This window comes from Clytia hemisphaerica, unplaced genomic scaffold (assembly GCF_902728285.1).
Source record: "Clytia hemisphaerica strain Z4C2 unplaced genomic scaffold, Clytia hemisphaerica genome assembly, whole genome shotgun sequence".
NCBI classification, from domain to species: domain Eukaryota; kingdom Metazoa; phylum Cnidaria; class Hydrozoa; order Leptothecata; family Clytiidae; genus Clytia; species Clytia hemisphaerica.
Genome location: NW_027104525.1, coordinates 422,736 through 558,184, shown reverse-complemented (window position 1 = coordinate 558,184; position 135,449 = coordinate 422,736). Strand labels below are relative to the sequence as shown.

The 135,449-nt window shown below is 35.6% G+C and overlaps 7 protein-coding genes and 1 long non-coding RNA gene across 9 annotated transcripts; 4 read left to right on the top strand and 4 right to left on the bottom strand.

Annotated features, from left to right (window-relative positions):
* Window positions 1-13,248: 13,248 nt before the first annotated feature.
* Window positions 13,249-32,921, bottom strand: LOC136822025 (bridge-like lipid transfer protein family member 3B). The gene is made up of 11 exons (XM_067078244.1): window positions 32,718-32,921; window positions 27,681-27,843; window positions 27,247-27,285; window positions 26,961-27,046; window positions 21,750-22,023; window positions 20,729-21,104; window positions 19,801-20,042; window positions 18,665-18,878; window positions 17,203-17,309; window positions 16,240-16,320; window positions 13,249-15,866 (listed from the first exon to the last, which is right to left on the bottom strand). Exons 1-11 carry the CDS (start codon window positions 32,759-32,761, stop codon window positions 13,392-13,394), a joined length of 4,101 nt encoding a protein of 1,366 aa, XP_066934345.1. The 5' UTR covers window positions 32,762-32,921; the 3' UTR covers window positions 13,249-13,391.
* A 2,897-nt stretch (window positions 32,922-35,818) lies between these two features.
* Window positions 35,819-95,688, bottom strand: LOC136822005 (uncharacterized). The gene is made up of 6 exons (XM_067078224.1): window positions 95,542-95,688; window positions 46,831-46,960; window positions 45,028-45,154; window positions 42,195-42,224; window positions 41,807-41,864; window positions 35,819-36,878 (listed from the first exon to the last, which is right to left on the bottom strand). Exons 2-6 carry the CDS (start codon window positions 46,901-46,903, stop codon window positions 36,813-36,815), a joined length of 354 nt encoding a protein of 117 aa, XP_066934325.1. The 5' UTR covers window positions 46,904-46,960; window positions 95,542-95,688; the 3' UTR covers window positions 35,819-36,812.
* Window positions 63,955-67,978, bottom strand: LOC136822008 (uncharacterized). The gene is made up of 4 exons (XM_067078227.1): window positions 66,042-67,978; window positions 65,579-65,781; window positions 64,957-65,459; window positions 63,955-64,794 (listed from the first exon to the last, which is right to left on the bottom strand). Exons 1-4 carry the CDS (start codon window positions 66,974-66,976, stop codon window positions 64,021-64,023), a joined length of 2,415 nt encoding a protein of 804 aa, XP_066934328.1. The 5' UTR covers window positions 66,977-67,978; the 3' UTR covers window positions 63,955-64,020.
* Window positions 75,180-76,439, top strand: LOC136822020 (uncharacterized). The gene has a single exon (XM_067078241.1). The coding sequence runs from the start codon at window positions 75,371-75,373 to the stop codon at window positions 76,364-76,366; it is 996 nt and encodes a 331-aa protein (XP_066934342.1). The 5' UTR covers window positions 75,180-75,370; the 3' UTR covers window positions 76,367-76,439.
* LOC136822019 (uncharacterized) lies at window positions 76,376-77,604 on the bottom strand. The gene has a single exon (XM_067078240.1). The coding sequence runs from the start codon at window positions 77,598-77,600 to the stop codon at window positions 76,434-76,436; it is 1,167 nt and encodes a 388-aa protein (XP_066934341.1). The 5' UTR covers window positions 77,601-77,604; the 3' UTR covers window positions 76,376-76,433.
* On the top strand, window positions 86,760-87,163 carry LOC136822021 (uncharacterized). The gene is made up of 3 exons (XR_010848840.1): window positions 86,760-86,820; window positions 86,910-86,988; window positions 87,092-87,163. It is a non-coding gene; the product is annotated as an uncharacterized lncRNA (long non-coding RNA).
* Window positions 95,689-96,806: 1,118 nt separating the features above from the next.
* Window positions 96,807-102,233, top strand: LOC136822009 (ethylmalonyl-CoA decarboxylase-like). Its single transcript, XM_067078228.1, has 6 exons — window positions 96,807-97,394; window positions 98,008-98,050; window positions 98,748-98,920; window positions 99,169-99,317; window positions 100,902-100,980; window positions 101,799-102,233. The coding sequence occupies exons 1-5, from the start codon at window positions 97,131-97,133 to the stop codon at window positions 100,975-100,977; spliced, it is 705 nt and encodes a 234-aa protein (XP_066934329.1). The 5' UTR covers window positions 96,807-97,130; the 3' UTR covers window positions 100,978-100,980; window positions 101,799-102,233.
* A 5,074-nt stretch (window positions 102,234-107,307) lies between these two features.
* On the top strand, window positions 107,308-133,994 carry LOC136822002 (uncharacterized). 2 transcript variants are annotated; one of them, XM_067078220.1, is made up of 5 exons: window positions 107,308-107,546; window positions 122,977-123,571; window positions 124,481-124,630; window positions 130,038-130,148; window positions 133,276-133,994. In XM_067078220.1, the coding sequence occupies exons 1-5, from the start codon at window positions 107,448-107,450 to the stop codon at window positions 133,497-133,499; spliced, it is 1,179 nt and encodes a 392-aa protein (XP_066934321.1). In that variant the 5' UTR covers window positions 107,308-107,447; the 3' UTR covers window positions 133,500-133,994. The 2 variants fall into 2 exon arrangements, with proteins under 2 accessions (XP_066934321.1, XP_066934322.1); XM_067078221.1 differs by having other exon boundaries at window positions 107,310-107,546; window positions 130,038-130,066; window positions 133,276-133,407.
* Window positions 133,995-135,449: the final 1,455 nt, after the last annotated feature.

Genomic DNA, 135,449 nt, shown 5'->3' with positions numbered 1-135,449 from the left:
TAAAGTAGACATTTATAATAAAAATAAATATGCTCATCTTTTTCGCCATACTTTATTTACTTTGTAAGAACTAATTACCGAAAGATATATTGCCTTCAATCAAGAGTTATTGATTTGATTCTTATAAAGTAGATGCTTTATAATAAAAATAAATATGCTTATCTTTTTCGCCATCCTTTGTTTACTTTCTAATAACAAATTACCGAAAGGCATATTGCCTTTAATCAAGAGATATTGATTTGATTCTTATAAAGAAAATGCTAATAATAAAAATAAATATGCTCATCTTTTTTACCATCCTTTGTTTACTTTTTAATAACTAATTACCGAAAGATATATTGCCTTCAATCAAGAGTTATTGATTTGATTCTTATAAAGTAGATGCTTATAATAAAAATGAATATGCTCATCTTTTTCGTCATTCTTTGTTTACTTTTTAATAACTAATTACCGAAAGATATATTGCCTTCAATCAAGAGTTATTGATTTGATTCTTATAAAGTAGATGCTTATAATAAAAATAAATATGCTCATCTTTTTCGCCATTCTTTGTTTACTTTGCAAGGACTAATTACCGATAGCATATTGCCTTCAATCAAGAGTTATTGATTTGATTCTTATAAAGTAGATGCTTATAATAAAAATAAAAATGCTCATCTTTTTCGCCATCCTTTGTTTACTTTGTAAGAACTAATTACCGAAAGGCATATCGCCTTCCATCAAGAGATTGATTTGATTCTTATAAAGTAGACTTTCTTTAGGCGCTAAAACGGGCGTCAGTCAGGGCGTACGGAAGGCGTTTTGACATCTGAAAATGGAGAAGAAAGCGCCCGTTTTAACAAATATTTCCCTTTTGGAAAACGGGAAATATTTAATAAGTAATAACATCAAGAAAAAATAAGAGAAAACGCACAAGGGAAAATTATCCGTAAAGTATCTTCCCTAAACCCTAGGCCTGTTATTATTCGGTATTTTTGACAAGGCCTTTTTCAAATCAAACTGGTTTCAAAAAATTCTATCGCGAATACCTTCGTAAAGAATGACTCAATTGTTTCTGTACTATTATGAAAATAATTCAGGGGGTAAGAGGTTGGACTTTATTACTCATTAAACTTATTGACTGATTTACAAAATTGATTACTTTTATCAATCAGGGGGTAAGATAGTTAACATATTGTTTAAAAAACTAGAAAAAAAGAATGGAGGTTAAGTAATGCACAGGCTTAATTAAGGCTATTGTTGAATAGTAATTTGCCATAAGAAAAAGAGGATAAAAAATCAATAAAAAGCTATACATGAACTCAATCCATTAAATCATGGTATCTTGACAATATGTTGACAATAGCTTTAGTTAGTCGTTAAGACTTTTGTTGTTAAAGCTAATCTGAAATCTACTTTACATTGAGCCTTGATGAAACAATCAACAATCAACAAACAACCAACTATTTCAAGAAAATCTTTGTACTCTTCAGCAAACAATATCTTGCAATAGAGAGAGAGGGGGAGAGGATGCAGATTCATGTGTTTCATGGAACCCGGCGAGCCATTTTGGGCAAGCTCGCAATGTATGGGCAAGCAAAAACGTCGGCCTTTTCAATACACGTCAGATCTGAATCTAACGGTATTCCAACAAACACTAGACGTATCATAGAGTAGCAAAGTTGTAACAAGATATGTTTTTAAGAGATATTGCCCATTCTACTTTCTAGCTAAGTGGAGCTAGGCCAAATTATTTGTTAGGTTTCAACATAGTATAAGAAAGCTGCGGCTTTCTTATACTATGGTTTCAATGGTTTCATATGTACTCCAGTTTTTTCACTTGTTTTTAAAGATATTGCCCATTCTAGCTAAGCAAGAAGGGTTAGGTCGAACATTTTTTCTGGTTTCAATGGTTTCAATGGTTTCATAGGTACACCAGTTTTTTCACTTGTTTTTACAAGACATTGGCCATTCTAGCTAAGCAAGTAGTGCTACGCCTAACTATTTTTCTGGTTTCAATGGTTTCATAGGTACTCCAGTGTTTTCCCTTGTTTTTACAAGACATTGGCCATTCTAGCTAAGCAAGTGGAGCTAGGCCGAACTGTTTTTCTGGTTTCAATGGTTTCATAGGTACTCCAGTGTTTTCCTTTGTTTTAAAGAGATATTACCTTTTTAAAAGGCAATATTTTCACTCCCCCTTATTTTAAGGGAGGCAGAAACCATGGATAGTTCATGGTCATAAAAAGTTGTTTCAGAGCATACTGTTACATTTTACTCATCAATTCTAGAAATTGTCGGAAAAAGTAAAGATGCACTGTAAGGGTAGAAATTTCAGAAAATTCATGAAAAATCTAGATTTTTTGCCCAAAAATGCTATTTTGACCATTTTTTTGCACGAAAAGGATTGAAAATTTGGGGGAAAATGCACTCTAAGGGTATGATTTTCACCGATTTTTGCTGCACTGTAAGGGTTCAATTTTAAAAGCAAATTTTTGGCCCGCACATACCCGTCGGCCATTTTGCCCAGCTGCCCCCCCCCCCGGGGTTGTATCTCATCAACTTCGATTAAGATTTTAATTTGAAAGAAATTAATTTAACTTAAGCTAAATCTTAATTTCTAGAATTGATGAGTAAAATGTAACAGTATGCTCTGAAACAACTTTTTATGACCATGAACTATCCATGGTTTCTGCCTCCCTTAAAATAAGGGAACATACCGTCAGTCTGCAAACCCAGTGCCCCCCCCCCGGGGATACAACCGAATCCAGGCACTTTTAAAAATAAATCCTCTCTTCTAAGTCGAAATCTATTGGAATTAAGTTATGATGATAGGGAATTTTCTTACTACTTCTTGAAAACGAAAGCGAAAGTGCCTGGATGGATTACAATGTTTACGTTTATGATTGGTTTTCAATTTTGTTGGGATTGTTTTGCTTCAGTCAATCACCGCGATCAAAAGCTCATTTGATATTCATCCCATATCTGGATACTCTGTACCAGAGTGAATCTCTCGTTTATCGCTTCGCAATACACTCTGTGCGCCATTGTCTGTTTGATAAAAAAGTTCCCGAACGGAGACCTCTTCGAAGTAATGATTTACAAATAGCAATACTTTTCTCATCGCCTCCCCTTTCTCCTTTCTCACCAACACTCCATCGCAGCGGTCGGTTTGAAAAATTTCAAATGAGAAAAGACAATGACAACAGATAATTTTAAAATTAGCCGTAGATGCTGTGTACAGACAAATATCTGGATGATGGTGCGCTAAACTGGGGAGATTTTCTTAAGGAGCCATGGCTTGTAGAGTAAATATCTGTCATAGGCTGAGTATCAGAACCTGCTCGGAGATTATATACTTCCATAACATGCTGAAACAAAATGCTACTATTATCAGTGGGGGGCGTACGATATTTCGGAATTGCAGAAATCGAGCAAAATTCCTTCGGTATTTCGGAATTCTAAAATTGTTTCGGTATCGGATTTTTTTTGCTTAGAAATTTATAGGTATTATAAAGTTTTTATCCCCTTTTTTCGGAATTCATACATGAAAAATGAAATTTGATGAATAATTATTAAAACGAGGAAATTTTTTTTTACGGAATTTCGGAAATTGGAAACCCCGTACGCCCCCCCCTTATCAGTACAGTATACAGCTGTTCAAGCTATCCGAGTGCATTTTTCTGTTGAAAGGCATTTTTAGTATACTTATACCGTTATATCATTTCGTTTTACCTTCAATGCTTGCCTACAGTATGTGACCCCCAAAACGTCGATCAAATTTAAAATTTCTCTCAAAGCTAGAGGAAAAGAGGTTTTACAAAAATTTTTGCAGCATGAAAAACTTTAACATCTCTACTTTATTTCCCGGAGTTTCTTTTTCAAAATTTTCAATTTCAACGATATTTTTCAATCGCTTAAAGATAGGTAGCTTTTTTCTAATGGCCCCCAAAACGGGGGTTTGCAATTTTAGCGATTTCTCGAGATATCTTTAAACTAGTCATAGCTTTCACTAAATGCCCCCACATAAAGATCATGTCATGCACTTATAAAGCTTTAATGCTTTAAATATTAAACATTAAAAAATAATCACGAATAATTGATTGATTTAATTATTGATTTGATTGATTGATTGATTGATTGATTGATTGATTGATTGAGGCGTTTGCTTGAAAAAAAAATTATATTCCATTATAAAAAAATACATACTTGAAGAATTCGTGCAGCTTGATAAAATTTTTAAGGAAAAGCTGGAAAAGCCTCTCAAAAATATATTTAAAAAGTTATGGTATCATTATCTTACTGATTTTCACATCTCCTGTTTGTTTGTTTTTTCTCCTAGTTTCTTTCTTATAACGATATATGTCATGATTATTATTCACAAATAGACCTTTTCTAATAATGTTGTAGACATCTTAGATTGTAGGCAAAATATATGGACATACACGTTTTTTTTTTTATAAGAACGTCAAAAATTTTCGAAGCCTTCGGATGTTCTTAGTTTTTTGGATTTGATGCCTAAAAATGTTCTTAAAATGTTCTTATTTTTAGTATTTTTTGAGTATTTTGATGTAATTTCTTAAGAAATTGCATGTTTTTAAGTCTCCAAAGCCTTAGTATGTTCTTAGAATGTTCTTAGATTTTTGAGCCTCGAAGCCTTATGTTCTTATATAGTTTGTTCTTATAAAAAAAAAAACGTGTACGCAGTGAATAAATCCACAAGGTAACCAATCAGAAATAGCTTGTTTTTTTTTCATTGGCTGCTATATTTCAACATTTCTCTATTGCTACTTTGCCTAGAATAAACAATAGTCAAGAGGATACTGCGTATAAAATTTATCAAAAGGTTCTGCGCCATCTTAAGTTGGGTGAAATAGAAACTCACTTATCCTAGTTAAGGCCCGGGCTCCACTAGCGTACGCTGTGATTGCACTTCTCAAGCAAAATCTTCTATGTTGTTGGTCAAAAGAAAAGTAAAGGAATGCCATTGTGGTTCATTCAGACGTAAAGTTCTTTTCAAGTGCATAGTCCTTTTTCATGATGCAATCTTTTCTCCAAGCTGATCGCAGCGCAGACAATGAAGAGACGTGCCTTCAGGAAGCTAGACTTTTTGAGTTTATAGCTAGCGATATACTTTCCCTTTATGGTGTTTCTGTATGACTGTCTGTGTACCTAGTCTAACCACCGTTAAATGCCTTCGGGAAGGTCTCTCCTAACTTAGAAAGCCAGAATTTGGAGCTATTTCACCAAACCAATGGAGCGTAAGTTATTTAGGCTATAACAACTGCATGAAAAAGTTTAACGTGCGCATGTAAAGTTTAACGAGTAAACAAACTTTTTTCAGGTTTTTGAAAAAGATTTACCACACTGAAAAGACGTAAAAACACTCTAAGTGAGGTAAATTATTTTGAAGACCAAAAGAAAAAGTCAACCACGTTTGGATTCAACTTTACATATGCGTACATTCATCTTTTTTGTACTTTGCCGGTTGTTTTGCTAAGTTAAGAAGGACTTTCTCGAGTTACGACCATATGATGGTATTTAAAGCTCAAGAAGCCCTATAAACAATAAAGGTAGAGTCCCCTGCCCAGTTGGCGACCGGTCTAGTTGGCGACCGAACGTCTTTGAACCCAGAAAAGTCATACAAAAACAAACCTCTGGAGAATTTCTTTTGGTAGTTATCTGCCTTGGCCTATTTCCCGTACTGTGTAAAAAAGGTTTTAGAAAAAAACGAGTAGAATCCGAAAGATCCAACTTTGCACGGAAGCACACGAAAAAGCCGGATTTTTCAAAAAAAATAAAAAATGGCTAGCTGTGGACAAAAAAGCTTCGTAAGAACAACTCCCACGCCAGAAAATACTTGTCCAAAACAATGAGTGATGTTAGAAAGCATTTCTGTAAAAATCAGCTCGATACAGTTTCCTTCGTGTGAAATATTGATAAAAAAGTTGATGCAATCAGCTTCGAAATTTGACGTCCAGTCTGCGACCGACCAAACTCAAAAAATGAAAAAGAAGACTCTACATTGCGATCAAAAAATGCCAGACACGAAGAGAAAAAAACAGGCATAAAAAATTCCAGCGTTTTTATCAAATGAAGACTCTCCATAGACCGCCACTTTCAAAACAAAACAAAAACAAACTTTAGAAAAAATGGCGACTTGAAGAAAAATTCTGAAAAACATGCCGAAGGGAAATGTAAGTGAGCTATTTTAAAACAAAAGAACGAGTGTAAATAAATTTAATACGGGAAAGCTTATGAGTTTTTTTATCATCCTGATCAATTAATATGACCTTACTTGCAAGTAGAGCACTGATTTTCTTTTTAACGATAGGTCGCAGACTGGTACGTCGGTCGGGAACTGGGCACTAGTACCGCTCGCTTCGAAAGTTTTTTATTCTAAGAAGATCGCCTCAAATAAAAAATCAAAACAAACACGAAGAACATGTAAAAAGTTGTCTAACCGTTGGTTGAAAAGGATTTTCAAAAAAGTTAAAGTAAGTGAAAAATTTGAATCCAAAAATTTCGGTCGACAACTGGGCAGGGTACTCTAGTTATCAATAAAATGACAGACACAAATAAATTAGAGTTTGAACAAAAATATCAAATGTACATTTGAAAACTTAAGCAAATTTCTTTAAAGATTCTGGAAAAAGAATTGAAATCATTACATTGCTGAAGTGAACTTCTGACTAAAATACAGTAGTTGGTATTCAGTTTCAAAGACAAGAAACAAAATTTGACATACAAAACACTTTTTCTAGTCAATGAATCAGCTCATCATCATCATAACCAGTCTGCCATTTTGTTTTTTTTGATTTGCACAAGTAATATTGTAATTCGTGTTATATCATACACTGTTTTGATTTGCATTTATAACACTCGCTTCAGCTTTCCAAAGCTAAATCAAAACTAAAATTGTAATATGTAATAATGATAATACCATATAACGTAATATGAAATACTACCGTCCCGGAAAAAAACCGAACATTTACGGAAGAGACTAACTACGGATATGCTTACGCGACAACAAAACAATTCGCAAAATTTTGAGATTCCAGTCCAATATCTATGCGTGAAACTATGAGAGCCTCCTCGTCGCTACGCTCCTGCGGGGGCAAATATGAATACAAAATTTTGACCATAGTTTGGAAATGTGATTTATAGGGTTTTTGGCATAAAGTTACTTCAAAAAATTTTTACATTATACCCCTGGTTGTCAAAACGCAGGTTAGAGAGCATTGGAAAAAATTAGTCAAAAAATAGTTCAGGCTATAAGAAAGATAAGAATTAAAGAGGTAGCGGAAAAATTTGCAAAAAATAATTCTAAATAAAATAATTACTGTACCTTAGCAAAGCAAGAAAATATGAGACAAAACCACAAAAATTAAAAAATTCATTTTTCCAAAATCACATTTATAAACAGATGCCTTCTCATCGAGTCAATCGTGACAGATAAATGACTCCTCATCAAAATTAGCAATCATTGATTTCAACCTATTCTTTCATATTTGCTCATTAAATAGCTTTTAAACCCTTCTTTTCAAAAGGAACGTCCTAAGCAGCGTTGACAATAGCTCTTAAGCGTCTTAAATCTATTAAATTTTATCAAAAAATACCTTATTCTGTTTTTTCTTTTTTGTCAAGCTGTGTGATTAATTCCAACTTTTGGTTTATAAAAAATGTTTTTTTTCTTAATATGATAACAAAGTTGATGATGAAAATGCTCATACAAATTATTCTTGGAAATTCATTCATAAAAAAAACTTCAATTTTTTGAACAAAAAAGTCACGATGTGGCAAGATCTATACCTTGTTGTTTTGTCGAAGATTTTCACTCTCTTAAATTTAAATCGATTACTGCAAGTACACGCACTGGTACGCGATGCTTCAACTATCTGAAGCAGCCGGCGGAGTGATTGTTTAGAAATATGTGTTCTTATCTTAGGAGACCAAATGTTACAACCTTTCAAATTTTTTATGCAAATGATGTGTTCTGATTTCTAGGAAACCTTTATCGCACTATTTGTCTCCCTTATCACTACAGCACCTGACCCCGAGAAAGTAGGTTTCTCATTTATTAGCATTATAGCCTTAAAGATAGTTAAAATTCATAAAAAATTGTTTCAGAACATACTGTTACATTTTATCAAGTTTTAGCATAAATTAATTTCTTTCAAATTAAAATATAAATCGACGTTGATGGAATACAACCGAATCCAGGCATTTTTTAAAATAAATTCTCTCTAAGTCGAAATCTATTGGAATTACGTTATGATGATAGGGAATTTTCTTACTCCTTCTGAACTAAGAAAATGGGTAAAGTAGTCTATATCAAGCTTCATTGTCCTAAGTTAGATATTTTGACGAAAATGTTGGACCTATATTTTGGGGGTTAGTTGACCTACATTCTGGAGGTCCCCATAACCCGAAATAAAAAGTCTGTCAAACTACATAAAAGTCTCATAACAGATCATCCCTTATGCTACCACGCTTTGCTTTAAAGAAATATGGCGAATGTAACGATCTGACCTGGTTGTTTAGCAAAAACAATTAAACCGTGTTACTTTTTTCTTGAAAACGAAAGTGAAAGTGCCTGGATGGATTACAATGTTTACGTTTATGATTGGTTTTCAATTCTGTTGGGATTGTTTTGCTTCAGTCAATCACCGTGATCAAAAGCTCATTTAATATTCATCTCATATCTGGATACTCTGTACCAGAGTGAATCTCTCGTTTATCGCTTCGCAATACACTCTGTGCGCGCATTGTCTGTTTGATAAAAAAGTTCCCGAACGGAGACCTCTGCGAAAGTAATGATTTACAAATAGCAATACTTCTCTCATCGCCTCCCTCTTTCTCATCGTCACTCCATCGCAGCGGTCGGTTTGAAAAATCTCAAATGAGAAAAGACAATGACAACAGATAATTTTAAAATTAGCCGTAGATACTGTATACAGACGAATATCTGGATGATGATACGCCAAAATGGCTTGTAGAGTAAATATGTGTCATAGGCGGAATTTAGAACCTGCTTGGAGAATATATACTTCCATAACATGCTGAAACAAAATGCTACTATTATCAGTGGGGGGCGTACGATATTTCGGAATCGCGGAAATCGACCCTTTTTTTGTTCGGAATTTTGGAAATCGAGCAAATTTCGATAGGTTCGCAGGTTTGGGGCCTCCAAAACGTAGGTGTAGTTAAAATCAAATTATTAAGCCCAGTGGTAATAAGGGGAAAAACTATGAACATATTTGTGTTTTCCCTTAAATTTACGACCCGATGAATGTAAAATTTATGATTTTTATAAAATATCTCAAGATTTTCGATAATGCAAAGTCCAAACTGAAAATTTAGAAATTTTTAAAATGACATTTTTGATTTAACAACGTCTAAATCAAGTTTCTGAAAACCTCTTTTGAAAATAGTTCCATTCATGTATGGAATGCTGTGAAAATTTTAGAAAAACAGCTTAACTGAAACTGAAAATATTAAGCTTTACAGGTATTTTTCTCCTATATTTTGCAAAAAAATGACAGAATTTGCCGTTTTTGCTGATTCAGCGAAAAATTTCATAAATAATGATAATTTTTTGTTATAAACTATTAACTCAAGCTGGTTGGAGGAATTTCAAAATATTTAGCTGCTTCTCATATTTAGAACTTTCGGTTTTATCAATGCTGGTTCTAGGACCCCAAAATACTATGGTTGACCTTTAAGATGCTATATGTTTTACCCATCCTCTAAAGTCACAGATGTATCTGCATTTTCTGAAAGGCATTAGGTGTAGACAGTTTCCTATATCCCATTCTCATAACTTATTTTCACTATCCAAGGAGCTAGAGTGAGTTATATATGCAATTTTTTATCAAATTTTGGTGTTGTAATACGCAAATATGTTATTTTGAATCCGTCTCAAACCATGTATGACCATCATTCTTTCAAAATAATCAAAAATCGTCTATTTCTGATGAATGTACAGGTCAGAATCCTCATTTTAATGCCGACCTACGTTTTGGGGGCCATATACTGTATATGTCAACAATTAATCAATTTTCTAATCTTTTTTTTTGAAGATGGGTCTTTAGTCACCTCCGCTAGTTCCAGAGAGGTTCTCAAAAATAGAAAAGTCGGAAAAGTCCCTCTTTTCTGAGAAATATTTGAAAATGATAAGAACAATTATTAATTCTTTTCCGAGGGTCTCGGCCCATCGTGACGAAAAGTTGAAAAATAAATCATGTGTAGAGTTCATTATTCTCAAGTCCGTTAACCTCGGTGGAACACCCCACCGATCGACAAAATAATGCCCCCCCCCCCCTCGAACAATGAACTTACCATAAGGTGTTTTGAGTGCAATTGATATCTTTCGGGTCTATACATCTGATTGGAGTGGTTTTATGTTCATTAGTGTTCACATGTTGTTGAATGTATGATTTGGTAACGTAAATTGAGGTTGCCGTGTTGCCGCTGTAAGTCCTTGGTGACTGTTTGAATTCGCTCCTTTTTATGTGCCAGTATATGCTTAGCTGAATACAAGTATTTTTAATGCTTTTTTTTCTGTAAAGAAATATAAAGAAGGTCTTTAAAATGGGCCTTAAAAGAACAATATTAATTCTAAATGTTAGATTGCCAATTTATCGGAAAGCATAAAACTAAAATCTTTTCTAATCAAAAACCATAATCTTCTCTTGGAAACTAAAAACTTCAAAAGAAGGTCCGAATTGGCGATAAAAATGGTCGAAATAAATATATTTCAAAGATCTGATTTTGATCAAAAAGATATATGAAAATCGAAATATTAATAAGCGAGGTCGAAAGTTTCAGAAAAGTATACAATAAATTTCTTCATATTTTCACATTTTCCAGCTTCGGTTTTCATTTTCAATTTTTCAAATTTCTAAATTATGCTCCAAAGCTTGCATCAATCTGCTTGAAATTATCTTTCCAACGAGAGTTACCTTTAATTATATTTTTTTTCCAAGTGCAATGCTCAAAAAAGTTACCGTTTGATTGATTCAATTGTATTCAATTGGCCCGCTCCTAGTTCTTTAGCGTGGGCGGCCGCCAATACGCCCAACAGAATAGGCGTCAGATAAGCCGTACGGTAGCTTGATTGGTTCCGGTTCGCCGTAAAAAAACAACCAAACAGTCGAACCAATATCGCAATCGAACTAATTGAACATACCTTATTGACCCTTTTTACGCCGGCCCTTATTGGCGTTATTTTTTCGTCGCTGGCATAATAAGGGCCAGCTTAGCTAAGGGGTTTGGATTAAATTAGGGCCGCGGGCTGCTAAAAATGAAAAACATGGTGTGGTGCTATGGTATAATAAGGGCCGATGTCAAATTAGGGCCGGCGTAAATTGAAGATCAATTGAACGTAATTGACAATCAATCGAACATAATCGACTATCAATCGAACCAATTGAAAGTCAATCGAACTCAATCGAATATTACCCAGGAATCGATTGAGATTCGATTGCGTTCGACAATCGAACCGCAATTATTCGATGTTCGATTACGTTCGATTGGTTCGATTGTGATTTTAGTTCTAACTTGTTCCATTGACACCGTCTGGACATGGAGAAAATGTCTACTTCGCATCTTAGTCGTTATTATACGCAAAATACAAAGAGGAATGAATACGTAGGGGTGGTACAGTCACTCTCGCTCGGGATTGTGGATGGTGAAATTTGTCGCACTTTTTAATGTTGCGAAGAAGGCACTTTCTCCCCCTCCGATATGCTATGTCCAAACTATCTATCAGAGGACTCGAAAACGACCAGATAGCTATATACTTTACTTTCGTATTGATAAAAAATTTTCTCTTGAATAATAATCATCTAAATAATAAAATTGTTACTTAGGAAATTTCAATTTCGAAAAAAAAAAATCCATAATAAAAATTAATTTACTGAATATCTCCTTTCAAAATTTCTAAAAATTCAGTCAGTTTTGAAACAGCAAAACTTCTATTCGAAAAATTAAAAATTTCCCAAAATGCAATTTTCATGACAGGACAGTTTTTCAAGGGTCCATGCTAAAACTTATACATCTATCCTGCTTGGCGAAAAATTAGGAACTAATATTTATAAAATAAAAAAAAAATACGAAAAATTTGAAAATGAAAATTTGTAAAAATCTGAAATGAGAAAATCAATCAAAAGAATTTTTAATTTCGGGGTTCGCTAATATGGTTCGATCCCTTGAGTTTCAAGCCCGAACAGCTAGAGGCGAAACTTTAACTTTTCTCAGGCAAGAGAAATTGAAGCAACTTATTTCCCATCCAAAATACGCATAGAACGCGCCATAATCATGACAACGGATTGTATCTAGCGGCCCCTTTGTTTTGGAAGACTACATTTTTTGAAATTTAGCGATAGATTTTAGTTTCAATCCGACGTTTGTGTAAAAACTACGCGCGGGCGTTCTGGATGGGAAATTGGTTTCATTTCCCATCCAGGAATCTCGCATCTAGCCCTTCGGGCTTGAAACTCAATGGTTCGATCGAAAATCAATAGCGAATTCAGCTCACCACTGCAGATTCTTCATGGTACTGGTATCTCAAAACTGAAAAATTAACTTTGCAAGGATATATTTAGGTTTTAAAAACAATTCAAGCTATTATATTTTGAAAGCTTTTAAAGATATTTAACTTGATACATAAAAGCACCAAAAAGTTTTCATATGAATGCTTAAAATGCTTCTATAAATCAAAAATTATTTAAAAATTTCTCAAATATATTTTATAAAAAGGCTTTTCATTTTGAAAAGCAATATTTCTATACCCTTAATTCTAATTTTTTGCTATGTTATTAATAATTCTTTAAAGCAAATAATTGGATAAATCTGAAAACCTAATATGAATGGTGAAAAGAACTAAAATCACTCAAATAACCTTGACAATCCTTAAAATCGAAATTAAAAAAAAAGGAATATCATCGAATATCGGCACTGAACCCTAACCCTATAGCGCTCCTCCACATCTCGCACATCATAATTATTTCAACTAGAAATTTGCACGAGTTCCAATCCCGCAGTTCATTTCAAAATGATTGGAAAACCGTGAAAGTTATTACCTTTCTTTTGATATTGTAATTAATTAACGTGCAAGAGCAATTAACGTAAGGAGGATGTGATCACAAGTTGTACAAACGAATAAATTTGTGCAGATTCGTTGCTATTTTAAGATTGTGCGCTGTGCTATTGAAATACATTCAACTCTTATAATTCAGAGTTGAATGAGAAGTATAGTTTGTTCGGATTAGAGAAAAATTGAAAGCATAATAATATTTCGAGGGTTTCCCTTTGATTGAGCCCGAAGATTAATTCGAATTATAGAAACCTGGAACAAAAGAAGTTCGAATTACCGAGAATCCATTGTACTTTAAAACCTATACGAATAGATTTCATGAATGCGTGGGTCGTTTGGATAAAGTTAAAGATCGTACACGTTTCTGTAAATCGTCATTCTCATTATTTGATAACATCAACTCCAGTTGCAGTTTATCGATTACTTTTAACAATGATTCACGCTCACTGTGTAGTCCATTTACTTTGGCATTGACTATTTTCAAATCTTCAACTAATCTACCATTTTCATTAATCAAAGCATCCACTTGTTGTGTGATGGTGTCTGCAATCGATGTACCCACACTGGAAGCATACGAGCCACCTATGGCACCAATAGTGGTGTCTAGTTCGTTATTTGGCAGGTCTATAGGTCGAGGATTCCGTTCTTGGGCGTTTGAATTCAGAATAACGACTCCGTTCGAATCTCTTTCGACGTGTAGTTGACTGATAACGATATGAGACGGTGGCAACTTAATAGTTGATTTGTATCGTCTTTGTTTGTCATCATATAGAGAGATATCAGAGCTTGAGATACTGACTTTAAAAGGCATCGTTGATTGTACAAATTCATCTTCACCAAATTCTGTCAGATTGTCAACAGTCGACATCAAGAGAGCAGCTGCTAAAGATGAAATCCGGATATCAGCAAATCCAAGATCTCTACCATCTTTAGCAAAATGTTCTGCTTCCGGTCCTGAAATTAGACGTAATTTCAACATGGCGTCACCAGCTAGTGTGCTCATATTGATGTTTTGTTTGTCCTGTTCTTTCTCTTCGATTATAGAACCACGTGGGTCCAAAACATGTCCATATTTCATATTTCCGAGTTCGTTGAGGTTGACGTAATTTGATGTAACTTTGACGATTGAGTTTTCGCCAACAGATTGAATTCCAACTTTAACGTTGTCAGCATGGATTCGGAGGACGGAGATGAGTTGGTTTTCACCAGAAGGTTTCAAGTTAGCATCTACCAACGGGTCTCCCGCTTGAACTTGAGCGTCTCGAACTTCCTTGTAAGTTTGTTCAGCGTATAAACTATCATTGAAACTCGAGTTCGATAAATGTCTTTGTAGATTCGACTCAGGTGTTAGTTCTGTTGCTGTACCAGAGAGTTTTCGGTTCTCTGATAAATTTGGTGTTCCTGGGTTTGGTGTACCGGTCAATGATTGTGATCGGGGACTGGTTCCCATGATCGAGCGACCACGACTGCGCATCGGAAGAACGTAAGCATCACCAGATACAGGAATCTCTGTGGTCATGGTCGATTTCTCAATCTTCTCTTTTTCATACTGGACCCTTTCTTTAAGACTCAGTCGCTGAATAGGGTCGATGCCAATGCAAGGTGCTAAAATTAAGTCTATCAATACGTGAGGAACTGAGATGTTTAATATAACAGAATCTTGGTTTGAGGTTGATTCTTCTAGCGTTTGGTTATCTGTTTGTTTTTTATTGTCAAGTTCAATCCGACTCATCATAGACCCAACATTTTCTCCGAGTCTCAATAATGAAAGTAACTGGAAATGATCCAGTTGTATTTGAATAGTTTTCTCAACGTTCATTAACAAAGCTAGTGTTGGGAGATTCGTGTCAAGTGGTTCCGGCTCTATGTTGTCGCAAACATCAATTGGAGGCTTCGATATGGGCCCAGGATCTTCACTAGCGATGGCGTCATAGGAGGGCGGTAGATTCTCGATACTGGTGGTGCTGGCGTTTTTACTTCCACCACCCCCGTAGGGCGGAGGCGGGCCACCCCAAGCATAGTTCTCACCCGAGATAGCAGTATTTGAAACGGAATGGCGAGGCCCTTGATTTCGGACTGGAATATCGATCAGGTCTGAATCAGAATGGGCGGGACGAAGTTGATGGGCATTACCACCACCCGATGCAACTTGGAGTAATGACGAGGTTAAGGGTTGATTTTCACTTGAGATAGAACTACGTTGACTATGGCGACTTCCTAAACTTGGTGATTGTTGAAATTCATCTGATTCGCTGGCTGACTCTGCTGTCTCTATACTGGATCCGGTGGATATAGGACTTATTGGACGATCATCAGATGTTGTGTAAGAGACAGACTGGCAAACCCAGAGACGCACTGGAAAGGCGTCAATGAAAGTGATTGGTCGTCCTTTAGCTTTATCAACGCCAACAAACTCCATCCAAAGCTGATCGCACCAGATTCCCCAGATATGATGTGGTAAATTGTTGTCGCGTTTCAAGCGTCCGTACAAGTCCTTATCGCGTCGAGTGAGATTCTGTAACTGGTAACAGTTGATACTATAATCGTTAAGCCATGTTGAATTTGAGTACGGCGAAAAGTCGGATTTTTCGTTTGGGTAGCAAGACATGTCGGCGTATTGTCGTGATGAAATAAACGATTGGAGATCATTGAGAACGTCAGCTTGTGCGCATTTGGCACCGACACGACAATTAGTGACGACGGTTTGTGAGATGAGGAGTTGGAGACCGGTTGGCCGTTCTTCCACGTGCTCTTGTTGAGGTCGCTTCTTACTGTCGAACGGTAGCAAAATCTAAAAAAAGAAAACCAATATGGAAATTTCCGGGTGAGGTTTTGCGTTGCTTAGCTTTCTAGCTCATGTTTTATACCATAGTTATGCTTATAAGATCGTTTGCCGTCGCTAGATTATTTCAAAAGATTTCATTTTACCACTTTAGTTTCAGCGGGGTCAGCGCAAATCTTTCAAAACATGAGTGAGAAAGCTAAGTTACGTAAAAAAATTCTAGGGGTGCGGTTTTTTCTGAACCACCCTTACTCTTACTAGCAAATCAAAAGGAAAATCGAAAGCAATTTGCCGGATTAGTACCGATACAATAGTCGTATTATATTAGCTACAGTTTGGACATCAACCGCTAGCAAGTTTGGACAATGACATATAAAAATACCTTGGGCATTAAGCATTCCAAACGGACGTTAACATGCTCAGCGAAACCTGCTTCTTTTACAACAAATTCTTTCGTCCAGTCCTGCAAAAAAGGTTAAATATTTCAAATACAGTAGAGTTTCTTTAACAAGACTCTTTTTTCAAGACTCTACAACGTGAATGTATCCTCAAGTCGAAAAGGTTTTATGGCCCCTTCAGTCAACAATGCCTTATAACCCTTACTCCAAAACTCGAAATTTTCTCAACTCGAACAAAGTTGTGTTCTCCATGCGTATAATTAAAGTACATTTCAAATTAGCTGACAGTAAATTTTCAATTGCGTATTGCTTTTGATAGATTTCGAATTAGATAGCGATTTTATACTTTTTGGATAGGCGATCCGGAGTGGAATATTATGCGTATAAATTTTTTCTAAAATTTTCAAACACGAAGATGAAAAACGAAAAAGAAAAAAATCAGCTTTTTATCTAGCAATGCTATAGCCACCATTTTTGGACTTGAGAAACTTCAATCTTTGCCCATGTCAGCTGTGAAATTTTTTTCTCGAAAAAAACAATTCAGTCGAAAGATATTGGACACGAAAGGAGGCTAGGCAGGCAATAAAAGTACACTGGGTACGAGGTTGAATCATGATGAAACCATTGAGTTTCAAGCCCAAAGGGCTAGAGGCGAAACTCTAACCCTTCTCAGGCAAGAGAAATTGAATCCACTTATTTCCCATCCAAAACGCGTATAGAACGCGCCGTAATCATGACGACGGATTGTATCTAGCGGTTCCTTTGTTTTGGAAGACCACATTTTTTGAAATCCAGCGATAAATTTTAGTTCAATCCGGCGTTTGTGTAAAAACTACGCGCGGGCGTTCTGGATGGGATGAAATAAGTGGTTTCATTCCCCATCCAGGGAATCTCGCCTCTAGCCCTTCGGGCTTGAAACTCAATGGATAAAACAGAAAACTTCATACCAGTCCGGCGGCGACACTTTGCGTGAATCGATTGAGCCATACGCACGTTAACGGGTCGAAAGTTAATTGAAATGGATTCACTTGGACGAACACGTTTGGTGATGGCACTAGAATATTTAGAGAAAGAAAATCAACTAACCATGATATTTATATGTAACATGTCCTGAATAAGTGTAAAATAGCCTCTACCTTTTATTAAGCGGGGTTCGAGGTAGACTAGAGTCTACTTTTAGCTGAACTTTGCTTTTTGATAATTTTTTATGACGCTGAGTCCATTGAAGTAGACTAGGAGCATTTGGCAAAGTCGCCATTTTGAAAAAAAATATTAAAAATCCAAATAACAATAAAACTACTTGGAGTTGAAAGATATAATCAAAAATGAGAAACAAACACGATTAACAGATTTGCAATCCCTTATTCTCAAATAAAAATATTGCTTTATACTGTTTTTACCTTCCAAAAACAACTAAAATCTGGCGGACTGTTTTACAGTCCGCCTAAGCAAAAGCATATTACCATATACTACCGGGCCACTTAATCGCGCCAGCCAGTCTATAAAAAAAGCTTTAAGTGGACCCCGGGCTAGGTTCGAGGTTGACACTTTTTATGTGGAAAGAACAATGACTATGCATAAAGAAGTTGTGCAGATGTGACACTTATAGAACATAATATAATAATAGCAACTCCCTGAGAAAAATCTTATAAAATGTACGTGTTTTTGTTGATTCGTTGCGTGCACTGGAAGTCTCTTTAACTCAACCTCCGTGTTCCCTTAACCCTATTCGAACTAGGGGGGGGTCTTTCTGTTCGGAGGTCAAACTATTGCTAATAGCTCCTGAAATAATAGAGCTTTTGCCATGAAACTTTTATTTAGCTTCAAAATAAAAAAAAAATTTGACACCTAAATATTTTCACACCTTGCATGATGACATTTCTGACAGTAAGGTGTCACAAAAATTGACACTTTTCCAATACAAATTTATTTTCATTGTCAAATATATCGTTTAAACCGTAATTTATTGAATATTTAGGATAAAATAAGCATTTTAAACTCAGGCAACTTTTTTCTAAAGCCTTTGTTAGAATACAACAGCTATTTATAAGAACAAAGGAAATTTTCGGTTTTTGATCACTTTGGGCATGATGAGTGACGTCATCAAAAATTTTTTTTGTGAAAAGTTACCTTACGTCACAAGGATCTTGTGTGCCAAATTTCATCCAAAAAGACCCACTAGATCAAAAGTTAAGGGGTGGTACAAGCCCCCCCCCCTAGTTCTGAACCGCCCCTAAAAGCCTCTAGGTTGAATAGGGTTAACTCGAACAAGTCTTGTGGTGCCTTCAGATAACATCACTATAAGCCTTACTCCGTAACTTGGACAGATTTGTGTTGCGTGTTCGAGCTATGGAGACTCCACTCCAAATTATTTGAGATAAATTCGTTACAACATTAGTTTTCGCTTACCAGGTAAATCCGTTGATCCTGTATAATAATACGTGGTATGGTCGAGTTGGATGGCTGGCATTTCTTTGGGTAGGAAAAGCGACTCTTTCGCTGATTTCAAGAAAGGTTGAGGGTTGTGTGTACTTGGGGTAGTGACTTGCATGATGCTATAGTCTTCGCAACGAACGAGAAAGTAACTTTCGTACATGCGTGGAGGTCTTTTTGAACGGGCCTCCTGTGAATAAAGGAAAATAAAATAGTCTTTTTTTACACAAGATAAGAATAAACGCCAGGGCGTTTATCAAAATAGTTTTTAGATTTTAGAAGGGGCGTTCAAAAGAAGGGGCATTTATTGAATTTCTAGCCAAGATCATCATCATCATCGTCTTTCGACCACGGTCGAGATGATGGATTCCACCCTCTGGCGCCAAGAATCGCGGTCACACATGGCAGTCTGCAGGTCACTATAATGAAGTCCAGTGTCCCTGGTAACTGCGTGAGTAAAAGTTAACTTTCTCGATCTTTGAACCAGCCGCTTGGGTTTCCAGAGTAAGAGAGAGGAGATGACTTCTGTGGACGCACGAAGGCAATGACCAGCAAACTGAACACGCCTAGCCTTTAAGATGTTTGAGATAGGCTTAAGCGAACCATAGATGGTGTTTTTGGTGGGGTGATCGCCCCAGGAAAGATGTTTAACTCTTCTAGCCAAGATAACTTTGATAAAATGAATGGAAACCTCTTTTGGCCTTTTCATTATCATTCGAGTACGAAATGAAAATTAAGGGATGTAGAAACGGGTCAAAATTCGAATACTAAAAGAATACGATTATTGTCATATATTTTCAAACAAACGCCCCTCTTTAGAGGGGAGGTGATGTTTATTCCAGGGGGCGTTTTTTCAAAAATTTTCCTGCAAGGAGGGATGTTTATTCGAGGAATACAGTATATATTTTGCCCAGTCTTGCTGTTGCAACTCACCGAAACAAATAAGACGTTGATTCGTGTAATAAACATAGTGATAAGCAAACAAACTATATAGAGTTACGTAATTTCCACCATTATAGAAGCTAACGTTCGAATTGCGTAAGGGATCACCTGTACAGATTCGAATGTTACGTAACTTTACAAAACATGAAAACCTATATAGTCAAACTTACAACTGTAGCAGTTCTAGGTTTTTTCCATCTCTTTCCTTCTGTTTCTTGGAAGTTATTCAACAACTGGTGTGCCCATCGACTCCTTTGGAAAGCCATCTCGTCGTCCTGTTTAGTGGAAATCCTTTTTGTACCAACCACGTGATATGGGTAGTGATCCAGACCGATATTGAGTAGCGAGATCTGTAGAGCTGCACCGGGTTCGTCATAGATAGAGGTGAATTCTGTCTTCTTGTTTAAATTACCTGACAAAGAAATTTGAAAACTGTTGGATCTTTCCTCGTTAGGAGAAAACGGTTCGATAAAGAGAGTTTTTGATAGTATACAACGATACAAATAGTACAATGAGCTGAATTTGTTTCCGGAAATAGGAAGCGTGCATTTTGGACGTCATTTTTGTTGCATCCTGAATATTTTGAAAATCTAATGCCTTACATGATGTCGATAGAAAAGATGATTCAGCAGTGAAAATCTACTCATCTACTTAAAATTAACATTTTTCTCAGAACCAATAAAAAAAGAATATAATTTGTTCTTCTACAATCAGTGCCGTAACATATTGGCACTTTTGGCTAATTTACCATTTTTCGAAAATTGAAGTTCGAGCGAGAATGTCAATTTCAGGCCTTTAACTTGATTTCAACGACTATTTCGATCTGGGAGGGATTTATTGGTTTCTAGGCTATATTTCGAGCCCTACTGGACCATTTTTGAACTTTTGGTTCCTCAGATCCTAAGTTGATCCTAAGGTCCTAAGTCTTAAGTCTAGCGTTAAAACTCAGAGTTAAAACTCTACCCTTCGAACCTACTTTAGAGCAATTGCAAATCGATTGTGGTTTCAAAAAACCCCGGTGGATTTCCTTTTTGTGCCAAGTATTTCGTCACCGATTGTAGACTCGAATGCAATGTGTTCGCTGGATAAAGATCTTACCATTTAGCGAAGAATCGTCACACAAGTGAAGATCTATCCTGTGTGTTCTTAAATGCAAAGATGTCTCCGGTATATCATAGGCGTTGAACAGCTGATCTTGGCTTTTTACACCGGACGATTTAGTGGGCATATCCTCTTGTTTGGCTGCTGTCTGGTGCGTGATGGGTAGATGCTTGTTACGTAATTTGATGATGTAGTGAACGAAACTCGATAATTTGATGATCTGCGATTGTGTTAGAACCCATAAGATGTCATCCAGTATGACGGCCAACTTGGATGCAACCATGGAGCAATCTGACATTCTCTTTTTGATGACGAGTCGGATCATACTGTTGTTAGTGATCAATCGGAGTGGTGTTGAAGGGATTTCCTTAGACTGGAAATGCAAAAATAATGGTTTCAATAGACACACATGAAACACAAGGAAGACTCTCCAACCCTCAAAGACTAACAGTGCGAATTCAATTTGAAAAACCACAATATGAATTTAAAAGGTAAGTTCGGACGAGTGACATAAACCCAAGAAGAGGAGCCAAAAATATTGATGTTACAAACATAATAAAACTTAACTGACGTATCTGAAACAGTAAAGGATCGAATATTCAATTGAGAATTTTAGAACTTTTAAACTAGTTTTATAAAGCAAATCCCGCCATGATTAATATATGTATTATTCAAATTTTAAGACAGAAAATGTAACTTATCAATGGGCTGTTCCATTTGAAATCCATACAGGGTGTGGGCGGACCCTGTCACGGATAATTCTTGCAAATATGTGGATAATCCCAGGAAAATGAGAAAATTTCCTAAAAGAGCTTCGAAATTTCTTTTTCAAACATCAAAGTGTGTATGGACGAACCAAAATCAGTCTTTTACCCCCTGGAAGTTTTAAAATAACAGTTTACTCCCTGGAAAAAAAAACTTTCCTTAGAGCAATTGGAAATACCCTGTATGGGTATCCCATGGGTATAAAATGGAATGGCCCAATAACCTGATTGAGACAAAAGGGAAACTTCCATACCTCACTCATGTAAGCAGCATCTGCGTGCACCCTCATTGTTCCCCATTTGATTTCCTTAAAATTAATCACTTCATCTTTGTCGTCGTCTTTTATTCTCGTTTGTCGTAAATTTGTCGCTTGTCGCCATTCAGGAGTCGTACTCTGTACTATTACACGAGATATATTGACGGTAGCTTTGAAACCAATCGAGGTAAACGAGACGGTGAGTGTGTTAATCGAGACATACATACCGTCGACTACTTTCTCAGCGAATCCATACTTGGTCGGTTTAGTCCTGAATGTAAAGAAAGTTAGCTATAGTTAGCTTCTAGGGAGTTATTTTTCTTCGAGAGAGCCAAATGGTGCCAATGTTCACAATAAACAATGTTTAGAGGCGAGATTCTTGGATGGGTAATGAAACCACTTATTTCATCCCATCCAGAATGCCCGCGCGTAGTTTTTACACAAACGCCGGATTATCAACTAACTAAAAAACTGGGAACTAACTGCTTTATCTATATTCCATATATTTCATTTTCTATATTTTCTCAGTAGAGCCATATTTACTGTTGATTGATAATCTTTTTATATGCCTACAGATTTATAAAGTCCGAAGGGCTAGATGTCGTACTTTTCCTGAAAGGTGCGCCGTAGTTAAGTAGGAAATCCTACCTAGGTCACGTGGCATTACAATAGAATTTCAGCTAATTGACCAATCATAAGCTTCGCGGGCTTTCGAAAACAATAGCAACATTATTTTTTGCGATATTCATATTTTTTTGCTTAGAAAAGCTTAAAGCACGACATCTAAATAGCCCTTCGGGCTTCTTATAAATCTATGGATATGCCCCACCCCCTGGTCCTTAGAAAGATCTTTTTTCGAATTAATTTTTCATTCTGGAAAAATGTCAGTACGAGCGTCCATATTGCACAAGGTTTCTTTGAAGAGATATTTTTAGATATTTTAGATTTTTAAATTATTTTATCAACTTTTATACATACAAAATAAATTGATGTGAGTTTCATATGAAACGACGTAATTTAAATATCAGCATGAAGTCGATCGAAATAATTTTCTCGTCTTCTTTTTAAAAAGCTTATCCAACATTTATCAAACATCATACCTTTGTTATGATCATTCCAAAAAGATCATTCTCTACAAAGTTTAGACGTACAAATTCTTTTCTCAGAATTTAGCCTTAAAATTAAGGACTTTAATTATTTTTTTGGGGGGTGGAGGAGTTGATAGTGATCTCTTATCAGTTTTAAATTTAAACATTCAAACGAGGGGAAATTATAATGGCTACAGTATTGTGTTATTTTTAGAAAGTGTTTTTAATCTAGAATGATCACGTGGAATAGACCTTTTTATAAATTACGTCACGAACATCATTTGCCTCGTTTTGAAATTTTTGCCATATTGATTAATTCCCAGCAGATTTTATTACAACTACTTTCTATTCATAAAAAAATGTCTCAAATGATATGATCACCATGCAAATTGTTTGAATACGAGGCAAGTGGTGTTTGTGACGTAATTTATGAAAAGGTCTATTGTAACATTATAATCTGTATTCACAGGCTATAAAAGCATAGCTACAGTAATCCATCATTAGTATATTCAGGAAATCCAGTACCTCTAGGATATAAGATGGGTTTGTTTGTGATGGTGATGATGTTGGTGATAGAGGTTTCATCATCGATCACATTCTACAATATTGGTGTATTTTCAATCTGCGCCAATCAAACAACAAATAAAACATTGTGGCACCAAGAGGCCGAACAATATAGGCGCGTACTGGCCGATGTTGTTCAATCTTCAAAAATTACACTCTCGTCAACTTTGGCAGAGAAAGCTAATAAAATTGAATACAGAACTGTAGATGTGTGTGAAGATCTAAACCATCTAACTTACGTTGCAATAGAAATTCTACTTGGCGTACAATATAGTACCCCATTCCCTGGCCAAGCTTTCAACCAATCACTTGTTGCTTTCGTTTTCACACATCTACCTGAAAGGATGAGCCTTCATTTCATCAATGTCCTATCCTTCACCAATATCAATGTCCATTACTTTGAGGTGACAGAGCTTTCAGATGGTAGAACAGAATCTTCTAGAATGATAAGTTACATACAAGATCTCTTGGCTGTTGTGAACAAATTTGATTGGCGAGACCTGTTTTTGGTGTCTTTATCTCAAGAAGATGATGCTTTTCCCTATCAGGTTTATTATAATTTAAGTATATCTGAATTTCGGAAAGCAAAGAAATGCCTGCAACTTCATAAACTAACTTCTTTGGCAGTTGAGGAAAACGATTTTGGAAAACCCTGGCTAAAAGAACACGAGAAACCTGCCATCATACTTTTTGGTAGAAGAATGGAAACATTGAAGATGCTTTCGCGACTGAAGGATATACATGGTGAAATTGGGATGCCCATTTTGACTCATGATTCCCCATTTGGATATACCTTTGCCGAAAAAGAAAACCTTCCGGAAACCTTTTTCAGTCTGTTAGATAGCCACAGGTTTAAAATAGCATCATCGAGCCGAAAAGATTACAAAATATCAAGTGAATCGAAAGATATAGTGAAAAAGTGGAGAGAATATTTGAAAAATGAATTCAACATCATCTATAGTAACTCTATTTTGGTCAACCAATATATCACATACGCTCCTTTGTTCAAAGACGACCTTAAAACACAGCTAACAGACATCAATACAGTCCTTGAGACTGTCCAGCCTGATTCAAAAGGCTACCATAAGCCCATGTTCAGCATAACAAATATAAAAAATATGACCTGCTTATACAGCTCTTGTGCTATAGATATGTTTAATAGACATTTGGTTAGAAATCTATCTGATTTATTACTCTCAAACACAAATAACATATCAAGTCCAACAAAGTGCCCACAAGAAATCTGCGTACCAGGAAAACATAAAGTATACCGTGAAATAGCAGGCGGTTATGGATGGAGATGTGATTTATGCCCTGTCAATTATCACAAATCAACTATTGGCGATAATGGATGCATACCATGTCATGGCAGATTCAGCATCGATAATGGTGATCGTACAGCATGTATCGATCCATACATAGATGTTTACCAAACACCAATAGAAAGAACACTTTTCAAAATCTCTTTAAGTGCATCTTGCTTTGGAGGCTTTTCAACTATGGCAACACTGGTTTTATTTATAAAGAAGCGAGAAACTCCTGTGGTGGCAACAGCAGATTCTAAAATGTCAATATTACATCTGTTTGCAATCCTGGTCATTTTCATATTCTCTCCAGTCATCGAAATACTGCACCCATCCATGGAAGTCTGTGTGGGGAAAACCATTATAACAAGCACTGTTTTTGTTTTCATAGTTACGATAGGTTTTGTCAAATCACAAAAACTGTTGAAAGCTTTTCTTAGTGCAGTCCAAGTGACAGAAAATGAGGTACGAAAAACAGTTTCCTGGCAAATATTGGTCATTTTGGTTTGCCTTATCATATGCACTGCCATAAATTACATAACTCTAAAACTTGAGAACACAATATCAGTATTAATTGTTGAATCCAGATTTCAAAGAGTCAGATACTGCAGTACAGCGTTTCACTTTAATATTATGATTGGGTTTGTAATGCTGATACAATCTGCCTGTTTCATTCAAGCATTCAGAGGTAGACATTTACCAAATGTCATGAACGATGCAATGTCTTTTGTATACACTTCGTTCACCACGCTTCTAATGTTTATTGTAATGTTTGTTATTGTGTCATTTCAAAAGCCAGTTGAGAAAGAGCTATATCAACAATTAACCCTCATCGTAAACAACTTGGTTATCTTTATCATGCTGTATGGACAAAAAGCTTTCCGGATTCTTGCCTACCCGCATCAAAATACTAGACAATATTTTCGAGAACAAAGATTAAATGACATAAGACTACAATGAGAACATCTTAATCAAAACAAGTAATACTTTTAAGGACCTACCTGGTTGTGCATTACATATTTATAATTGATATCTACGTGACGTGACCATTAAACAATCATTCAGAACACAAATATTGACGATCTATTAAAATTAATCGTTTGTTTATTATAAAAAAAACATTTAGAAACCAAAATTTCATGCTCTTGAAATATTCTTTCATATTCGAGACTTTGTGAGCAAAAAACATCCATCTCGTCAAAAAATTGAGTAATTTGGCTAAGAACATTAATGTATGCTTATTAATAGTGATTCTTATATATAAAGACTAAACCGTCGTAAACGCCGCCGAACGGACGGGCGGACGAACAGAGGTTAATTTAAAGGACCTCGACCAGAGTAGGTTCAAAAATGTTTATGATATGATGTATCAGGGTTCGAATTAACGTATCGCGTTTCGCGATTCGCGATGCGTTTTTGGAAATGTACGAAGCAAAAATTCAGAAATTCAACAAAATCACGATACAACATATCAAGAATTTTACAGTATTTTGAGCCTCCAAGCAAACACGATGGTTATTTGGCTTGTAAATTGGTCTTTAGAGTGGAGAATGCATCGTATATTGATAAAAACGCATCGTGAAACCTAAAAAATTTCTGCGGCAGGCAGAATTTGCTCACTTCGTTCGCACAAAGTGCAATGCACTTTTAAATCGTTAATTCGATCCCTGTGTATGAACCATTTTCATGTCAATCTCAAAGATTATTATTACGACCATTCCAGCATAGTCATTACAAAATACCCCGGTCTGGAAGGCTTTTGTTTCTTTCTATTGTTAACACTTAAAGCTCACGTACGTAAATGAATTTGTTTTGCATAGTTTTTGATCATACGACTAGAAAATAAACAAGAGTCAAAAATGGTAACGTGATCAAAAAGCGTGCAAATCGGAACTTGTATTTTATTTACAACAAAAGAAAAATTTGACAATAAAGCTAAAACAATACATTACCGAATCAGAGTTTTTTTATAATGACTATGATTACAAAGAAATGGGTAAGTTATCTCATGCTCTTTTTTGACTAGACTGGATACCAATAGAAAGGACCAAAGGGCACCAGGACTCATTATGTACCAGAAAGTTTAAATGAGTATAGCCTCAAACCATTCATAGTTGAAATTTTATCAAAATGATCAACTAGGTGGCTTTAATAGCAAACATTGTCATTGACAACAACTGGTGATGGAAGAGAAATCAGTTTGCTAAAAAAAAAAATACAATGGAAGAAATGACTTATGACAAAGAACTTACATGGAAGCCTTGTTGATGACTGGAGAACTTGATTTTGCACGAAGTTCTTCGGAGGCTATAATTTGCACATCCACTGTATCTAAAATCTGTAAAAGGAAAAAATAATTATACACCCGATAGGATTTTTTAAAACAAGAAATTGTTATACAAAGAATGTTAAAAATGCAGAAGAGACTTATTAGCAATAAGTTGATTTGACTTTAGACCCACACTGAGAAAAGAAGAAACTATTTCAGTTATAATGCAATGGCTTATCGGATACTTCTCATTTCCAAGATTTACATACCAATTTCAAAGGGTCTGACTTCAAACTTGTCCATGGTACCTATAAAGAAAATGTGTACAGATACAGAAAAAAAAGAATTACTTTTTATTAGCTTACTTTAAAAAATTTATTTGAAAAATTTGACACTGCGTACTTTTTACACATTGCTCTTGGGGGGGGGGGTCAAATTAAAGTAATACCTTGTTGAAAAGATAACTTTAAGCAGATTCATGTAGGCTTTGAAAATTTTGTTCCACATTTTGTTCATCTAATTTTCAAATTGACGGAAGATATTGTCTTACTAAAAATCATTTCTTCAAGCCAGCTCCTAGGGGGTGTGTGTTGCTTTTGATTATAAATTTTTTTGATACAGACTTTATATTACTATAGGGCAAAACAGGGGATTTAGTAAACTCATACTTACTAAGGAAGATATCATGAATATAAGAACAAACCTTTGCTGATATACGATTGCAAGTCACTTTACTCAGCTGCAGCCATGGTGGAAATTCCAAGAGATCAGATATAACACCTTCTTCTAATTCAAGATTCGTTAGCTCTCCTTCCCCTTTTAAGAACTTCAAACTCAATGAATTTGGATCCAAATTTTTGGCAAACCTGAAATAAGGTTAAATACATTAGGTAGATAAATATTTTGTTGAATTTTCACAAATTTTTTCACAAAAATTTAAAATCCAAATTTTGGCCAAAACCCAAGGAAGATGAAAGAAATCGGGTGAAAGAGAGACTGATTTGTAAAATTTTCTCAACATCAAAATCTTTTTGGGCATTGGGAATACTTTTGTCAAAGTTATGTGTATTGCATTTATTGTAAAGAGAAAGAGAAATAAGTCAAGTCTGGCCTAGTTTCCGATCCTGATATGGGAGTTTTATTCATAGCTGCTAGGCAGCAGCTGTGTCATAAAAGACAAATTAATTAGATGATGCTATAATTTAAAAAAAGTGATTATATAAGTGATAAGTAGTAATAGACAAAATCCTCCAAAATCCAGTAACTTTTTTAAGCAAAACTCAACCAAGCTGCCTGTTGCTAGCTGGTACAAATTCACCAAAAAAACAAAAACAACAAAGCTATGCAGCACTGACCCAAGCGAGTGTGTCAAACGTCACATGGAATCCATTAACAAATATACTAAATACTTTCTTTTAGAGCGCAAATAGAGCTTAACTGATGTATGTTACTTAACAAAACTTTACTTACCATCCTTAGAGGAGCCCAAGGGGTTACTAGGGTCAAGCAGATGACAGGCAGTGTAGCTCTTAACCTTATATAAAATCTACCAAATGCAGCGTGCAAAGCCCTACATAAAGCAGTTAGTCACACTAGCGCCACGCCGAAATGTATATCAAAGATTAATGCTGTGAAAACGCTATATCGTTTACTTGACTCTCAAACAAAAAAATGCGCGGCAAAACTTCTAAAGGGATTCATGAAAAAATAACCTAGCGCTTTTTAATGAAATTAACATTTTCAAAAACTATGAGAAATTGCCTAAAACTTGAGCCATAGATGAAAAAATTTGAGCCAAGCCAACCTTGAAAACTAATTTGAAGATCAAATTCCCAAGAATAAGATATACAGGGGATACGGAACCCACCTAGATTGTTGCACCGGCGGATAGGCTATTATGTTTCGGTTTGCCTTGTTTAGTCAAGCAAAGCTGAATTGATACATGATATTGGAGACAACTTTGCCTCCAATTTTTTAGTCTTTTACCTTTGTTTCAAGCAGAAAATCTTGAACAAAAGTGAAACCAAGCGAGATTAAAAAATCAAACCAAAACAAGTGGGAAGTGGTCTCTAGCAGGTTGCTAAGAAAACTATGCCGATGCCCCAGACACCTGGAATTTCCTCGTTGTTGGGAATTCAAGATTACTTTTTGAGACTTACCCCGGACTGAACTCATGGAATGCATGATTGATGAACTTAAACAATCAGGCAATCACATGGGCGTCAATTTCTACATACCTATTCCATAGCCAATCTGTCGCAAAGATATTTTTATCGCACAGAAGCGCTTCAAAACACCAGCGTTTTTCAAGTTTTGTCTGGTTTACCCATGTTTCAATCTCGCGTATGCTTAGGGGTCAAGACTAGAACCCCCTAAGACATTTACCTGACCAAAAAAAATCATCATCATCAATTTCGTTAATTGTCAGAATCGTTTACTTACTGGAAATACACAACTTTTTGGAGCTTCGTTTTTTTTTTGGTTGTGCTTCATTTAAAAAATAACGAAGATGAAAAGTTACCATCAATCACACAAGTAAAAGAAGGTATTCCGACTAGTCTACGAAAAGTGCGGCAAATAGATATCGCAAATTAATATATGCATAAAACTGACGAAATCCTTTCTTTCTTATGCTTAGGTGACGTCATCATTGATCTTGACTTGACAATGGAGAACCAAATTTGGCAATGCATAATTATTACGAGTTGGTGTGACACAAAAATTACGCGATCAACGAAGCGCTAGAAAAACGCTCACTGAAAATTGAAACTAGAAATCCATTGAATATTTCACTGATGATAAAGTATCGAACTTTTTGTTTTTTGTAATTGTTATAAATTAATAGGTTTTAAAAATAATTTTTGAAAGTCAAAGCACAATTAAAGTGAAATTAAGATGATTGGGCAGACGGGCGTGTTTTGCACGTTCCGAGATCGGAAATTAGACAAGAGTAAAAGACGGGGGTGCTTTATTATGTGACTCCCCAAGCGATTTGGAGTACACAAAAGTCCGATCGGTCTAATCACTGTTCCCCTTTGGCCTCTATTGGACCGGTCTTTTTACCGCTAAGGCCGTTCAAAATAGAAAGAGGCCGATGCATGGCTGATCATGAAAAGCGGCCATAATGAAGAGGCTTCAAGGCCGCTAAAGGGGCCCTAGAGCAATCCAATGCCTGGTTCGCTTCGTCCTGATGGCTGCTATTGATTTTTTACTTACTTTCACCTAGCTTCGTTTATCAATACCGGTATCAAAATTAGCAATAGAAAACTAGCGATAAAACTTTATCGATACAACTTTTTAAGGGTCCAAGTTTTTACAAACAAAAATAAATGTCCAAAGACATAGTAGGTTGCATGAGTACTTCAACAGACTTTTAAAGAAACAGAACACCCCTGTCTCTTAGCCACAACTTTTGTTGAGCTAATCTGTTTGTAACAAAAGCATTGTTGTTTTCTTCATAAATTTCACTAGAGTTTCTTATGCATACTTTTATCAACTCGTTTTTCTTCGTAAGTTTTAACAAGAATAGTCAACAAATGTCAACTCGTTTTCTATTCACGAGCATCTCTCATGCTTAGTTTTCTGAATTCCCTTTCTTTCTTTGTTTAAGTGCGTCTGTTATGCTTAGTTTTATCAACTCGCCTTCTTTGTAATTTTCACGAGCGTCTCTTACTTATGCTTAGTTTTATCAACTCGCTTTCTTTGTAACTTTTACAAACCTCTTGCGACCAATTTTTTCGATACAACCTTATCAGTTTTAGCGATAGAATTTATTGATAGAATCTTTAACAATAAAACTTTATCAAGAAAGACTTTCCAATGATATATTTCATAGAACTTCCTTATCGATACAAAATAGCCTCGATAAAGAATCTGACATTTTGTCTCATTTTAAGTTTTCAAGTTTTAATTGAATGTCTTGGGATCTTGACAAAGGATCTCGTAACAAAGGAGAAAATACCGTAATTTGTACTCGTCCTTCGGACTCGTGCAAATTACTATTTTCTCCTTTGTTACTCGTGATTAATCGTTAATTGCACTCCAAACCATACGATTAGTAGTACAAATAATATTCAATATACCATTTGTATCTCTCAGAAAATAAATACTTACAGAATAACATTGTTCATTATTTGGAATACCCCCGTATTGACCATTCTATCATGGGCGCAAAATAGGGACGGAAACTAAGTAGCACCCTAAGTGCAAGATTGCCGCCTCATCTTTATTCGCCCATGTGAGAACGCGAGCTAATCATTTTTTTCTCGCGCGCTCAAGGGGAAAAGGAATTGATCGATATTCTTTGAAGGAAAAAGGTCAGAAACAAACCCAAAGACCAAAAGATGTATTTTGTTGTTGAGAATCGATCCTGTGAGGATGAAAAAATTTCTGCTACTGTATGTGTTTTTTTCGGAACGCTGAAAAAATCTCTTTTCGATCTTCCGTAAGGTAAAGAGGTTGCGAGATTTGGGTTAGCGAGGCAAAAATCACTAAAAAGCTGGTAGAATCGTAATCCTCAAAAATCGAAGTTCCAGCTTCACTGCAAATACCCCCGAGAGCCGAAAATAAGGTACGCTTTTAAGGTTCACACATGCGCGCATTTAATTTGGCAAATCAAAGATGGCGGCAAGAGATTTTGTTGATTGCCGACTTGTGATTCTTCGGGATTTACCGTAGAATTGTCTAATATCAACATGCGTCTTCTAAAGTCGACACCGGATCTGTAAAATAATCAAAACAAACCTTGAATGAAATTCTTAGTATCATTCTTATCAAACAAAGTTCATCCATCAAACTAGAAGTTCAATTAACATTGCAATCCTTTCAATTAAAAAAACATAATTATAAGCAGTTTTACACAGCACACGAAACGCATGCAAACTTCCTCGTAACTTTCTCGTGTCCATCATTAAAATTTTACAACTTTATTACGCTTCAAGTCACGTGATAAAAATAATTCACACGCTTAGCCTGGTTTCCCCTTCCTTATTTATCAAAAACACATGTTTTAGGCGCTAAGAGGCCGCACGCCGTGATGGCCAGTATGGCGGTCACATTAAATTCAAAAGGAAACCGGGTTCTTTTTATTATTTTCGGTTCACGGTAAAAAGGTCTACTAAAAAATTCCTCGCGTGCAAATTGTTGTTTTGATTTGGATATCTTATTTTCGTTGAATGAAAGCATGCTAATTAGTTTTTAGTGACATCATTAAAGTTTTCTTTTCGAAAAAAACCCACTTCACGTTTCTTACATTTCAACAATCTGTGACGTGATAGGGAGAGTACAATTTAGTGATTGATTGATAAGTTTGGTATGTATTTGTTTATGTTTGATATTTTATTTCAAAGACCAGCCTAGAGCTATGTCGAAATAACAAGACGCATGTCGATATTAAACAACTCTACGGTACTAGATTTAAAAAACCCGACAAAAAAATTTACTACCGACCGACCGACTGGATTTGAAGATGTTTCATGACGCGAACGGAACATATTTTAGCTTGCCGCCTAATTGATAATAAGAATTTGAAATGTTTTCTCTGGTTAAAATTATTGGATTCAAACAAAGTGGTTTTGTGATTAATTAGCGAAAGATCTATGGTATTATTGACCAAGAAGAGAGCGAAGATGTGTGAGGAACTTTTGAGACAAGTGGGATTTTAAACTATCCATTATTTTTCAGAAAGAAAAGACTAGCTACTGATCTGGCTGGGTAAAAAAATAAACGAATAAATTCTTACTTTGCCAGTTGTTTTGCGATTTGATTCTTTGCCCATTGTGCCATAACTAAACAAAAATCCGAGTTAGGTTTTCATTGGGGCTTTTTCCGAAGAAAATGAATAAGAACTTCCAAATTTTCCTCTGTATCTCATCGACAGTACACCAGTTACAGTCGAGTCGAGTCCGCCGCCAGACTTCCCCTTCTGTAGATGTTTTGAAACTCCACACACATTGAAATTTTTCAAAAAGAAAACAAACCACTTCAGCTATGTACACAACTGTACGGTTCGACATGCTACTTGATGGCTCAATGTATTGATCCTGATAAATCCTGTACATATGCAGTGGAAAGCGCATGTGAACACACAGGAAAGAGGCCCGGAATCTTCGAGTTAGAAAACTTCGAGTTAGCAATTTTCGCGTAAGATTTCGATTAGTACTTCTGCCTCATCAAAGTAAATTATGCGTCCTCACTAATCGATTTTTCATTTAAAAAGGATTTTCGAGTTAGGATGAACTCGATTTTTTTCAAAAAAACCTTAGTTAGCTAATGAATCCTTTTTCACAACCTTTTTTTCAGGCGCATTTTTTTGTATGGAGAAAATCCAAAAAAAAACGAATAGGTCGGCAATTGTAACAAGGCAGATTTTTTAAAGAAAACAGTAGGTGTGGTGATGTATCTTCTATTTCTATGTGCACCAACAAAATTTTCCTTCAGAAACATAAAACTATATTTTGAATGCTTTCGATGCTTGAATTTCCCCCGGGGGGGGGGGTACTTAGGCAAATGGAGGGTACGGTATGTGCCGCCCTTAAGGGTACCTTTTTTGGACTTCCAAAGTCCCGCTAAGGGTCGGAAAAATCAGAAAATCAAATTTCAGTCCCAGTAAGGGTCGGAAAAATAGGAAAATTTCAACTTTTTACCCCCTGAAAGATCTAAATTGTGTCAAAATTGGTCAAATTAGTCCCGCTAAGGGTCGTAAAATTCTCAAAATTTTCCTTTGTTTTCTCCTTTTTAGTCCCGGTAAGGGTCCAAAGTTCGAAAGTCGGGCGGCATCCCCCCGTCAGCTCGCAACCCTAGAACCCCCCCCCCCGGGAATTTCCACTTGCATGAGTGTATGATTTTTTACCACACTGGGTGTTCTTTGTTTATACTTTGGCTCCAGAAAATTGTTTTGTCAGTTCTACAGACGACAGATATTGCAGATTATTTCAAGGTATGTTAGTTATGTATATACAATACATTTGAGAGTTATATTGAATGTTTCTAACATTAGTTCTTTATGATTCTACAAATTCACTCCCTGTTGTTGTTCCTTTGTAATTGTAAGGGGGCCTTGTAAGATGTTAAAACAAACCAATAACTTTTCGTCAGTTTTGGCATTTCACTTTATACTCGATACTGTGTGGCCTTTGTGGCCCCCCTTTGTGTTTATCTTTTTCAGGTACTTTACGACTTTAGCTTCAATTCCTTTTGAATAAAACCATTCGAATTTTTTTGATTTTCCTACTATAATACAAAAATAGAATTTCAAGTTAACTTTTTCTAAAAAAATCCAAGATAGCTAACTCGAAAATTCCTAACTCGAAAATCGCTAACTCGAAGTTTTCTAACTCGGAGATTCCGGGCCTCCACAGGAAATCTAGTTTGACCGGAGGGGTTGGCTTCTGTCCATCCTCTAGCGAATCTAGCGAGTTTCTATAGTAACCCGGAGGGGGGGGCTACCTAGGCAAAAATGGGCGCTGGGTTAGAATCGCAGACCTCTACAAAACCCCAGGTTTCACTCCTCTTTACCATGAGCATGACATTTTCTCACATTGTCGAAAACTGGACGGCGTATTTAATGCGAGCGAAGCGAGAGAAATCTCCGGGGGAGGGTTAGAGTCAAACTTTGAAGATGTCTTTTTATTCATTTGATCGTTTTTTAAGCCAGCTTCAACATCCAAAGGTTTTACAAAAAAATTGAAAATTCTTGAAAAACTTCTTCTTTCGGGAGGCGGGATCAATCAAAAGAACAGCAGGGTAGAAATTTATGTGACTCTTTTCTTCTTCTTCTTCTTCTTCCTTTTAACAATTTTTTCTAGTAGTGTTTCTATATTATAATAAACAAAACATGATGGGTCCAAGTGTGAAGTATTTTTGCGTTTTTTAAAAAATAACTTAAAAAAGATTGAAAAATATATTTAAATAACAGACCTTATTTGAACAAATTCTGTCAAAAATAAAGTAAAAATACTAAGTCTAAATAGTTATGACCTCGAGTGATTGTCTTCTAAGTTAAATCCCAGCATATCAAACAAAATAGTCTAATGTGGCAGGCTATTTAACGAGCAGACAAAATGACTTTTACAACGTGAAGTCAATCTTATTGACCCCCCCCCGTTTATACCCCATGCATTCTCAACTTTGCATAATACCCAGTCTTCCTAGACTTCCTATAATTAAACGAACGTTGATTGGTTATGTGGGTTTTGAGTAGAAAAGTCGCTAACTGCTATTTACATTACGTTTCGATTAACAATCAACGTGGGCGATAGTCAGAATCGCAGACCTCGATAAAATTCCAGGTAGTATAATAAGGAGCACGAATCCTTTAGTGAGCCCCCCCCCCAGCGGACCCTCAATTCACGCAATCAATTTTTTTCGAAATTCACGAATTCACGCAAATTTTCCTAGAGTTTCACGCAATAACCCGATTTTCCATGAAATCGGAAAATTTTCGGGAAAATTCGGGGAAACATTGGAAAATCGGTGGAAAAAAGGGAAAATTCGCGTATTCACGTACAAAATAGCCTAGATTCACGCATTCACGCAATCAAAAATGAATTTTCACGTTCACGCAAGTTTTTTCAATTCTACGTGAATTCACGCATTTTTTTCTCCAATTTTCACGCATTCACGCAACCGAAAATGACCATTCACGCATTCACGCAAACCGCTGGGGGCCGTTAGTGGATGCTAGCAACCTACGTGAGTGAAAATTGCTGACATCCTCTAGCAAAACAAACGCATTCTCGTTATAGGTCAAGTTGATTGATTAATCATATATACTATACTAAACTGTGGTTTTGCAGAGGTCTTCTGACCACGATTTGAATGAATCCTTTCTGTCGAACGTGATTACTTGAATTCTCAATGGTACAAATTTTCTTGTTTAAACGGACCACTCATAAGCCTGCAACTGAGAACGCCTGTTGTAAGCGTAAAGGGATAATCAGGTGGTTTGGGATATTTGGCATGAGCAAAGCTTCAAAATATTTTTGCCTAAATATTTCCCAAAGTGTTTGACTTTTAGTAAAAAACATAGAACTTCAACTTAAGAACCCGTGTAAGTACCCATTTTCAGAAATTTTAAATTGTGATATCTCGATTTTAGAATATAGTTAGAGAAAAATACTTGGCGATTTCACTCAAAACCACGGAGGAAACCGTGGCAAACCAGGCAAAAAATCTCAAACCATCTGATTATCCCTTTAAAAAGTTTATGTATAGAAGAAAAAATTGGAAATAATTGTACTCGATAAAATCTACATCTAAAAATACTTACAAAATAAAAACAAATTGATTTTTTGGTCAAAATTCAAAAAAAACTAAAAATAAAAAGATTTTGATTTTTCAAAAAAAAAATATTAGTAATTTCACCCGTTCAAAAAAATAATGACCAAACTAATTTACATAATGTACAAGAAATTGAGAAATAAGAAAGATCTTTCGGTATTGAGACTATCAAAGTAACTCGAGTTTTTAATTTTTGCACTATGAAATAGAAAAAAAATTAACTAGGGAGAACAATTTAAAGTCATTAATTTGTTGCAATAAAAGGATTAACCTGGCTCGAATGGCTTGAACAAATCTCGATTTAGGCCACGAATATGCCTATATAGCTGAAATTGCTGAAATGGTAGACATCGTTTCGTAGCTGTATTTAATATCAAAAACTGCATGAATCCGGTCGTAACATTTAATTTAATACCGAAATGACAATCTTCTAAGTTCCTCTTTGGAACCAGAGAATGGAATCTATAGAGTTAATCCAGCGCTCGTTTTATTGGTATACCAAAGAAGAGATTTTACCAGGGTGATCTTCTAATACGGATGGTTAAAATACCGTTCGTCACCTGTATGTTGTATTAATATGTTTCTCATCTACGTATTCGTTGCTTCCCCTGAAATCTTTGCCCTAAAATTGAAAGTATATATGGTGAACATCAGAGATCTGACCTCAAGGAGAGCAAGTGTTGAAAATACTAAATAAAATAAAAATGAAACATAAAAAAGGAGTCACACAAACACAAACCCCAAAAACCACTCAAAAACCCAACAAAGATGTAATGCAATCTGGAGTCCCCGACTTGCGACAGGCGCAGCGGCTTTAAACATGTTTTGAGGAGTCTAGATGTATAAAATCTTCAATTGGGTTGGTGTAATTTAAAATGCACGATCTAACGATTTATGATTCACGATGCGCGATCCATGCATAAAGTATGCTAATTAGGCGAGACTAATTTAATTTGTTGTTCTACGGGCCCGATCGACCCTATTTTTGCTAAAATCAAAAAATAATAACATTGAATTTCCACTACAATATATTTTAAGCAATAGTTATTTGTAAGAATCAAATTTGAATAATGTTAATTCAAGCAATTGAAAAATTTAGAAAATCAAGCATTCCATACACTAAAATTTTATCATGATTTCACCGAAGAAAGAAAAAGTGAATTTTTTGAACCAGATATTTTTTGGATCGGTACTTTAACAACCCTGATAAATGAAAAATTTATTTTACCGACCGACCGACCCATATTTTGCTAACGATCTGCCCGTAGAACAACAAATTAAATTGGTCTCGCCTTATTCTTCATAATTATCATAAAACTTAAACTATATAACATAATTCTAAAACAATGACATAATACCGGGTGCAGCAGAAAAAACTTTGGACGTTTGGCGAGCCACTGAGGCCGAACAAAGTCTTGTTTAGACTCAAAACCACTTTTATTAGAAAGAGGACATGCTAACTTAAATTTTGCGGTATAACTTTTTAAGTTTGGTCAAGTAGTTGTCAAGTTATAAGCTTTTGAAGTCAAAATTCACTTTTCGAAAAGTGTAAAAAACACGTAAAAAAAGGTGTATTAAATTTATGCAAATAATAAAAAAATAGCTCAGTATTTGACTTATTTTAAACGACTTTTACGACATAATTAATTGTTAAAATACTTTTAAAAGCAGTTTTCGTTTACAACATAGTCAGTTTTTAGTAAATAGTCAGTTTTTAGAAATATTTGAAAAAAATTCTTATCGAAAACGCTTAAAAATGCTTAATTTAATACCCTTTTATTACGTGTTTTTCACACTTTTCGAAAAGTGAATTTTAACTTCAAAAGCTTATAACTTGACAACTACTTGACCAAACTTAAAAAGTTATACCGCAAAATTTAAGTTAGCATGTCCTCTTTCTAATAAAAGTGGTTTTGAGTCTAAACAAGACTTTGTTCGGCCTCAGTGGCTCGCCAAACGTCCAAAGTTTTTTCTGCTGCACCCGGTATTTTCTCGCTTTTGTTTACCACTGTAAATTAATGCAACAAAAAAGAAATAAGCAATGGAAATACTACGTAAGCTTAAGGAAATTCCCCACTTTTCAAGGTCTTAAGGGCTCTGACCATAGTCCAAAAATTGATTTTGGTATTTGAACATAAAAGTTATATTTCAGGTTCCTTAACACTTTTAACAAAGAATTGCCTTTATAAATTGCTTTTTAATCGAATCCCTTAGCCCTTTAACTGCCCGCCGACATGAGCATTTTCGATTTCTTTGCCCATGTCGGGATTTGCCGACATGAGCATTTTCGATTTCTTTGCCCATGTCGGGATTTGCCGACATCGGCGCTTTCCATTCCTTTGCCCAAAAATTTAACACTTCTACAAAGATTTTGTATTAGATGGTTTGAAATGAAAAAAGATAATAGTTAAAAGCTTTTCTATGTTGAAAAATAACTATTCAACAATGTTCAACTCAAAATTATAGTCCTTGGCTGATACTTCATATATTATTCAGAAAATGAAGTCAAAATCGCTACCTTTTGACCATGTCGGCAAATGCCGACATCGGGCAAATAGGTCGAACCTTCTTTTTTTCCCGTGGCAAATAGGTCGAACTTTTTTTTTTCCCGCGGCAAATAGGTCGAACCTTAAAAAAAACGACGGGCAGTTAAAGGGTTAAGAGTGATTAAGAATTTAATTGCAAAAATGACGTTATGAACTTTAAAAAGATGTTAATAATATGTTGCATCACCCTCTTTTACAAAAAGTGCTTAGTTTTAATGGGTAATTAACTTTTTTGTTTCAAAATTTCTTTACACTGTCCGCAAAGAATTGAACTATTTTAAATTTTGCGGAAAATCTTTCTAAAAAGATGTGTCAAAAGTTATGACTGTTTTTTTAAGCAAAATCCAGATGAAAAATTGATGAAAAACCACTATTTTGAAGATTTCGAGACAAAGAAGCATTTACAAAAAATTTCCGCAAAAATTTTTATTGTTCGGTAAAAGATACACCATCTACTGCGAAAATTTTTTCAAAATGTTTCTTCTTCGCCGAAACTAAGCTCTTCAAAGTTGAAATACTCTTCCTCGCAAAAGTCTTCATTTTCTTCTTCATCAAATTTTTTCAATGCAATTTTTGAACTTTCAGATTCAGGAATAATTTGTCTAACAGAAAATGTATAACATGCCATATTTTTGTTGGTTACATCAGTCAGAAAACACGCTTTAAACACGGCAATTATGAAAAATTCACTATGGTCAGAGCCCTTAAGTAAAATTTTACGTCCATGTGAAAAAAGCTTAATATTATTGGCGAACAATATGTTTTGCGCACTGTAATGTACGAATCAAAAAACAGGTGCTTTATTATGAGAAAGAATTTTCTTTCGGTAACCAACTCCAGGCCGGTCTCCACTTGCGCGCGCTGCGATCGCACTTTTTGGGTTCAATCCTTTTTGCTTGGAAAAAAGATTACGTCATAAAAATGTAGCGCGCGCTTGTAAAAAAGTTGAACACATTTCAACTTTTTTCAACCGTTACGTCAGATCGCGCCAATGGAGTTGCTTCATTTTTCTTTTGACCAATAGCGTGGAAGCTTTGCTCGAAAAAGTGTGATCGAAGCTAACCTCCAAGCAGTTCTTCGTGCTCCACGCAATCCACGCATGCGCTCTAAAGGGAATGGTTCTGCAAGAAGACCTGCGAAGGTTCTCGGGTTTTCTTTGATGGCCGACACTCTGAAATTTCAGAGTATTTTTCACGATTCAATCGCGGCATTCGCATAAAATCTATCGATTTGCTCGGGCCGTCTTTGATGAGTGGGCTAAAGAAAACCGATTCTACTGCGACCGTGGCTTTCTTGCTCCGAACCAAATCCAAGATGGACCCTGAAATTCACGTTTTGGCTCTTGGCCAATGTTTTGATTTTTTTATGGATTTTGAGACTTATGAAGGAAAATTCAATGTTTCAAATGTTGTTTATTCATTTTAGTGTAGCTCTGACATACACCCACAGAAGTGGCTGCTCATACTTATTGACCTAAAAGCTTTGAAAGACCGTTTTGAAAGTTGTATTAATTGTACACTGATTTTGCTTGGATGTTTTCTCATTTTTGTTCAAGATGAAGGCTCAAACACCAACCAAATTATTACAGGTATGTTCTCTTATGTAATGATTACTTTTCTCTTGCTATCTGCTTGATTATTAGGAGGAATGAAGCATTTTATCAGAATAATTATAACTTAACGTGTGCGAAATGTCTGTCAGGCATTCAACCGACAAAAAATTGATTCAAACACCAAGAGGTTGACTAGTTTAGGCTCTATATGTATTGTTGGATATTTGAATACTCTATTTGGATAGAATATTGGTGAAATTTTATGTTTGTTGAGCTTTTTTAAGCGGTTTCGATGATCAGTTTTTTGGGTTGCATACTTTTTGCAATCAGACTTCAAAAACCTTTCATGAGAACTGTTCAATAGATTTGGATGATAACCAAATACCAACTCTAAGTTCTGTAAAATATTTTTTTGCTTGAAAAGGTTTTAAAACTCCAAATTAAATGATACTGTTTATGATTTTGTAGCCATGATATGTTCAGGTGCTCAAAGGGCATTCCAGCAGCAAAAAAGTTAGTATTTTTGACAGGTGAAGATTCAGATTGTTCCATGTACAATTGTGTTATCATGTCATTATCTGTTATCATCTGAAAAAATTCTTGGAAAATATTCAATATTTCAAAAGATACAGAGGTTTTTGCTACTTAGTTCTTACAAAAAATTGTTTCCTATAAAATGATAAATAAATCTTGAAAACTGCGGGCCAATCGGATACCGGTATCTGGTCACGTGTCATAGTTTTTCCCAGACCCCGCCGAACGCGGTTTTGTAAAATTCCGCTGAATAAACTTTTCAGATCATCATATGCCTTAGCAATGGTGATCGGTTATGAGATTAGATCGAAGCGCGCGCAAGTGATGGCCGGCCTTTAGTTTCAATCCTTTTTGCTTGGAAAAAAGATTACGTCATAAAAATGTAGCGCACTCTCGAAGAAAAATTTGAGAACATTTTCATTGTCATTTTCAACCGTTACGTCAGATCGCGCCAACGGAGTTGCTTCATTTTTCTTTCGATTTATTTTATAGCGTGCCAGGAAAGCCTCCGGAGTTATATGATTGTTATAGGAGTGTTTTATATATGGTATAAGAACAAAAAATTTTTCTTTTGACCAATAGCTTGGAAGCTTTGCTCGAAAAAGTGCAATCGAAGTGCGCGCAAGTGAAGACCGGCCTTTAGGATGGATATGAGCTCGTATCTCGACCATAAATCATTAAGCTCTGGTTTAGACGATCCGCTTTTCGACCTAACTTAATCTTATTGTGAATTAAAATGGACACAAAGTTTGCTGTCTAAAGTCAATGCTTTTGACGTCAACGCAATGACATTTTCAATCTTTTTCAAGTAGTATTTTAACTGCCAACTTTTTACCTTCTTTTTGCCCACTCTACAATTAGAATAAACAGGGCAAAAAGTCAACCGAGCTAAAAACAACAGAACAATAAGAATAATACCTCCATAATCTTCTTGTCCAACATTTCAAAGAAATCTAATTGTGATTGGCTGTACGGGCTAGAAGTGTGAAAAGAAATCAGAAAGACTTAGTGACGAATGAATAAAGGCCATTTCGCTGAAAATTGACGGGTTTTATTTTAGCAATAAAAGTTTATTTCTAAATTAAACGAGAATTTAATTTTGAAAGTCACCTATTCAAGCCTGATGAAAGCATGATTTCGATAGAAATTGAATTGTAGGTGAACCCATACAGTTGAGTTACAAACTTTCACATGGGATGGGTCGGCCAAAGGTGTATTCACTTGCCAAGTGAATCGTAGTGACACGGTGGGTATCAGACACGGGCCTCCCTACGTGATATTAAAATAGATATAAAAAGTCCCTTACGCATTCTTCGAATTTCCTCTAGCAGATTTCCTATAAAATAAAAAAATAACAAGCGATACTTTTATGGACCTACCTGGTTATCAAACTAATCAGTGAACATTGAAACAATGAAACACATAAGACATAACTGGTCAAAATACAAAAAAATAAAGAAAATGAAAGCATATCTATTGAGAGAAACTATCAACACTATTGAAAAAGATTTTTGAAAAAGAAATAAAAAAGCTATTAAGCGCTTTTCTTTATAAAAACCACTATCAGAAAAATGCACAGCTTAATAAATAAGGTTTCCAGAAAACTCAAACTGTCGCACTCTACCGTGACATTTTCTTCTGTTAGAAAAAATAATAATAAAAAAACAATTTGGCTAATAACATTGATAAATGCTCATAAATAGTGATTCTTATAGATAAAGATTCGTTTTTCAGCCAAAAAAAATGATAAGTGTTTACAGAAAACTCAAATCATTACCCTCCACCGTGACATTTTCATCGTAAAAAAAACTAATAAAAATAATAATAATAATATGGCTAAGAACATTGACGTATTCTTATTAAAAGTGGTTCTTATAGATAAAAATGCGATTTTTGAGCCAAAAAATCTGCTTGAGCCATCCTGTAACTATGATTGTACCCTACTTTCATGCTAAAAATCAGAAAAAATTAATGATCCAATTTTTCACAAAGTCCAAAAAACCCGTTTTTAAGCCGTTTTTTGGCCCAAATTTGCCCAAAAAATTTTTTTCTCGCAAATCGGGCTCCGTCACATTCGACGGTTTATGGTCATGCATCTTTGTGCCAAAAATCAGAAAAAACTAATGAGCCAATCTCGAGAAAAGCTGGTAACACACTAACTAACTAACGAACATGGGTTAATTTATAGGACCTCCACCCCACCGGGGTAGGTCCAAAAAAAGATTGTTGCTGTCGATGTAAACTCAGGACAAAGCTAAGTTTTTATCACAGATATCATTTTTTACACACTAGATAGGGTAACTACTGATCATTGACTTCCCGTGGAAGTGTGCCCAATGTTGAAGTCGACTAGACCACCGTGTTGTTTTCTGTTTTATCTCGGATTTTTGAATATTCGAACATTCGAATCGCGCTGTTTACGAACAGAATTGAAGAGAGATGGCTTTAAAACTGGACACGCTTCCTTTTATACGGGAAGCCCGATTTAGTCAAGTAGTTAGAGATCAGTGGTTCCGATATAAAGGCTGGTTTCTACTTTCGCGCAACATGAGCGAAAACTTTTTGACGTTTTTGTAAGGTCATTGGTCGGTTGAAAAATGAAGCAATTCCATTGGTCGAAATTGAAGTAATGGATACAAAAAGTAGAACTTCCTTCAACTTTTTTTTTGTTCGCGCGAAACTTTTTTAAGACGTAATCTTTTCTTCAGGTAAGAAAAAAACTATCGCCCATTTCACGCGAAAGTGGATACCAGCTTTAAGACGAAGCCATTATATATTGGTAAGAAATTACTTAAGTACTAGAGCCGAACAACAGAATAGCTCCATTTTTTCTCAGAGCGATATAGAACCATAACTGATATTCTTGATGCTAAGAATTCAACTGTAAGAAGACAAGCATAATGCATATTGGACCTACCTAATGACAAATATAGAATGGAAATAGAAAAGGACGTAAAATAAGAAACGCATAGGGACTGAAAAATGGTCATGACATGACAAATGGTCATCAAAATTCGACAAAATTACGATAAATAGTTTATTAGCTATAAAGTGTCAATAGTTTTCAGGCAAGTGTAGGCAAAATTCAAAAAAAGATTTATAAAAGAAATGTATGATATTTTGAGTTGCAATGATCCATTGTTTCAATTAATTTGTTACAAACTATAACTACATAATAATTTTTGTTTCATACGGCAAAAACAAGTTCCTCCGGCTTCAAAAATCAGTTTTATTGACAATTGAATCACGCTTGATGGTGGGCACTGTTATCAACAATGTTTTTGTTTGAGAAAACCAAGATAGAATACGAAAAAATTCAATGAAAATCTGCAAAACCAATTTTCTTCGAAAAATTGGACTCGGTCATATTTTAGGTGTTGCTAATTTACATCTTTAAGCAATGATGAAATCTCAAGAAAATGCCAAAAAAACGGTCATTCCGGCACATTTCCGGCATTTTTGGCCGGAAATTTTTTTTCTTCAAATATCAGTCTCCGTCACATTTTAGGTATTGCCATTTTGCATTAGTGTGCAAAATTTTATGAAAAAATATAAAACACAGCTCGAGAAATTCAAGAGAAACCGTTTTTCCGCCGATTCTCGGCTGTTGCGGCGATTTTTAGAAAGTTCCAGCTCCTAAAATCAGTTTTATTGACAATTGAATCATGCTTGATGGTGGGCATTGTTATCAATAATGTTTTTGTGTGGAAAAACATAGAAATATAAAGAAGAAATCCAATGAAAATCTGTAAAAACGGTTTTATATTTTTTTTCTCGAAAATCGGGCTCCGTCACATTTTGCGCATTACCATTTTACATCATTGTGCAAAAAATCAAGTTACTTTAAAGGACCTCCGAGGTGGGTCCAAAAAAACTAGCGAATCATATATGCTATCATGAATCAATAAATATCTCAATTCGCTCAAATCTATGAAAGCGGGTGTTAGTAGCTATATATCGTTCCTCGGGTAAGAGATTAAGAGAAACCGAATTGACGTTAAAACAATTACAAATAACCATAAGATGGCTTATTGCGGCGAGAACTAATTGCGGCGAATTGACTAAAGTTTTAATATCCGAAAATGCTGACAAAAAAAGAAAATGAGTTTCTTTAATGAATGAATTTAACTGAATGATACCTTCCAAGTTCTTTTAAGTCTTTCTGCATAAACATTTTCCCATTTGGTGTTTTGCCACCATTGAAAGGTTTCATATTACGTTGAGAATTCATATTACCATTGTCATCTGCATACTCTGAACCAAGATCTAATGAAAACAAATCGCAACAAAAATTGAAGAACATTATAACCCAAGAAACACATTAAAGGGATAATCAGATGGTTTGAGATATTTAAATTAAAGAAACCTTCTGTTGTCCTTAGTAAAACCTCAAAGTATTTTCCAAAATCGAGATATCAAAATTTGAAATTTTTGACAATGGGTTCTTACACGGTTCTTACGTTGAAATTCTATTGTTTTCATCCTAAAGCTTTTTTCACATGCACGTAAAATTTTACTTAAAAGACCTTGAAGGGTGGGGAATTTCCCTAAGCTTACGTAGTGTTTTAAGGCCTTATGTAGAGTTTGCTTACGTTCAAAAAGTTTTGAACGGAAGGAAAAGTCACGTAAGACCCTTTTAATTAACAAATACTCTACATAATGTCGAGGAAATTCCCAAAAGACACCCTTACGAACGATTTTCCGTAAGTTCTTAAGTAAAACTTTACGTACATGTGAAAAAAGCTTAAAGGCCAAAAACTTCAAACTTAAATATCCGTGAGATTTTGCTCAGGACAATAGAAGGATCCCATATGCGAAATATCACAAACCATTTGATTATCCCTTTAATATTAGTGCTACAGGCAACTCCCTCTTATTTCAATCTCTATTATTCGAATCTTTCTGTAATTCGAACTAAAACATTGGGTCCCACTCATCTGGAATATCATATAAAGCACTCTACGTAATCCAAATCTTTCTAAGTTTGTCCCTTGAAGATCGAATTAAAGATGATCAACTGTAGCTTGCACTTCTACCTGAGCCCAACGGGCAATTACCTTTCAACGAAACAAGGTTTTAGACAGGTCAGCAAAACAGTTGGGACTTTTTTTCCTGTGAGGAAATATCTAACTATGCTAAGAGGCTGATATTGGGGCATTCTATCTGAAAAAGACCGTGGGTACGTACGTAATCTGGCAAAATTTAGATATTTATCCGGTTCTGCCCAAGCCTATACTAGACGTCACCAGCTTTTTTCTACGTAATTAACGTAACGCACTTTTTTGACGTCACTTTAAACGTTCGAAGCAAGTTTGCAGTAGCAAAGAAACGAATATGCGTCAAAACACTTGAAAGGCTTCTATTTTTCCAAAATCGTCAAAGTGGAACTAACTAAGAAACGAGATGAGAAATCCCGGTTTTTAGTGAGGTGCTCGCTAGTTCTACCCCGAAAATTTGTACAGTCGCAGACTCCCGATTATTCGAACCTGCGCTTATTCGAATAATTCGGTTATTCGAAGTGAGTTGGTGTCCCCCTTTGATCTCTCACCCAACTAAGACAAAAATACTCTCGGTTATTTGAACTTCAATTATTCGACCTTTCGGATATTCGAAGTAAATTCTTATCCCAGTTGGATCTTTGAATAACCAGGGGTCTACTGTAATTCGATCTTCAAGGGGCCAGAGATCTCTCGATAAAAAGAAAAATTTCAAAAAATTAGCTAGAGTTGGTAAAACTACAAGATTACAAAACTTTATATCTAAAACAGTAACGTAGACAGGAGGGGCGCAAAAATCTGTTAACATTATGAATAGATAATTACTGTGTCATAAAAATCTTCTCTCCCACACAAATTTTGCGCCCCTACTGTCTACGTTACTGTTAAAATTTGGAATAAAAATGGATAATATTGGATAATGAAAAGAAGTAGACTCAGAATTACCTTTGATGATGGATTTTTCACCTACGTCATCAGAAACTGAATTATTCAAGGGTTTGGTGGACCTGCATCCCATTACAACAACAAGTAATACAGTGATGGAATGACGAAGCAAACATTACTCATTCTCAATCTGAAAAAAGAAAAAAAAAAAAGGATTTTCATCATACACGTTTTTGTAAATATAAGAACAAACTATATAAGAACATAAGGCTTCGATAGCCGAAATATTAAGAACAAGTTAAGAATATTTTAAGGCTTTGCAGACTCTAAAATGGCCATATTTCTTTTAAAAAATGGACAAAAATGCTCACAAAACGGTGAACATAATGAGATGTTAAGAACATCCTATGGCTTCAAAAAAGTTTGGATGTTCTTATAAAAAACGTGTACGGCTCCGTAGAGCACTGAAAGAAATAAAGTTAGGCTGTTGGCATCCACTAACGGATTCGTGCTTCTTATAGAGGATGCTTTTAATAAGCGATATTTCCTTTGTCCAGATATTTGCCGCCTTTAGCCGATATACGACTAAAGACATTTTTAGCAGGCGAGTGTCTACAAATATAACATTACGTAATGTTTAAATTTTCTGTGAGGCACCAAATTATAGATTGGAAACTATATTTGGATTTCGAAAAAAAAGCAGGCGGAAGGAAATTTACTTGATTTTATTCCTCCTTTTTTGTTTAATGCGGAGATTTTGTGAAAGATGAGAAATTAGATTTATCAAATTTAAGTGCCCCGACGTATCTTCTGTGTGCACCAACAAAATTTTGCTTCATAAAACTACATTTTGATGCTTGAATCTGGACTTGTATGATAGTATAATTTTTTACCACACTGGATTCGTTGATCACTCTGGCTCAAGATTGTTTAGTCAGTTCTACAGATATGTTGCAGATTATTTCAAGCTATTTTAGTTATGTATACGTATATACGTTTGGGAGTTTTATTGAATATTTCTAACATTACTACTTCTTTATGATTCTACAAATTCAAAATGGAGCGTTGTTGTTCCTTTGTTAGATATTAACAAAGAACTTTTCTTCAGCTTTGGCATTTCACTGTTCGATACTGTGTGGCCTTTTCGTTTATCTTTTCAGGTACTTAGCTTCAATCTCTTTGAAGAGATTGGAGTGTTTTTGGTTGTTTTCTTTCACTTGTTCATATTTGTATTTTTGATCTTTGACCAAAGAGCTGAAGGAAAAGTTTCGATAAAATTTACAGACCAGATATTTTATTAAAGCAAATATCAAAAATAAATCTACAGATTGTACAAAATGCGCACATCAGATTGTTTTTTATATTTCTTTCTGTTTTGTTTTTCTGGTCTGGGATTCGAATTTCGAATGTAAACATTCTATGCGCACATCAATGTCAATCATCAAATTATTAACTCGCTAAGATTCTGTAAAATACATCGAAATAAAAAAACCAAACCAGAAAGTGGTTAGTAGATCATTAAGCAGACCTATACTACATGGGGATTTGCAGAGGTCTGCGTTTCAGACTTTTCTACAGTGTGTCCCGAAAAAAGCGGATAAATTTTCATATAAAGTAAAATCTCATATATTAATATGTAAAATTTTATGACTTCTTTTCTTGATATTTCTCAAAAACCTATACAATCATCTTGGGAATTGAATATCTATTAATTGAACAGGGAATTTTGATCTTATATAAAATCATTTATAACCCTAGTTAAAATAATGATTTTTGAGGATTTTATTTACAGTATGTGGCCCCCAAAACGTCGATCAAAACTAAAATTTCTCTCAAATCTAAAGGAAAAGTGGTTTTAAACAAGTGATACTTTTATGGACCTACCTGGTTATGCATTTAACACATATATAATTGATATCTACGTGAGCATGACCGTTAGACAAAATTGAGTAATTTGGCTAAGAACATTGAGTGATTCTTATAGATAAAGATGCGTTTTTTGAAAAATTCTTTTTTACAGATATCTGCTTGAGCTATCTTTTACCTAATTTCATGCAAAAAAGCAGAAAAAACAATGATCCAATATTTCACAAAGTCCAAAAAACCCTTTTTTTAGCCGTTTTTTGGCCCAAATTTGCCCAAAAATATTTTTTTCGAAAATCGGGCACCGTCACATTCCAGGGTTTATAGTTATGCATCTTTGTGCAAAAAATCATAAAGAATGAAAGAGCTAAATCGCGAGAAAAGCTAATACCTAAGTAATTGATAATGTTCCAGTAATCTCCTTTAATAATTCTAATATCGCGACCAGTGAGTACCAGAAACATCTTGGTCTAATCTTAGATTCAAAACTTTCTTTTGATCGCCATCTAGACGAGAAGATAAAAAAGGCCAATAAAGGAATTGGTCTTATTAACCGACTTCGCAAGCATGTGCCTAGGAGATCTCTACTAACCATTTATAAATCTTTCATTAGGCCTCATCTTGATTATGGTGATATCGTATATGACCGCCCGGGAAATGCTACCTTTGTGCAGAAGCTTGAATCTATTCAATATAATGCCTGTTTAGCTATAACAGGCTGTTTTCGTGGAACGTCTCAAGAAAAACTATATTCAGAACTTGGTCTTGAAAGTCTTGCTGACAGGCGCTTTGCTAGAAGAATGACATTCTTCTATGGAATTATTAACAATTTAGCCCCTTCGTATTTACGTAACTACCTGCCAGTAAGACTTACAGCACCAGGTGGCCTTAGAACAAGAAATCCTATTTATCCTCTTAATATACGAACTGAGCGTTTCCGTAACACTTTTTTTCCGTACTGCATATCTCAGTGGAATGTTCTGGGAGGTAATATACGAGATCTACCTTCAATTAAAACTTTCAAAAAAGCAATCTATGAATTTTTGAGACCCAAGCAATCTCATGTTTTTGATGTTCCTGACATTCAAGGAGTGATCTTTCTTAATCGACTTCGGGTCGGTTTCAGCCATCTCAACGAGCATAAATTTAGACATGGCTTCCGCGACACTTTAGACCCTTTCTGTGGTTGCCGAACTAACTCTGTTGAAAACACTCAGCACTTTCTTCTGCACTGCTCTATATATTCCCATGCAAGACAATCTTTGTTCGACAAACTTCAGACCCTAGGGATTATTTTTCATCCGCCGCTTAACCCTCCTTTTTTCTGTCGGCTTTTATTATATGGGGATGAAAATTTGACTTCAAATCTAAATAAATCTATTCTTTGTTCTGTTGTTGAATTTCTTAACGAAACTGGAAGGTTCAGCGGTGCTTTATTTTAGGCTTTTACCTAACAATTGTAGCTTCCTTCTCCAAGATTTTTTCTTTATTTACTTATTTATTTATTTTTACATAGTCTAGTACCTCTGGCGATATAACGTTAGTTCCTAGCGGGGGGAGGGACTATATTTTATGTTTAAGTAATGTTTTGTAATATGTTCGTAGTGTACACGTGTTTTTGTTTCAATAAAGAAAAAAAAAAAAAAAAAATTGATAATGTGCTTATAAAAGAATATCGAATTTGACCTGTTTTTCTATAAGAACACACCAAGCAACCAAAATTTCATGTCTAAACACATATATTCTTTAAAAGTAAGCCCTCGTGAGCAAAAAAACATCTATTTCATACTAGAATTGAGTAATTTGACTAAGAGCATGCTTATCAATAGTAATCTGTAGTAATTCTTATAGATAAAGATGCGTTTTTGAGCCAACAAATTTTTTTGCAAAAATCTGCTTGAGCCATCTTTTACCTATGATGGTACTCTACTTTCATGCAAAAAATCAGAAAAAATTAATGATCCAATTTTTCACAAAGTCGAAAGACCCCATTTTTTAGCCGTTTTTTGGCCCAGATTCGGGGGGAATTTTTTTTTTCGAAAATCGAGCTCCGTCACACTTTGCCCACCACCATTTTGCACTTTTGTATCAAAAATCAAAAGATTCCTATGATTCAATCCTGAGAAAAGTTGGTAACAGACGAACGAACGGACGAACGAACACAGGTTAATTTATAGGACCTCCACCCCACCGGGGTAGGTCCAAAAAGTTTTTGCTGCATGCAAAACTTTAACGTCTCTACTTTATTTCCCGAAAGTTCTTTTTCAAAATTTTCAACTTCAACAATATTTTTAAATCGCTTAAAGATAGGTAGCTTTTTTCTAATGGCCCCCAAAACGTAGGTTTGCAATATGCTGTGAAATTTTTAGAAAAACAGCTCAACTGAAACTGAAAATATTAAGCTTTAAAGTTATTTTTCTCCTATATTTTGCAAAAAAATAAGACTTAAAAAAAGATCTTATTATGAAATATTATTTTTTTGCTATAAACTATTTGGTAGGAACAGAATTCTAAGACTTTTTGTATTACTTATATCTAGAATTTTCGTTTTTTTAACGCTGATTCTAGGGCCCCCAAAATACTGGTTGACCTTTAAAGATAAATCTTTTACTCGGGTCAACCCATGCCATGTGAGGGGAATTGGGTACCATTAATCTGATACAAGAGTGTGGGTAGATTAGACAGACATTGTGACGTGCCGTGGCACTCATAAGGTTTGGCGTCGCGTGAGCATCGCTTTTCCAGTGTCGTTCGAGTGTCATGGTATACGCCATGGCTTGTCAGCTCGCGTCTGTCAAGTCGCAGTGTCTGTCAGCATCGTGATCCCTACTCCTTCGTGGGTAGGACCCATCCCGAATAAAACCATTAAAAACATATTTATTTTTAAATAATAACCATCATTCTTTCAAAATAAACAAAAATCGTTTAATTCTGATAAATCTACAGGTCAGAATCCTCTCCGTTTTAGGAACCATATACTGTATATAAAAATTTATCCGCATTTTTGGGACTCACTATGATGGGTTTGTAGCACCTAAACCTCCTAATATTTTTTTGCACTCGGCTGAACACTTTAGAGCTTCCCCCGCGCTGTTTGCAAAACCTTTGGAGGGTAGATAACAGATATTTATTAAAATCGTGATCAGTTTTTCAAAAATCAGCAACACTTGCTAATATAAAGTCGAGGAAAAACGGCCCTTTTGTTTGGATACTTTTAGGCCAATTATACATATAAATTTCGATCTCGAAATGTTTTAACATTTCCCAATCAAAGTTAGCGTTGCTTAGCTTCGTCTTTTACGATAAAAGTAGACTTTTTAAAATCTAGACGACAAAAAACATACAAAATACTTCTAATTTTTGATACAAATTCTATCCTCCTCCCAGTGAGGAAATTTAAGATTTAGAAGGTGATTTATAAGGTTCACAGACTTTTTGAAGCAAAGAGAAAATGAGAAAGAAAGAAAAATTTACTTTTTTCTTTTCTTGGGACCTCACACATCCCCAATGAGACACAGTCGATTCTTTTCTTATATTTCAGATTTCTTCCTCCAATTTTTTTCACATTCCCTTGCAATCAACCTAGTTTGTGCGTCACACAGAGGCTCTCAGACAGTATATAATGTATAATTTTTTTTTTGAAATTCTCTAGTTGGGGAAAAATAATTCTCGAAAGAAAAAGACAAAGAATGATTTGACTGTAGGATAAAGCCTAGAAAAAATGGGAAAATCTTTTCCTTCTATTTGACCCAACATATACACGTCCATGAACAAAAATAGCAGAATATCTGAAAAAAAAAGACATAAAAGATAACGATAAAAAATATACTGCACCTTTACTATATCTTTTCTTCGATTAAAAATTTGCTCTAAACATCAACCTCACACATAGACAAACGTAGAAAAGTGCAAATGTAAAAGGTAAACGTTGATTTTGTTTGAAGGGATAAAAATCATCAACACAGAAGGCTCTCTCTCTCTTTCTATTAGAATTAGAAAAATGAACAAAACACTCAATATAGGAAAAGTTCACTTAGAAGCAAAAATAATTTATCGACTTTCTAAAAAATTGCAGTTCTCAGGTTTTAACTCCTACAATGTTCAAAAACAGATGTAGCATTTCAAGTATGATTCCGCAATATTTAACGCATTTTTTAAAGAAAAGACCACTCTTTGAGATTCCTATAATGCTAATGGATATTCTAATGAGAGAGATGTATATTCTGGTGTTTGTCCCAGGCAAACAAAACAAGATGGTATCAGAAAAAATAAGGAAGGACTTTCCATACAAAAACTTTCGAATCTATATGTTTTTTTAGTAAGTAATGGATCCCGGGGGGGGGGCGCACTCGATTTCGAAACAACGGTATGTGCCGCACGCAAACTGCCTTTAAAAATCGCAACCTTACAGTGCAATTCAAGATGGTTGAAAAGATACACTTTCAGTGCATTTTGTCTTTAGTGCATTATGTTTCTCAACTTTTTCTCAAATAAAACGGGTAAATATTTAATTTTAAAGTTATAAATAAGCCTTGCTGTGGAAGAAAATTACGGAAATAACAGTATAAGATATCTGCAGTCAAGCAAGTGTTATCATTTATTGTTAACCGGTTACTTTTTCGAAGCGGGCTACATGACTTTTTGCGCAATGCAATTGGTTCTTTTCGCATGACGACGGGCCTACATTGTCCAGAGTTGCCCGTCGTTAGGAAAATTCATTGTGACGTCACTTTTTCAAAGGAAAATGAACAATGCGTTGACATCATTTCTCTCATTTTTATTTCTGACATCAGAAATTATAGCAATTTTTTATCTCTTTTCGCTTGTTTTTCTGCTTTATTTCGCTATTTTTCCTAGATAAAGCGCTCAAAATCAATCGAAGCTGAAGGAAACGGTTAATAAATACAATAATGACCGGTTTTTTTCGGGCTGTACTGAAAATATTGCCCTCGGTCAACGCAACAACCTCGCAAGCTCGGTCGTTACTTGACCTCGGGCAATATTTCTCAGTACAGCCCTCACTAACCGGTCATTATTGTATTAATATTGGCTGAAAACTGGTTAACAATATAGTAAAATTCGACCCTTACAGTGCAATACCACAGAAGCACACCCTTACAGTGCATTTTGAGATGCTAAAAAAACCTACCCTTCAGCGCGGCACAGGGACGTATGATCATATGAGTGCCCCCCCCCTCCCCGGGTAATGGATACATATTTTAGGTATAGTACATATTTTTGTTTTAGAAGGAAGTAAAAATTATTAAGCTTTGAAGGACCAAGGAGGAGAATCTCTTGAATACTTCCTGTATGAACGATGCACTGCAATATGTATGTAACTTAGGGTTTATTAGTAACTAAGGCTACTAATTATTAGTTATCAGGGTATGATGGTATGATGACTGTATACCAGGAAATCCTCCTTGCTGACTTAAACCCCCCATAGTGAATTTTGTGGACGATGATTGATACTCATAATGCAGTGCACAAAATCTTTTCTGGTAAACATTCGAAAAAACTATTTTGCGCAATTAGAAAAACACTTCCTTTCATAAAGTTTGAGTCCTCTGAGATTAAAAGGATTCAGGCACAAAAAATAAAACTTTGTCAGGCCATAGCTATCATGAAAAGCACTGTGATTCTATCCCAAGATATTGACATACAAAGTTCCAAATTCAAGACATCTGCAAAATTTGAATTTGGAAAACTTCTGTTCATACCAGCTAGTCATCAAACTAAAATAATTGAGAGCAGGCTAGAAGGATACCTGTAGTTGAACTAAATAATTTTAGTATGATTGACCACTAGGCACATCACATCTAAATCCATTTAATTTTTGATCCAGTCCTCTAATCTTTAGCTAATATGGATTGAGGATACCAGAAAGTTTGAAATCAAACTTTGAAATTATTATTTTAATATGGCTTCCACAAAGTGCAGATGTCTTGAATTTGGAACTTTGAATGTCAATATCTTAGGATTTAGAATCTCTGTTGACAACTTGAATTTTTCAAATGCTTTTCATTATAGCTATTCATGGATTAAGTTTTATTTTTTATGCAGGAATCAATCGCGCCCGGGGGGGGGGGGTACTAGGGCAAGATGGGTTACGGGGATGCTCCGCTGGTCAGGGTACCTTTTTTAACCTCCACGAGTCCCAGGTAGGGTCGCAAAAACACCAAAATAGAAAAATCAGTCCCTCGTAGGGTGCCTATTTTTGAAAAATTTGGGGAAAAAGTAGACAATTTGAGAAAATTTTAGAACTTCAGTCCTATTCAGGGTCACTTTTTTCGCAAATTTCGAGTCCCACGTAGGGTCCATTTTTCGAACCTCAGCGGAGCACCTCCGTCGGTCGACAAGGGTAGTACCCCACCCCCCGGGCAATCGCGTTAAAGATTATTCTGTAAAAAATAAGTTGTACTTACTATTGTTAAAACATGGTTATCATGCGAACCATCAACAAAAATTGTTTTTTAAGTTCAAATGACTTAATCAATCATTCGAAACTAGTAAATAAAGTGTATCCAGAAAAACAAATTATTGTGGTGTCTCTTCCCTTCTAAATTGTAACTTGTAACTTCTTTATATCATTTAATATTTTTTTGTGTAAATTTTCTTTACGTATTCATTTTCTAGAAAAGAGAACTACACAAGATTAAAAGACATGAAAAGAATAATCATATATACAGAGAAACACTATTGATAAGAAAAACATTATAAGTGAAGAACAGATCCATGAAAAAGAAACTGAAGAAGACTTGAAAAGAAAGAAAAATAGATAAAAGTAAAGGAGCTTAAAAAGATAAAGGTAGAACCGTAGTAGAAGTAGCATTTTAAAATATTACAGTTAAGGGGAGTCGATGAACTTTTACTTTAGAAAATGCTGGCTTTGAAATATTTAGAAACATCCGCTGATTAAAAATAAAAGAAAGAGAGATATACATAGGACTAAAAATTTCTGGAAAGTTATATAATAATTCATTATAAGAATAATGATAAGAATCGAATGTACGCGAAGGAAGACTTTTAGTGAGGTCTCGTCTGCTAGCACATAAAAACGTAAGAATACTTCATCATAAGGCTTTCCAGGCAAAACCTAAAAATCCCGTAATAACGGAACCAGATGACCAAATTTGGTGTTTTATACATAAATCCATGTCAAAAATCGAAGTTCCTTCTGATGCTTGGGTCTAAACGATATTGGAAGGCTTAAAACATCCAAAAAAAATTAGTTGGTTGTACACTGTGTTCCTGAAGGGAAAACGCTGCCTTGATTTGCCTTGTAAACAGGGGGGGGTCAAGCAGTTAGTACAAGACATCATGCCGGTTAGTACCGTGGTGGTATACCTACAAAATTTTCAAAAATCAGTTAGTACTTGATGGTACTAAGTGACTGCTAGGGTGGTGTCAAGTAAAAAATCTAGGAAAACAGTTAGTACAAATGAATACTAAGTGCTACTTTTTTACCTTTTCTAGAAAAATATTAAAAATAAATACTAAAAGCAATCAGGGAAATCCCCCTCCATAAGAGAAATCAAAGAACCTAAGACATTTAAGTCTTCCCCTTTGGAGTTTGTTTGGTATTACCCTTTAGTTAAACACTATATCAGGGGAATTCCCTAACTATAGATTGATAAATAAAAGAAAAAAGTCAGTTGATTTTCCCCTAATGTTCGTAGGGTAATTCCCTGTACTTAAGAAAAGTTTTGTGTTTAAATGATGTCACACTTATTGGTTTGATATTTGTGTTATTAGTAGAATAGACGTGGTGTTGGAATAAAGCTTGATGTTGTAGTAATAATTTTTAATGAAATGATTATTTTGTCTAATATGCATCTTTTTCTTAGAAATGTTCGAATGTTTTGCTTTTGCCAAACCTCTGTGCTGAGAGTCTAACTGTTTCAAAACAATTTTGGGAACATGGTTTGACAAAAAGTAAATATCACACTCTCGTTTGATAGGTTTTAAGGGGTGGTCCTTAGTGAATTTCCTTTGAAATCACTTAGTATATTTCATACTAACTGTCAAAGGGTGGTGGTGTGGCCTCTTTCCTCCAAAGAATCACTTAGTAGGCATGATGTCTTGTACTAACTGCTTGACCCCCCCCTGTTGTAAACCTCAAAATCCAAGTTTTAATATTCCGTAGAATTTAGAGCTTTTACCTCAATTTGATCATCAGAATCAGAAAGAGCAATGAATTTTGATATTAATTCATGTATAAAACATCAAATTTGGTCAATTTGTTCCAAAATTACGAGGTTTTTAAGTTTTGCCTGGAAAAGCTTGTGATGAGGTCATCACAAAACTTTCAACCTTCATAACTTTTGATAGGAAGATTTTCAAGGCATGTTTTTCAATTTTCATCACCTTTTCATGGTCTTTCCGCTGAAACCATCAGATTTTGAATATTTTCAAAAAAATAAATTTTTGCCCAGCCACCTAATGACGTCATCTGAGGGGTGGCCAGGTGGCAAAATTTGGCGTTACTGTTTAAAATTCAGTTTTTGACCCTCTAAGGATCATATGTGCCAAATTTCATGCTTTTATCACAATGTGAAGTATTTATTTGTGCTAACAGACCTCACTATTTATGTGTTGGCTTTTTAACTAGAATTATTCAGATGAGGTTTACAGTTTAAGTTTCTTTATGAAAATGATTTTCAGCTGCTTTTGAAAACCCCAAACCTTCAGAATAACAGTCAAGAAAAGTACTTGTAAATGTTAAATGCTTATAAAATTAATTTTGTAGTAAAAATGTGAACTTTATAAGTTCAGAAGCCATAACATCAAGTGCTGAAAACCTAAATATAAAAAATATATAATGGGAAATCCATTTTTAAGAGAAAATCTTTCAATTTATCCTGCGGAGAAAGTAAAAATAAACCAGCTGCGCTGGAAAGTCAGCCCAAAAGGCTTAGAAGGCTTAGAAGTACAAATAAGAGATCTAGCTTTGTTAAAATCTGAAAAGCTTGAAAGAGCGTATCTATTTGCTTGAAACGTTCAGACGAAAAAGTAGTGGTGCATAGTGGGATCCGTCCAAAGCAGAAGTCGGTGAAACAAATTAATACCATTGCTGTGTTGAATTCGAATTTTGCTCCTCAAAATGACAGTTGATGAATTAGCCAATGAAAGCTTGTTTCAGTTTCTCTTTTCAAACTGCCTCAGAAAAAAGCGCGATTTTTTGTGGTCCAGTCGTTTACTCATTTTTATTCAGTGAGTGAGTCCTGCGCTTGTTCAACTGTTAAAAATGTGAGTCCAAAATTGGACTCACAGCTCGAACCTGTCTAGTTTATATCAGAGATATTAGATTATAAAAAACACTCGACGGGTGTCTTATAATGACAATAAAATAAAAGACCCAAATAGAAGAATTTCTACAAGTAGTATACAACTTAACATTATTCAAAGAAAAGTAATTTCTTTAATACTCACTTTCTCTATAATTAGTTCTCTTTCTTTATTTACAATGCAAAAGTATCTTTTATTAACTATTGAATATGACGCAAAAAAGAATCTTTTTTCTTTTTGTCTTATTATTAATTATACGCGTCTTTTTATGTTATGTGTTTTTCTCGTCCTATTTTATCTTGCTAAGAAAAAATTATTTTCGCGCGCTAAGTAATTCCGAAATCCTGTTTCCCGAAAATAATCCGAAATCGGAATTAAAACTTAAAGTCTTAACGACGACGACCAGCGGGAAAAAAATCGTCGAACCGATTTGAAGAGTCACCTGGGCTGACTAATTAATGATAATAACTATGCAAAACATTTCTTTTTACCTCCAATATAATATACACCTTTTTTTTTTATAAGACCATCCTAAGTTTTTGGGTTGTTCTTAACTTTTTGAGTTTTAAGTTTAAAACTGTTCTTAAAAACTGTTGAAAATGTCCTTAATTTCATTACTTTGTGAGTATTATTGCGCAAACCCTGAGAAATTGGGTGTTTTAGAGTCCATAAAGCCAGTAACGTGGTGGCAGCCGACTTTTTTTCGGTGGGGGGGGGGAGGCGAAATAAAAGGGCGCAAAAAAGACGCATCTGATTACTAATTTCAGCGCCCCTTTGCTCTCTTACACCTTAGATATGTCAGTTTGCGGACATAAAGAGAGAAAATACCCCAAAATTTTCGTGCTCACTCCCTGGCGTAATTTTTCAGATATTTACTTTTCAAGGGGCGCTAAAATCAAAATTTTCTAAAATTGCATCCCCAGTTTGCCAAATTTTTTGTCACCACGCTACTGCATGAAGCCTAAATGTTCTAACTACTTGTTCTTAATATTTTGGCCATCGAAGCCTTAGATTCTTATAGTTTGTTTGTTCTTGTATACTTGCACTCACTTTTTTAAGGACAAATTATTCAAAGTAGACCAGAACCTTTAAACACATTAATAATACAGACGTAATTAATGGAACCAATCAAACTATATTTTTAATCGAACTTAATCGAATTTTGTTGTCCGATTGATGTTCGACTAAGTTCGGTCGTCGAACTTTAATTTAATACTCACAAATTCTTCAAAATGTAAAGTTCCATTAAAGAACATTTCCTGTTGTCGAACTTGATCGAATACTCACAATTTTAGCAAGCGATTTGTGAAAAGTTCGATCAAGTTCGACAAAGTTTGATCCTCATCAGTAATCGAACTGTTCTATTTTATTTGATTCTGTTTAATCATGTCTGGCATCTGTCTGTTAAGTTCAGTGTAGAGGTTTTCGAATAGTTGTTGGGTTATTATTTGTACAAACAAAGCATACTGATTGGCGCAAAATGGAGATTATAATATACATAAGTTAAAACTGATATGATATATACCCCTGCACAATATTCAAACTTCTGTATCCTGCAAAAAATCAATATAACTATCACAAGCAAAAATTTAACTAAACTAAAAAAGAACTAACTGACTTAGTCAGCTTTTTCAAAAACAGACAAAAACACACCCATTACAGCTGCAACTTCGAATTATCAATATCCAAGGCCTTTTTATTTGTTGTTTCTGAATATCTTCTTTTTACACCTCACTTTTTATAAAAAAAGAATTTATCATTAATATTATATTATCAAGTTTTTCATGTAAGAATGGTCTTTCTTAATTCAAAATTAAATTTCGGTAAGAACTGATTCTATGGAGGCTAAAAACTTTTTAAAGGTCTAGAATACCCCAGTGGAGTATACCAGCCCAGTGTTTAGGACATTTGCTGCTCGCAGAGGAATCTTTAAAAAAATCTAAAAAATTCTGGGCCAAATAAAAAACATTGAGATGAGGATGATATTCATATTACATCCAGGATATTCCTATAAAAGATATTCTTGTTGAAAATAAAATTACTGTATTCTTTAAAAACAACAGAATAACATTTTCACACGATACAAAATCAACCAAATCCTTTTTAAAATTATTTTTCATAGATATTAATCTATTTTATCTTTCTTTATTTTTATAAAGTCTCGAGTCTAGTGGTGAAAAGACAAGAATACAGTCAAATAAAATCTGAAACAGAAAGAAATACCTTTATCAACTAGCTCATTAAGTGTTAAAAACCCCAGAAAAAAGGCTTCCAGTATGATAATAATCTTAAAAGAAAAGGTTCAAGAAATTTACATAGTATACTTTTAAACTAAAATAGGCATGCTTGCATTTAGAAAGCATTCTTAAAATTTCAAGGACCATAATAATAAAGCAACAAGGTACAATATTCTATTACAAGTTGAATTGGACTAAAACTTTCAATATTGGATATATCTAGTTTTTTTTAAACAGCGGATTTCAAAAAATCATGCTCTTAACCCAATCATTTCCACATCAAATGGCTTTCATTGAACAAGTATTGACAAAAATTTGTCACAACCAAAGCAAATTTCTAAACCTATAAACAGTTTCACAGAAAAAGAAACTAATGATGATAATGAAAGCATCATTTCAAAGTACTGGAAACAAAACCAGTTAATAAAATATTTACCAAAATATTAAAACACATAGAAGAAAGAAAAATTTTAACAGTAGATATGTCAATGTTATTCAAATCCAAAACAGTACTTTTCCATAATAGTTTTTACAGGACATTTATTACATATCAAAAGTTGTTTTTTTACAATAAAATACCATTAAAAATGACATTCCAAAAAAGACACATAAAAATGACACACAGAGTTCATAGTGATGCATCACCATGTGAATGTTGTTCGATGTCAATTACTAATACACTGTTATCTCATCTAATTAAAAATGATAATAGATAGAAACTAATGATAGGATTAATTACAAAATCTCTGCTGACAACCTTTTTTATTAAAGTTGATTGGCTAGGTTATAAAACATTGAAACAGTTAGATACATTCCCACCCACTTCTCTATTTTGCCAAACTTGAATATAGACAAGGGCTATAGTTTCAACTTGGCCATTCCCACCAATAATTCATCATTCTTAGCCCTTCAAACCCGAGTGACATGTCAACACGTTCTAAATTTGCCAATATACTGAGTACCAGACTTGAAAGGCTATAACTCCTGACCACTTGATTTAAAAGGGTATAAACCGAATGCTTTTAGAAACAAGCAATACTTTTATGGACCTACCTGGTTATCAAACTAATCAAATGAACATTGAAACAATGAAACACATAAGACATAACTGGTCAAAATGCAAAAAAATAAAGAAAATTAAAGCATATCTATTGAGAGAAACTATCAACACTATTGAAAAAGATTTTTGAAAAAGAAATAAAAAAGCTATTAAGCGCTTTTCTTTATAAAAACCACTATCAGAAAAATGCACAGCTTAATAAATAAGGTTTCCAGAAAACTCAAACTGTCGCACTCTACCGTGACATTTTCTTCTGTTAGAAAAAATAATAATACAAAAACAATTTGGCTAATAACATTGATCTATGCTCATAAATAGTGATTCTTATAGATAAAGATTACGTTTTTCAGCCAAAAAAATAATAAGTGTTTACAGAAAACTCAAATCATTACCCTCCACCGTGACATTTTCATCGTAAAAAAAACTAATAAAAATAATAATAATAATATGGCTAAGAACATTGATGTATTCTTATTAAAAGTGGTTCTTATAGATAAAAATGCGATTTTTGAGCCAAAACAATTTTTTTGCAAAAATCTGCTTGAGCCATCCTTTAACTATGATTGTACCCTACTTTCATGCTAAAAATCAGAAAAAATTAATGATCCAATTTTTCACAAAGTCCAAAAAACCTGTTTTTAAGCCGTTTTTTGGCCCAAATTTGCCCAAAAAATATTTTTTTTGAAAATCGGGCTCCGTCACATTCGAGGGTTTATGGTCATGCACCTTTGTGCCAAAAATCAGAAAAAACTAATGAGCCAATCTCGAGAAAAGCTGGTAACTAACACACTAACTAACGAACATGGGTTAATTTATAGGACCTCCACCCAACCGGGGTAGGTCCAAAAAGTATGACGATACCTTTCTAATGGTACAAAAACCATTGTCTAACTTTCAGGTTACAAGCTTTTGTGCTAGTTGGAAATATTGAATTTAAAAAATAAGTCTCACATTTTTCAGAAAAACGGTGCACGGTGGAAAGGTTGTCCATAACCAGCCTAGGTTTTCATATATAAATCGCTTGCTTATGAATATATAACATAATTTAATTGATTCCGAAATAGAAATCAAAACTCTCCAACCAGTCATAGATAGACAAGGTTTTTGGATAAAAATTTGGTGTTATGAAGAAAAATAATAGAAGAAATAGTCAGCCCCAAGCAGGTCCCCCAAAATATTTGGCTGTGTTTTAGCTCCCAGTTTTCGTTTGCAATTTTTTGGGTGTAATCCCCCCCCCAAATGTCAGGCTATGGCGATTACATGTTAATAATAATGGCTTTTTCAAGATTTCTACCAACCAATCAAAAATTCGACCACAGAAAACTACAGAAAACTGTGTTTGGTATGCCCTAATGACTTAACCTGTTGCTGAAGCCATTACTTATCATACAAATCAAAAATTAGATTTACATAGCAAACAAGTTTTCATCACCAGGCTCCCAGGTTACACTGGGTTGACAGTAAGCAGTGCTGCAAATAACGGCCGGTGACCGGTAATTACCGGTCATTTCGTAGTTTCTACCGGCCATTCTGAAGCTCAATCTTTCATTTTGTCCGGTTAAAATTTAAAGACATAAATACTTAATAACGTTTCCAATTAAAAGAGGAATACATTTTGAATTAATACAGGTGTTTAGCCAATCTAAAGGTCATTTCAGACTTTTCTAATGGGGCTCTGCCAGACCCCCTGCTCAAATTATTTTCGTTGCGCTCAAAAAATTACCGGCCAACTGAAATTTCCTTATTTGCAGCACTGCAGTAAGACAGAAAATTATAAAGATCCGTCAAATCTAATTCATTGTTCTACTGGCAGGGTATTTTTTAATCACCTTTTTTTAACCATTTTCAAATTTCAAATTTGAAATCGAGTTTTCAAACTCAATTTTGTGAAGAAAAAATATCAAAGTTTAATAATGCAAAGCAGTAGAGATATGAAACTACAAAAACCTTAAGAAGAATCAACTTGATGTTTATGTACACAAGAAAGTCTAACAAGTAATTCTTGGAGGTAAAAATTGAGTTTTAGATAGGTTGATTGAATTTTAAAATTCTTTGTTTCTCCTTTTATTCACTTGAATGTGTGATCAATTTTTTCTTGTTTATCACTTTTCCCTGTTTTTCCCTGTTGTTCGCATAACTTTTATTACAAGATTGTTTGTCTGATGAAGGAAGAAATCACAGAGACCCTGAGCAAAAAGATTTCCTCCATGGAGAATCATCTTCAACACCTTCAGCACCAGCAGACACTACCCACTCAAACATCCCAATTTCCGATGTAAACTGTACCATTGACCAGGCACTATCTAATCTCTAAACAAACAATTCAATAGACGATATCGGCTTTCGATAAATGCAATGCATTCTGGTTTCTAGGGACTCTCAAAGGAATTATAATAGATCAATTATAATAGATTATAGTCAGTTGGGGTAAAAACGGACCATTTTTAACAAACCTTTGGATTAAAAGCTCCCCGATCTTGTTTTCGCTTCCATGTTTTGGCTTTATTTGTTGCTGGCAAGATTACTTACCTAAAACAGCACTTCTTCCCGCTATATCGTTAGCGCTTCCATCAAAATAAGAGAAAAACTGTGGTCCGTTTTTAACCAGTGAATTGGGGTAAATCGGACCCCGTCGTGAGGTAAACCGGACCGCCCTCGGAAAAAAACGGACCGAATAACCCCGCCAGGTTTTAGCTGAGATGGGGTAAGAAGGACCTGGAACAAATGGACATCATATTTTGACCTCTGGGTTTGTTCGTTTGTTTTGTATCATATCAAATGTTACAAGTTAAGTTTAAAAAGCTAGTTAACAATTTCCTTTGCAAGTTCGTTATAAATTTCTAACCTATTGACACGTTCTGCAAGTTTGAAATAACGGGTTAAATCTTCATAATTTTTCACTACCCATTTTTTTTTGCCAATAAAAGTAACATCGAGACCGGTGGCGATTATGTCGTAGGCATCCACAGTCCCAATGTCAGGAGATTGCTTTGGGTGCTCCTCTAGTGTCGAGGCGAAACACGTGGTCGGAGGCTTTAAGCAGCTCACCTCAAGTGATGCAACGATCCCACCCTTATCAGAATCAAATCGCTTTGTCGCCTTCCCGATGTAAACCTTCCCATGCTTTCGAGTTGCGCCGTAAAATACAGCAGCAAACCACTTTCCAATCACATCTTTCTTGCTGGCTTCAGGTGAGGAAATCCTTAGCCACTGGCTTTTTAGGAAGTTCTTAACGCGGCTTTCAGTCAACGGGAAGGGGGATGTGGTGTCATCATCTTGGTCACTGCTGTCGTAGTAGTCAGAAAGGACAATTTCTTCTTCAGTCTCATATTCTACTGCCTCTAGATCTTTGTTGGATGGCTTCTTCGATTTACCATTCATTTTCGCCTTCTTTTCTTTTGCTGCTGATGCCTTTTCCGCCTTTTCCGCCTTTTTCTTTTCCGCGGCCTCCATTTCGTCAATTACGCGTTGGAAGGTTTCATCCGAAGTCACGATTTCCGCTTGTGTATTTATTCCTCTCCTCTTTACTTGTGGTTTTTCATACGGTTTTCTTTTAAACTTTTGCAAAATCGCTCCCTGTAATAGATAAAAGAATGGAAGATTTAAGAGAACTGCCAAGCTATCTATCATGATTAAAGAGTAGGATAAGGTACTTTGCTAAGAATCGATTCATTACCCTTGATTACATTCATTAAAAAATGTCTTCTGTTTTTAGATGGAGGTGAAAGTTATCAATACCTGAAATCCTTGCCGCGCAACTTCTGCGACCAATCTGGCCCCTCTTCCGCGTATGGAGGTTGATGATGAAGATCCTTCTGTTGATGTTGTTGTAATTGGCGTAGGGGACGATGGTTGGACGCTGTCCGATGGTTGGACGCTGCCCGATGGCGTAGAGGACGATGGTTGAATGCTGCCAGATGGCGTAACGGAAGATGGTCGGACGCTGCCCGATGGCGTAATGGACGATGGTTGGACGCTGCCCGATGGTTGAACACTGCCCGATGGCGTAGTGGACGATGGTTGAACGCTGTCAGATGGCGTAACGGACGATGGTTGGACGCTGCCCGATGGCGTAACGGACGATGCTTGGACGCTGCCCGAAAACATAGCGGGCGATGGTTGGACGCTGCCCGATGGTGTATTTTGTCCAGATGACGGCGTTGTGAGGCAACTGGAAATTGGGACCAACTCGTCTGGGTTTTCATCAGGCATGAAAAACGATACAATTCGACCAGAACGACCTGAAAATAAATGCAATTGATTTACATTATCTAGCGATAACTTTATAAGGTTTTTAGTATAAAATTAATAACCACAGCGAAAGGAATTTGTAATCCATGTCTCTATTAAAAAAACTTACCTTCGTAGGTTGTGGCTGAAGAAAGATCGGGAACTGGTCTATCACTTTGGGGCTTACTCTGGGAAAGTTCAAACAGACGGTCAAGCTCTTCACTCGATAGTGGTTTTTTCCCTTCTGCAACCCAAGTGTCATAGCGATTTTTCAGGAGTGTGTTGAAGCGGTTGGTTGGATACTGCGAGCGATCGACTGGAGAAATACCGCACCTAAGAAACAAGGGGATCTTATATTGATTCTTCGTATTATTCATGCATAGAAAAGAAGCCACTTAAAATTAACTAGGACTTGTCATCAGTTTTACTTGTTAAAATCCAAACCCGAACCTTTTCGGTTGTTTCCGTATAAAAGATTGCGTCATAAATATCAATTACATCAAGAATAGTGAGAAGCTGTTGAAACCAAAAGCAAAAATAAATTCGAAAGTATATAAAATTTCCTACAAACGGTTTATAAACCAAAATGTTACCGTCGAAAACCATTTTTGATCGATGCAATACTGAGTGAAGCTGCCCAGACTTCATCACTTGACAAGATTGTCGCAAACTCTGGCTTAGATAGTTGGTCGTTTGTCATTCGCAAACGTGAGAATAGGATTCGTCCCCAGTGCTCCTTCAACGACTTGAAGACCGATACGTCTAACGGTTGCAATAAATCTGTTGTGTGAGGTGGAAGTTTTAGGATAGTGATCTTATTCTCGCGCGAAAATTTGATCGTGTTGTAATTAACGTGAGATAAATGGCCATCGTAGATCATTAGACGTGGTTCGACCAATCCATCTTCGTCAGTGGTTCTAGTTACCTTCTCCCACTGGATGAACCATTTATGGAACGTGTCTCCAGTCATCCAACCTCTGTTGTTCGCGTAGATCCAGGGGAAGTACTCGCGATCTTGTCTAGAAGGCCGCCAAGTAGTTTGCACCTGCTGACCCTTGAAAAGGATGAGTGGTGGGAGTGCTTTTCCAGAGGCGGATACTGCAGCCAAGACGGTTGTGTTCTGCCTGTCAGAGCCGGTTACAATCTGGCATGTTTTTTGCCCCTTCAAGGAAACTACTTTGCATTTTCCTGGCTCACTAGGTAGGCCACTTTCATCGCAATTCCAAATAAGATCTGGACGTTCGGTGAGACCCATCTGCGTGATAGTTTGAGAAAGCACATCATAAAAGTTGTTTATGATGAAAGGATTCTCAGTTGCGTTTCTTCTTGCCCTAGACATCTTTGTTGCATTTTTTAGGCTCAGCTCTTGTCTCTCCATAAAGCCAGAAAGCCAATCTGGTCCCGGGTAACCTTTAACACCTTTGAACTTGAATGATTTAAGAGCTCGCGCATGTGCAGTACTTGTTACATAATTATACACGATGTCTTTGATGTCAGTAAGCGTTGGGGCGAATCCAATCTCAGCCATGTCAATTATGCAGTTTCGTAGTTCTCTCTCTTCTTCATCCAAGAATACTGTCTTCGTACCCCTTTTCCCAATCAGCTTGCCTTTTGTCTTGGCCTCATTATGTCTAAGTAGAACCGTTTTCGGTACATTGAACTTCTTTGCAAGCTTCCCCCAAGCCGTCCCTGAAATAAATAGACAAAAAAGCTAAATAAGTTTCAATGTAATACACCCCTGTCTCGCTGAAAGAAATGTTAGCATGTTTCCAGTCAGAAGCGAAAATATTGCGATGTTGTTCATACTTGTACATACCTTTTTCTTGGCGTTCAGCTAATGCCAAAACGATTGCATATTTTGTATAAGCAACTTTAGATTTGGATATATACGTACGACCCATGATTATTTATCTTATAACACGTGTTGCTTTCTTAACTCTCACAACGTAAAGACAGTTCATTTGGATTCTTTCAAATTACAATTTTAAGCTCTGCCCTTAAAAACCACTCATGCGTGAGCTTCTCTACCACGAGGCAGAACACTCGTGGTGAATTTTAGCATGGTCCGTTTCACCCGATGCAGTCAAAACTCACTGGGGTAAAAACGGACCAATGGTCCGTATTACCCCAAGCCCGCTATTTTTTTAGGGGGTAAATCGGACCATCGATTTTCTGATAAACGACTCAATGAGGGTACAAAAACTTTCCGACAATGGGAAAGGCCGTTTTTTATGGTCTTGATAACCCAAACAAAAGTATTGAGTCGATTACTGAAATAATTTAATTAACAAGTCAATTTTCAATTTTTACAATGAACTTCTCCGTAGCGGTCACTAGGTTATTATCTTGTGTTATTGCTTGGCGCGTAGTGGTCGTATGATGCTGAAATTTGGAAGAGAGGAAGGTAAAACATTATTAAAGGTATTGAAACAAGTTTTGATACATTTCATTCTATATTTTTGGCATAATTGCCAGTGGTCCTCTTTACCCCAGATTTGTTGACGGTCCGTTTTTACCCCAACTGACTATATAATTCCTTTGAGAGTCCCTAGAAACCAGAATGCATTGCATTTATCGAAAGCCGATATCGTCTATTTCAATGATTTTAATATCTTTGCTTTTTTTAATGTACAGGGACTCTGGTCACAAACTGTACCAAGAAGCAAAGTTCCTGTTATAAAAAGTCATGTCATAAAAATTTGCTGTTTTTTGGCCTGTCGAAAACATGGCTCGATAATCACAAATATGCAGAGTAAGAAGTTAAAGGTTTCACCTTGTTCAAATGTAATTCGTCACGAAAGAAAAAATCAAGACGAAGATTCACTGGAGGAGTCTGCTTTTACATAAGGAAACTCTCATAAACGACTCTCCCTTATTCGATAAGCTCCCTTATTCGATGAAAATCCATTTCCCCTTGAAGATCGAATTAGAAAGCGTCAACTGTATGTATAAAATTTAACAGGTCCCTACTCCTAAAGTTTTCTAAATCAATCAATCGTTTTTTTTACACACCCGGTACAACTTCTTTTTGTTTACTCAAGCACTGAAAACTTAGCAATCCTAGTGATGTACAGACAACCTAATGACAAGACCAATGGGAGTGCCTCAACAACAAAAGATTTTCAAACACCACTGAAAGGTTTAAAACTTATACTCTTTCAGTCCTAGAACTTGTCCCAAACATAATTTTTGGTGGAGATTTAAACCTTCTAAAGACAACATGACCAGATGAACTACCCAAACCTGGATGCTCATTAGAAGAAAGTTCAATGTTTAAATGACCTGAATCAACTTTGTAACGAGATGTTTTAATTTCTGATCCAAAGAGGGGTCAACGACCTCTCCATTCCTTTCCGATCTCAAGAGATTGCATTTTTTCTGCTTTAATGATGTCATCAACTTAAAGTTCCCACAAATTCAGCCAAGTTTCATAAGTCATACATATTCAAACCTCATAAACCCTATCTTATCCCTCATAAAATTCTCAATCTAGTGAGGGATCATCGACCTCTCAAATACATACTTTTCAAACTCGAGATATTACATTTCGAAGTTTTTCCAAAACCCATGTCATTGGGTCTGCCTTTACATTGATGTTGTCAATGCTCATTTTGCAAATTTTGGATCTTTTGCCATCAATGGGTAGCTTTATGCCCCAGGGGTGTCAATAAAAACAAAAAATGGCAATTACTTTCATGGCAAAAAGGGTTTTTTGAATTTGGGAAAGATTGACACAACAACAGCTAATTCTCAATATTTTCCCCTGACCACTTCTGGTTTCGTTTTCAACCAATTGAGCCAAACCATACAATTATCACATGACTCTCAAACCTCCAATCCAAGAAATCCACAATGGCCTCTCCACGGCTGATAGGAAATTAGGCTCTTAGTACATGCATGATTGGCATTTCTTTATAAGTGTATTCTTGTAGAAGAAAGATCAATTTTGGATCCTTAAAAATCAAAGATAATTATCCCTGATTATCCATTTTTCTTTTATAGAAACCATAACATCAGACATAAAGTTAAGCTGGAAAATCACCAGCAAAGGTGCAAGTATAATCCTTTCATTCGTCCAAAGCAAACTATTCTCTTGGGAATTGTACTGGAAAATGATGTCATGGCTCAAATCAAAACATTGAACCGAACCCCTTAATTTGTAAGGGGAAACACTTTTTGACTGACATGTTGCCTCATAGATCAAAACAGTCTGGGAAATCTTCTTAATTATAGTTAACTTCTGAGATTTAAAACACACAATTACAAAACTATCAAAATTGTGGAACTTTTAAAGGAATAATTCAACTGGTTATCACTATTTGACTGGTGGCAAGGGCGTAAATTGTAACCGCCCAATTGCGGAATAACGTACTAACAAATTAGGCACATAATAAAGATTATTCCTCAGACTTTCAATCCAAATGATTTTTTAAAACCAATCGAAGCAAATCAAAGAAATACATCTTTTACCCACTTTGATTGTTCATTGATTTTTCTGATTGGTATGTTCCCAACTTATTCAAAAAAACATTAAAAAATCAAAAAATTGCTACAATTTCCTTTTTTTCTACTTATTGCAAATTAGAAAATAATGAGGCTATTAGAGGGAAAGTCTTAAGGCGGTTTTTCAGACCAATTTTCATTCTGGGAATACATTAAAAAAGAATGAAGTTGGTTGCTCAAAGCTATGAGTGACTTTAAGTCTTTTGAAGTTGCCATGGTTTCATTTATTTGCATAAGCCTAAAAAGTTAACATTGCAAATAAGATCAAATCTGTTCTAAAGTTTTTAAAAAATGTGATATCTCGGAACTAATACACTTTTCCTGCAATTCCCACTTCTCAGAAATGACCCGGGAAAATGCACGCTTCACCATTGTGTAAAAAATTGCTTCGGAGGTAAACAAACATGTTTTTGACTATAAGGGTTAGGGCAAGTGGGTTTTCAGCTTCCTAATTCTTGATACTGATATCTTTTAGGGAAAATATTTTCAGGGTTATATAATATCATAAATAGAAAGAACATATCAAAATTTGAAATTGAATAAGAAATTGAGTTAAAGAACAGTAGTAAGAGCTTGCAGTATTTACAATAACCTAAACAAAAAGATGCTAAAATATTGCTGAAACGACATTCAATGTGTGAAAAAGAGAAAATATACAAAGAAGAAGTTATACTTATACAGAAGTTGCATACTTTGCAAATCTTAACTTAGTACCTAAGAAAGTAAGGAACTCAATAACGAACTTTGAGACTGACACTCTCTGAAAAATAAGGAACTCCATGCACCAGGCTCGGGGCCAAATTAAAAGGTTCCTTATAAAAAAATGTGTATGTAACTTTCCAAGAATCTTAATTTTTTTCAAGAACAGATAGATTTATCCAGGAATTGGACAATAAAAGAACAGAAAAAAATTCAAACAGCCTGGGTAGAATAATTGATTCCCCACTAATCCGGCCCCTGGAAATTTTGAAACAGACCTGATCAATCAAGCTTGTCAAACCAATCAAACAGTCGAACTAGTCAAACTCCATCAAACGATTAAAGTTCAATTTAAAAAATTAATCGAACCTAATCGAACACTCACAGGAGGTTGATTAGGTTGATGATATTAAATCATCATACCTTCCTTCACTTTTGCAAAAACTTTATTTTGGTACACAATCGCCATTTCAACAGTTCCCAGACTTAAAGGTTTATTGTTATCGGGTATTTCTCTAGGAAAACATAAGATACAAACCTCCAAGATGTGATCGGCTTTTTTGGCGGTTGGGCGGCCAGGCGGTCGTCGGGCGTGTTTTATATGAGGCCCGGAATTCCCGAGTTATTTTTTCCGAGTTAAAAAAAACCGAGTTAAAAAAAACCGAGTTATCCCGAGTTATGACGTCATTTTTGGAATTTGGTGACGTCATTTTTCATTTCATAACTCGGTTTATTTTGCTTCCTTTAACTTTCCGAGTTATTTTCCATTTTTTAACTCGGGAATTTTTGCTTCCTGTAACATTCCGAGTTATTTTCCATTTTTTAACTCGGGAATTTTTGCTTCCTTTAACTTTCCGAGTTATTTTTCATTTTTTAACTCGGGAATTTTTTCTTCCTTTAGCTTTCCGAGTTATTTTTGAATTTTTAACTCGGGAATTTTTGCTTCCTTTAGCTTTCCGAGTTATTTTCAATTTTTTTTGGCTTGTAAAAACAGCCAAAATTTCCAATAAGGGTCACAAAATCCCGAAAAAATTAGTTTTTTCCTCGATTTTTGCGGCACATACCCGTCAGCTCGCAACCCTAGTATCCCCGGGGCTTCTATAAAGCCAAACGGGTCTTACACGATCCCTCCATTGTTTTTCAATAACACAGGGTTGTGCCAAGCTAAGGGCGACTTTTCTGCGGCTTTTCTGCTTCTAAAAATGTTCTCACATGCACGTAAAATTTTACTTAAGACCTTTGAGACCTCTTTAGAAAATTTGGTGTTCATTCATTCGCTTACGTTACGTTTATTCTTTGTACGTGTGACAACGAGTGACAAAAAAATCGACTAGCAGTTTCCTCGTTGCTTAAGTAAAATTTTCCAGTATCTTTCACTTCACATTGCGCAGAATGGGGTTTGATGTTCGAATTATTTTTATTAAAAGACGGGGGTAAACATTCGAATAACAATATACATATTCAGGTCAACATTTAAAGACTTTCAGGCTCGGATACAGAGGGAGGCTATAACCAATGGAGGAGAGTGCACTTTATTATCGTATTACCTTATATGGAAACTAATTACTCTCCATGAATAAGATAGCCTTCTACCTCCTGTATCCGACCCTGACTTTCCACTTTGAAAAAGTAGCGTATTTGACCCCCGGAATGTTTTTTACCCGCAAGTCTAATTAGAGCCTTATGACACAAAAAGATTCGAATTCATAATTCGAATGTTTTGCAAAGGTCACACGCGCGTTTAAACTCGGGAATTTTTGCTTCCTTTAGCTTTCCGAGTTATTTTTCATCTCTCTTTAAATTTCTTTTCAATCGACATGGCAAACTTTATGGCGCAATGACGACAAACTTTATGTCAAGATTATGAAATGAACACAACACGTTTTCTCTTCTTATTTTTGCATCGCACGTTTTTCAGTTTCGAACAAGTGTCCAGTATCTTTCACTTCACATTGCGCAGAATGGGGTTTGACGTTCGAATTGTTTTTATAAAAAGACGGGTGCAAACATTCGAATAACAATATACCCTCAGGTCAACATTTAAAGACTTTCCACTTTGAAAAAGTAGCGTATTTGACCCCCGGAACGTTTTTTAACCGCAAGTCTAATTAGAGCCTTATGACGCAAAAAAATTCGATTCATAATTCGAATGTTTCGCAAAGGTCACACGCGCGCGGGAAACTTTCGAATGTTTTTCTGTAAGTTGATTTGGTGAGTGTGTGCACTCTGGACAGTTTTATTTATTTATTTTTTAACATCTCTCATAAAAATCTACGAATAGTCTGTGAAATAATTGATTCAATAATCGTTGTTGGTGATTCATTCAAAATTTTTACAGCGAAGGGGAATGGACTCAGTGAATTTTTCTGAGAATCTTGTCATGTCACTTACAGTATTCTTTAATGAAATAGGGAGGAAATATAAATTTTGAAATAGCTTTATCTCATCACTTACCTGCAGTATTTTTTGAGATTTTATTTATGCTGTAATATTTTTGAAGGGCTTAGATACACTTTGTTTATCTAGCAGGTTTTAACTTCAGTTCTTGCTTTTCAATTATTCACTTGTTTGTTGATTATTCATTTTATTAAGCAAGTTAAGGTTTTTCTAGTTGGTAATGGATGGTTATGTCTTTGATTTAGGTTGGTATGGGATCAATAGATTAAAACTGGTGTTTTTTTTATGAAGAAAAATAACTCGGAAAGCTAAAGGAAGCAAAAATTCTCGAGTTAAAAAATGAAAAATAACTCGGAAAGTTAAAGGAAGCAAAAATTCCCGAGTTAAAAAATGGAAAAATAACTCGGAAAGTTAAAGGAAGCAAAAATTCCCGAGTTAAAAAATGGAAAATAACTCGGAAAGTTAAAGGAAGCAAAAATTCCCGAGTTAAAAAATGGAAAGTAACTCGGAAAGTTAAAGGAAGCAAAATAAACCGAGTTATGGAATTAAGAATGACGTCACTAGATTCCAAAAATGACGTCATAACTCGGGATAACTCGGGTTTTTTTTAACTCGGTTTTTTTAACTCGGAAAAAATAACTCGGGAATTCCGGGCCTCGTTTTATATGGGCGGTAAACGCCATTTTATTCACCCTTCCGCCATCGCGCGCCAAAATTTTTTTCTGCCGCGTGGTTTTCCCTCCGATGAAAAAGAAGAAGGACTGTTGTGTAGAACTGGAAGAAGGATAACCAGATACGAAGGCAAAGTGTTGCAGAATCGAGAAGTAGGGCGTCCCAGGATACTTTGCTAAGACAAGGCCCTGTCTATACTTTAACTTGAAATAAGTAATGCTAATTAGCTTGGGATTTATGATGAAGAGCGCGGTCACACCAAATGATTTACCCCCGCTTATATAGCTGTTGTCATAACAACAAATATTTTTGTCTATTTTTTGATGTGACCACTCGAAAAAATGGAAGAAAAAATCCTGAATTCGAGGAATCACCTGTTTTAATAAGCGAAAAATAAGACTTGCTCGATAGCAAGTCTTATCGTAGTTTAACCTTTAGCCGCCGAGAGACGTACCACGTACGTCATATATACAGGCCGAGAGACGTACCACGTACGTTTTGATACTGGGGTCCTTTCAAAGTTTAATAAAATAAAGACCAGTTTGAATTTTTCTATTCTGTAAAATTTAGCAGACAGGATTAAAAATTTTACGGGTCCTGCTTTTATACATCTCGAGATATCGGAACTCAATGTCGGTGTATTTTTCAAATGTCAACAAAACATCGTTTTAGTGGTGGACAGAGGGTGTTTGATGGATTTTTGGACTGAAAAGTCATGTTTATGTCTGGTTTTTTCTTGGTTTCAGCATATAAATATCATTATATGAGATAGAGAACCTTTATTGGCAGTTTCTATGTGGTTTGAAGGGGTTTTAGGGGGTATTTCCTGACATACATGCCTATCTCTAGCTCCAACAACTCAGGGCTGTTTTGCCTCAGTTTTTCCACTATTCTGGTGTTTTATTGCTTGAATTTACATGATAGAGAGTCTGTTATGATTATTGTAGTAATTTTACAGGCTTAGGGTAAGTGCAGGGCCAATTTTAGAGCAACGGGACCACTTATTTTACCTGTTGTGGCCAGAGTGTCGATTTTGGTGGAAAAGTGTGCTTCACCGAAACTTAGATTCTGAGATGAAATGAGCTTCTTCAGCCTGAAATTTCACACAATGGTGGCTTATAACATAAACTAAAACAAAATAATTTTTCTGGGACCAATCTTTACCTTGTACCCACTTTTTTCATTCAATTTGTCAAAAAAAAGAAAAAAAGTGAAAAAATCGTAAACATGGAATTTTTACTGTTTTGATTTGAGGCTGTGTAGTCGGTTTAAAAGGGTGATGAGGCGTCTTTTTGGTATTATCTGAAAAAATAGATCCTTAGCTTTTCAAAATGGGTTTACTTTTTACTTAAGCTTTAGCGGTTCAGATTTTATGATATTTTCCGCGAAACCTCCATTTTCATGAAAAAAACAGCGGCAGCAGCGCGCGCTGTTTTTAAAAACAGCGGTGTCTAAAGGTTAAGAAGAATTCCTTTATGTTTAAATAAATAGGTCTATTGAAAATGGCGATTTGTGTTTACTTTTCAAATTTTGAAAATTTTGAAAAGATGTGCACATATTTTTTTGCACACGCCATTACATTCACACACAAGAGAAAAAACAGAGTTGTGCTGAGGCGTTGAGGTGATCTTTCTTCTCAAAGAAAAGCAGGATGGAGAATTCCGAGCATTGGAAGTGGCTTCAAGCTCAAGCATATCAACAATATCAACGACAAGTAACGTATTCAAACATTAGTTCCGGACAGTTAGCTGGTCCCCCAATTGCTGTTGGCCCTGTTGTTCCTGCCAGTTTCAGACAAGCAGCTGAGCCTGATACATCGAAGTCAAATGAAGAAAAAACCAGCATTCAAACAACGAAAAAGTCAGGTTCCCGTGCAAGATGGGGGCCACAACACGTTGCTGTTTTACTGGAGTCTTGGAAAGAGAACCAAGATGTAATCAAATCCCACAACGCGTTAACCGGCTGGAAAAATGTCAAGGCATCGGTAGATGCAGCTGGTCCTTCGAAAACCGTTGAACAAGTAAAAGGGAAAATCAAAACCTTAATCGATGCTTACAAGAAAGCAGTCGACATAAACCGCAATCAAACTGGAGCAGAAAGAGCGACGTGTCCATTCTATGACGAAATCGATGAAGTTATGTCTTTGAGCCATACATGTAAACTCCCAGAAACGAAGGAGTTTGGTGCTGGTACCTTGAGTGAACAAACACCTCATAATTCGTCAGCAGAAACATCGGTAGAAAATTCATTGGTTTTAGATGATTGTTTCAGTCCTCGTTCTTTTTTTGACCCTGAGGTAGAAATGCAAGAAGACCCACATCTTATGGATATTAATAATGCTAATGAAACTGAGTTACATGAAAATGAGAAAACCGTTGAGCTTAACAACTCATTTGTCGATGAACTTCACGATGAGAGATCTAGTAAGCGAAAACGAAAGGCAGACGATGCAAACAAAAATGAAAAGGTCGGAAAGGGAAAGAAAACCAATCTTGAAACTGTTGTAAATTTGTTTAAAGAATCAGAGGAAAGCCAACAAAAATTTTTTAGGGAGATGATCGAAAATCAGAGAAAATCCGATGCTGAGGAAAAAGCACGCGACCAAGCATTTTTTCTTGAACTTGCAAAAATTATGAAAGACAATTAGTTTCATGTATTACTTTTTTTCTTGTGTTTATTGATATTTTCTTTTGTTTAAGATGATATATAACGATTTACATGTTAAAAATATGCTCTCTTATGACTTCTCGGATTCTGTCACCCAAAGGGTTAACTTCGTTATTCTGACGCAATCGGTTTCGATGAGCAACTCTCTCTTGTTGAATCAATCTATCTAAAAAATTATCTTCGTCTAAATATTGTTCTTGACTAATTTGACAAATGTTATGCAGAATAAAACAAGACAGGATAACATCACTGACATTTTCGATTTCGTTATCTAGTCGTTTCAAGAGACATCTCCATCTAGCCTTCAGCAATCCAAAACCTCTCTCAACAATGCTTCTTGAACCAGATAAGCGTCGGTTAAAATACCTCTGTGATTGGGTTAAATTACCTGCATGTCGGTATGGTTTGATTAGCCAATCAGATAAGGGGTAAGCACTGTCACCAATAATCAGTGGTCTTATGACTACCTGTTCAACAATATCTTGGGGTGCTGTCAAATATTCACCATTTTCACAGCGACGAAAAATCAAAGTGTTTCTCAAAACTCTTGCATCATGTAGACTCCCTGGATACCCTGTAGCAACGGAAAGGAATTCTAAATTGCTTCCTATTACAGCTTGGGTATTGACTGCGTATCTCTGCTTTCTGTTGAAGTAGTCGCCTTTGCTTTCTGTAGCCGGTGTCAAAATTTGAATGTGTGTTCCGTCGATAGCACCTAAAGCTTGTGGAATAGGACATTGCTCTATCTCCTTGAATTTCATGATTGCTTCGGCGGTTTCTCTTCTATTTGAGGGGAAATGAATGAAGTCTGGTCCAAAACGGATAAGGGCACGACAAAAGTCGTTCGTTATTTTAACAGCAGTCGATTTGCCAACAGCTAATGTTTTACTGACTGTCCGGAAAGAGTTCCCATTAGCCAATCTCCACAGCGCAACTGCTACACGTTTTTGTATAGGGATAGCTTTACGAAAGTTTGTATCCCTTTTCTCCAGCGCAGGTCGAAGCAAATATACCAGTTTTGAAAAAGTTGATCCAGACATACGGAAGTCAGCTTTCCAACGTGCCAAATAATCATCATTAAATCTGTTGTTCCAAAGTTCGTCGAACCATCTCTCCTCTCTTTCATATGCCCAGACACTGCGCGGTTCTCTTCCCATCAAAAACATCAAAGCAATGCATTTAAGTTTATTCATAGATTGAGACATGGAGTACATTTGGAACTGGAGATATCTCATACGTTTCTGTTGTTTTCTGTTCCGACTTTTCCATTTTTTGGAGTGGTCTGAGATTCATGTTGAGTTCCTGTTGAGTGATTACTATTTTTATAGTTCACGCTTTTTATTTCCAATGAATTTTTATCAACACAAATTTTTAGACTTATTAGAAATGCTGATTGAAGTTTTCCGACGCGCCGCTTAAAATAAGCAAAAATGGTGATTCCTTTTTAGCATTAGCTAAACTTATATTTTGGTGTGACCGCGCTCGAAATGTAACACGGGTCCAAATCTATCGCTATTCCCCAAGCTTCTGACCGCTGAAGTACAAATAGATTATTATGTGTATGGCTGAAAATGATCCTGTTTTGTATTCATTATTGTCAGATTTTTTACAAACATATCACTATGAGAATTCAATAAAGGATACTAAAACACAATTCCTGTGTAAATTTGAACAAGATTGGAGAAATCTTCACAGTGTTATGGCTGAAAATTATCGTTTTTGGACTTTGGCGTAAATTTCATGGCGACCGTTCCTTTTGATTTTTCAAACCCGACACAGATTTTTTACAAACATATCACTATGAGAATTCAATAAAGGATACTAAAACACAATTCCTGTGTAAATTTGAACAAGATTGGAGAAATCTTCACAGTTCAGTGTTATGGTTGAAAATTATCGTTTTTGGACTTTGTCGTAATTTCATCGCAACTGGCGACCGTTCCTTTTGATTTTTCAAACCTGACACAGATTTTTTACAAACATATCACTATGAGAATTCAATAAAGGATACTAAAACACAATTCCTGTGTAAATTAGAACAAGAGTGGAGAAATTTTCAGAGTGTTATGGCTGAAAATGATTGTTTTTGACTTTGTCGTAATTTTATCGCGGCTGGCGACCGTTACTTTTGATTTTTCAAACCCGACACAGATTTTTTACAAGCATATCACTATGAGAATTCAGTAAAGGATACTAAAACACAATTCCTGTGTAAATTTGAACAAGATTGGAGAAATGTTCACAGTGTTATGGCTGAAAATGATCGTTTTTGACTTTGTCGTAATTTTATCGCGGCTGGCGACCGTTACTTTTGATTTTTCAAACCCAACACAGATTTTTTACAAACATATCACTATGGGAATTCAGTAAAGGATACTAAAACACAATTCCTGTGTAAATTTGAACAAGATCGGAGAAATTTTCACAGTGTTATAACTGAAAATGATATTTTTTGGACTTTGTCGTAATTTCATTGGCCGGGGCGACCGTTCCTTTTGAAGATTTTTCAAACCGGAAACAGGTTTTTTCCAAGTCACTATTTATTACATACACACTATTGTACCATTTTATTTGGTTTATCCTACTCTCCTCCAAGAATTATCCCAACAGAAAAAATAATGCTTAGCTAAAAGCCGTGGCCTCTAATTAGGCTATTTTTCTCCCCAAAATTTTATCCGGACAATCAAATTAACGGCGCATCATGGCTTCACTATTGGCAAGTTTAGAAAAAAATAAATTTATAAGAACTTGAAGGTATTAACTCCTAAATGTTTATCTCCTTTAGCTCCAATTGAGTGGGGGGGGGGTTGGTTCTTTAGGCAAGAAAGTGCATGTGTACCAATCACTTAGAAGAGCTAAACTTTCAGCTGTTTTTTTTTATATTCGTTAAGATTATTTCTCATGCTCGCCCTGTAATAGAATTATTACTTTGCTTTCTGATCTGTTCTGATTAGTAGTTTGTGGGCAACGTTCTAACTCAACAAACTCATCTTTCACATCTTTTAATCTCTTTAAGCCGGAGCTTCCAGCGCAGCTGGTTTATTTGTGTTAATTTCAAATTGTAAAAATTTCATGACTGTTAAATACTTGACTAATTATATTTGTGTAATTAATAAAGTAGTTTGATTTAGCGGTTCAAATTTCTGCCATGCTGGAAAAACGGACAAATGATGTCCACTAATTGCACAAGTTTGAGAGAAGACTGTTAAATTTTTGCGAATTCGTCCTATTAGATTTTTGTCTCTTCGGGGGAGAGGCACGAAGAAGAGAACTGTTTATCTCTCTGCAAAAAAAAAAATAAAAAAATAACAAGATATACACAAATTCAATTAATCGTTTAATCTATATTTGCATTAGCATGCCTACATTTACTCATATATTACTGATAGTGTATAATATCATAAAAGATGCTAACAAAGTTTTCCAATCAGCTGAATGATGAAAGAGATTGATTGAACCACTGCGTCGAAACTCGGAACTCTTGTGAACATTATCCCATAACCACAAAACGATGATTGTAGATTTGCACATGAAAAAATAAAAATAAATTAATTAAAGATAAACATCAATCAGTCCCAAAATGAAGTATAAGCTGAATCTTTAACCTTTCTCAGGCAAGAAAAATTGAATTCTTATATTTTTTACGCCGTATTTTGACGAGACGTATAGGATTTAGTGATTTCTTTGTTTTTTAAATGGTATATTTTTTGAAAGCTAGTGGGAAATTTTAGTTTCTATCTGTTATTTGTAGAAAAAACAGGCGGGTCGCTCAAGGCCGCACATTTTTGGTGGGATGGGAAGGCTTCAAATCCCACTGCACTAAGGAGATCCAATTCTAGCCCTTCGGGCTTACTTCATTGATCAGTCCCGACTCAGGGCTGTTTTTAAGAGTGAAATGCATGCAGGGATTGGATTTGTTTCAAAATAATCACACAGGTGTGTTTGAAAGTCTTTTGTTTAAGCACTTTATTAGCGCATGTACCTCATATTTATCGATATACAGTATTTATAATTATCGATACATATTTTCAAGGCGAAATTTTCGACTTTTCAGTCGTCTTGTTTTTTGTTGTTGTTTGCAAATCAATGAGAAGTACGAGAAGTGTGGCTTGAAAGTTGGCTCCATGATGGCGTGATTCTTTTCTGACGAAAGAATATTTGGGATTTTTTTGTCCGCTCAGGTATAAACAACATTTTTTCTTTAACTTAACCTAATATTTAGCTTTCATGCCTTTATGGGATGGGGAGATCGTATGATCACAAGGACAGTAAGGAATTCCTGATCATAACAAGGGGCCTATAACACGTCAAGTTAACATGACATCTATCCATCTATTTATATAAGTATTATTGGCATAAGGCGTCATATAAAATTTAAAATAAATATTATTGCCATTATAAAAACTTGAGCCTGATTCTTTAAATTAGACCTGTCAGTATTCAAGATACCAAAGGCACGATTAGCCCAGCGGTTAGCGCGTTGGCTTAGTAAACTTATGGTAAATTAATGGCTTATGGTTCGAATCTTGATCAAATCATTAATTTTTCGAAAAACAGTCTTTGAAAGTCTTTTTCGAATATCATATTGTATCAGAAAATTTAATGAATCTAATGAAGTAATTTTAACTCCCTAAAGTAAGTAATTTTAACTCCTAAAGTCTCGGAGAGCCTCAAAAATGATTGACAGGTCCCTCTGGGGATTTGGTTTTTATTATTATTATTATTATTATTATTTACGAATATTTAAACAGGATAATTCTACAGTCGTAACATATATACATATTTACACTGTTATCTCAGAAGTCCTGCATAAAACAGAAACTACATAAAAAGTGATTGACATTCTCGAGGAGATCATTTTCATTTAGGGATTAATTAATATCATTACTTTTTAGATATCTATGTCAAGACGAATGAAAAAATGGCAGAAAATATATATCACATTAATTACATCCCGTTAGGTAAACACAAACAACTCATTTCAAGATATTTAAGTGGAAGATCACAACGCACGACGAAAGGTCTACATTTCGGCGTCGTACTACTACTGCCGTTTTAAAGGAACAAAATACTTTTCTCCTTTTTTTTCTTTTTCGATATAAAAAAATCGGTCAAAATCGAACAGTATTAAGCCAATGACATCTTTCATCAATAAAAAGGAACTGATTCCCGAACTGATTTTAGATAAAACGTTCTAATAAAGTTCAATTTTCTACAGGACGGGCACTTCCTAAACGTATGTGTAATTTTAAGAAAAATAGTATCTAATAATTAACGGATTCCGTTCCAGAGGAAACGACAGATGAAGAGGCAGAAATGAAACTTGCAAGTGAAGAGTATGACCGAGCGCTTAGAACAATAGAACAAAACTTAAACAAAGAAAAACAACAAAAAGTTAACACAGGTATGCTTGAACAAAGTCTGGCTTGACGTTATCTTTTCTTTAGTAGCTTTAGTATGTGGATATGTAGTTATAAATATCATTACATTTAGCATATTCAAAGAAAACATCAACTTAACCCTGTATAGTTTCATATCGTCGTCTATTATCGATTCTAGGACGAAAGAACCAGCACACCGAGTCGCTTCCACTAGAACCATTTGACAAAAACGATAAATTTACCATTGACATCTCCAACGAAAGTTTGTCTAATGGTCCGTCTGAGTACGAATCTTCCACCTCAGAATCTGAATTCGAGTACAATACCGAGTCGCTTCCACAAAAACGATTTGACAAAAACGATAAAATTACAATTGACATCTCCAACGAAAGTTTGTCTAATGATCAGTCCGAGTACGAATCTTCCACCTCAGAATCTGAATTCGAGTACAATTTCAAGCATTACAGTGAAGGCAGTGATGAGAGTGAAAGCGGTTTTGAAGAGATGGTCCTTGAAGCTGAAAGAATAACAGAAGCGTAAATTAAAAGTCTTTTGTTTATGTTTTTACAAGGATAACGCTACTGCCCGGGGGTAAGGGTTGCGAGCTGATGGGTGTGTACCGCCCAACTTTCGACCCTCGGACCCTTAGCGGGACTAAAAGAGAAAAATTACTAAAATTTGGTGAATTTTACGACTCTCATTGGGACTAATTTGGTCTTTCAAGTAGCAAAAAGTTGAAATTTGATCAAACTTTGATCTTTTTGGGAGCAAAAAGTTGAAATCTCCTTTTTTCCTACCCTTAAGGGCGGCATATTCCGTAAGTACCCTTCTCTTGCCTAAGTAACGCCTCCAGCGTTGCTGGTTTCAAACGGTAACAAAGCTGAGTCTAATCAAAATTAGTGCATTTTATAAACATTATGTATAAAAATCTTAAAAATTTAGATCACAAGACGAAGGCGTTATTAACGAAAACAAACCTACATCATCAAAGAAAGAACAAGGTATATTCTTTCTGCTGCATTTGATAGAATTTAAGTTACAAGGGGGTTACAAGCCATTCACTACATTGATATCTATCTTCTTTCTTAATCAGCGTACATCGTGATTGATTCACCGAGTATTGAAGCAGCCTATGGCGAAATAAGAAGACATGAAATTGAAAATGTCGTCGAATACGTGAAGCAAGCCAGTAAAAACTTTGGTAAAGGTAAAAATTCCAATTATTTTCGTATTATGTATATTATGTACTGTGATTTACTACTCATTGATTCATTTCATTGATTCATTTGAGTGCGGGATAGAAACACATTCATAAATTCTTTTCTATAGAAGAAGGAGACTTTAAGGAAGACCACAAAGTTTACTGGGAGACTGAACAAATACCATACACTGGAGTTCCTTTTATGATTGTTGGATCGCAAAGGTTATATTGCGCTCATGGACAGGATTTCAATAAATCTCACAAAGAAAAACGATTAGCAAAACAAGCTGAGGTATTTTATATTTTACTTTTATATCAAGCTGCTGCTCTGTGTATTTATATTAGTTTTTGTCTACAATGCACTACTGTAATATTAATTTTCCTTCAAAAATACACAACAAAATACAAATCTATAATTAATTTTCCCTACCAGGAGGAACAAGGAGAGTCAAAGAAAACACGTAACCTCATCCAAGATACGAAGAAAGTAAACTGTCCAGCGAAAATTCGAATCCGTGAAATCATCCGTTTTCCAGAATATGAGGTAAAAATGTGTTTAAAATTAAAAAAAAACCTTTTCAAGATATCAACATAGCGGAATCAAAAGCCACAGATATCACATATATCATATTCCTTTTCACACAAGATAGGCTATTTGCTTACAGATTACCCACAAATATTATTCCAGTAAAAAAGCACACTGTCCACCCTTTGTCTAGACGGAATGTTCGATCCAGTCAAGAAGTTTAAGATCAGTCCCCAAGCTAATAGCTTCAAACAGTATCTCTTCGTATGGTTTAGATCGAAGGGCCAACTCATCATCATAAAAGAACGGCATCAAAAACTCTTAAAGAAAATTTGAAAGATGCGAAACAGGAACGCCGATTTATAGTGCAAATATCAAAACCAGATGAGCATGTTGGGCATTACACTGGATCTGTAAGTGTAAAATGTTGAAAGAAATTGTTTTAGATGATCTTCTTTTAAACATACAAAAAATTGTTTTACGTGATTTTCCTTGAAAGTACAAGAAATTGTTTCAAGTAATTTTCCTTGGAAAATACAAGAAAGTGCAAATTTTCTTGAGACAATACAAGTTATTACTTCTAAATTTTTCTTTTTAAATCAAAATATTGAAAGACAAACTACTTTGAAATACATACACACTTGAAATGAAGCACTGAGAGATTCTTTTTACCTCAGCGTGCTGGCTTGTCACAAAGAATCGACTCGAAAATAATAAAGAAAATAATGGAACTCGCAGAGAAGGGAGTCGGAAAACCAAGAGAAATGCGAATACACATTCATACGTACTTGGAGAATGAACTTTTCAGGGAAGAGGAGCTTCCACCCAAATACAATAGACGTTTCTATCCAACAAACGAGGACTTTCGGGCTCACATCAACAGGGTTGTGGTCAAGAACCGTTTCTCAAAAATCGACCAAGCTAACATTCAAGAATTGGTTTCAAAGTGGAAACGTAAAAACCCACAAGATCAATACTTTTTCCGGCCGTTTGACCATGGCAACGAGTACCAAGTTTACGATGAGGAAGGCAACACACTTGATGAATTGGAATTGAGCACCAAGCAAACGTTGCTATTCGTACACCAAAGCGAGGAAATGAAGAGGCTAATGAAGCGTTACGGTGACAACGTCTGCTTGTTGGACGCCACATACAAAACTACTAAATACACCATCCCGTTGTTTTTAGTGGCTACGAAGACAAATGTTGACTACCAGGTCGTTGGGGTATTCTGCCTCCAGGACGAAAAGACAAGTTCTATCTTAGAGGCGTTGGGAAAGCTGAAAGAGTGGAACCCAGAGTGGAGCCCAAAGGTCATGCTAGTTGATTATTGTGAAACGGAGATTAATGCCCTCGAGGCATTATTCCCAGGTAAAGTTAAACAAGTTAGAATTAGAATTCATTTTATGTATAATAATATATTTCTATGTTCCCTATTTATGGTACTTGAACTCAACAAGTTAGTGAGGGTCGTAATGAATAATGTATATCCACCATCGATAAGTGAGTGAATTAAGAAATTGATTACCTTTTGAATGATGTTGACAAAAACAGCAACACGTTTTTTACTTTAGAAACCATTGTTCTACTGTGTGATTTTCACCGCGAACAATCGTGGGATCGTTGGCTGAAAAAGGGAAAGAATGGAATGAACGAAAAGTATGTAGAAGGAACCACCAAACGTGAAGTTGTCTTAGAGTTGTTAAGACCAATCGCCAAATCCATGACGGAAGAAGAAATGAAAAAACGCATGGACGTATTGAAATGTAGCCAAGTTTGGAAAGAATCGGCGAAATTACAGGCATGGCTCAATGACACTTGGTTCTCTTGCTGCAAGGTAATTTTCTTTGAAAAAAATTAAAAGTTTTAGGATAATATGAAAAAGATGATTCACAATTCGTCAATTACAATGGATTTTATAAAAATTAAAAGAAAAAAATCTTACTTTTAGAGATGGGTGTATTACTATCGAAAAGACTTGCTTCCTATCGAAGTTAACACAACCAATGGAGTGGAAAGGAAGAACCGCGATTTGAAGTACGAGTACCTCCGGCGGTATAATGACAAAACTTTGAGTGGTATGCTGAAAGTTTTGACACAAGAGTTTCTCCCTGAAAAATACAACGAGTAAGATAATTTATAAAAATAACTATGTAACAAATTTGCTAACATTTTTCATAAAATACTGAAATGAAATCATGTACTTAGATTTTAGAAATAAGAGTTTCACTACAATCTTAAAAACGTATAATTGATCATAAACTTTTATTTTTGGCATTTAGTTACTACAAGAAGAACCTGAAAAATTCGTCGATGCACAAAAGGTACAACAGAAACGTACCAACGTTTCTGCGCAACAGACCAACAAAAGTAATCGACCACTGTCAAAAGAAAATAGCACTGTGTAAACAGTTCAACAAGTCAAACATCACACGGACAAGTGGACAAAGCTACACAGTTGTAAGCAAGCGCACATTTGATACCTACCATACAGATTTGGGATCTCCAAAGTGCGAGTGTCACTCTTGGCTCAAGACAAAGCTACCCTGCAAGCATATGTTTGCAATAATCAACCAAACAGACGAATCGTGGACATCATTTCCTGCGAGGTATCGAGACTCCGTCTACATGACTCTTGATGAATATGTTGTTGGAAACATTGATGACGAATCTGGTAACGAAAAAGATGAGTCCCATTATGATTTTGATGGTATCGATGCTGATGACGAAAGTGAAATTAAGCAACAAACATTTCTGGATATTCCTAAGAAGAGAAAAATCACACTCACAAAGTTTTCAGAATGCAGAGAATTGATGCACGAAATCATTTCATTGACTTACATTGTTCCCTCTTCAGAGGAAAACGTAAGTCTTTACTTAGTGCCAAGAAATACCTTTTGAGTATTCTCTCAAAAAAGCTACTTTACTAGTTTGAAAGATAATTCATACTTTTGATGCATGATGATGTTTTCTAACAAATTCTTAAAATATTGAATAAAGCTATCATTCTAATAACATCAAAACCAATCTAAATTTTCAGATTGCAGATAGACTTTCAGAGCAACTCGTTTCCATAAGGAATCAACTACATGAAGTTGTGCCAAAGGAGAGAGGTTTTGCTAAACAAGTTCCAAAGAAGAAGAAGAAGAAGAAAGTAGAATCCAAAAGAACTAACTTTGCTCAATTACCAAAAGCTAAACCACGCAAACAGGTTGCAACAGGACGTGTTGGTATTGGTGCAGAAAGGCAAAGAAAAGCTGCAGCTAGCAAAACCATCGAACAAGAAGCACGTAAAGATGTAAGTTGAATCATCTTCAAAGTGATCTGTAAGCTTTACATGCACCATATTACCCATAATAGTCCTGACTGTTAAATTTACACATTAAAACAATAGAAATTGTTTTGATATATTTAGGTATCAGTGAAAGAAGAAATGGTTGACTGGACGATCCCCTGTATTTACATCACACCTGATGAGAAGGAGGATTGTAATGGTGAGAGTTTTTCCATATTAGTTTTAAATAATTTTAAATCTAATTTATCTAGCTCACTGGTTATTTTTTTAATCAAACAAGTACTTACTTTGAACTTTTATAGATGCAATTCCGTTAACTAACAAAGAAGAAGATAATGGGGCAATACCTGCTCGTCCAAATGGTGAAACAAATATAAAGGTGTGTGACTCTCCTATATATTTATTGATCTCATTATTTTGCAAAAAGTTTGAACTTTTGAATTGGAACTTTTTATGATAATTTATAGGAGGAGGAAGGCAAAAAGGAACAAGTGGACATACACAAAAATAAAATCAATAAAGGTTAGTTACCACGATCATGATGGTACTCTTTGATTCATGTGTCTTTAATTATTAAAATTCAATATTTATGCTTCTTTTTTGCTGGTACAAGCAGAATTTCAGTTCTAATTTGTTAATATCGATCATCATGTGAATAAAACTTTAATGTAACTTTTTCCCATCAAGATTTTGAATACTTACTTACTTTAGATTGTTTCATCAAGTGCAGTGCAAGTGAAGGTGATTTATTATCTTACTTATCTAACATTGCAAAGAAGATGACTTTTCTCATAGCCTGATTAAAACATGGAATTGTTTTTATATATTATTTATCTATTAATATTTACAATTAAATTTACTTTTTAAGCTGTTGACAAGATGGCTGGAATGTCTCAAAACCACTTGATGGCTGTGATAAACAAAACATGTTACTTATTTCGAAATGATTTTGTGAACATTTTGCAAGGGAAAGTAAATGACAATATCATTGAAGCATACTTGAAAGCTATTGCATCTGATGCCAATAAGAGAAAGGTATGTTCCAGTTTAAGAAAATATATGTTTTAATAAATAACTTATCAGTGAAAATAACAATAGTTCAAATACTGCTAAATTTTTACCTTTAATTTTATTCTTATTTAAAAAAAGTGATCACTCAGGTTGTACTTCCATTTCAGGCTAACAGTGTTTGCATACTGGAATGTCGATTGTCAACAAATCTTATAAAATCTCAAGTTCAAGATAAACTTGTGATTCCAGAAGCACTCAAGGTAACTTATAATCCATATATTTTTTACACATTTTTTACCATTTTTCTGTTTTTATAAACTTTATCAACTCATTACTATTTTTATTGAATTTTATTACTTACTTTTTGATACTTTTTGATACTTTTTGAAGGCTTCTTTGTTCGTCTCAACAATCATCCAATTTGAGAAATCCGATGATGGACCATGACTTTGATGCTATTTGAATCAGCTCTCCTAAGAGGAAAGTAATTCGGCAGCAGTGGCTCGTCCGGTAGTGAATTGAGAAAATGGTCCAATTGATGTTTAAAACTAGTTTTGGAGCAGTTTTTGAGGTTACGGATGGATTGTGGGAGGGCATTAAATAGTCTGGGACCTTCTTCTGACAGGGAGTCTCTCCATATGTTTTTTTGCCTTATGTTCACCTCTTTTAGATAACATTTTCTACCCAGTCTCTGGTTATCGTAACTGAAGATGCCACCTTTGTTTTCAGCATAGTTAAAATTTGGTACAAGCTGTTCTAGGATGCTCCAGGTGTAGATAATCCTGTATCTTTCTCTGCGCCGCTCCAGGCTGTATAGTTTAAGTTCTTTGAGCTTCTCCCAATAGTTGAGATGTTGAAGTGTAGGGATTCTATTCAGGTAAGCTTTTTGAAGTGATTCCAGTTGTTGGATCAGATATCTTTTTGAAGGTGACCACAGCTGGGAGCAATAGTCAATGTGTGGTAGTACCAGTGACTTCCAAAGAGTTAGCATTACTTGACAATCTCTTGTTTTGAACGTTCGATGGATCCAAGCAATGATACTTTTGACTTTCTCGATCTGGTTTGTAATGTGTTTGCTGTATGTCATGTTAACATCCAGAGTGACTCCTAAATCCTTCACGTCCATCTTGGTTTCGATAGGAGAGCCAGTGTCTGAGAGGTAACTTGAGTGTTCTTTCAGTTCTTCATTTTTTCCGTATTTAAGATGTTCAAACTTCAAGCCATTGAGCTGCATGTTGTTTAATGATGTCCATTGATACACCACATCAAGGTCGTTTTGTAGAAATTGAGCATCAGTGTTATTAGAGATCTCCTTCATTAAACGTGTATCGTCGGCAAATGAAGATAGAAATGAATGTAGGATGTTAGTGTCAATATCTTGGATCATTATCAGGAAGAGAAGTGGACCAAGAACTGATCCTTGGGGGACGCCAGAAATGACTTCTGCTTTTTTGGAGAGGATGTAGTCAACAGATACTTGTTGGGTCCTACCGGTAAGGAAGGATCTGATCCATTGCAGTAATTTGCCAGTTATACCATTTCTCTCGATTTTATGGAGTAGGATTGTATGATCTACACGGTCAAATGCCTTGCTGAAATCAAGGTAAATAACGTCAACGTTACGTCCTTTTTCAATGTGATGAATGAGTCGTTCTGTGTGCGATAGAAGTTGGCTAAGACATGATCTTCCAGACCTGAATCCATGTTGATTATCGTTAAAGAGGTCGTTTTCTTCTAGATGATTTTGTAGCCGTTTTCTGACAATCTTCTCAAAGATCTTGGTTACATGCGAAGTTAATTTAAATCTTTGTAGAAAAATATTTTGGCAAGTGAGATGACTTTTGGTGTGTACAATACAGGAGCAGATCACTGGTGTTTGTTGGTGAGCAAAAAACTTCAAGGATAATCTAACCTTTTACATATCATTATCATTTTTTTATTTGATTTGCAAAATGATTATATAAAAAGTTTGGCTGATTTGATTCTACCAGAAGAAACATTAGACTTTGACATTTAATAAAAACTTTTTCATTCGATAATTTTCAGGTTATAGTGCCATCCAATAAAACACTGACTTTGTTTAATCCTATGGGTGAATCCCGAAGTGATGTATCAATATTGCAAGTTCGTTGGCGGTGAGTATTTAATAATTGCTTATGTATAACCAAGAGCCAAGAGCATTGTGTCTTGCAATCTTTGAAGGAGCTTGGGGAGATTGACATTGTCACTGAACAATGCTTCTATCAGAATTTCAATTCTATTTTTGTATTTAACTATCTTTTTTCAAATTATACAAAACTATTGATTGCTCAAATTTTGCAAATTGTTTTTTTTACCTTTTAGAAAAATTGTTGAGATGAATAATCTTGTGAGTGACTGGAGTGTTACAAAAGTAGAGGAACATGCAACACAAGAAGATGCAGTTTCATGTGGTGTATTTTGCTTGAAAGTAATTTACATATTTCTATTTAATAAGACATAATATCAAACCTTTTTCAATTTATTTCCTCTCCTTCTCCTTTTATCTTTAAACCCCTATACAATAAATGTATTTTTTAATTTGTAGTTTGCAGAGGTACTTGTAAAAGGATTGGCAATTCCAAAAACCTTATCGAAAATTGATTTGCAAATCTACCGAAAAGAGGTTGCAATGATGTTGATTACAATTGGAGGTAATTATTTTGCGTAAAAGAGGTTATTTTCTTGTCGCCTACTGTGGAAGCCCCAATAACTATACATGGGGACATAGTGAGAATCCTTGCTCTTAATATTACTAGCAGATTAGACAGAAATATGTCATCTACCATCTAAAATATTTTATATTTTAAGGGAAAGGACCGTGGAATACACAACTTTGTAGGATTTGTGGATACGATGATGAACCTGAAGAAATTGCACTCATGCAGCAAAACAAAGATCACATTAATTGGGTAATTTTCTATCATCTAGATCTAAAATCATGGATGTCTTCTTTGTGTTTATAAGATAGATGCTTTTGCAAGTTAAGTCTGTGTTGCGTTATGACGTTTTACGTATGTTTTAAATTTCTTTCTTTTTTAAGGTGAAGTGTAAATTTTGCCATCCAATAAAGTGGTTTCATTTTGGGTGTCTTTTGAATTCTGTTCAATCATTGAAAAATCAAAAGGAAATGGCTACTACTAATTGTTTTCAATTGAGACATTGATGGGGAAGAGAAAACGCTTGGTTGCTGTCTGGGCATTTTGCTCTTCTAACTACCTGTTTGGATTTTTCTGGATTTTTCCATGCATAAAAGGTCCTGCATAAAAACTAAAACGTCCACGCTGGACAGTTCTGTTGTACAGTTGTAAACTTCAAAAAACGAAAACGTTGTATATATATAAATATCCTTATTTATAAGAGGAAAAAGTTATCTTTGTACATAACTACTACGATTTATTTTGATGATTAAAGAGCGGCTAGTTCGAAACGCAGGTCACAGGTCACAGGTCAACAGGTCACAGGTTACAGGTCAACAAAGTGCAGACCGGAAAAAAGATAATAAGATCATAACATATACATAACATAACATCAATACATAACGCGTTAAATTACAAAAAAGTAATACATGTTATTTAGATATTATAAAATGACAATTGAATAAAATAACAACCTAGTGACACTTACTTACAAAAATAATGACAAAATCATAAAATATGATGCCTAACAAGACAAAAAAAAGAAAAATATTTATAATACAGAATGTGATGTTGATAGTGTGAATGGATATAAAACGGCACCAATCAGAAGCTTGTGAGGTCCCTAAGAGAGTGGTTTTAGAAGGATGAAACTAATTAATCATTCAATTGTTATTTTAATGACTTAATGACAATTTTTGACAAAAATGTTGACATAATCACAAAATATCATGTCTTACAAGAGAAAAACACCAAAAATATTTAGCATACCGAATGTGATGATAACAATATGGCTGGATGTAAAATTACACCAATCAGTAGCTCGTGAGTTCTCTGAGAAGGTAGTTTTAGAGCGATGAGTTTTAATTATATGTAACCATCATATAACATTACAAACATTACAATATGTAATATACCTGTTATACGTATAATATGGTTTTAAATTTTCTGGTCTGCGTTATACACGGCGCAAACTGCGAAAGATCGATGAAAGTACATGGTTAAATTTTGATGTTTGAAATGGTTTTATATGGATGAAATTGCTTGAGAATTATGTTTTTGATAATTCTTTGTGTTTTCCAAACATTTTCCTCTGCAATGACATTGATTAGAGTCAACCTGTCATCACTGACCTGTGACCTGTGACCTGCGACCTGTGACCTGTGACCTGCGTTTCGAACTAGCCGATTAAAGAGACACAAAAAACTAACTTAAAACATGTATAAAATGTTTAAAGGCGTAGACCTTTTCATTTTGGAAAGAAGGAAAGGTATACTGGAAGTATACTCACCATATGCATATGGACTCATGATTCCCTTCTATAGAGAATGTCAATGTCGGGAAGGGAAACTCTAGAGAGATCTCTCCGCTTTGTTTACACTTTCCGGTTTTTGATATCGGGTTCAAATATCGGATTTTTTCTAAGATCGGAACTATCGGATTTCATAAAAAGCCGATCACATCTTGGAGGTTTGTATCTTATGTTTTCCATTTCTCTATCCAGAATAAAGTCCGTAGCTAGGGATGGGAATTCGAACGCGACAAAAGCCACGCAGGTGAAAACAAGATAACTTTTGAACTTAAGAATCAATCATATACATGAAGAAAACAAATCCTAATCTAGAATTTTTTCAAATATGCACTGTTTTTCTTTGTGTCCTTACCGGCACACATACTTTTGAAAAAATGAGGGTTACTATTTTTACGATTCCTGAACAGCTGTTTGGTATTTTTCTGTTCGGTTTTTACATCATAAAGTAGACTAGTTCCTCTTTCTTTATATCCCTGGTTCTTTTTTACATCTCCCGTGACCATCCAGGTACAACAAATTAAAAATTTAAATCCAGATTTTCTCAGGAAATCATTGAAAATTTTTGACTCAGCCAGTAATCAAAAGAAAGCTGGAAGCTTCTTCTTACTTGCTAAGAAAGTATTTTTTTTCATATCATATAATTACTCCTTTGGAAATCTAGTTTTTTTTAGCTGGTTGACAACTTTTCTTACCCGCATAGGCAAAAACCAGCTCCTTAGCTATATGGGTCACATGACATTGAACACTCACAATTTAAAAAAATCTTTAATCGTTCGATGGAGTTTGAATAGTTTGGTTGTTTGCTTCGTTCGAAAATTTCGATTGATCCAGTCTAGTTTAAATGACGAATTATCCCCTGGAAATTTGGGGTACAGTACCCCCTGGAAGTTTGTGAAAAAAGGACTGTAAACAACGATTGATGTCTCTGAAAAGGTGCCGACTCCTTCGTACAAGTGAAAGTAGATTTTGTTATTCAATCCGTACGGGTGAAAATCGTTTATATCGGTTAGGCGAACCCTAAAAATATTTTTGTTTCCGGTCCACCGGGTGACGAAAAAACACTCACCCGGCCGGCCGCAAAAAAATTTTTTTTGCTAAATTTCGATCCCAAAACTTGATTTTTTAAAGCACTCGTAGAAGTTAAAATGATGGTCTTCTTTACCTTAAATCTGTAGTAACTTGACACCGCTACAGGCTTCGGCATAAGAAAAATTCACGTGTGATCATCGCACGCCTAGATTTTGATTTATAGTGGTCTAGGCGTGTATTTATTCAAATACTTAATTTTCATCGTTTATATTTTCAACTGTGTTACAATATCTCTAAGAGCTGGACACTCTCTTTCATTTTGAATATTTATCTTTAATTGCTAAAGGCTCCAAACTGTGATTACGAAGTGAACTTTTTTGAGAAAAAAGTAGAGTGAGAGAAACATTTCCCCAATTTTTTAAATCCTCACTTTATGAATGTTTCTTTTTATTTTAATCACAAGTCAGCATGATTCCTTTTATAAAAACAAAGCTGTTTACTTACTGAAAAGTCCCCACTTTGTGAATGTTTCTATTTATTTTACTCACAAATCAGCATGATTCTTTTATAAAAACCAAGTTGTATATAAAAAAAAACATTCTTAAAGGTTGAGTTGCAAGCAAGAATTAACAAAAACAATGCAGGGTTTAGTTTGAGATGAATAAAATTTAATTTCTAGAACAATGATCGGCGTGCATTTTACAGTAGAATATTAAAATATCACGTGCGATAAATCACACGCCTCAAAAACTGATTCACGAAAGTTTTCTAAACAAACAAACTAACCCTAACCCTAACGATGATGTACGAAAAAAAAATGCGGCCGGGTGCCGACGAAATAAATTTTCACCCGGCCGGTGGACCGGAAACAAAAAATTTTTTCAGGTTCGCCTTAGGGTCAGGATCAGTTAGGGTCAGGGTTGGATTTTGAGAGTCAAAATAGGGTTGGAAGAAGCATTGGTAGGTATAGGCCTCTAGGCCCTGGTAAGGATACCCCTAGGGTTGGGACAGATGTGCCAACTCTCACGCATTAGAGGTGATACTCACGCATTCCAACAATGTCTCACGCAATTTTTAAAAGTTTGATTTCTCACGCATTTTTGATATTTGAAAAATTTTCCCAGATTTTCTGATTTTCAAAAAAAAATTTCCTGAGTTTCCGATTTTCAGAAAAGCATTCCAGATTTCCAAATTTTTGGAAAAAGTTTTCCGATTTCCAATATCAGAAAATCGGAAAAATTGGACTAAGATTTCAGATTTTGCTTCAAAATTTTTATCTCATGCAAACCAAAATGAAGGGGGGGCGTACCAGTTTGTCGGTGTGTCGGTATTGACCTTTTTTGCGTTGGTATTTCAATGATGGTAACAAAAAATGTGTCGATAATCTTTCGGTGTTTGAGATGCAGTAATTTTTCTCAAAACGTTGAGGAAACGGTGCTAAAATCAAGGGTTATTTCTCAGAAGTCCCTCCCATGTGATATGTCATATTAGAATTTTGAAAAAATATCTACTTGGAAATACTGTTCATCTTTTGTTGACAGCTTATTTAAAGAAATGTCGGTGTCGGTATTTCGTAAAAACATGGCATGGACCAGGGGTTTAGGTACCCCCTAAGAAAATAGGTACCCCCTGAATTTTAGGTACCCCCAAACAACAGACGTTAGTAGGTACCCCCTGTGACATGAGTATATGTCAAGAAATGAAAAAAATTGTATATTTTTACAATTAAAAAGAATAATGATAGTTAGATAAAAGCAAGATAAAATATAGTTCCCAAGCCCCCAGACCTTACTGCATAAAAGTTAGATACCCCCAGAGATCATAGGTACCCCCTGAAAATGAAAAAAAATCCAGCCCCAGCCTTTTTCAGCAAGATTTTGGTTGTAGCCCCCCCCCCCTGCGGGCTGTGGGGCGGGGGGGTTCATGCCATGAAAAAATGTGTCGGTATTGCGATGATTTTGTGAAAAAAACTGTCGTTATTTCGGTGTCCAGGACCCTCGTACGCTCCCCCACAATGAACATCTCTCAAGTTGCTTGGCAGGTCTTGGTTGGGGTTGGGTAAATAAAACCCTGGTTTGTCAATATATACACTGTGAGTGGTCCTACTAAAATGAAAAAAAATCTTCAGCTATTAAGATCAGACGGAAAGGCGAAAAGGTCTATTATTATAGGGTGGTTGGGCGGCCTTTTATTTGATGGCGGCTGGCGGGCCTGAAAATTAAGGAATAAAATCATAGGTACTTACAGAATAAAATTTATAATTTGTCTACGTTCTTCTACCAGGAAAGCTTCTATGGTTACTACAGACTGTTCAAGTTTCTCTGTAGTCTGGTAATCTGGTAGTTTCTGGAGATTTTTGCTTTCGACTCCTGTCTGCCTGTGTGATGACTCGCTATGGGTATAGGCTGCACGCATCCCCTCTGATATGATTTGATATAGGGGATGCGTATCGTCTAAAATATTTCTGTCCCAACTTACCCCCGTCTTTTCTTTTTTCTTTTTTGATTATGCGTCATAGCAATACAATGACTTCTTTTTTTCTTTGTTCAATGAATGAAAATTGATAATTATGAAAACAACAGCACAATGACTTCATTTTTTTCTTTCTTTGATTGGATGTGACGAAATTATATAAATTTATGCAAATTTTGGTTACCCCAAATTTGAGGTAACTCTCGGACGAGAATTTCATACACGATACGCATCCCCTATAACAAAATAAATTATGGGGGTGCACGCAGCCTACTATGGGTATGGCACTGCACTGGCAGGCTGTCTACTGGCAGGCAGGGATAACTTCAAATTAGCCTATCATCTCGGAATATCAGCTAATTGGCCTAGAATAAGCAAATTAGCCTATTTCATACAGGCTAATTAGCCCATAATGAAGAAAAATTAGATTTTTGAGCCAAATACTAATAGTCGCATTCTATAAATCCTCAGATTAATCTGTAATCACTCAATTAATGTATATTCCAAATATTATCCCTTAATCAGCTCCAGAATAGGAGATATTCAATTTTTTCTAACTGCGCATGCCCTGAGCATGCGCAGTATAAAAACTTCGACATTTTTCGCGGAAAAATTTTTAAGATTTTTTATTTATTTTTTTTTGCACACGGTACAAGATCAGAAAATTAGCCTATTATCAGTTATTTAGCCTATCAGCTAGTTTTTTTAAAGTACATCTTTTCTGGGAGCTGAACACAAAAGATTTTTAAGTGGAGAATTTTCTTTGAAACATATAAGATTTGTTTTTAGTGAAAAAAAGATGCGACTATTAGTATTTGGCTCAAAAATCTAATATTTCTTCATTATGGGCTAATTAGCCTGTATGAAATAGGCTAATTTGCTTATTCTAGGCCAATTAGCTGATATTCCGAGATGATAGGCTAATTTGAAGTTATCCCTGCCTGACTGGTCTGTTTACACCTGTTTCTTTAAAGCCCTTTTTATACTTCAGGCACAACTCAACAACTCAACCGACCAGGAAAGAGAATAGTACGCTTATGGTGTAAGCATGTCTTTATTTCGTAAACAAAGATGGTAGATCAAACACTTTCGATTTCTTAAAAACTTTTAAGTTTTTCAAGATTTTCACAATATGAAATCATTATGCCACTTCAGTTATGGGAGAGTTATATTTACAAAGAGATTATGCTTTACAAAGAGATTATGCTTTTCGACGAGGTCAACAAAAGATGAATTTGTAAATTTTGTAAGAAAAGTTTTACCAAAAGAAAAGAAACTCAAGTTGGGAGTGTGAATTTAACTCAAAATGAACAAAATGGGACTGCAATTGTGTGTATTGAAAATGAGGCAAGTTTGAATGCTATGACTGGTAAAATGATGTTAGAACTTCATGAAGTAACGCAAGAGTTAAAACAATGGCGTCATGGAAAATTGGTTCTTTTGAAAGGAAAAAGTAAACAATTTTGTAGTGGTGGAGATTTGAAGAATTTTATGAATTATTTGAAAACACCTGAACTAGGTTATATGATGTCTTGTTTTATGCATTATACGATGAAAGATTTTTCAAAACTTCCAATGTCAACCATTGCCTTGATAGAAGGACAAACCTTGGGTGGTGGAGCAGAGGTTCAGTTATTTTTATTTAATTGATATTTTTTTGATTTGATCTACTACTACTGTGAAGTTCAAACTTGCAGTTTGTTTTTTATTCTATCTCGTAGAAAATTTGATCTGTTTGTTCTTTCTTGAATCTACTGATAAAAAAAATAAAATAGAAATTAGATATAATTTCAACCAGCAGAAAGATGGAAAGAAAAAATGTCTTGTCCATCTTGTACTGTACACTGTATATATATAGCAAAAATTGTCAAAGTAAATTTGCATACCTATACAACATATCGACTTTTTTTAACCTCCTAAAATTATGTTTAAAGGTTTTGTTTTTAAATAAAATTGACATCGTTTGCTTTACTCATCAATTTAACTATTTTAATTTACAAGCTTTTTGATATTGAATTGACACAGATGTGGAGCAAGATTCCGTCACAAAGGGAAAACGAAAAACATTACTTATATCGGCCCATATAACAATGGCAGACATTGTCCTGATATGAAACATGTGTCTGATATGGGCACACTTATGTAAAAATTTAAAATTAAAAAAAAGGAGAAAAAGTTAATTACAACCTTTAAACTAAGATGTCATTTATATTTACACATCCTTTTCATTTTATTATAGATAACAACAGCATGTGATTATCGATTGATGGAGAAGTCTGCATGTAAAGAATATAAATTTTACTAACGTGGTTGAACACTAGACTTGTGGTTCGTTTGATGTACTTTAGGTGTATAGCTTTTGTGTACAAAATCTTCATTTCGCAATTTTCGGCTCTTTTTCTCTAAGTTCTTATTTAAAAAAATTCGCAATTCGCGAAAGTCTACGCTCATGAAAAATTCTACGTAAAGAAGAACGCTAAAAAAGCTATAAAACGTCAAATGATGATAAATATGAAATTTCAAGTAATAAGCCATTAACTTCTTAAAAGTTAAGAACAACCGTTTTTATCCTTTTTATCTGATTTAACATTTGTCGATTTAAAGTCAGCTTTTTTTATTAATTAGAAGTTCTCATTTTTATCAAATTATCATCTAACCATTTGCGAAAATATAACTCGAACTTTCGAAACTTTCTGCTCATGAATTCTGTACGCCCAAGGTATTATTTTGACGTCGTTAATCGTCTCCAAACGTACAAGTATGAATAAACTTTGCTTGATTTTACGAGCGAACTTTTACCAAAAAGGTGATCTTATTAAAAATTTCGCGTAGGTTTCAATGACAAATTTTACATTTGGTGAATGAAAACGTGATTGAAATTAACCAAAAATCTAAATTCAATTTTTTTTGCTGTTCGACCTGCCCTACCCCGCCCTACAGTTACATTATTATAGTGTCGTATTACAATTTATTTTATAGCAATTGGTTTTGTTCAATCTAAACTTGGTATAACTCCTGGGTGGGGTGGTGCAACAAGGCTTTCTCAAATCGTTGGATCGAGAAATGCGATGGAATTATTACTCTCCGGAAGAAGGCTTTCACCAAACGATGCAATTCAGCTGCAACTCGTAGACAAAACATTTGATGGAAATGTAAATAAAAATTTTTCTCTTTCATATTATAAAATACAGGTTAAATATATGTTTTATGGGTAGCTCTCATAAAGCCTTGGCTGTTAATTCTAATTTCAGATTTTTTTCAAAGTGAAGATGTATCAACTTTTTAGATTTTGTCATTTTAACGGAATTTTCTAGATCTTTTTATACCTAATTTGAAGAATTTAATGTATGTATGGCAAGCAAAATTACAAATAGTTGTTTACGTTATTTTTATAATAAAGAGAGAAGACCAAGAAGACGCTGTAGATTTTGCAATACAATGGGTAGAAGAAAACGGTCTGCTCTCGTTGTCTCCTTCATTAACACAAGAAATTTGTAAATTGATGAAAGAGGGAAAACCAAATCAAGATAAATCATTCCAAAGCGAAAGGTTTGTCATCTTTACTTTCAGAGCCGGTGAAAACAGAGCAGGCGATAAGCTTGAGAGACTTCCGAATGTTTTTACTTCCCTAAAAAATCTCATGCTTTGGATTTTGAAATTCCTTAACCCTATTCGGCCTAGGGGGGGAGCTGTTTCAAGGTCATGGTAATAGCTTCTGAAATAATAGAGCTTTTGCCACTAAATTTTCTGTAAATTCCTAACTTTTATTTAGCTTAAAAATAAAAATAAATTGACACCTAAAAATTGAGCACCTTGAGCATAATGACATTTCTGACAGTAAGGTATCACAAAAACTGACATTTTTCCAATACAAATTTATTTTTTATGTCAAATATAGCGTTTAAACTGTAATTTATTGAATATTTAGAATAAAATAAGCATTTTAAACTCAGGCAACCTTTTTTCTAAAGCCTTTATTAGAATACAATAGCTATTTATAAGAACAAAGGAAATTTTCGGTTTTTTTTTTTACTTTGGGCAGATGAGTGACGTCATCAAAAAAATCTATTTTCAAAAGTTACCTTATGTGACAAGGATCTTGTGTGCCAAAAAAACCCACTAGATCAAAAGTTGAGGGGTGGTACAGGAAAAGCCCCCCTCCCTCCTAGTTTTGAACCGCCCCAAAAGCCTAGTATGAATAGGGTTAAACATTCTAACAGTGTTTGTCCTCGTAATGTTCTGATTAGTCTGAATCGAAGACCTCTACAAAACCACTGGTAGTACAATTCCCACAGCTTCTGGTGAGAATCAGTTGTGCCTAATTCGTAGCGGAGAGAGTTCAATTTCAAAGACATCACGTAATACACCCCTGTCTCGGTGATCCGGTAAAGTTTTAAAAACCCACCTGGCGGGTGGCTCTGGCGGGTGGCTTTGAAAATAAATAAAGTTCACCAGGCTTCAACTTTAGATATCAAAATCTCTCTGGGGTGAGGAATTTTAACTCGGCTTTCATCGTGTTGGGGAAAAATCTTTCATTTTAAAGCATTGCCCAGTTTGTTTTTCACTGATATGTAATACAAATTTCGATTATCAACGGGTTGCTCTAATTGATGCGATTTTTGACTGGGGTATGACAAGAAATTTACAAATTTTGGCCGTGGTAGAGAATTTCAATGAATTTTGACCGGGTCACTCATCGTCATTCCACTGGGGCTTTAAAATTAGGCCAATTTTGGCAGTTTTTTTTCACCAGGCTATCCACCGGGGTGGATCTTACCGTGTCACCAATACAGGGGTGTTTTCATGTCTGAGGCTAGACTTTCCAACCCCTCGCGTAGGTAAAAACTATCTTATATACGATATACGGCTAAGAGTGGCAAATTTCACGTCAAGAGTCAATCCTTACAGTAGATCATCACTAAGAGAAATAACAACAAAAAATATTCTTTACGGATAGATGGACAGTATAGAACTAACTATTCCCATTGAAGAATTATATTCTGGTTTTCATGTTATTAGATGCTGTTTTAGAGCTTTAGAGCTAGCCTGATGGATAGATGTGCAAAATTAAACTGAAGAAGTACCAACAGTATCAACTCATTCTAATTTTTGTTTATTTCTTTAATTTAACAGAGAACTTTTCGGACGTGTTTGGCAAGGCAACGAACATCTATCAGCATTATCTAAGAAGATAAAACATCGAAAATAAATTGTAAATTTTGAATATATTATATCATTTCATTTTTTTAAAGAATTAATTTTTTTCTATATGATGTTACACATCATTAATTTTTTAGTTTTGCTCCTACTGAAGATCGAAAAATTAAGGCCTTGAAATTAATCTTGTCTGGTATATCTTATGCTCTTTTATTTCTTGAATGATATCGTTTTCCAAATTTTTGAAAACATAGTAATTTCCATGAGCATTAGTATCATCCATCAAATAGGCTTTATGTGCTGAACGATGCTGGTTAAGAACAAAAGAACAAGAATATTTACTATACACTAAAAAGAAGAAACTTATATTTTGAAATTTATACTTTGGGCTTCAAAATCAGAAATAAAGCGAATTGCTAAGGATCCATCCCCTTTAGAACGGCCAAAAAATTAAGCGAGTTAGCCGCGGATACCTAGCCCTGAAACTGAGCATGAACCGGCTAAGAAACCAAAAATGTTCGCCATTGTTAGACATTAAAAGGTGTACTGATTTATAGTATTTGAATACCAAATTTGAGGTATTTTGGACATAAAATGAAATAAAAAGGCAACATTTTTGAAGTTACTACTGCTACGCTAGGTATTTTTGGCTCCAAACCCATTGATTTACTATTTCAATACTATGTAGCCGACCAACCCACTAAGCTTCCATTAATGATTTAGCTGTCCACTTCGTATCAGTTTGAATCGTATAATTTTATATACATTTATATACATAACATATACATTAATTATTTCAACTTCTTGTAAGAAGAACCAATATACTTTTGGAGATCAAGAAATTAATAAATGTGCCATTTTTTATTTTTTTAGTTTTCCGTGCAATTTACGTGACTCAATGGAGAGACCGTTCGATAACTTCTGAAGCATCAGAAGTCGATAGATGTCGATTGGAGCGCTTATATCGGAGGCATATATACATTAGACTCCCAGATCTTTGACATGTTATTTGGTTTCATTTTGAAATTTTACTCACAGTAAAAGTTGTATATTCTTGCAATTTCTGATTATTTTGTATACCGAGTCCAGATCGTTTTGAAAAAGTTTAATACTATCTTGGCTAGACCAATCTTTCATCAGCCTTGCCGGAAAATGAAGACAAGAAAGTACTGAGTGGTAAATACCCTTGCGGATATCTGAATTATAATCAGAAACAGGAGGGGACCAAATACTGAGCCTTGGTGAACCCCAAGAATACTTCTGCAATAATTAATTTTCAGAAAAGTTAATCAGCAACGCTTGGATAAGATTAAATTAAAGATTCAGTCAACATGGTACGGGCAATCAACATGGTATGGGGAACATAAATTGGCTCGATGTTTTCACCCTAATTTTGGATTTATTTAAAAATCTGTCATCCGCCAAATTAAATTCTCACCAAAATTAGCTTTTTCCCTGATCCGCCAAATTAAATTCCCGCCGAACGAAAAAACATTTTCATTCAGCCACCCGCCAAATATTTGTGTGAAGAATTTTTCGCGAAGGAATGACCCTCCAGGGGATTAAGGCGGGGTCAAAATGCTTGCATCGTTAAAAATCATTCTCAGAAGCTCATTTTGGGCTCAAACAAAGCGTATGGACTAAGTAGAATAGGATTCAGTCTAGGCAGATGTTTTTTCATTTTGAAATTTTGCGTAATTCGCAAAAATCCTCAATTTTGCGCTATTTTGATGACGTCATAAAAATTGAAATCCCAATAACTTTTGATACAATTATCAAAATAATTTCAAATCTAGACCAAAGATGCATATTATTAATGTTTTCAGAATTAAATAAAAAAAATTATAAAATTTGATGACGTCATCACTTTTAAGGCAAAAAACTAAAATCCTTAAAAAATGCTGACGTCATCAAGATTTTGAAATTTTTTGAAGATCTTTTGAAAATTTGCATTGAAATGCATCTTTGGTGAAAGTTTGAAATTATTTTGATGATTCTATCAAAAGTTATTTGAATTTCAATTTTTATGACGTCATCAAAATAGCGCAAAATTGAGGATTTTTGCGAATTACGCAAAATTTCAAAATGAAAAAACATCTGCCTAAACTGAATCTTATTCTAATTAGTTATTCGCTTCGTTTGAGCCCAAAACGAGCTTTCTGGAAATGATTTGTAACCTTGCAAGAATTTTGACCTCCACGAACCCGCCTTATTCCCGTGGAGTTAAAATAGGAAAAATATCTCGGAAATCACGCCACTATACTCAACTCCAAAAACGACTCCATACTTCGGAATAACCTCGTTTTTTTTTTCGTAACTCGGGAATATTCCTATACACGTTTTTTTTTATAAGGAACCTTAACTTTGCTCTGACTGGAGTTCCTTATTTTTACAGAGAATTTCAGTCTCAAAGTTCCTTATCGAGTCCCCGGGGGGGGGGTACTAGGGCAAGATGGGTTACGGGGATGCTCCGCTGGTTAGGGTACCTTTTTTAACCTCCACGAGTCCCAGGTAGGGTGGCAAAAACACCAAATAGAAAAATCAGTCCCTCGTAGGGTGCCTATTTTTGGAAAATTTGGAGAAAAAGTAGAAAATTTGAGAACATTTTGGAATTTCAGTCCCATTCAGGGTGACTCTTTTTGCAAATTTCGAGTCCCACGTAGGGTCCATTTTTCGAACCTCAGCGGAGCACCCCCGTCGGTCGACAAGGGTAGTACCCCCCCTCCCCCCCCCCCCCCCCCGGGTATCGAGTTCCTTACTACATACATAGGAAATTTTGAACTTTTTGCCCCTTGAAAGATCAAAATTTGGTCAAATTAGTCCCAATAAGGTACATTATTTTCAAATCCACTTATTCTCAGCCTGAGAAGTTCCTTAACAATTCCTTATTTTTTGAACCATTTTCAGCCTCGAGTTCCTTATAAACGTGTTCCTTATAAAAAAAAAACGTGTAGCTATGTGTGGGGAATTCCGTGTTTGCTGTATGTTCAAGCATTTTCGGAACGTAATATACTAGAGAAATTAAATACAAGTCGGTATTGAAAAATATAAAATATACTATATACCGGAGCCTGTCCCGGCATGGATCTTTTCGATTTAAATAAAATTCTACTAGAATTATGGATTGTGTATAAGAAAGGAAAAAAAAAATTAAACTTCATCTTGAGGGAGTCGTACTCTACCTCTCGATCCACGGATGCATCTCACTGTAGATCTAACGAGCGAGAAGCATATGATAGTTCTAATGCTGTTAGTAACTTTTGAGAAAGTTTCATGTCTTTTGTCTGCTATCATTTCAGCTAGACGCTTGTAAAATAACGTACATTCACGTCCCATCGCCCCATTTGCCGCAAAAACAAGCGGAGAAAAAGTCCCATTTTCGGCTTGCAAAATACGTTCACCATATTGTCTCTTCTTTTCGCGTTCATTGGATGATAAGCAGTTCTCAATTTTTGAATTGGTGTACCTTCGAGCAAACGGGTTGAAAACCCTCACATCAAAAAATGCTCTTTGGCCAGCAGTCCAAAAACTGAGAGCGCTTATATCCAGTCTCGCCTCGCGTGAGACATTTGCATGTCTTGGTAGATCTTCGTTATTAAGTTCGTTTAATAGGGGTTCAGTTCTTACATCTACGCACACTTCTCTTAGCAATTTGGACGTAATGTCTCTAATTTCATTGTGTCTCAAAGACACGAATCCTCCCTTCTTGCACGAGAGCGCGTGTGCTAGATCGAACGATGATCCGCACGCGCAAGTTGATGGTAGTCGGTCGAGAGGCCAGTTGTATCGAATTCTGATGGCATCCCAAAACTCTTGGTCAGCTCGAAACCTTGTTCATTCAAAGGGATGGATGTCAGCCAATTTGAAACACCTTTTTGATTGAGCGTCTCCATCGTTCGTTTGGTGTTGATGTCGGCTGTCTCCAAGAAAGCTCGTAGCTTTTCCTGGTGACGTTGCTGCCGTTCGTTGTGAAGACGAGACTTGGATTTCGCTTCGGGTGCACCGTCATTTGTTTGAAGGATTTGATTCTGCAGTGCCACGGTTGCACTCATCGAGTCTCTGTGATCGTGGCTCGATTCTTCGGCGTAGATTTTCAGTCCCATTCCGCCGAGACGTGGAGGTAAGGAAAGCATTATTCTTTCCTGGTCGTTGATGATGCGTCCACCAGTTAGTGATGGAATCAGTCGGTGCCGCACAGCTTCGTCGACTCTTTTCAGCTCGTCATTGATCGTTGGGATGGTGCGTAGGAAGTACGTCAGCTTATGTTGGTAGCTGCTGACGTAGGCTGAGTAGGCTGCTTGTGGATAGGTTGCTGCGATTTCAGCAAGAAGATTAATCTCCTGGGTCCATTCGTCGATCTTTTGGTTGATGTACTGACTTTTGTTTTCATCCGTACCAATCACCGCCCCGAGGTGCCGTTCACCATCGGATGTTATTTTGATCTCGGTGCCAGCAAACTTTTCCTGTGCTTGTTCGAGTTGGTCGGGTTTAACAATCAGCCAAGATTTTGTTGGTTGTGGATAATAACCGTAGGATGGACCGATCTCGAGGAGATGATCCCACCATTTCTTCAGTGCGTCCAAGGACCCAGCTGCTGTGATATCGTCGGCGAAGGCGACCATTCGGTTGTGGTTGTTGCCTATACCAATGAGGAGGATGTTAAGCATCGGTGTAACACCCAGAGCGTAGATAGCCATACCGAGTGGATCTCCTTGAGTGGTTCCTTCTTGGGATTTGATTTCTAGACCTCCAACGACGAAAAGTCTAGCTGGGCTGGAGTAGCAGTTCGTAACATATGTTGCGATTTCGGGACAGATATACTTGATATTGTGGATCAGGGCTTCTCGATTGATGTTGTTGAAGGCGTTGGCTGCGTCGACAAGGATGACAGCGTCTGTTCTTTCGTTGGTATACATCCGTCTCATGGCGTGGATTGCACCCTCGCTCCCGGAACTTCGTCCGCACATTTGCGCGTCCGATGAACCACGTACAACGTCTTCAGAGAATGCGGCCATCACAACTTTCCCCATGATTCGTCGGAGGACTTCTCCAACACCTATCGGTCTAAGTCCAGGGTTCTTGTTGAGAGGTACAAGACGTGAAGCAAAAAGTGGTGCTAACGTTGAATCCTTCACATCGATGGAGCATATCTTTCTGATGAGCGCTGCAACTGATTTTCGGAGGTCTGTACCCGTGTCTCCGTAGTCTCTTGATACGAGGACTCGTCTCCATCCGTCCGCATCCAAGCCCGAGGGTCCAGAACCACCACGAGTGATCTTTGCAGCTTCGTACACCATCTTGTCGTCAATGACGTCAAATATTACATTTTCGACGGTTTGAAGTGGACCTTGCAATTTGACGTCTTCTTCAGCTTTACGTCCTTCTGGATGTTTGACTTTTAGTAGATCTTTCGTTTGATCATTCAGTGGTAGGATTCCCCCTTCCATATTGTTCGACAGAAGCTTGATAGCTGAGTTCAAGTTTCCTTTTGATACGTGCTCGCGAAATTTTCGAGAAATGACGTTGATGTTTTTCTTTCTATCAACTTTTGGTAGTCTCTTTTGAAGGGTGTCTGCTTCTCGAAACAGCTGGTCAAATTCTCCTTGCTGCCAGAGTTTGAGCCTTCGATTTAGTGCATCGACATGATGCTTACTCTTGGAGTTCTTGGCCGGTTTTTGCAATAGAAGCGCTGGCATGATATGTACTGCGTACATCGCACATTCTTTAATCGGGCTGTCGGCTAACCATTCGTTGATCAATCGGGTAGTTTCTTTGATGTAGTCTTTCCCGGTCGAACCTTTCGGCAGCATAAAGATGTTCTTCCTCCAGTACACTATCTTTTCATAGCATTGTTTCAGTTCGTGAGTTGCTTGATCGCCGTTGAGTTGGCCCCACATGAAATGATGTTGTACCATGGGTTCTTGAGGTGGAGGATCCGGTGGTCTGGGTGGTGGTGGAACTGGAAGTGGTTGAACGGGTCCATTGCAAAATGGAAGATGTTGTAAGACGCCGTTGTGAACGAAATCTTTGCTGTCCACACCTTTCGCACGCCACCAGATTGTTCACGTTTGTTCGATTGATTCGGTTTTCAGCATTTTCGGTCGGATCAGCTTCGTTTGGCATTTTGATACGTTAAAACCGGCTGCGAAAGAATCTTTACAGAAGACAATCACCTTTTGTTGCAAATTTGGTCTGCTTTTTGTATCTGTTTATCTTCTTTTTTGCTCGGTTTTCTTCAATATTACCGGAGCGCTGAACTTAACGACCGTCCGCCATCTTTTCTTAACGAAAAATTTTTTGTATGTTTGCGTATTGGCGGGAAAAAAATAGACCATACTGTGGAGCAATATCAGCAATATCACCTATATCGAATTATTTATTTACTTGAAAAAATCTACTAGCATTCTCAATGTAGGTCAACTGGATCGAAATTTTTATTTTAGTCAAGGCAAGCAAGGGAGTGGAGTGGACGTATTTTCAACTTTCAAGCTTAAATTTTAGCAAACCTTAGGATGATTCATTATGTCCTTCACGGAAGAGTTAATGAAGTGGTGTCTTTTCCCTGGAATATGCTGGATGGTTGTAATTTTATGGGCTACTTACTATGCTTTAGCACCAGCGGTATGAAATTTAATTAACATATTGCTAATAGTTGTTTGTTGATATGACCGATATGATGATATGTCCCAGACCCGATCAATCGAACAGTTAGTCACACTAGGAAATCTAGCTTTCAGAAAAAACAACATCAGTCATCTACAGGATGTATTTGCACAACAAGGATGAGAGTTACCTGAATCAAGTTCGCAAGACAATTACCGTGAGAGGTCCTAAAGCCGACAGCCCAGCCTAATTCCGACCCCCCAAATAACTGTTATGAAAAAAAATTCTATGTTTACAAACATTCCCTCTCCAAGTTGAACGATAAACTATTGCTAGAACTCTCGAAACAAAACATCTAACAAGATAGCTGTAATGTCAAGATGTCAATTAATGTAATTAAAAATTGCGAGTTGTAAAAATAATTACCTTTTATTCTGGATTAGTTGCTCATGTTTAAAACGATAACAGTTTAGTAATAAAAGTGACTTGTGCGAGAAAAATACGAAACAACTTGGACTGGTTTCCATTAAGAAACAAACAGACTAAATTGTAAAAATGGCGCGAAGTTGAAAAAAGGGCGGATTTGGTAGCACTAATTTGAATAACAAACATCGAATCAATGAGGCGGCAACTATCAACGCCCTTTTTACCACCTATAAGTCCGGATGTTTATTTACGGAAGGCCCGCAATCGGACAGCTCTTCATTTAAGTGGTACTCTTTGACAACATATATTATCTTTACTAGAATAGGAGCAAGGTGTCATGTAATACATAATAATTGTAATATACGTTGTCTATTTGTATTCTTATCATGTAATATATAATATAATGTAATATACGTCGTCTATATGTATCCTTACACAAAGTCCTAACCCCGCAATCAAGCCAAGTGCCAGTGTAAAGTAATAGAAACCAGGCTTGATTACGTAACGTTTCAAAATGAGCACGCTCGTGCACAGACCTCTTTTATATTTTTGCGTGCTTTAGAAAATCAAAACATCTCGTTACTTTTTATGATGCTGTTACTACTGTTGTCATTTACCTTAAGGGAAGAAATTTTCGCGAGAAGAAATTTTCGCGGAATTTAATTTCGCGAATCAGAGTTTCAAAATGGCAAATTTCGCGGAATTTAATTTCGCGAATGAGCCGATTTCAAAAGTTTCGCGGAATTTAATTTTGCGATTGAGAAGAAGTTATCAACTTAGATTAACTTTTAAGCATCACGGAGTTGTTTATATTTGTTTATATTTGATAAAAAATACGCGTTATAATGCTTAAAAATCAATTATGTCCATCTTTTTTGGTAACACCTGGTCAAAAACAACAAAATAAAAGAAGAAGAAAAAAAATCGAATTTCGCGGAATTTAATTTCGCGATTTAACAATTTTGGTGTGTTTCGCGGAATTTAATTTCGCGAATTACGCCCCAATTCGCGAAATTAAATTCCGCGAAAATTTCCTCCGCGAATATTTCTTCTCGCAAAAATTTCTTCCCTTAAGGTATATGACGTTGTGCATATTGCAATAAAAAAATATGTTTTGTTATAAGAAGCAATTATTGTTATTTGGTTCAATTGGTTCAATGTATCAAATCTCTCAGTTTAGTTGACACTTTGGTATCTTCGTTGCGTCACAGCGAAAGATTTGTTTTTATTTTAGTTTGTATCTTTGAAAGACCTCATCGGCTTTAGGCTGGGCTGTCGGCTTTAGGACCTCTCACGGTAATTAAAACTTGAAAGTTTGAAACAAAATAAAACGTGCAGCAGCCAAAATCAACCAACCAAAATTTGTCATTCAATTCCCGAGACAGCGCTTCGATTTTTAAGGCCTTGTTTATATGCTAGAGTAAAAATAATTCCGCGCATGTAAATGGGTCATTGTTTGAGGTCCGGCAAAATTTCCGAGAAACAGCCTATCCGGTGGTGCGCGGATCTAGGTGGGTTCCGCCTCCCCCGTAGATCTTTTTCTTGGGAAGTTGATCTTCAAATTAGTTTTCAAGGTTGGCTTGGCTCAAATTTTTTCATCTATGGCTCAAATTTTAGGCAATTTCTCAAAGTTTTTGAAAATGTAAATTTCATTAAAAAGCGCCGGGTTATTTTTTCATGAATCCCTTTAGAAGTTTTGCGGCGCATTTTTTTGCTTGAGAGTCAAGTAAATGATATAGCGCTTTCGCAGCATTAATCTTTGATACGCATTTTGGCGGGACGCTAGTGTGACTAACTGTCGAACTTGTCGAACCAATCGAACAATCGAACTAATCGAACTCCATCGAACGATTAAAGTTCGATTAAAAAAATTAATCGAACCTAATCGAACACTCACAATTTTTGAAGCAATAGCAGTTCGATCGATTAGTTCGGTCAGTAAAAAGTTCGATTAGTTCGATGATATTAAATCCTCATATATCTTCCCTCGCTTGCAAAAACTTTGTCCTGGCACACGATTGCCATTTAGACAGTTCCCGGACTTAACAGCTTGACGTTTATTGTACCCAGATATTTGTCTATCCGGAATAAAGTCCGTAGCCCCCTCTGTTGCGATTTCGCGCGCGGCCGAGTGGCGGAATACTACGCCCCAACAAACCCCGCCTCTGGCACTATAAGGATACAGGAAAATTGTGTAATCCGTTATCGGAAGTAATTTCCCGATTTACATTCCGAATTCGGCTTTGAAAAGAAGCTAATATACGGTGGCGGAGCAGCACAAACTTGTCGAACAAAATTGGTTTATCGAACTGATCGAACCGAAACCCATTGATCGAACTTAATCGAACACTCACAATCTTTTAAAAAATCTTACAGTTCGATTAATTTTTTTAATCGAACTTTAATCGTTCGATGGAGTTCGAGTAGTTCGATTGTTCGATTGTTTCGACAAGTTCGATTGATCGGGTCTGGTATGTCAGATCTAACAAAATTAATAACGGCACTGTCATCATTGACAATAAAACAAAGAATTTTCTGTCACGAGTCTTTTTGTAAACATTCCAACAACTTCCATCAAAATGATCTGTCACTGCTAAGTCTACCATTTTTAGAGCGCAGTCTGAGGATTTAGCCGAGAGAGTGCTTGCAGTATGCAGAACGCCCGCGAGCTCCTGCACTGGTGAAAAACATTAATCTGTCAATCATCTTCTCAATTGTGAATCGAAGAGTAGCTTTACGATAAATGCCGCTGGTCATCAGTGGATAGTATTCAATAGACCTTTTTTCAAAGAGGCCACCCTGTTGAATAATTATGTAGTCCAGCAGAAAAAACAATGATAAAACCATGCATAATTATTACAACATGCATGATACAGTAATTATGCATGGCTCTATCATTGTTTTTATGGCTGGACTACATAATTATTCAACAGGACGTCTTCTTTGAAAAAAGGTCTATTATTATTATCCCTTTATTTTCATTCCTAGAGAACTTTCGGTTAGTGTAAAACGCAGGTCACAGGTCACAGGTCACAGGTCAGTGATGACAGGTTGACTCTAATCAATGTCATTGCAGAGGAAAATGTTTGGAAAACACAAAGAAATATCAAAAACATAATTCTCAAGCAATTTCATCCATATAAAACCATTTCATCAAAATTTAACCATGTGCTTTTATCGATCTTTCGCAGTTTGCGCCGTGTATAACGCAGACCAGAAAATATTGAAACCATATTATACGTATAACAGGTATATTACATATTGTAATTTATACGATGGTTACATATAATAAAACACATCGAACTCTAAAACCAGCTAAAACTACCTTCTCAGAGAACTCACGAGCTTCTGATTGGTGTAACTTTATATCCAGTCATATTGTTATCATCACATTCGGTATGCTAATTATTTTTGGTGTTTTTCTCTTGTAAGACATGATATTTTGTGATTCTGTCAATATTTTTGTCAAAAATTGTCATTTAAGTCATTAAAATAACAATTGAATGATTAATTAGTTTCATCCTTCTAAAACCACCCTCTTAGGGACCTCACAAGTTTCTGATTGGTGCCGTTTTATATCCATTCACACTATCAACATCACATTCTGTATTATAAAAGAAAATCGTGCTTTTGTCTTTTCTTGCATCAGATTTTATGATTCTGTTAATATTTTTGTCAAAAATTGTCATTAATAGGGTAGATCGTCAAATGGCAAAGTCAAAAAATTCAAAGTGTAATATTATTTTGTGAAAATTTAATCTATTGTAAGACATTTTGCGCAATTTTTAACCTCCTAGGTCAAAAATCCAGCCATTATAAAGTCTGCCATTATGAATTTTATTTCTTTAGGAAGAACACTCAAGCTTACTCAAAACATTGTGTTTTAGAATGAAATACAATTCCATAATGGCAGACTAGGGCAAATTTCTGACCCAAACCATTTTGATTCTCCCAGAGTATTTTTCGAATACTTCCAAGATCCAAAGATTTCAGGACATCATTTGAAATCATTTTAGAGATTTTAGCCCAAGAAAGCTAGGTTGTTGTTCTATTCAATTGTCATTTTATAATATCTAAATAACATGTATTACTTTTTTGTAATTTAATGCGTTATGTATTGATGTTATGTTATGTATATGTTATGATCTTATTATCTTTTTTTCCGGTCTGCACTTTGTTGATCTGTGACCTGTGACCTGTAACCTGTGACCTGCGACCTGTGACCTGCGTTTTACACTAACCGGAGAACTTTTGCAAAAAAAAGAAAAATAGAAAAGTTGTATTTTTTACTGCTCTATTCACATACTGAATTTGAAAGATGTTCTATATGTGGCGTTTTTTGCAAACTTCAAAAAACTGATTTCTGTCCTGCTTTTGCGGGACTTTAGCTTAGAAGTCTAAATATGCGTTTCCGTAATTTTTGTATGAAGAGTTAATTCTATACAGTTTGAGAGAACGCAATGGTCTATTGCATAACTAATTACTCCACACCTCTCAATGACTCAGTGGATGCAAGTAAAACAAGTAGAAAATCAGAAAATACCTATAAATAAGTTTTGTTCCAATTGGCAAGCTAATATTCTCCTGAATTAGCACAGATTAGCACGCGATAACTCTCTGCTGCTAAAATCTTCCTGCGTGACAACCTATTAAGTGTTTTAGCGCTTGAGTATCACTATTAGGGTTTAATTTCCATACGGGGCAGATAACTTCCAGCTCGTATTAGTGGAGTAATTAATATAGTAGAGGGCATTTTGTAAAATCGCTTGACTATTTTGTTAGAAGCACTTGTTATACATTTTTGGAAAGCTAAGGGGTAGGGGAATCGAAATTACTATGTTTCCAATTTTTTTTCGGACACTTTGGTGTGATTTTCGGACGAATAAAACGGTCTCAGGCAAAAATCATAGGGTTAAAAATTAATGAAAATTTTAGCTCGAGAAAACGGAGACCTGTTGTATATTTTTGGAAAGCTCTCAGAAAATTAAGATTAGAGACATATTGCAAGTATAGGTGATTTCAGTACCTAACTCGAGATATTGAGCTTCAAAAAGCGCAAAAACTGGACAAAATAGCTGTTTCTGGTTGAAAAACACGGTTTTCAAGGGTTAATATCTCGAGTTAGGTACAGAAATCACCTATACCTGCAATATATCTCTAATCTTAATTTTTTGAGAGCTTTCCAAAAATATACAACAGGTCTCCGTTTTCTCGAGCTAAAATTTTCATTAATTTTTAACCCTATGATTTTTGCCTGAGACCGTTTTATTCGTCCGAAAATCACACCAAAGTGTCCGAGAAAAAAATTGGAAACATAGTAATTTCGATTCCCCTACCCCTTAGCTTTCCAAAAATGTATAACAAGTGCTTCTAACAAAACAGTCGAGCGATTCCAAAAAATCGAACAAAATTCCCCCTACTAATATGCTGAACTGAGTCAATAGGTGGTCGCATTCTCCAAAACAACTAATTTTCTATACTATAATAATACCGTGAAGTTGGGTAACTTGCATCAGTGGAGGGAAACTTGCATAGCCATCAAATGACTGACCAATCAAAGCAGCAAAATTTCAAAACATCGCATCTCCGCTTGCAGCTCTACTCTACCATTTTTGTTTTGATTTAACTTTGTATTTTTATGACCAGCCAGGTCATCCATTTGAGGGCTATGCAAGTTTCCCTCCAATGATGCAAGTTACCCGACTTCACGGTAATTATAAGGAAACATCATTAACATTCATGTTCTTAAACAATAAAGCCATTGTTTAGGCTTCCTTATATATAAAAAAAAGATACATAAAGATTAAGAAACGTTGTATTTCTTTTCGATACTTTAAGTTTCTTGCTTACGCATTCATCAGTTGATTAAAAATAACTATCAAAACAAAATTCTACGGGTGCATACCATTTAGCCAAAAACCCAAAAAAGTGAAACAGAGGGTTTAGCGAACGCATTGATTCATTTAAAAGTTTACCTAAACAGACGATCAAAGCCAACAGTCTTTTTTCTGAGTTTTCTTCGTTCGCTAAACCGAGGGTTTAGCAAACAAACTGCACCGTTTGATTTTTTGTTTTGCTAAACCATTATTCTAACCAAGCACTACACCTTGTTTACGCTGGTTCACTAAGCGCACGCATGCATAACCCCTAAGCTCTAATGTTTTCTTCCGCTGGGCTACCATTTTGAAATTCGTTGCTGTGACTTCAGGCAAGATCCTAGAAATCGAATCAGCAATGTAACAGCTTCTTTGTTTAGGTAAACAAACCCAAACCATTTGCAGTTTAGTGAAACAGTTTCAGTTTTTTGGTTTTGAGCATTAAAAGGTATGCAACCTACGTTTATTTAAAAAATTCAATACAGCGTCTTCATATAAAAAAATTGACGTCAATCATTAGAATCAAAGTTTTCAAGTAAGTGTTTGTTTATGTGCCGGCATTTTGAGATAAGTTCAGATCTAGAGTTCAGTAAATTGTCTTTACGCAAAGAGATTTCAAAGTTTTCGTTCAAACAAAGATCACATTTCAGGCTGCTTCTGTTGAACGGTTTGCACTTTCTTACAATTCGCCATGTAACTTTAGGGTTGGTCTGGTTACGAGAATGCCGCCAAAATTCGTTCAAGAGCTTGGTTTCATTTTCGTATTTGGCGTGGTTGAACGATTTCTTGTGGTCGCATATCGCTTTTTGAAGGTTGTTTCTGCGAGACCGATGTAAATTTTTGGTCTGTTGTCAGTGTGGCTTCGTAAGCAGTGTTTTAGCTAAGCAGTTACCGCTCATGGGGCATTGATTTTTGACGATGCAGTTGCATGTTTTGGTTGGTTGTACGATGTCTTGCTTTTTGAGTACTGCTTTGCTATGCCCATCGATGATGGCTTTCATATTGGTCGTGCAGCTATAGCTAACTTTGACTGTATTTCGATTGAACAGCTTGTCTTTGGTAGGGTAGATCGTCAACCCCCATTTTTTTGGACATGTCAAAAAATTCAAAGTGTAATATTTTTTCTGAAAATTTAATCTATTATAAGACATTTGGCAAAAAAAAAGGCCATTTTTCACTATTTTTCGCTATAGTGCGAATCAGGACCCCCCCTGGGGAATGCTGGATTTTGACCCTCTGACCTTAAAAATTGTGCCAAATGTCTTACAATAGATTAAATTTTCAGAAAAAAATATTACACTTTGAATTTTATGACTTTGCATTTTGACGATCTACCCTATCTTTGGTATTTATGATGACGAGGAAAGTATTTGTCAATAAAAAAAAGATATATTTTTTCCTCCATATCTTAGTTCTAGTTCTAGTTCTATCAATTAATTACATAATACGCTAACGTACATTATCATGATATTGAAAATAAAAGAAATTAAAAATACCTAATAAAATGAAAACAACTAAGCTTAAAGTAGCGAGGTATGACTGGAGCTGAAGAGCCACCACAAGGATATAGTGATAGTGTAAAGTAAAGTGAGAGGCTAAGGTGATAACGTAGACCTGAAAGACTTGTGATTTGATCGCGATTGAAATATACATTAAAGTTATTAGATAATAAATATGATTACTTAAAATAAAATATTATAATTCAGCATTTTAAATATAAGCTAAAAAGAAGAAAGTGAATAAAAAGATTTTGCCTTGATTGCACAACCTGAGTTGAATAGAAAATAGAATTGGAGAGTTTGTGAGATTAGAAGATGGTGAGTTGATTGAGGCTATAGACTAAGGAGGCACAGCAGGAATAGAGATAATAAAAGCTAGAGATCAGGAGTTATGAACAAGTGAAGGCAAAATGTAAACAATTAAAATGATATACACAAATTAAGGGTAGTGCTCATTAACACCTTTACAAAAAGAATCATAATTTAACTCAGATATGAGATTCACAGGTAGTTCATTTCTGATGGTGGAGGGGAAGTAACTGAATTCATATGTTCTGATTGGAATAAGTCTCAGATGAGTGTTACGTGCACGGGGCGCTAGAGCGGATAAAGATTCAACTTTGCCATGAAGAATTTTATGCATAAATTTAACTTTTATTTGCTGTCCTCCTGGTTTGTTGGGTTTTAAGTTCAAGATTTCGAAGCATCAATGTGGGGCTACTCATTTGTTGCCAGGTTGGTTGGTTGGTTACAAGTTGGGATTCACATGACCGATGTTTCCTGAAGCCATGTTGGCTATCTGTCAAATGTTGGTGTTGTCAAGGTGGGCCATAATTTTGCTGTGTAAAATATGCTCCAAAATTCTACAGGATATGGAGGTAAGACTAATTGGCCTATAGTTACGGCTTTGGATTTGTCGCTTTTACCAGGTTTGAATACAGGGGCAATCAGAGCATGCCTCCAGTCATCTGGGATGGAAGACTGTTTGAGTGAAGCTTGCATCGCTAAGGTGAGACCAGGAGATGTTTGGTCAGCAAACTTGTTAAGAAATATTGATGCATAGTTTTTAGAGGGGTCAAGACCACCCTTAGGTAAGAGGACCCCCCCCCCTTAAGTGCTAACCCCCCCTTAGGAAATTAATTTAAAATTTCACACCCTCCCTTAGAAAATCAGTATAAATGAAACGATTGTACAAGAGACAAGAGTCATAATTCAAGGAAGATCCCCCTTATCTAAGAAGACCCCCCCTTAGGTAAGAAGACCCCTCCCCTTAACTGGCAACCCCCCCCCCTTCGGAAAGTCAAACTTTTAACACCCCCCTTGCTTTTGGTTCAGCAAAACCCAAGACCCCCCCTAAATGTAGGGGGGGTAGAAACTATGTGATGAGACACCATCTGGACCAGCAGCTTTGTTAGGGTTGATATCGTTAAAGAGTTTCCGAACACCAGGTTCTGTTATATTGATTTCTGGCATGGGTGTATTTACTTGACCCTGTAAGGGTGGGATTCGATAGTCAGGAATGGAGAAGACATTTGAAAACTGTTTGTTGAGGATGTTAGCTTTTCTTGGTGTTATTAATGTGTAAGCTGCCGTTGTCTTGCAGGGGTGCTACTCCACTATCTTCACATTTACGGGATTTTACGAATCTGTAGCATGAAGTGATGATTACTGGATGTTTATGTGTTTGGGTTTTGAATGAGACAAGTTCGCATGTCTCTGATTTTTTTACCTATTCTGCGATGAGTTCTATTTTGCACCACTTTTGGAGTTATCTTTTATTCTGTCACGCGGAAAGACGGAAAGCACTTGTATGATTGAGGTAAAAATCATTATCCTCGATACAGGGATACAAGTGGGTTTCAGATCCAATGATAACATCAATGTTAACAACGAATAGTGCATCTTCTAGGAGTTCTTTCAATTTTCCCAGATACTACGGAAGTTTATGCACAAGATGCGGAGTTGTTTGGCTAATAGCTTTGGTGTCATCGCTGACATTAGACATGTTTGAATCAGTTGAGGAGTTTAGGGTATTGTCAAATAATGATGGGTTGATATTTTTGATACCACAGTTGCAACATTTCCAGGTGCGATCAGGAGTTGATTCATAAGTTTGGTAGATAAGACTGTTCGTTTCAATGCAATCTTTATGGAACCGTTGGTCACACGAGTCACAAGCTATTGCTCTTTGACCCCATTTCACAGATTTGTAACATTCGCCACATGGAAATTTAATAGGACAAGCTGGTCCTGGGTTTATCTACATTATATACCATGTACCGTGAAGTCGGGTAACTTACATCAGTGGAGGGAAACTTGCATAGCCATCAAATGACTGACTAATTATAGCAGCAAAATTTCAAAACAAATGAACTATGCAGCTCCGCTCGCAGCTCTAGTCTACCATTTTTGTTTTGATTTTACTTTCTATTTAATGACCAGCCAGTTCATTCATTTGAGGGCTATGCATGTTAACCTCCACTGATGCAAGTTACCCGATATCACGGTACATTGCTATCTGTCTGTTCCTACGTTGTTGTGGTTGTGGAAAGCACAGCAAACACAAACCCAGACCAAAAATTTTTTGTTTGGGAAAATCTAACGGTTTTTTAAATAACTATCGTGCTAACCTCTAACAATCCAAAATTTCCCTTAACAATGAATCGCTTTTTCTGACCACTGATATTGGTCCAGATGCAATTTATGGAACAGTTCCATTTAGACCAAACTAGCTTTGTCAGTCTAGACTTAAACTTGTATGTTCAAGATTACGGGATTTCCAGTCCGAGTCAATTTTATTTCGTTTTCAGCGGTTTCATTTTCGATTTCAAGCCAACATCTTAGCAACGGGGTGCTCGCCCATAGTTACAGGGGTTTGCGAAAGAAAAAAAAAACATAAAAAGTTTTCCAAATCCCCCATTTTGATTGATACAATGAAAACGAAACTTTTCTATGTTTCACTTTTTTACACCAATTCTTCAAAATGAAAAAAATTAAAATTTAAAGTTGACAAAAATATCCTGGTTTTCAAGAGATTGCATATCTCATACTTTTTCAAGAGATTGCATCTCTCATACCAAACCAACAAAATGGAAACAAAACATCAAATCCAGGAAAGAATAATAAAAAACCTTCATCAGCTACCATTTCTTGTAACTATCAATAAAACCAAGAGAATTAGCAAAAGTAATTCGATTCATGAATTTTGGCTTTCGTTTAGCAAAAAGTGATATTCATAGTGTGCAGAGGGGTTCAGTCCCCAGCATTTTTCAGGGGGGCTTAGGATAATAGCCTCCCAGCTAAATTCTAGAAATATAGCCCCACCTTAACAAAGCAAAATATCAAAGTAATTTTGCATGCAAATTCTTGATAGATTTATTGCGTTGCAGACAAAAATTTTCTTCAAGAGAGTTAGAACCTTCCCCACAGCATAGATTTTCAACATAATTTAAATTATCTTCAACCTATCAGCTCTATCCCCAGTCTATTACACAACACTCAGGCCCCCCCTAGCAAGCTAGCCCCAGTATTTTTTGAAAAATACAGCCCCCAATCAAGCAAAAATGGTTTAGCCCCCCCCCTAAGCTCAGGGGGTTGCATTCTATGATATTTCACGTGTTCGTTTAGAAAAATTCGATATTTCACTTGTAACCTTGTACATTTTTCGATCGGTTCAAGTATATACAAAGTGAAATCTAAAAACTTTTTAACCTTTTTATTTTAATTAAAATGGTTATCGTAGGTAATTATAATATGTACAAAATAATTACTTTAATAAAAGAAAATGCATACCATTAAGGAGACTTAATTCGCAAGATAAAACGAATAGAACAAAAACAAAGGAAACCAAGAGCAACAGAAGCGAGACACAAAACAAAAACGAAAGACCAAAAGATGTACCGTGAAAAGCACAGGTCGAAATCATATATCGACGCTGTGCCGACCACTCCAGATTCTATTCAGTGCGCAATCAATGCAGAGAAAAGTAACCATGACGACCATCCAAGATTTTGGATGAAGTTCAAAGTTGATTCTTTTATTCCCGTCGTTGAAAACACAGCTAAAAAATGTCATCAATGCTTTTTAAAAAGAGTCAGTGATAGAGGATCATAACATAAATTCTGTACAGGGTGTCCCTAATAAAAGTATCGAGTTTGAACATGCGATTGAGTAAAAAAGTTTGTGTGTGTTATCGCTAAAATATAAGAACGTTCTCCATCACATAGGCTCATTACAAAAGGTAGTTACAACGTATAAATTAATCGTAATAACAAAGAAAAAAGAGGGAGAGCTTAAAATACAATTTTGTGAATACACACTTAAAACTTTCTACTCAATCGCATGTTCAAACTCGATACTTTTATTAGGGACACCCTGTATATTATTTCGATTCAATTAAAGTGACATTTCCATAATTAAAAGTTTAGTAATTACTGTTATACATTTGGGGATCATGTAAAAGATTTTTTTTGAAAGAAACTCATTTCAATTACATTTAGAGGTTTCTGGGGAATTCGTAAATAGTAAACTGCATACTGATACAGTCTGCTAGACATAAAATGGTAATATTTGCTCTTCATCTTTGATTTTTCCTACAGTGATTAGATTGACACATGTGCGATAAAATTTCTATTATTGGTCTTCAGAGGTTGAAATATTCTCAACCTCTGATACTCAGGGTACAAAAGATGATTTAAACCATGCATGAGAGTAGCCAGGTTTCTTCGCTGCCGTGCCTCGGCAGTTACAAATCCTGAAACTCACGGGTTGCAAAATTATATCGGTGCAGTCAAAACATGTGATTTCTCGAAAAAGTTCACGTGATTTTATTCCCATGTTTTTTGCTTTACTACTTTTGATTACAACATTCAATTATTTTATTAGTGTCGATGACTTCGAACCAATCAGAAATAAATGTCATGTAACAAGCAGATGAAAATTTCGAGTAAAAGCGTGACTTGTCTTCAGACTTTAAATTTTGTAACCTGTGTATTTGTTGTAACGGATCCTATATGGCGCCTACTTACTTTTTAAACAGGCCTTTAAATAGACCAAAATGAGATACTTTTGACACATAAAATTCAATTCAAATTTTCAGGAGTAGCATTTTCCCTACGGCAAGATCTGCTCTTATCAGATGAAATAGAATTCTTACCATCGATATTATCGAATTTTGAATCATCTTGGGAAGTTTTAAAATCCAGTCGTTTGGTTTCTCTCTCGCTTAAAGGTTTTGTTTTTACATAAATGTTTCCGTTTCATATCTGACACATATTTCATATCAGGACAGTCACTGGGCGAAATAAGAGATATTTCCAATCTTGGGTCGGTACTAAGTTGTGGGGGCCAGTGCCGGGTGGTGGTCTGATAAGGTAAGTAAAAAACAACTTAGTACATGGTACTAAGTGGTGGTCCTAATTGAAAAAAAGAACATTTTTGCAACATTATATAAAGGACTAAATGGTGGTCTCAGTACCAAATATGAGGCATCAAGTTAGTATCTGGTACTCAAAATCCTGCAAAATCACAAAAAATGTTCTTTCACTTTCTCTTGACTTATCTAATTTTTAAGAAAATGCAAGAAAATATGAGTTGAAGAGAAAGCTTTTGTTTAGTCGAAGAATATAGTCCAGTTTTGGTGGTCTATAAGGTAGAGTACTCTCTTATTTTGTCCATTGATAGAACAAATTTTGGATCGATTTTTCGTAGATCGAATTGTTTGATCGGTGGATTGAAATTAGTTCTTGCTAAGTCTTCATTTTTCAAGTACTTTTGAGTGATTGAAAAAGTTTTAATTCGGGTTTTTTTCATGCCTTTAACTTTTCGAGTTTTTGTTGATATATTTAACACAAATCTGTCCCTTCAGGAAACAAGTTGAATTTCCATAAATCGAATATCTACTATAAAAATATAATGTAAATAACTCGAAAACTTTGAGGCATGAAAAACCTGAGTTATATTTATCAAATAAATCGAAAAGTTAAAGGTACAAAAAAAACGAGTTAAAAAAACACCAAATAACTCGAAAAGTTAAAAGCTCAAAAAAAGCTCCAGGTTATTATTTTTGAGATGACGTCATATGCAAAGTAACTCGAAAAAAATAACTCGGGAAAAACTAACTCTGGAATTCCAGGCCCCGTTGAAAAGGTGTCTGTCGTAGGTTAAATTGGTTTATAGGAAAAGATTCAGATGTCTTCTGTTGAAAGTCTTTCACTCAAACGAAGTTTTCGGCCAGAGTGGTGTGGTATGTTATTTAATACATTGTAAAGTTTTTTAGAAAATTTTAAGGAGGTGTACCAGAAAATACTATTACTAAGAATTAAAGGGTGGTATACCTATTTTGAGGGCGAAAATCAACTTAGTACAGGGTACTTCATGGTGGTGTGTCATTTCTCAATGGTGATATCAAGATTTTTCCGGGTATCAAGAGGTGGTATACCTATTTTAAGGGGTAAATTCAACTTAGTACCAGGGTACTAAGTGGTGGTGGTCTCAGATAAATTTCAAAAAACAAGAAAGTACAACTTTTCACCACTGGTCCAGTACCACAACTTGGTACCCCCCCCCCTGATCCTGGAAATATCTTGAAAATATGATATTTCCATATAATTTTGTAAATATGGAAATATGACTTTTCAATATTTCTAAAATGTGGAAATACCATATTTCATGTTATTATCCGACGCGCGTAAATAGCGACATTTGATTGGCACACAACGAGTTCAATGACAATTGAGCATCTTCTTTTTGACGTTACGTCACAAAATAAAAATAAGACTTTTGATTAAAAAGCTGCCAAGAAACCAGATTTACGGTCTTATAAATTGGAATTATGCTCGGCGAAGCCTCGTCCAATATCTTTTCTCGCACGTCCAATATTTTTGCATATCGGATTCGACTTTCTCCAATAACTGCTTAATATTTCCAAATCTGAAATATCATAAATTTTCAAAATATTTCCAATATTGCATGAAATATGATATTTCCACAACTTTGGAAATATAGAAAAGTCATATTTCCATATTTCCAAAAGTATATGAAAATATCATATTTTCAAGATATTTCCAGGATTGGAAATCTCTTATTTCGCCCAGTGAGTGTCTTGCTATTGCAGTGCTGCAAATAACGACCGGTGACCGGTACTGGTAATTACCGGTCATTTCGTAGTTTCTACCGGCCATTCTGAAGCTCAGTTTTTCATTTTGTCCGGTCAAAATTTGAAGATTAGAGGCTTAGATAAATACTTAATAGCGCTCCTAATTAAAAGAGAAACAGTTTTTAAATTGAAATAGGTGTTTAGCCAATCTAATAATCCAATAAGTCAATCTGTATTTAACAGACTACAAAGATGGTTCCGCCAGACCCCCTGCTCGTTACACTCGTTACACAAAATTACTGGCCAACTGAAGTTTCCCTATTTGCAGCACTGTGCTATTTTTATATTAATCTTAAGCAAATAATGTTTTTCTTTTCCTCTTTCTGACCAATCTTGCTCCACATCCGTGTTAACAGTTGGGTGTTTCAACTTGTATACTTTTTTCTGACTCATCCGATAATATCCTCATTTGAAGCAGTTCACTTGGCACTGAATTTTGTTTATATTCCGGTTAATTTTTAAGATAAAACTTTTTGTTTTCTTTTTTTAAGTTTCATGCTGAGTTTGGTGCTGTTAACAATGGCAATCAAAAAAGTGATATCAATACTACTATCACTACCACATCTTTGACCACAACAACACGTATCAGTACAACCCAAGCTGGAACCACTATCCAGACAACAACTTTAGAAACGTCTACGACAACCATTATCTCCACAACAGCTATATCAACTACTATAACACTCATTAAGAGCGAAATCAAAACAACCACAACAACAACTGCTCAATCAACCACGACAACAACCACAAGTACAACAACAACTTCATCCACAACAACTACAACTACAACTCCGAAACCTACAACCACCACAATAACAACGACAACAACCACCTTACCAACCACAACTACCACTACAACCACACCACCGCCTACCACTTCTACAACCACGACAACCACACCGCCGCCTACCACTTCTACAACCACGACAACCACACCACCGTCTACCACTACTACAACCACGACAACCACACCACCGCCTACTACTACTACAACCACGACAACCACCCCACCGCCTTCCACCACTACAACAACTACTGGACCTACAACAACGACAGTAGACCTTGGACCTGACACACCGTACCCTTGTAAGTTTCTTTCAGTGTGTACTTAGCTTAGCCTTGATAACAATACCGCAAAAACAAAATATTTCACAGTCTTAGGCTGAACTTAAAAAAGGAGTTGGTTTGCCGTCACCCGACCCATGGCCTTGCCCGACCCTAGATTCTGGAGGTTGATCGTCGGTCGGAAAAATTTTATTTTGATGATTTATGAAATTTTCGTCCTTGGAAGGGTGAAGGGATTTTTTAAGAGTCAAACTTTTCCTTTGCCTTAGCTCCTATAATACTAACTTGCCTTCCAAGATCGGCCTCCTCGTGGCGCAAACCGCAAGTACAAGTTACCCAATGATTTTGCCAAACCATTTATCACGTTGTGATATCAGGCCTCCCATTTGTCATAAATTCCTAAATGTTTACAAATTTTGACCAATTTGGTCAAAAGTATTGTCGTAAATTTTGAAGATTTGTCATAAATTTCATAAATTTCTTACAAACTTTCCCATCAATCACTCTAGTTTAATTAAGTCATTCTTTAGAAAAGATCAACTTTTTATTGATCTTCAGCCAGCTATAATCATGATTATAGAATTTTTACATAGATTTCACAACACTTTAACCCATATCTTTGTATTGTACCGGGTGACCCACGAAAAAGTATAACAGTTTGGAGGGTAACTGTGTCGAAAAGAATTTGAATTTTAACTAAATTCTTTTTTCATGGTAAAGAAGAAAGGGAAACTTAAATTTTAATGTATTATTTTTTAATTTTGGAAAATTAGTTATCGAGATATGGAGGTATAAAGTCAAAAGTCATTATAAAAAACAGTTAAAAAACGTCAAAAAAGACAGTATCAAGATATCTTCCTTCAACAACTATGCCCATGATTATTCAAAATCAAACTCTTTTGATGTGAATTTTGTTTTGTTTTGTTTCAGCTTGTGATACTGAAGGTTTTCTCCCAGGCGATGGATTTGGTGAAGGTGAAACTAACATCGGCACTTTCTCTAACTCAACAGAATGCTTAAATGGTTGCCTAAATCACTATAATCGCAAAATTTACAATGGCGCCACATTCAATCCAGGCAGTAAGTGTAAAGCTAATTTTTTTAATGCTCATCCTACGGTTGTTACTATAACGAGGAACAAGAAGTAACAGAAGTAACAAGAAGTAACGAGTAGGTAACGAGAAGTAACGAGTTCTCAAATGAAAGTAACGAGTACCAAACCTAAGTAACGCGTACTTTCAATCAAGAAAATGACGCTCCATTGTCTTGCTTTTGTCACTGGTTAATTGTTTTAAGATTGATGACGTCATTTCTAGATTTCTTTTCAGGCACCAATATCTCGTGATTGGCTTGTCTGTTTCCTTTCTAATTTGGCATGTGACACCTTGACAACAATGCCTTGAAATTCACTAAATTAGATTTTGTCGATTTTGGTGATGACGTCATCATTTGGGCCCTTTTTGGTACTGGAATCCGGACACCTATATCTCGTGATTGGCTTGTCCGTTTCCTTTCAAATTTGGCATGTGACACTTTGACAATAATGCCTTGAAATTAACCTTATTAGATTTTGTCAATTTTGGGGATGACGTCATCATTCTGGCATTTTTTGGTACCCAAATGTAGTTTTAGACCCTCTAAGGATCATCTGTGCCAAATTTCCTTTTTTTTCACCATCTGAAGTATTTTTGTGCTAACAGACCTCACTATTAAATCTCACGGTGACAAAACGTGTGATTGGTATGTGCGACCCATAAGGGTACTAAAGTCTTAAAGGGTATCTTAAGTATTTTAAAGGGGTACTTAGCCATAAGTTTTCCTCTAAAAGGGTTCAAAAATTTCTTTTGGTCAAAGAATTTACTTATTCTGGTTAAAACAGTTTAAAATTGACTAGATGAAAATAGTATATATGTTGAATAAATATTCCTATTAATTCTTAGTTTTGAGTTCTGTTTTGACTAAAAGCACTTTGTAAGAGAAATAGAACGAACAATATTTAGATTAACCCTATTTTTATCAGAGGGGTGTTTTCCACCAGGCTGGCACTCTTTTGCTAATAGCTCACTGAAAAATTCTTTTAACACTCTGAAAGTTTCTGACTTTTAATATAATATTATTAGCAGCATTTTACAGTTATACACCGACCAGATCAGGTTTTATGACTTTTTTGTGTAGGCACATATTATCATAAAATCCAGCTAAAACCCTGTAAAATCTTAAATTTAGCATAACTTTTGATCTAGGCATCCAACTGACTTCAAATTTTGACAGGTTTTAGGTATCAACAAAAAATTTAAAAAAATATTTTTAAAAAATTCAAAACCTGATGACGTCATTGTCATTGCTTATTGAAAAAATTTACTAATATTCTGCATGGATTTTAAAACGTCAATTTTATTAGAATGCTAAAAACCGGCAAATACTTTAATTGTAGAAATTTTAGCGAGACTAATTTTGGCGTGTTAGTTTTCCCTATTTTCGCTAAAATAAATCTCGCTAAAACACGCCAAAACGACAGATCGCTAAAATTTATCCGCACGAAATTTCTGGTTATATTGCCTTGATACATTTTTATCAATAGGAGTGCAAAGTGCATTTAGTGCAAAGAAATGCTAGAAAACGAATTCAGTCAAAAATGTAATACGGGTATTCGCTAAAATTTATCCACGCGAAATTTTTTGAAATCGTGATTCGCTAAAATAAATCCAAAAAAAATCAAGATTTTCCTGACTCGCTAATATACGCTAAAATTAGTCTCGCTAAAATTTCTACGATTAAAGTATGTTAATGCATGAATTTATTATAGACACTGGAAAAACAACGTAAAAAACGGTGGAGAGCGAAGCATTGTCTTTCTTTTGTTTGAGAAAACAATCGAGGATCTAGCCTGGGTATCCAGACTCAAAATTTCAGAAAAAAAAACTCTTACCTCAACATACAAAGTTTCTAAAATTTTAGAGTCTGGTGCAACTAAAAAAGTCTGATACAGTTTTGAATGACACAGTCTGTGAGTAAACCCTTGTTGACAGAATCTCAAAACTTTGGAAACCCAGGCAGACACACATAATTACTTACCATAAAACCTCTTTTACAAACTCAATAAACTTTCAAAACCACTTTAAAGTACATCAAAGCATCAGCCACATTCATAAAGGCTCCTTTCCAGCGGCCATTTTGTTTAGAAATGAACTTGGGTTTCTTTTTCATTTGTTTATCTTTTTTTGCAAGGTCAGCTTTTTCCATAAATTATGCGCGCGCATCGAAAAATATCAAAAACCCCGCGAAAATTCTGCTCAGTGACTGGGCGCGTACTGACCAATTAGAGACACTCGCATATGCAGGGACAGATATCCCTGCAGACGAGTTACTTCGACCAGACCGTAAACCTGAGACAAGATTATAAAAAACTAGACGGTGAAATAGTTTACGGTCTGGATATCCAGGCTATCGAGGATCTAGCTTTGTCCGCAAAGGACAACTGTCATGGCGGCTCGAAGTTCTCTGATTCTGAATAATGAATAATAATCCCTTTTCTAAAAAGTCCTCTATCTTTATCTTTTTGTACTTTTACTCGCCAAAAATTTAGAAATAAATGCTAAAATACTTAACGGATACATGTATTAAATCTGTTGTGACAAAAATCTCATCAGACAAGAAAAACCAAACAAAAGGCCTAAAATGACACAGAATTTTAACTTGGCAATAACTCTCTAACATCTTTCTGAGAAGAGCTATAGATTGACATATATGAGACTTGAGTGTCTTGGCTTCACCGTGGTATGAAAATATTTCGGAGGCTCGCGGTGGATCGGTGGTTTTATTGAGGTTAAATTTGGAAAATTTCTGGTGTCAAGATTTAATTTTTCATACATAGCGTGTTTTTCGTATCTTTCTTGCAACTTGAAACGTCATAACGACACGTAATTAGCAATTAATTTGATGCGTTCGCCTCTCTAAGGAAAACTTAATTTTCATTTGGGAATTGAAATGACTGTTTTAAGATGAAAAAAATGATTAAAATTTTACGAAAAATCATTTAATGAAGGAAGGAGAGTGAACAATAATGTCATTACTGCGTACAAGGCTAGAACATGAGAAATCAATGAAAATATAATAAATGTCTATAATAAATTCTTGGTTAAAGATATTCTTTTTTGCTTTTCGAAATTCAAAACTGAATTGAAAAATCTCCATTCGTTCAACTTTAATTACTATTTTATTGAATAGTACTTTTTTATTGGTCAGCCATAATTGTGAAACTTTGTGATGACGTCATCACCTTAATGATGACGTCATCAACCCAAATTTTCTATGGATTCTTTTTATGGTAGAGAACATTTCTATGGCGCGCCGAATTATTTTTTATTACCAACTTTTTTTTCAACGCCATCTTTTTTTTTTTCGACACCAACTTTTGTCTTTTGACATCGTTTTTTTTTTCTGATACCAGCTTTTCGTTTTTTGCGACCAACTTCATGTTTTTTCATACCGTTTTTTCTCCGACACCAACGTTTTTATTCTGACACCAACTTTTTTTCCGACGCCAACTTTTTTTCGAGACCCGGAAACGAAACTTCTTTTTTATTAACTCAACCGTTTTGGTTGTTTCGCCCACCCAACCTGATTAATATAATGTTTCACAAAATGTAATCCTCCAAAACGTAAGAATCACTAGATACAATCCGTCGTCATGATTGCGGCGCGTTCTATGCGCGTTTTGGAAAATAAGCAGCTGAGAAATAAGTAGCTTCAATTTCTCTTGTCTGAGAAGGGTTAAAGATTCGCCTCTAGCCCTTCAGGCTTGAAACTCAATGGTCATCATACCCAATCAGAATGGATGATCGGCAATGATGTAGTAAAGCCGCTTGCTTTTGCTGAAAAGTGTGTCGAAGTTAGATAAGGAAATCCTATCTAAGTCATAGCCAATTTCAGCGCTTGACCAATCAGAAGCTTTGCGAATTTTCGGAAACAATAGCAGAAATATTTTTTCCGATGTTCACTTTTTTTTTACTTGGAAGAGCTTAAAGCACTCCACTTAGCCCTTCGGGCTTTACAGAAATCTGTGATCAGATGCGCATGTGCATGTATTTACCGCTATATAAACGTAAAGGCCTTTTTACACTTTGAGTAATCAACGTTACCAGGTAGAAGAGACAAGAGTTGTATCGGGAAATAAAAGTTGGTATGAAGGAAAAAAAATGGTATAAAAAAAGTGTGATGATATCGAAAAAAAAAGTTGGTGTCGAAAAAAAAAATAGATCAGTAAAAAACCTTTATTACATTGGCTCTTCTTCATGAAGAGGATGACGCTCTATGAAGGTAAGAAGGGGACAAGAGTCCAACGGAGCGGTATGCAAAAGGTTTAAAATGAGAAAAAATAGGAAATATTTTTTGAATTTTACCAATTCTACAGGAACTGTCGATTTTCCCCATATTTTGGTCGAAGCTGAGAGAAAGATTTTTGATTCAAATGATGACGTTATCACCAAAATTGACAAAATCTAATTTAGTGAATTTCAAGGCATTATTGTCAAGGTGTCACATGCCAAATTTGAAAGGAAACAGACAAGCCAATCACGAGATATAGGTGCCTGAAGAAAAATCTAGAAATGACGTCATCAATCTTAAAACAATTAACCGGTGACAAAAGCAAGACACAGGAGCGTCATTTTCTTGACTAAAGTACTCGTTACTTAGGTTTGGTACTCGTTACTTTCATTTGAGAACTCGTTACTTCTCGTTACCTACTCGTTACTTCACGTTACTTCTTGTTACTTCTCGTTACTTCTCGTTACTTCTTGTTCCTCGTTATAGTAACAACCTTATTCTACCCAGCTGGCACGCAATGTTGTTTCAACGTTCATCTTACGTTATATGGACTTTTTGAATGTTACATAAACGTTGAAAAAATGTTGTGTGCCAGTCGGCTAGGGGCACCCCTCCCCCTTTGCTGACTAACAGGGACATGTTGGAGGCTCAAAGATTCCCGCTACTTAATTCAAGAAATTTATGTTTGCTTGAAGCTTCTTTGTAACGTGGAAGAGCAAAATAAGATAAATCTCACAAATCTAGTTTTAATAATTTATTTAATACTGATCGAAAAATAAAGGCCTAGGCCCAACAAAAAGGTGAGACAAATTGGCTGTCATAAGTGGGAATGAGTAAAAATAAATATGAAAGAAAACCCCTATAAAAACAAAATGGCTGCAATGAAGCAATGAAGAAGAGAAAACCAACAATTAATTGCATTCTATTTTTCCTACCTGTAATGGTCTCAATAGGTTAAAAGCCCTGCAAATCAGTATTCTTTTTATCCCCCCATAGATGCACGATAATTACTGATAATTTTAAGTGAGAGGTCGCCAACGAATTTTAAATCTGGCTTCCCAGGTTTGGTCAGGCCTTCAGGCAACTGTTTAATAAAAGAATTAGCAGTTTGAACAAACCAGGGGCTGAAAAATAAACATTGATTCTCGTTTTTTCATAGGTGGTATTTGCTATTGCGAAAATAACCAGGTAGGTACATACCTTGGAAGTCTTAATACCCAATGGAAAAATTGTGTTTATAAAAGTCCCAAACCACCCTACCAGTTCGAAGGTAAGATTATCGTTTCTTTATACAGATTTGAAGAGTATATGTCTCTTTATGCAACTTCACCAGAAATGAATAGATCATTAAATCACGGTGCGTTGTTAGTTTAATCTTCAGTTGGGCCATTGGAAAAAGTAGAAAATCGGGCTCCCCCCTCCCCCAGAAAACTAAAAAAGGATAGGGGAAATCGTTTTTCCATTTTTTTTTTCATATCTTACGATGTTTTAGCTGTGTCAGTAAAACCCAAGGTAAAAACCTAATTCTACTGGACTGAGAAGGGTGAAGCGAAAGTGGGGAGGCACACTTCCCTATCTTTCGTTAAACAGTAGTAGGAAAAAATAGCTTTCGGGCTGCGGTAGAAAACTTACTTTACTCACTAAATGATTACCGTGAGATCGGGTAACTTGCATCAGTGGAGGGAAACTTGCATAACCATCAAATGCCTGACCAATAAAAGGAGCAAAATTTCAAGTAAAAGTGCAAGAACTGCGTAGCTCCGCTCGCAGCTCTATCCTACCATTTTAATAATAATAATAATAATAATGTATACAAGTTCAAGGCACACGAGGGCCTCTGAGAACCGGATCTTGATTGCAATTGTCTTGTCTCGAATCTTTTCGGATGTTTTTTCCAAGCTTCGTTGAGTCTTTCTTTAAAGATTTTGACAGTCTTTGCCTCTACAACGTATCTTGGTAATCTATTCCAGTTTGGTATACTCCTGTAAAAGAACGAGTTGGTTTGTGCGCCTCGGAATCCATCTTTACCAAAATTTGGTATCAGCTCATCATTGTGTCTCCTGTTCGGACACGTTCGAGTCGATAATTTACTTGGAAGAGTATTTTTATCGTAGTAGTGGAGATGTTTGTATACTTGGACCATATCACAAAAGAGTCTCCTGAATTCAAGTGTGGGGAGGTCAAGTATGCGCAAGCGTTCTTCATAGGACATATCTTTGCAGATAGGTACGAGTCTTGTGGCACGTCTTTGTACACCCTCGATCAAATTAACATATTTTCGAAGTTTAGGTGACCATACCGACTGAGCATACTCCAAGTGCGGACGGACAAACGAAGTATATAGTACTAGGAAGATGGATGTATTCAGATGTTCAAAGCTCCTGTTAATCACTCCTAGTATTGAATTTGCCTTCTTTACCTGCTTTGCAATATGCTCCTCGAATGTAAGTACTGATTCGATCACAATCCCAAGATATTTCTCTTCAAAAACATGTTCTAGCTGATTTCCATCCAAACAATATGGATAGGCATGTTTGATGTCAGAGAATTTGCCAATAGTTAGTACGTGACATTTGTCGGGATGGAAATTTAATAACCATTCTTTCGACCACTTGACTAGCGCGTCTATATCCTGTTGGATGGAAATATAGTCTTCGATAGTGTTGACCTCTTGGAAGATTTTGGTGTCATCAGCAAAGAGGAGTATAAATGATGATATCACTCTTTCAGGAAGATCGTTGATGTAAAGAACGAACAATAACGGTCCAAGGACACTACCCTGTGGGATACCACTAACCACGTGATCCGTTGTCGAAAATGATTTATTTACTTTCACTGATTGGGTTCGTCCATTTAAAAATGATTTTACCCAAGTCATTATCGGACCATCTATGCCGTATGCTAATAGTTTCTTGCATAAACGACGATGAGGTACAGTGTCAAAGGCCTTTGCGAAATTAAAATAAAATAGATACTATCAATCACTTTTCCCTCCTATGTACTTTCACAACACGTATCCAAGTAATACAACAGTTGTGTAACGGTGGATCGATTTTTGATAAAACCATATTGCTTGTTCGATAAAAGATGTTGATCAAGAAGATGCTCCATAATATGCTTTCTCACTATTGACTCCATCAGTTTGCATACTATGGATGTCAAGCTTACAGGTCGATAATTTACTGCAAGATTTTGAGCACCTTTGTTCTTATATATGGGTATTACGTGAGCTTCTTTCCAATCCTTTGGTAGAGACCCTTCCTTTAATGATGTGTTCATTATTACTGCAAGAGGTTCAGAGACGTAGTCAGATAACGACCGTAGCATCTTAGGATGTATTCCATCAGGACCGAATGATTTATTTTGATTTAGATGTTTTATTTCGATCTGGATCATTTCTTTTGTTATATGGATTTCATCGATTACGGACTTTCTTTTCTCGAAGTCCGGTAGCTCCCCAGGAGGCTCTCTTGTGAAAACACTGCAGAATTGACGTTGAAGTATTATATTCGCCTTTTCATGGTCTTCATGTTTCAAAGAATTCTTGTCATTTGGTGCCTCAAGTAATAATTTTAAAATCTCATATTTTCCACGCGAGTATTTTTGGCGAGTTACTTGCCGATATGTTTCTCGATGGCTGCTGGACGTGTAATCTCAAATTTAATAATGAATAATTATGCGTGCCATCACTTATGATTAGGGTTACAACCCGCAAATTTTGTAAATCAGGTTTGTTTTGATTTAACTTTGTATTTTAATGACCAGCCCGATGCAAGTTACCCGATCTCATCACGGTACCCGCTTAATGAACTATGATTTGAATCTTGTGTATGCTCAAAGTCAATTCGTTTGTTAAGTGTCCACTGATTATTGTTTTGATTGCGATTGTTTAGCCAATGCTCCAATTCTGCCGAAGAAGTGGAAGTTCTTATCCTTTGAGGGAACTTATTTTGGCGAGAACTCGAAATTCGGCAAATTAAGTTCTCACCAAAATTAAAAAAATCGTTGATTCGCCAAAATAAGTTCTCGCCAAAATTAAAAAAATTGTTGATTCGCCAAAATTAGTTCTCGCCAAAATAAAATAAAAAAATTTAATCCACCGTTCGTCAAAATTAGTTCTCACCAAAAAATGTTCCCTTAAGGTAGTACTAAAGGCGTACAGACTCGCGATTTTTTTACGAATTTTGGCCTTTTTCTTTTAAATAAGAGTGATATCGTTTGCTTACTCATCTATTTTAATTCACAAGCTTTTTCACATTGGATAAAACCTTTGATATTATTTCCAACGTCGTATAATATGTTAGAATTGAAGCATCGGTTGAAAAATGGCAAGCAAAACAATAATTAGTGCACACTTAAAGCGAATAAAACAAAAAAAGTCTACTTTACTTTTTCAGGTTGTCCAAATGATGATTGGGAGGTTGGTCAGGGAAATTCTAGCTTAACAGATGCTAAATTTCATTACAGTATGTCTTCATGCTATGTCCATTGCATACATACACACAATAATAGATTAACCCATGCTGGGGTATCCTACAACCATTTGCTCCGTAGCTGTAAATGCATTAGCGGTGTGCAACCTTTAAACTCATTAAGTCTTTGGAGGACATGTTATAAGTGAAAAAACTTTTTCAATCAGTCACAAAATTTCTTCCCAAAGTACTAATTATCATTTCAACATTTATATGTACTGTACGTCTTTATCCAAGGAATTATTATAGACACTGGATATTTCAATTCATTCGGTTTTACCGTAAAAAACGATTACTTTAAGGGCATAAACTGTCGCGGGCAGAAACTTTTGCGTTAATCGCGATTTTGATCCTTTTTCGCGAAAGTTTCTGCCAGGTCAGAAATTAAACCTTTCCTATTCAGTTTTGCACTGTTTGCTAAATTGTTGCGTGTTTTATGAGTTTTTGTTACCAAAAAGGTAAATTTTAAATGAATTCGTGAAAGTTCTATCTGTGAAATTTCGGCTAAAACCATAATTCGCGAAACTTAAATTCGCTAAATTTCGTGACTTTTTTACTTCGCGAAACTTTCTGCCCTTAAAGTACATTACTGGTATAATTTCACAAAAACATGTACTAGTGAAAAAAAGAAGAAAATAAAAGTAATATAAAAATAAAGATAAAATATTACATTTTACTGATGACATAATGAAAGGAATACTGTGATCATATCGTTTATAACTGTGGGACAGTTGGTAGAAGCCCAGCTTGCCCACAACGTTGTTTCAACGTTCATTTAACGTTATATGGACGTTGTGAACGTTAGATAAACGTTGAAACAACGTTGTGTGCCAGCTGGGAAGAGAATAAAAGGGAGGTAGGGGAAAAAGTAGAGGCCAGTTATAAGTGATTGATGATGGCATTCCATCCTTTCTTGTCTTTAGCAAGATTCATAGGCTCATCCCAGCTCAAATTTTAAAGTCATTTTTGATTACACTTAGCCATGTTGTTGTTGGTTTCCCTCTGGGCCTCTGGTACTCTGTCTGAGGTGGCGTAAAAAAAAGCCTTCTTCATTGGGATGTAATTTTTTTGCAGTTTTAACCTTACTAAACCATACCAGTGTTCTCTCCTTGACAATTTTACTCTTGTTGCATTTTCTTCTTGACATCTTTTTACTTGTGTTAGTAAATATACGTCATAGTTTCTAGAGGGGTCAAGACCCCCCTTAGGTAAGTGCTAACCCCCCCTTAGGAAATTCATTTAAAATTTCACACCACCCTTAGAAAATCAGTATAAATGAAAAAAATGAAATTTCGCATAATTCAAGGAAGATCCCCCTTATCTAAGAAGACCCCCCCTTAGGTAAGAAGACCCCCCCTTAACCGACAACCCCCCCTTAGGAAAGTCATACTTTTAACACCCACCTTGCTTTTGGTTCATCAAAACCCAAGATTCCCCTAAATGTAGGGGGTAGAAACCATGTACGTTCTCATTTGTGACTATCTCCGGCCACCTGACATTAAAGACATATGTTCTTAGGAGTCCTCTTTGAAATGGATCGATTATGTTTTCACATTGCTAGTTTGTCACACTCCAAATTTCGCAATTATATAGGAAGATGGGTTCAATGTATGCGAGAAGAGCTGATATTTTGGTCTGTAACGTCAGCTTTTTACTGAAGAATATTATTTACAGTTTATTAGCGGTGGTGATGGCAAGGGTTTCACGTCTTTTGATGTCTTCGGTTGTGTCAAGGAGGCTTTATCTTTTCCAACTACTGTCTTTTCTGTTTATTGTGAATTGTTTGGTTTTATCTTGGTTTATGTTAGGTCTTTGTCGTTGAGGTGTTCTGGTACTAAGTCTGTCGTCTGCATATTCTAGCTTTATGTCCAGTTGGTCCGTCTGGGGTATTAATACATAGTTATGTTCTGATAGATGATCATTGACAGTCGTTGTAATTTGGTGTGGGGCATATGGGTGGTCTGGTAATTGGTTTTTGTTATTCACTGGTTCGAGAGCTTTTGCTAGGTACTGGGGTGCTCCAGTGTCGGTTTGGAACTCTTGGCTAAGGGCATTATCTACTTTGACGCTGAGGGATACTTGTAGGAGCTTTGATCCGA

Bases quoted from the DNA above. Each gene is read 5' to 3' on its own strand.
- LOC136822025 (XM_067078244.1), bottom strand. From the start codon at position 32,761: ATGGCACAATGGGCAAAGAATCAAATCGCAAAACAACTGGCAAA. The intron at 27,844-32,717 runs GTAAGAATTTAT...ACCTTATTTCAG, and splicing joins ATCGCAAAACAACTGGCAAA to GTTTGCCAAAAATTTGGATC. The intron at 17,310-18,664 runs GTAAGCGAAAAC...TAAATATTCTAG, and splicing joins AGGATCAACGGATTTACCTG to TGCCATCACCAAACGTGTTC.
- LOC136822005 (XM_067078224.1), bottom strand. From the start codon at position 46,903: ATGGGATGCAGGTCCACCAAACCCTTGAATAATTCAGTTTCTGATGAC. The intron at 41,865-42,194 runs GTAAGGGACTTT...TCACACTTCTAG, and splicing joins AGAGGAAATTCGAAGAATGC to CCCGTACAGCCAATCACAAT. The intron at 36,879-41,806 runs GTATTATTCTTA...TTTCAATTTTAG, and splicing joins TGGACAAGAAGATTATGGAG to GGCAAAGATTTCAGGGGAAG.
- LOC136822008 (XM_067078227.1), bottom strand. From the start codon at position 66,976: ATGGCTGAGATTGGATTCGCCCCAACGCTTACTGACATCAAAGACATC. The intron at 65,782-66,041 runs GTAACATTTTGG...CTTGTTTCTTAG, and splicing joins ATCAAAAATGGTTTTCGACG to GTGCGGTATTTCTCCAGTCG. The intron at 64,795-64,956 runs GTATTGATAACT...TATCTATTACAG, and splicing joins TTGCGCGGCAAGGATTTCAG to GGAGCGATTTTGCAAAAGTT.
- LOC136822020 (XM_067078241.1), top strand. From the start codon at position 75,371: ATGGAGAATTCCGAGCATTGGAAGTGGCTTCAAGCTCAAGCATATCAA.
- LOC136822019 (XM_067078240.1), bottom strand. From the start codon at position 77,600: ATGTACTCCATGTCTCAATCTATGAATAAACTTAAATGCATTGCTTTG.
- LOC136822009 (XM_067078228.1), top strand. From the start codon at position 97,131: ATGACTGGTAAAATGATGTTAGAACTTCATGAAGTAACGCAAGAGTTA. The intron at 98,921-99,168 runs GTAAATAAAAAT...TTTATAATAAAG, and splicing joins ACAAAACATTTGATGGAAAT to AGAGAAGACCAAGAAGACGC. The intron at 99,318-100,901 runs GTTTGTCATCTT...TTAATTTAACAG, and splicing joins AAATCATTCCAAAGCGAAAG to AGAACTTTTCGGACGTGTTT.
- LOC136822002 (XM_067078220.1), top strand. From the start codon at position 107,448: ATGTCCTTCACGGAAGAGTTAATGAAGTGGTGTCTTTTCCCTGGAATA. The intron at 123,572-124,480 runs GTAAGTTTCTTT...GTTTTGTTTCAG, and splicing joins ACCTGACACACCGTACCCTT to CTTGTGATACTGAAGGTTTT. The intron at 124,631-130,037 runs GTAAGTGTAAAG...GTTTTTTCATAG, and splicing joins CGCCACATTCAATCCAGGCA to GTGGTATTTGCTATTGCGAA.